General features: G+C 38.1%; 3 protein-coding genes and 1 long non-coding RNA gene across 11 annotated transcripts; 2 read left to right on the top strand and 2 right to left on the bottom strand.

The window, feature by feature from the left end:
• Positions 1-3,824: 3,824 nt before the first annotated feature.
• Positions 3,825-43,425, top strand: LOC121315528 (visinin-like protein 1). Of its 2 annotated transcripts, XM_041249695.1 has the most exons (5): positions 3,825-4,121; positions 10,489-10,524; positions 19,265-19,431; positions 41,374-41,589; positions 43,135-43,425. In XM_041249695.1, the coding sequence occupies exons 3-5, from the start codon at positions 19,270-19,272 to the stop codon at positions 43,330-43,332; spliced, it is 576 nt and encodes a 191-aa protein (XP_041105629.1). In that variant the 5' UTR covers positions 3,825-4,121; positions 10,489-10,524; positions 19,265-19,269; the 3' UTR covers positions 43,333-43,425. The 2 variants fall into 2 exon arrangements, with proteins under 2 accessions (XP_041105629.1, XP_041105628.1); XM_041249694.1 differs by lacking the exon at positions 10,489-10,524 and having other exon boundaries at positions 3,831-4,121.
• A 4,191-nt stretch (positions 43,426-47,616) lies between these two features.
• smc6 (structural maintenance of chromosomes 6) lies at positions 47,617-109,491 on the bottom strand. Of its 4 annotated transcripts, XM_041249696.1 has the most exons (27): positions 108,984-109,481; positions 105,182-105,389; positions 102,475-102,592; positions 102,075-102,180; positions 101,645-101,781; positions 99,699-99,760; positions 96,108-96,188; positions 93,432-93,533; positions 88,758-88,877; positions 87,937-88,032; positions 87,515-87,661; positions 82,475-82,563; positions 81,254-81,418; positions 80,635-80,813; positions 80,026-80,227; positions 78,405-78,519; positions 77,175-77,335; positions 76,023-76,158; positions 75,673-75,753; positions 74,914-75,084; positions 68,203-68,340; positions 67,410-67,555; positions 57,181-57,306; positions 54,919-55,024; positions 49,971-50,123; positions 49,469-49,566; positions 47,617-48,851 (listed from the first exon to the last, which is right to left on the bottom strand). In XM_041249696.1, exons 2-27 carry the CDS (start codon positions 105,326-105,328, stop codon positions 48,749-48,751), a joined length of 3,285 nt encoding a protein of 1,094 aa, XP_041105630.1. In that variant the 5' UTR covers positions 105,329-105,389; positions 108,984-109,481; the 3' UTR covers positions 47,617-48,748. The 4 variants fall into 4 exon arrangements, with proteins under 4 accessions (XP_041105630.1, XP_041105632.1, XP_041105631.1 ...); XM_041249698.1 differs by lacking the exon at positions 57,181-57,306 and having other exon boundaries at positions 108,984-109,483; XM_041249697.1 differs by lacking the exons at positions 105,182-105,389; positions 108,984-109,481 and adding an exon at positions 103,043-103,206.
• A 1,044-nt stretch (positions 109,492-110,535) lies between these two features.
• On the top strand, positions 110,536-118,139 carry LOC121315532. 3 transcript variants are annotated; one of them, XR_005950282.1, is made up of 3 exons: positions 110,616-110,980; positions 114,432-114,522; positions 117,822-118,139. It is a non-coding gene; the product is annotated as an uncharacterized LOC121315532 (long non-coding RNA). The 3 variants fall into 3 exon arrangements; XR_005950283.1 differs by lacking the exon at positions 117,822-118,139 and adding an exon at positions 116,312-116,352 and having other exon boundaries at positions 110,618-110,980; XR_005950281.1 differs by lacking the exon at positions 117,822-118,139 and having other exon boundaries at positions 110,536-110,980; positions 114,432-115,781.
• LOC121315531 (splicing factor 3B subunit 6) lies at positions 118,024-120,457 on the bottom strand. Of its 2 annotated transcripts, none has more exons than XM_041249701.1 (4): positions 120,299-120,457; positions 119,393-119,511; positions 119,012-119,150; positions 118,024-118,458 (listed from the first exon to the last, which is right to left on the bottom strand). In XM_041249701.1, exons 1-4 carry the CDS (start codon positions 120,326-120,328, stop codon positions 118,369-118,371), a joined length of 378 nt encoding a protein of 125 aa, XP_041105635.1. In that variant the 5' UTR covers positions 120,329-120,457; the 3' UTR covers positions 118,024-118,368. The 2 variants fall into 2 exon arrangements, with proteins under 2 accessions (XP_041105635.1, XP_041105636.1); XM_041249702.1 differs by lacking the exon at positions 120,299-120,457 and adding an exon at positions 119,987-120,092.
• Positions 120,458-128,467: the final 8,010 nt, after the last annotated feature.

Here is a 128,467-nt window from a genome sequence, read left to right on the forward strand (position 1 = left end):
GGTTTAATTTTGTAAGTTTATAATGTGTATTTTAAATCTCAACCAAGTGTGGTCAAGCAAACATATGTACTGTATACAGTACATGTTTACTACAAATTTCCCAAGTATAATGCCAAGAAAATTGAAATTGCAGAAATGCTGTCAATGTATTTCCATTCCATTGGCAGTATGATCAGAAAACATGGTCTGTTCAACTAATCTGAACAAGTTTAACAGCCAATACACATTTTTATAGCCCCTGCAGAGTAGTAAAGAATGGCTCCAACTGTATTAAACCTAAGCACAGTTTATGGCATTCCAGATATTTCTTTTTTTCTGTACAGGAAGCTTTCTAAGTAATTTTAAAACCTGTATCAGTTATCGCTTGTGTTAAATGTTATGGTAAAGGCTAATTCTTCATTAGTAATGTCAACCTATTGTCTGGTAGTTTTATTTACATACTTAAAGAGGACTGATTGACATGAATCTCCAAACATCCTAAGATTCAGCTATTCTCAATAGCAAGTTCTAAACAATAAGGGGGGAAAGCCATCACAATTGGTTATATAGCATTTAAATATGTCACAAATGTGTAGACCTTGTTGAGCACAACCTGCTTTTTCAGGCAAACATTTGGGACCTTTCCATATAATAATAATAAAATAAATAAATAAAAAAAACAGTACCGTCACAAAACACTATAACTTACTCGTTTACTGCAGGACTTACTGTATATTGTCGGATTCATAGGAGTCTCTTTTTGTGCTTTATAACAGGTAGGCCTACTGACAACGTCGTGACAGATTTGCGTACGAGGTCAAAAAGCCAAACATTAATAAAGAAACGACCCTATTAACTGGTGAAAATCCCATAGGATTGTTTTATATTATAACCTACCGCATGGGTCGCCTAAACTGTACTGGTGACGTGTTTGTTAGGGAAGACAAAGATTTTCTGAAGCCTTATTTATTAATAAAATACCGACCTATCTTTCCAAACATATTTCTCCCGCCGACGCCTGGCATTGCTATCTCGTGCCTGGTGACGTTCATGTAGGACTGTTTCGTGACCGGACAAGCAGCAATTGTTCTAACGTAACGTTTCTGTTCAAGCTAGCATTTTTATACCGGTAACGTAAAGGAACCGTACCGAAACATCTGTCCAGACTGGAGTTCTTATCGGTGTCGTACCGATGTAACTGTATCGGTACGAAATTCAAAAAAGAGCAAGTTTCGTACCGTTACTGTTTCAATACGACTCAGAACAGCTTAAATGTGGACAGGTAAACCGACACGGTATCTATATAGTTAAATAAATATTCTGAAGAACGCACACTTCTTGTTTTACAGTTTAAATACTTTGAACAGCTTTACATTTTACATTGAGCTGCAGTACCTTTATCCTGGCTACACCAAAAAATGCCAGAATAAATTACAAAATAATCTCCACAAAATGAGTGATGATGACTATGAGGTAAAGCGTACTGCAGAGCTGTGCCGCTCTAAAATAAAAAGCGGTAGACCTGGAATCTTAAATGGAAAGCTAGATTTTTTTTTTTTTTTTTTTTCGAATTGGATTACATTACATTATGGAATAACATAAAACGAGGCCCCTGAGTTGTCGAGTTTATTATTTAGGCTACAGATATCCTAAATCAGGTACATAATAGTAATGAATGAACCACATGTTAATGCACTGCCCCATGTTGCAAGGATCTGTACACAATTCCTGGAAGCTGAAAATGTCCCACTTCTTCCATGGCCTGCATACTCACCAGACATGTCACCCACTGAGCATGTTTGAGATGCTCTGGATCGACGTGTACGACAGCGTGTTCCAGTTCCAGCCAATATCCAGCAACTTCGCACAGCCATTGAAGAGGAGTGAGACAACATTCCACAGGCCACAATCAACAGCCTGATCAACTCTATGCAAAGGAGATGTGTCGCGCTGCATGAGGCAAATGGTGGTCACAGCAGATATTGTTTTCTGATCCACACCCCTACCTTGTTTTTTTTAAGGTATCTGTGAGCAACAGATGCATATCTGTATTCCCAGCCATGTGAAATCCATAGATTATGGCCTAATGAATTTATTTCAATTGACTGATTTCCTTATATGAACAGTAACTCAGTAAAATCTTTGAAATTGTTGCATGTTGCGTTTATATTTTTTTGTTCAGTGTGTATATATATATATATATATATATATATATATATATATATATATATATATATATATATACTTTTGCTTTGCTTTTATTTGGTTATGCAAATGCTAGTGTGTTGTATTAGTGCAGGTTAATATGATTTGAAATCCTGATGAAAGTGAATGGCATGAGATTCCTTATATCAATCTCAAATGTTATAATCATGTACATGATTATCAGATACTTTGTATGTATTTGGCTTATCTTTTTTTCCCCCAGCTTGACTCTTCTTGTACATTTGGAATGATTTTCCTAAATTTTTCAGTCCCATAATATACCAGCAAGGCTGTCATCATTGATATACATACAAACAGCTGTGACCTGGAACTGCAGGCCTTTCAATGCATGGACTGACAGCAGCCTTAAAGCACTCATAAGTGGAACCACCTCTCTAAACTAGTCATAAACGTAGCTTTTAATCTCACCAAGCATTAGCACAACAGCAACACCCACAGACGGACAGACTACATTTACATAGTCAGATGTTAAATACTGACACAAATGTTTTTTTTAAATGTTGAATAACCAAAGTGGTCTATAATTTCAGAAATATATGAATTGAGTAGAGTTTTTTTTTTTTTTAATAAAATATGATCATATGATCTGTATTTAATTTGGAATGTATACATATGTTTCAAGGATTATGAGCATGAATTATGTTTTTTTTTATATAGACAAGTATAGTAAAAATTTGATTTAACCTATTACCAAAAAGTCAGAGCATTTGTTAACTTGGTGGTAGGAGCAGGGGACCTTTTAGTTCAGGTGGATGTAAATGCATGTTTTGCCGTGCGTTGGGGCTAGTGTTTGTATTTGTATTTTTTTATTCTTTCCCAAGCTTCCTCTTTTGCTTTATATTTGCATTCAAAGAACGTTAACAATAAGCATTCAGGATCATCGCTTCGCCGCTGTTCCTTGTGAAATATTAATAATTTGTATAGCCTGGAGAAACACTCTGATCAACCTATCAGATGCTACAATTACCCTTCTTTCATAGTCTGCTCTTTTACAAATCAGGGATGCTATTTGCAGAAATAGAGACCATTTACATAAAACTGTGCTACCACTTAAGTATGGATTTACAGCTGTTTTTTTTCCATGTTTAACTTTGCTTTACCATAATTCTTTGTTATTTACCACTGACAAAGGAAGATGCAGCTTTTATATACCACAGAATAGGTGTCAGGGATACAATGTTCATAAACAATCAATCAGGTGAGGGACAGCCCATTTGTATGTGCTACCTCAGATACTTATACAGTTACTTCTATACACAGCAGATATATTCACTTACTTGAATTAACAATTGTGCAGTTATGGAAATCTTGTACTAACACCCATTCAGTGTATCCTGATTAAATAAAACTGTATGACCTTCTTTCAGTTTATCACAGTTTATAGGTCCCATGGCATAGCATGTACTGTATAGTATAATTGGATAGACTGGAAAAAAAAAGACAGGTAAAATAATATTCAGCTGGGGGATTCCTCAGTACCAAGGTCTACACCAGCCCCCTATACATTTCAACCCGGAGTTATCCCTCTGTATGTATGATGTAAGATGTTCGATGGTTTAAATCTAGGTGCAGTGAAAGAGGCGTATTGCTTCTGGTTGCGCAAACTCAAAACACAAGACATTGAATAACCACGTTTCTCTGCAAAAAGACAAGCAAGTAGATGAAATAAATGCGTGATGCACATGGTCTGACGCCGAGCTCCTGCCAAACCTCGATCGTCACTCAACTCTAAGACCTGAGTCGGATCTGTCCCTGCTGCATCTCTGTTGGAACTGCATCTGCAAACATTACCTATTTTTTGCTTGTACCTTTAGAGACCAAACGTTAGGGATCATCAGTTTTGGGTATACTTGAATTATATTAGTTGTGTTCACATAAAAACATTTACAGGTCAGACCTCCATACGTGCGGCAGAGGTAAGATTTTATTTTATTTTATTTTTCTGTGCTGTTGTAAAATAACATAACGGTACCCTTTTGTACTGTAGCATGGGGTTTTCTTTTCGTTATTTTCGTTCTTTGCTCACTTTTTTGTGATTATTGTGAGGCTATGTAAAGGCAGTGTTTTTTTTTTCTTCTTAATTGTATGTGTATAAACATTAGAATGTATAGCTTTTTTTGTTGAAGGCTTAGTTTTACTGGAGCTGTGTCAAAAGCGGTTGAACAGCAGCACTACAAAATGCCTTACTGTAAAATTTATTTTATCAACCAGAGAAGGAAAATGAATAACGTTTAGCAATATTGGTACAGAGTGCATGTAAATGTTTACCGCAGTACATGCCATAGAGGAAAGGGAGGGAGATCAGAATCCGTGTGTGATGACATCTGTATGTAACATTTTTTTTTTTTTTTTATTAATAGAAAATGTCATGTAGTCCAAAACAATTTCAATATTGCAAACACGGTTTAAATTGTATGGATTTAGCAGTGACCGTTACGTTTTTTTTTTTTTTTTTTTTTCTTTTCCATTTAAATTTCTGAACACCTACATTTACTGCCAGGAGCTTTTATACATATCTCATTGAATTACTGGTAGCCAAAGGCTCGTGTAATTACAGCTGTAGGGGAGTGTATTCTAAAGGGGCTTGCTTAATTGCATTCATGGGTGCACATCGTTTACCCAAGAAAAAGTGACTGCTGACAGTGCGTGTTGGTGCTTTGTAACATTATCTGTATAAAGCCTATGCAGCAGAATACTATATACAGTAATTACATAAAGTTGAAAACCCTTTAATAAACATACTATAGTGTCCCTTCACTTCTTTTATTGGATAGTTTCCCTTCCTACACTGCAAAAACAAACAAACATTCATAATGTCAATGCATTCCTGTCATTTTGCTTCTACATTCTTTTAGACCCTCCCCTTCCCACAAAAGCGCACTGGTTTACACACCAGTAAACATGCACACATTGTGCCCACAAAGTGATACCTACAGCGATGGACAAAAGTTTAGCATCACCTACAATTTTATAATTGAGACATTATTATTATTATTATTATTATTATTATTATTATTATTATTATTATTATTATTAATAATAATAATAATAATAATATTTTTGAACTTTTATTTAACATCATGTAATACAAAATGTGTAGGGTGACGAGATTGCTCGAAATTCTGGAAATTCAGTTGTATCGTTACTTCTTGTAAAACAGATTCCTTGATTTAAAAAAAAAAAACACGTGGATTTTAATTAGGTATAGTATACATCATAGTGCTATTCAAAAACAAGGGCTGTCTTTCAGGTTAGCAGTTTACACAATCAAGCAGCGTATTTGTCGAGACAGTCCGTAACGTTTTTAGACTTCTCAAAACTGTTTTTTTTTTTTTTTTTTTTTTTTTTTTAGCAGCTTCTAATCGCCGTTGTCAATTCCCAGACGTACGCTTTTTGCAGTGTTTACTCTCAAGGTCATTCCTGGTTGAAAACAGCAAGGACATGTCGCTGTCGGTACAGAATGCACCAACACGGTCCTGGTCGTGCTTTGTAGCATATTCATTAACACCTTTGCTTTTTGTGTCATATCAAGCAGTAGTTGAAAATGTAGGGGAAAAGATTTTGTCATGTGCACCCTTTGTTATGCTTCGTTAGATTAATTTCGCACATAAATCTGCATTGCTGCAAAGTAATTAATTTCATACGTTATGTATTGATACATCAATCTGAAGAAGGCTATTGAGAGATATTGTATTCCTTAATGTTATAAAGTGCTACTTAAAAAATTACGACTATGGCATATACTGCTATTACTACTAATAGTGTAATACTAATTAGCAGCGTTGGCTGTGCTCACAGGGTAAGCAGATTTTGATTGGTAGTATCATGACCAATGATTACATCTCTCCATTATTGCAAATATGTTGCTTGAGTCTGTGAAGTAAACAGAGAAAAAATAAGAATATTTGCTTTAATCTATGGAATCTGTGGTGCTCTATATTAATTATTTGATGCACATGTACACACCATTGTGGATGGTGTTCCATTATAATGACCTTTTCAGAAAATAGCATATTTGAGTTATTTAATGCACTGTTTGTAACAGAGATGGAAAAACAAAACTTTGTACATGATCTTATCAATGGACTGAATATTACTTTTCCGTGCCTGTACGAGATAGTTGTGACCCGTTTTTCTCCCTCAGCCTCCAGGGAATAGATAATAAAAGATGGAGGAAATTCTTACAATTCTTGGCCTGTGGGACATGTGCCAGTAACAGCTAGTACATCTGGGTCATCCTTCTAGTGGTACATTTATAACACATCACGATAAAGACACTCCATGTAAACACTGTCTCTAAAATGAGCTTCTGTTTTAACTGTCATCGGAGAGTATCAGTAGAGGTTAAATATATTATGACTAAGGGTACACTGCTTTAGTTACTTACACTGCTTTAGAAAAGCTCTCATTTTATGGAATATTAAACTTTCATGTTAGAAAACTAGTGTCACTTGTAGAAATGATACCTTTTGACAATGAATATGGGTCTATGTATATGTTGTACTGTTTTGTTTTGAAATAAACCTTTTATTAGCTTTAGTACTACTGGTTTCACTGGTCCCTTTATCATTGTGAAGTTAAACTTGTATTTTATATACAGGGTTTGCATAAAGTTACCTCAGTTGCGGTGTATCCAGAGTGCTGAATAGGTGCACAAGGATGCAATGAAAAATTGGCCAAAGGGCTGGCAATTGAAGCCCATTGCATATCACATGATTCATTAACTACTATGAGCAGCAGTACATTCATAGTTAATTAACCATGTGATATTCTGTGGGCTTCAACCTCACATCATGTAGGCAATTTTTTCATTACATTATTGTGTTCTCCTTGGCTTGTTCTGTGCCAGTACCCACATTTGTCTCTCTACCTAGGACATCAGCAAGCAAAACAATATATTGCCATTTATTGTCTATAAATTAAATTCAACTTCTCAATCATAAAGGGAGTAGTAGTGTTGCTTTCAGACAAGCAGCAGCAAAACATTTACGTCAATATGACACAGACAAATTTAAGAAGCTGGAAGGTGAAAATGAAAAGAACTTGATTTGAATCACAGCTGATGAGCTAATGTCACGGAGGGCTGAAAGTTGATTGCCTGATGGTACCGAATCATTTTCAAATTGGTTTTCGAAAGTTCTATATAATGTTTGGATGGTGTATCCTATAAGAACCCTAGAACCCTGTAGATCATGATTAGCTGTGGATTTCCACACTGAGGGGGTATAGGTTGCACAGCCAGTATTGTTCAATTAAATTGAGTGTATTGAAAGTAAGTTCTTAGAGTAGTCTGTAGAGTCTTTGAAAGCTGCAGTTCAGTGAAGATTCAGAGAAAGAATGTAAAACAGTCTGTTACAGCTGGATCCAAGGAAAGGAGCCAGGCTGTTGAAAAAGAGTGCTATACATCTAATGACTACTGTAGATTCATAAGGGGAAATTTTATGCTGTGATGGAGGTGTGTTGATGGGTATTACATTGTGACTACAACACGGATAACTTAAGTTTAGTGTTAAAATAAAAACAAAACATAATGGATAACCAGATAATAAGAAATACTAAGAATGCATTGTAAAAATTCAAAATGTTTGGAAATGAATTTTGCTAGCTGAGTATTTCTATGTATGATTGTTTTTTAATACAGTGGTTGTGCTGCTCTATATACATGGTAGTGACATGCTCTGAGTAGACATGAAATACAGAATTGTATCATACACAGCGTATTTTGTTCATCTTAGTTCACGACCCAGCAAATAGCAATATAGCTAACACCGTAAATTAGAAGTAAACACAGAAAACAAATAGACTTTTTGACTGAGAGGAATTCATTAGGACAGTGGAATTTAAAAGCAGCTTTGCTCATTTTATTCATCCCTGATGTTCCTTTTATATCAATGTAACCAGTCAATAATGTGTTACTGATGGCTGTTTCCTGAGACTAATGGCAAAAGCTTTATATAATGAGTCCCAGGATACAGTTTATCTTTATAGTATTTTGAACGTACCACAGAACTGTGGTGTTTCATAGTCTGGTCAACCGGGTGTATTATTAGCCAGTGGCCTTTAAGAGTTATAGTTGTTATAATTCAATATACTATACACTATATTGACCAGGGATTTGTAAATGTTTTCTGGTTGGGTGTGGATTGATTCTTTTAATATATATACTATATATATATATATATAATATATATAATATATATTATAACCGAATATAATATATATATAAATTATTTTCAGATATCTAGTTTGTTTTAATATTTCAAAGTTAGAAATATCTTACTAGGGAACAGTGATCACTTTTCCCTTTTTGTAAGGGAAAATTCTTAAGATTTTACAAATGTGTTTTACACAACAAACGCGGTATCTTATACAGGAGGCATATTAACTTTTATACGGTAGATGGGCCTTCAGGGTATTTCCCAAGTTTCGTTCAAAGAGTACAGCACCTAAATTTGCGAAAGGATTGACCCCCCCCTTGGCATTTTTCTTATTTTTAAAAATGTTGTGGTATTTTTTAATAGTCCAAATTGGTGGAGTGAAATGAAAAAAATAACTTGTTTAAAAAAATTCTAAAAAATAAATAACGGAAAAGTGGTGTGTGCATATGTATTCACCCCCTTTGCTACTAAGCCTCTAAATAAGATCTGGTGCAACCAATTACCTTCAGAAGTCACATAATTAGTTAAATAAAGTCCACCTGTGTGGAATCTAAGTGTCACATGATCTGTCACATGATCTCAGTATATATACACCTGTTCTGAAAGGCCCCAGAGTCTGCAACACCACTAAGCAAGGGGCACCACCAAGCAAGCGGCACCATGAAGACCAAACAGGTCAGGGACAAAGTTGTGGAGAAGTACAGATCAGGGTTGGGTTATAAAAAAATATCCGAAACTTTGAACATCCCACGGAGCACCATTAAAGCCATTATTAAAAAATGGAAAGAATATGGCACCACAACAAACCTGGCAAGAGAGGGCCGCCCACCAAAACTCACGGACCAGGCAAGGAGGGCATTAATCAGAGAGGCAACAAAGAGACCAAAGATAACCCTGAAGGAGCTGCAAAGCTCCACAGCGGAGATTGGAGTATCTGTCCATAGGACCACTTTAAGCCTTACACTCCACAGAGCTGGGAGTATAAGGCTTAAAGTGGAAGAGTGGCCAGAAAAAAATAAGCAAACACGTTTGGTGTTTGCCAAAAGGCATGTGGGAGACTCCCCAAACATATGGAAGAAGGTGCTCTGGTCAGGTGAGACTAAAATTTAGCTTTTTGGCCTTCAAGGAAAACGCTATGTCTGGCGCAAACCCAACACCTCTCATCACCTCGAGAACACCATCCCCACAGTGAAGCATGGTGGTGGCAGCATCATGCTGTGGGGATGTTTTTCATCGGCAGGGACTGGGAAACTGGTCAGAATTGAAGGAATGATGGATGGCGCTAAATACAGGGAAATTCTTGAGGGAAACCTGTTTCAGTCTTCCAGAGATTTGAGACTGGGACGGAGGTTCACCTTCCAGCAGGACAATGACCCTAAGCATGCTGCTAAAGCAACACTCGAGTGGTTTAAGGGAAACATTTAAATGTCTTGGAATGGCCTAGTCAAAGCCCAGACCTCAATCCAATTGAGAATCTGTGGTATGACTTAAAGATTGCTGTACACCAGCGGAACCCATCCAACTTGAAGGAGCTGGAGCAGTTTTGCCTTGAAGAATGGACAAAAATCCCAGTGGCTAGATGTGCCAAGCTTATAGATACATACCCCAAGAGACTTGCAGCTGTAATTGCTGCAAAAGGTGGCATTAGAAAGTATTGACTTTGGGGGGGGGGGGGGGGGGGGGGGGGTGAATACTTATGCACGCTCAAGTTTTCTGTTTTTTTGTCTTATTTCTTGTTTGTTTCACAATAAAAAATATTTTGCATCTTCAAAGTGGCAGGCATGTTCTGTAAATCAAATGATACAAACCTCAAAAAATCCATTTTAATTCCAGGTTGTAAGGCAACAAAATAGGACAAATGCCAAGGGGGGTCAATAATTTCGCAAACCACTGTATTTTAATGAGCTATATTAGTGGCCCAAAACTCAGGAACCTGCCCTACAGCGGCCTGTTCCTGCTATATCTTTGTTAAATTCTGTGATGCTGGAGTTAAAGTGTGGTGTAATTTGGTTCCACCACTATTCCAGATCATAAAATATATAAAAAATGTAATAATGTTACAATGAGAAACAAAAAACAATATACAAGCTGATTGCATTTCTGATGGCACCTTCTTAATTTACAGAGGATTGCTTAAGGGCTACAAGTCAAGCTTTTATTGGTAAGTTTTTTTTGATAAAAATAATACCTCAGTAAATGTATACCACTTTCCCCTTACTGTATGCATTTGCTATGCTTTACATTATTAACAATTGCTTACACAATGTTTTCTCATACCGTATGTAACTAGGATTTACAATGCATACCCAAGTTTGTTATACACCAAGTAAGACACATGACAAACTCCTAGTTACTCTGCAACTACTTTCAATGAAAACCATTTATGGTGTAGAATCTTAGGACATAGGTTGCCTTCACTACCATTGGAACACTGACACTAGAACAACTGTTTATTGTGGAGTACTCACAATCCTCACATGAATCCCAACACAAATGTAATTGCTTGTCAATTTACGTGGAATAAACATACAGCCTGTTCATTCTGTTAAATACATTGCATAGTAAATTAACACATTTTTAGAGAAAGATTTTAAATACAATGAAACCTGAAATTATTAACAACGAAATATTACTTTAAAAACAAAATAATAAGAGCTCAATGCTGAAGTCCTGAAAAGGTTACCCTAATATGCCATGCTTTGTCTTGATCAATGTAACTTTCCCCAATAACCTTAACCTTTTTGGAGAGCAATGCAGTCCTTCAAAATTGGAAATCTCTCACTTAATCTGAGGCAATTCACTTAATACACCCATTTTTACAGCAGCAATCATTACCAATAACAATCATGTGTACTCCTGTTTTATTTGTTCTCATACTATTGCATTCCCCTTGTTGCTTTTGGTGCTCTAGATCATAACATTTGACTTCATCTGTTCTCAGTCTCAACAGTACATTGGTTAGATTATACCTAGAGAGCTAAACGCAGTTTGTTTCTATTAATAGGTTGCTTCCTTTGAACTGCACACTAATGTGTTGTGTCCAGCAAGATTCTATTTCAGCTTGTCTTAGTTTTAGTAATGCCCTTCCAACCTCCTGCTTGGCTGTCCCATGTGCATACAGTGCAATGTGGATGCTGAAGACACCATCATTTGGTGAAACTGTATGGATTGTTGATCCTTCAGCCTGTAGTAAGATGTGTCTAACCTACAGCTTGCTCCACAGAAATAAAATAAAAAACAATGACATTGTTGTCAATCTCAGTGGTGAGACTTTTAAAACAGTGTCAGAATTTAAGTATCGATCTGTTTTAGCTTGATTCTCAACAGATGTTTGATACTCACAAAAATTAATTGATTAATGACGTTCATTTCAAATTGGTCGTTGTGTGTCTTGGTATGGATGTAGCACATTTCTTCATGTCAAGCACCATCCATAAATATTGTGGAGCTTTATCTTAGTACATGCTATTTCCGTAATAATATTTAGGTAACAAAATGTAATTTTGTATTCTTTATTTAAAAATACATGGAAAAGGGGATGCTATATTTATGGTCGTAAATGCCAGTGTTGTCAGTCCAACACATTTTGTGTTAATTGGAAAGATGATTTCTGCAATACTGAATGTTGAGGAGCATGTACAGTACTCTTCAACCTGTGACTGTAATATTCACGAGCGTATGAATATATGTGAAGCCCTAAGATTGAAGTTAGGATATGCATAAGATTTGATAGGGTTTGATACCACATAGTGGTTTCACGCAGGCACTGCAACAGTGTGTCATACTGCACTGAATCCTGCAGTACTGCATATCAAGACTGTCAGGTAATTCAATCAGTAAAATATACCCTGTAAGTATACCTAAATGTCAGTGTAGAACAATATTATGCTTATGTTGTCATGTAAAACAGGAAGTACTGTATATTTGATTTTTGAAAGCCATTGGGTTGTCCATTTGTGTCTTCTTTTTACTATCTTTTTGTTTTTAAGTGTTTAATCTTATGTCATTATTGTTAGTTAGATAATTTACTGTTCAGTGTTGTTTTTGCAGGGAAAGTCTTACATTCCTCATGTAACATTAGTCAAAGAATATGATCGGGGTCTGTGTGGGAGTTGTTGTTGAAGGGAATATATACAGGGAAGTCATTCCAGAAGTCGATCAAGGTTTGGAAAAAAGTATTACCCTGAATCTTTTCAAGTACTGTAAATAACACTAGACCAAGAGAAAGAAAACGGATGATATAATTTGGGGTGATAATTGTTGATCAGCTTGCAATGAGGTGAGTTTTTTTATTGTTGAATATGGTATGCATAGTAAAATCAATTTGATCTGGCAGCTGCTTTTCTTAATCAATTTTCTTTAAGGCTTTCATATCTCAGGGTGAATTCAATAAAATGGTTTTGTTGGGCTCTCGTCAAAAATATCACTGAACCCAGCATAAATGTGTGTACAAGCTTACAATCACCATAGCTGGGCTGATGCATGGGCCAGGGAGGGCCCCACTCTGTAATAAAATTTGATTCGAAAAAAAAAAATATATATATATATATATATATATATATATATATATATATATATATATATATATATATATATATATATATATATCATGACAAACATGAAGACAAACAATTGAGGCTGAAGCTGGCTTCTTAATCGCCTGTGTCTTATTCATGTGTTTCTTATTCGCCGTTTCTTGTTCAGACTTTGATCTGCTCCAAACTGAATGACTGGCTTTAAGGGGTTAAATAACGTTGGGCTGCTAATTTCTCTGTGGAAATTTATAGAGGGGCAGGTCCTAAACAATATTCATTTATTTTTTGTTCAGCCCAGCACTGATTTAAAAAAAGAAATGAATATTGTTTAGGTCTGCCCCTCTATAAATTTCCACAGAGAAATTAGCAGCCCAACGTGATTTAACCCCTTAAGTACACTGTTACTTATTCAACTATAATACATACATTAGCATGTGTGCCATGTTTGCCAGCTGTTTTGACCCTGAAATCAGTGTTGGGCTGAGCAAAAAAAAAATACTTTTGTTAGTTGCTGAAGGGAAAAAAACGAGCACTGATTCGCAGATTTTCTGTACCCGCCTTTTCATAGCCACTCCACCAATCATAATGGACAACCATCATGATTGACATCTTAGTATAGTGATTTGACTGGGAGAGTTTGTTACAGTTGTAGAAGTGAGAGCTGCGAAATTCAGAGGTAACTAATTATTTCAGTTATATTCTTAATTATTTTTTTTTTATATACTTTATTTTCTCTGAGTCTTGGAAATTCATAATTAATTTTCTTTTTTTAAATGTATTTATTTTTTGCTTGTTTAGGGCTGTAGTTCATCAAAGATTGAATGAGCGTACTGCTGTTTCGACTGGTCCCCAGGTCAAAGCTGCTATAAAAAAGAAGTTAATAAAAGTCCTGTGATTCACTTATTTGCTTGTGTATGTATGTATTTATTTTATAAATTAGTTTTTTGTCATCAAAATTTTACAATGTATGGAATGTTCTATACATTATTTCTATACATTGGGGTATGGATTTGCACATTTGCATGTGGATTTGCTTATTGGGGCCATTGAGGCCCCAAATCATTGGCTCAGTGCTGGCTGCCCACATTGGCCCAGTGCTGGCTGCCCACATTGGCCCAGTGCTGGCTGCCCATATTGGCCCGGTGTTGGCTTCCCACATAAATCCACACAGAGCCCAATGTGTGCAACTAGCACTGTGCCAATGTTTCCAGCCTGCACTGGGCCAATGACTTGGGCCCTCAATGGCCCCGATGTGCAAATCCACGTGGGTCCCACACCAGCTGCCAGTTATGGGCCAATATTTCAGCCCGTGTTTGGCCATTACCGGGCCAACGTGGACATTTCTGCTGGGAACAGACATGCATTTGCTTGCTGCCTTTTTAGCATCCAGAATCTGATTGTGGATACCGCTGTTCATATCTACGTATAATGTCATGCATGTGTCTTTTTCATTGTCTAATAATCAAAAATAACACACATCACAGAATTGTTTTTGAATAGAACAGCCAGTAGCCCACTATAAAATGATAAAACATTTCTACTGAAAATTAGACTTCTGTCAAATCTATAAATTATGATTGTTTTACTCTTTTTTTTGTTTAAAATATTTTACCCTGAAATATTGGTTGTTTTATTTTAACCTGATGTAGATATTTCAGAGATTCTTATCTAATGTGACCTGGCAGCAGTGGTTAATTTGTGCCGGGACTGCAGGAGCTCAGCCCTGGCACCTCTGGGCTTGACGAGGCATAACCCCGGCACCTCTTCAGCTGTGAAAGTTAAAAATGTCATAAAATGTTTTGCTCTCAAATGTGATTTCTTAAAATTATCAACACAATTTTATCCATTCTGAAAATTCCTGCGTGCTCTAAACAGAGACAGCACTGCCAGGGACATTTAATTGCTCTGCTATTTAAACTACGTGCCATAAAGATGACACTGACAGCGAAAGAAGGACTGCGACTCTATTGTCATTTTTTATACACAAATAAGCTTACTTGATTTTAAAAACGTCTACAACAATACAAGCAGATTCTTATATTACTTGGTTATCCCTATTCCAAAAAAACAAAACCTAGAATGATAGTGCATATTGCATATACACAGAGCAAAGAAAAGTGGATGGGCAGAACACATAGTCGTCACCCCCCCACCCCTTAATTAATTTTTCTGCACATACTATTTTGTATATGATGTAGAATAGGTGATTATAAAATCTAACACTTAATGCTTGCAGTATGAGTGAACAATAAGGAACAATCTTATTTTTAGAATGACTTATTTTTAGAATTGAAAGCTTTACTGTCATGTTAATTAAAACTAACAGTATTGGTTAAAAGCTGTTCAGAGCTGTTCTTGCTGATTTACAACCAACATCATGCTGGCTCAAGAACTCATACGGGTTCCAGAGAATGCATAATGCAAGTCTTAGAGGAGACTGATGTACAACCCCAGTCTGGTCTTCTTTTCAGGAGGAATCCTGTGATTTAGTAAATGTTTTCTAATGTGTCAGCTACAAGGTCACTCATAGATCACTGCTGTTTACAAACATCTCTGTGCAGCAAAGAAATAAGCATTCCTCATTGTTGCAGAATAGGATCACCACGACAGTACGGTGTCTGTAACTGCTATTTTATTTAGTAGTCACATGATTTCTTCACGGTAGTATAATCTTTAATGTTTCCGCCTTGCACATCCATTTATTATATAGGTCTCAAATGTGCATTTTCTTGTCAATAACCAACCAGCTGCTTCCCCTATTGATTCATGCTATTACCCAGAAGACACTGCTCAGGTAAAATGACCCAGGAACTACTAGTGCAAACAGATAACCCAAGAATAAGTCATAGAAACTGAGTTTCCTTTAACCTGAACGAGTACCAGATATCATTTTCAAACTAAATATGTGTGTGCTGTAACATGTTTTTCTTCTCAGACTACACAATTGAGATGTATGCAGCTAATGGAAGTTCAAAAGGACTAAGATTTATGGAATTATTTTGTTAACTACAATTACTTGAAGACACCAATACACCAATGACTGTATGCTGTTACTATACACAGTACAAGTTTACTGTTTTGTGTATAAAAAAACCCGCTGACAACTTAAGTCGTTGTAATATAAATAACTTAATTTACTGGTGCAGTACCTGTATGATTCTGTATTACTATCAGTCGACAAATAATGCCACAAATGGCAGCAATCATTTATAGTTGGTAAGGATCCTGTTACATATTTAACAGGTTCTCTGAAGTGTTTTCTTTGTTTGAACATGTACTGTCTTGTATGTACTGTGGTACACTGCAGGTATCCCTACTTTTTCAGATGAAAAAAAAACGTTATACAATTTTTCTTTTCAGAACGACCGTGTCATCTTGAGGGTTCATTGGCAAATGTATAAAAATATATTTATCTACTCTCCAAGGCAGTTCATGATGACATTTCTTGGGGTTTAGACCATGTTACTGTTAATAAATAATGATGGGATGAAGGGAATATGACCTATTGATACATCACAAGGAACTAAATATTTTCTTTGAATTTTTGTTTGTTGAAGTGACATATTGAAGTGTAAAACACATGTATTAAATATTGTTACCTGGCATAGTAGAACATGAAGCATGGCAAAGCAATAAGTGAGCTGGTTACTGGGATAATAACTGAATATGAGATTTAAGAATGCAATATTTACTCAACACTGTTACAGAAAGTGCTGAGTGGTATGTTTGTTAGGCTTAGTGCAGACTGTCACTATGGAATAATTTGTATCTAGTTATTGTATTCATAGCCATTGCAGGGTGCTGTTACCATACTTGTTTATTTCTTGTTATTTACATACTGCCTGCATGCTAGTTCTGCTGATGCCTGCCTGCCTGTTCTTAGGCATAAACAATGCAAGGTGTCTTCTGTTAGGGTTTCACTGTTTTATCTGGGCACTGTTAGGCTTCATGCCAGAGGTGTTCTTTCATGGTGTTTTTCCACTCATGAAATGCCCTAAACGTACACACATACTCACTCCAGGCTTTGCCTCATAGTTTGTCAGTTTCCGTTATTGATGCATCTGCCAGCCTCAGGTCACCTGAACACATCATATGATTTCCATAAAACTGCATGGTGCCAGCTAAAGCTGTGTGGTGTCCTTAATTCAGTACTCAGGCAGTGTATTTCTGTACAGTAATCTGGCTACAATATTCTTTAACGTTTAATTATAAATCCACTGTGATTGCTATACATTAACACATATATTTGAATGTGTAAAGAAAAAGCCTAAACAGAAATGTGTTTACAACAATACAAATACCCCATCATGTGTGTTAGAGAAAAAGTGTACCCATCTCAGCTCAGATATCGTTTAGTCATTTTGAAATCTTTAAACTTGAGGCCTGTCCCTGTGCTTCTTCATTATTTGTTGTTACTCAAACAGTTTCTTTTTGTGTGTTCTGTACTGCATACTAATTAATAATTTGGTTCTGCCATTTCCAGGCGTGATGTTCTGCATGTGCTGGGATAATATCAGGAAAACCTACAATTCATTTTTTTTTTTGAGAGCCTTTGTTAAAGAAAGCATATGGTGTGTTGTAACCTCTGATCTCACAGAATGACAGCTGACTTGGTTTTTTATGTTGTTAATCTGATTGGAAAAAATATGAAGCACTCTTAATGGAAATGGTCTATATTGTATGCAAGTTGACAAGGGGGAGATGAGAGGTCAGAGGTGAACACTGTATTTGGTGATTTATTCTTGCCCTCACTGGTGTAATTGAATTGCTTGCCTGGGGTAGCTAGCTGGAGATTTAAACTTCATGTGCTCTTCTTTTACATGTATCTAGTAGAGGCTCTAATGGTCAATATTTCTTCATCAAAAGAGTTGTTTGCATGTTGTGTGAAATAAAGTAGAATAAGACCTTGACTGTGATGCACCCTTTATGATATACATCAGTGTTATTGTTGCACATTACATTATATTGATTCACTAACTATAAAAATCCTTGGAACCTACTGTATCGGTTTTTCTTCTTCCTTTAAAGTAAATATTCAAATAAAAATAAATAAATACATGAATATTTATTTACATATGCAAGTCACAGTGGTCAAATCCAGCTGGACTTCAAAAGGTCAGCCATGCCAAATTTCAAGCCTTTATTGTGGTGTGGAAACCCCCATCCATCCTTGCCGTGGTCTGCACTTAAGAAAATATAAGTCCCTGGTAGGTTCTATAGGGGGCAAAGCAAGAACAAACCGGTTTGAGCTGGTTCTCTGTGAAGTCTGTTAGATAATCCACTAATGTGCTGCAACTTGTGATGCGATAGCTCTATTCTAGTGTCAGCTTTTAGCAAAATCATAATAATAATAAAGAAATATATCCAGGTTTAGGCGTGCAGCACTAAAAGTGCAGGGTGTGATCAGAGGGGATCAAACAGAATTAAATCTGGTTGTGGAAATCGTGCTTTCTAATCCAGGGTTAAAATCAAAGTCATGGAAACGTTCAAATGTGAGAAAAATATTTATACCTTTCAACTCATTCAAGCAGCTTTATAATACAATCATCCTGTACTTCAGGAATATCTGACTGCCACAATAGGTGTAGTAGAAAATAAAGGCTCAAGAAATTGTTTATCCCCCCCCTTCAATATGTATGGTGAAAAATATCTCTTTTCTCTGTCAAACTTACATTTTGTTATGTAAAACGTACAGCTGATATCACAGCCTGCAAGCATTCGGTTGTATTAAGAAAATCTATTCTCACAACTAAACTCTTTATTATAGTTATTCATGTACAGCATTATTCATACAGTAATAACATCTGAATCTATTTTCTTTGGTATTCTCAAAGGGATTAATGAATGGTAGCACATGTTTATTTATTTCAACGTAAATGTCACATATGTCTGGTACAAAAAAAAAAAAAACTGCATTCATGCATTTTAGTATTTTAGTAGTGCTAATCTGGTAATGCAGTATGATGTTCACACACAGTACCGTTCTGCTAATATACAAGCAGTATTAATACAGGGACCCAATACATAGGTCTATTACATAGTGTCTGGTACTGAATAACATCAGTAACAGGTTATAACTCTGGAATTTTCTAATGCATGTAAAATGAGAATAATACTTAATTCTCTACAGTATGTTTCACTTGAAGATTGGAATTACTATAAATATCTATTTTTATCGGGCAATGATTTTTTTTTTTTTTTTTTTAAGTAAAATGACCATGTTCCAGCAGTTCTTTATAAGATAACTATATTTTTGTGCATAGAGTTTTTATCATTGACATTTTGTGTACATTTGATGACATTTAGCGAAATTTACACATGCAGCTACAGGTAATTAAATACATGACATTGTGATCTTTCCTGCAGAAACAATGGGGAAACAGAACAGCAAACTGGCCCCTGAAGTCATGGAGGATCTGGTGAAGAGCACAGAGTTTAATGAACATGAACTGAAACAGTGGTACAAGGGATTTCTAAAAGACTGTCCCACCGGCAGACTCAACCTGGATGAGTTTCAGCAGCTGTATGTAAAGGTATGATTGGGGTTTAGGCATCTTTTTTACACCAAAGCTGTACAGTACACTCTGGGGCAAGGTTGAGACCACCAACATTACTTCACTTGTAAACCGGTCTGATTCAAAACCAATGTACCAATATATTGAATTAGCACCTTGCCCAAACTATCCCCATGATAGCTGCTCTCTGGTGTAATTAAAATGAAAGGCCTCATTAAAAGGATGAGTATTGGTTTTTAACTTACCTCACCCCACTCCCTCTGCTTATTGTGATAATGAAGAGTAATTGCTTCCACAACAAGGTAGTTGTTCTGTGTGTGATAGTGAAGGGTTAGGCGTTCAAGATATTTGACCTCAAGATCTGTATGAACCTGCTTGAGGAGACAGGGGTGACTGAGAGTGTGGCAGTGCAAACACAGACTGAGGTACCTTGAAGCAATTCCATGTCAGTTAAACATTGAAAAGAGATCAGGGGGAAGTGTTCAGGATAAAAAAAATAGAATTAAACAGGTCTTTCTAAAACAATGACTAGAATATTCCGACACAATACTACTTTCTGTGGTACCTCACTTTTCAACACCAGCACCAGACCGTTAGTGTTGTGATATACCTGTCCACATGTAAGCTGGTTTATATCGATACACCTTATATCCACTGATTCTCTATGGGGTCCTCCATCATGCTGTTCGCTAAGGGTTGTGGGATATATAGCTCGGGAGAAGATTTTCTGTTGGCAGTCAATGGAGCAGTGTCGGATTGAGCTACTTTGAGCTGATTTTATCGATGTTTAAAAATATAATTTAACTTGTGGTCAGTTTTTGAACACAGTACCAGAGATAATGAAATCTCACTATGAAGTTTTGGCAGCAAATGCACCAGTGTGTTAGAGGAAGATATATAAGTTATAACCTTATACAAAGTTGTCAGGATGTTAACAATGAGAAGAAAAATTGCAGGTAGGGTATTTTAACTGTTGTATAACATGTGGGGACGTACAACGCTGTGTCTTTTGGAACTCCACATCTTTGTAAATACTTGTATTTTTTGTACTAGTGCTTTCATTTAGTTTTTTGTTTCTGATAATAGCTGATATCCCTGTAGTCACAGCAGTCTAAACAGATCCCTGTCTTTGAACAGTGTGAATGCTGCTCAATGCTTTTCTCTGTGGATTGTTCTTGTGCAATATGTTTTGTATTAATAAAGCACCAAGCCTTCAACGTAAAAGCAAAAGTGCATTCCATTACATCAGCTTATTCACAAGTCAAAACGTGAAAAGAGATCGCAGACTGAACTGTCTCCTCTTTAATGGGGTAGACTAAATTGGATTTGACATTGAGAGGCAAATTCAAATTTGATATATACATTTGTAGTGTAGAGTTCATTATCTGCTACATGTCTCTAAATTTAATTTTAATGTTGCTGCTTTTTGAAAGATCTAACTTAATGATGGAATTTGAGAATATTGCAGATTTGCAGGTGAAAGCTTTAGGCATACTGTAACTTTAGAAATAAAGAAAGTTAATGTATAGTTAGATTTTAGTAGTATTGTTAGTTTTTACAATGGAATTGTGTTAAAATCCTAGGATGGTCAAGGAGCTGTGCTGTGTTCCTAGGCAACAGTTGAGCATAGATATGTTTGTATTAAAATGATCTCTCTTGAGCAAAACTGGCTGGCATCTCATTAATGCGACTCATGGCGCAGTACATACATTTGGTAGAGCACAGTGTTGCTTTGAAGCTGTAAATGGCTTAGAGAGTGAATGTGTTAATAGAATCAGTATTCATTATCAGGGTCAAGTAAATATATCTGCCTAAATCTGCTGCATTGCCACTGCTTGAACATTTCCTCACGCCATTTAACATTGTCTGTCATCAGCTGCTTTCTTCATATTACTTACAGTGAGACCATTGTTTCAAATTATACAAGATTTGAAATTCTACTGGTGGAGATCCAAATCTCCAGCTGGGATTTTGGTTTGAAGAACTGCAAACTATGCAAGGGAAAGCTTTTTGACCTGCAAACTGTGCTCAGAATAATGTGGATCACAATCCCCACTTTAATTCAAGTGTTTAATTGTTAAAGGATTACATTAGCATCGAGCAAGAGAGGTGAATGTCATACAAGAACGTTCTCTTTGTGTCAGATAGATAGGACTGGGAGTTAGAATAGCAGGGGAAGTCCCTGAATATGACAAAATCTGTGGCACTTAAAGGAAAACATATCGAGCCTTAACAACAGACAAAAAGCTTGCTTTCAAAGTACCTTTGCATTAGTATAGATCTGTATAGAATAATAAGAAGAAAGGATTATTCATTAGGAAGTCGATGCAAATGTGAGGCTTTCGGCCGAAAACAGTTTTCAGTATTGGTAGTGTGTTTGCAGTTTAGCATCATTGAATTTCTAGAGATTTGTTTTTACCTAAAACCCACCATGTTTACCTCCTGGCACATGTTATTGTCTGAATGAACGTAAAAATCTAGAGGGCTTTTTACTAATGTTTAATTGCTCCCTCCTGCTGTTAGCATTTGAGTAAATTAACACTGCAGACTGAACTGTGATGCTTGCATCCACTGAAAACCAGCACATAAAAAAGGTCAATAAATATTCATGACTTGCAATATAATTACTGGCTTTGAAAGAATAGGACCATCCCATTTATTTTCAAACCATATAGCAGTGAATTCCAATGGATTTAGGGCCCTTTTACACATAGTTTAATCCCTAGTGAACCAAACTGAGAAACAGACCATTTTGTTCACAAGGATAAGGCCCTTTGTGAGACAAATGCATGTCACATTTAAAGGATAATGCTGTAACACTTCGAGTAGTTGGCTACATCACCTACTATTGTGAATATTCTAGAACTGTGTTGCCCATCATCTCCCTCGGCCATGTTTTATCATTGGGAATACTTATCACCACATGCTAGTACATTACAAAATGATTAGCAGCATATGTATGTCACTAACATACTCTACTTGCTAATACATCGTAAAATGATTTCAGTCATTTAATGAACACTGGGGCCCTGTTTATATTTGTAAACATATGTAAAATGCCAGTGAAAATGATTTCTATAGGCAACCTTTAGACCTGTGGTCATTAATGAATGACCTAAGCTACTGCAATTAAACTGTACAATGAAATAGCTGCTTACTACATAAACATTCCCCTGAACAGAATCATAATAATATGCCAAATCTCACAAACCTCTTTCAAAGATGCCTGTCCTTTTCAAATACATTCACCAAGGCTGCCCTTCTGTAACATTTGTGAGGTCAGACACATTTACTAGAGGACCACTAGGAATGTATTGTTTCATTTTCTCAAGTCAACACAGTACAGCCTGAGTTTAAAAAACAAACAAACAGTAGAAACCAGTTTTTAGGTGACGCCCTGAATGGTATTTCAGTTCTCTCAGGCTGAGGGGGTTGAAAGACCTTGATCCTCTTTGTGATTATGCTTCAAACCGCGCAAGCCCCTTTGTAAAGCATTCAATATCACTTGAAGGTTTCATGCTGGCATACCATACCAAGGTCATTAAAGAGAGGTAACCAGAACAGGGTCCTGAAAATCAGATTCTACCAGGCAGCCAAACATAATAGACAAAGTGCATCAGTTTACATGCTGAGGCAAAACATCCGCAATGGTATGCAGAAAGAAAAACAAGTTACCAGTAACAAAAAAGATTGAAAGTAATGAAAACTCACAATGCCCACAGGAAAACCCTCCTACCCTGGCCCATTGTCACACAGTGTTGTCCAGCTCTGCACATAATGATCCATTGTCCATTAACAAAGTGTGAAAGGAATTTCCTCCTATTGAATTTTATGTCATGTCCCCTTCTGAAAACCATTATAAATGGAACATGATAAACAGTGATGCAGAGTGTCTCTGTAGTATTGGAGGTGTGTGCTATAAATGGATCACAGATCCTCCTGCATTCCAGAGGGATGGATCGTTTCTCTATAGCTGCAACATTCCAGATAAATGGGATGGCAGTTCCATGGGGCAGCATTTTAAGGGAAGGAAGGACATGGTCCATTCATTTCTGATGAAAGTTGAAGACTGCAATATTCTCATCTAAACCATATACTTGCATAAATATTTGATTATGCTCCAGATATCTTTATAATGTATTTAATATGCAATATGTATGAGATATATTACACAAATTCACGATACATACCAAACCTTGAATTAAATATGTGTTATGTGCATTTATTTGTATTTAAATATATTTATGTTATGTTAAAGATTCTGCCTAGATCAGCAAAAGTTTGTAGTCCTGAGGAAATTGTTCCAAGGTAGATCATCCGGACACTGAGATGTAGGACTACTGATTTTCGGGAGGAATTGTGGAATAAGGCATCGGGAACGGAATTAGGCATTTTGGGAGTGGAATTTTGCATTGTTGTCTTTTTCTCCTTGCAACTCAAATTTTCTGTGTCTTGTTTTTAATGCACTACACCCAGCCAAGCTAAGTTAATTCATCATGTGACTTCACTCTTGCTTCTCTGCTGAAACTCAAGATGGTGGCAGCACCAAAGGAGACAAAAAAAAATCAATGTTTCAGGAAAAGACAGAGCTCAAACATTTTCTGATTATTTATATGAGGATGGTGAGACACTATTCTGCAAGTTTTGCTGTCATTGATCATGAGTCAATACCGTTAAAGATCATATTGCCAGTCGTAACCACATAGAAAACAAGAAAGCAAAAAAGACGGCAACAAACTGGCAAAGCGCTGCATTTATCTATGCTTAAGAACGCAGACCTAAGGTACTGGGCTCAAGGCGGGCTTTCCCGAAGTAAGTAAGCTAAACTAATTGGGTATTTAATTAGTGTTTTGTTTATTTATTTCCACTCTGCCTGCATTTAATAAAGCTATAATTAACAGTGTTAAAGCATGGCTGTTTCTTAATTGAATTATGTTGTAACGACCCTGGATCTGCTGTAACCGTGTTCAGGAAGGTTCGATAAGCCAGACTCAAAGGTTCAATTGTAGCAGGTGTTCAGGGGCATCAGAGATGGGAAAATCATCACCGAGCAGCCAGCGTCTAAGACCAGCGGTGTGGTGTAAGACGAAAGAGAGCTGAAGAATAGAGAGAGAATTGGAGAAGAAACAGCCAGAGAGAAGTGGGACTAAAGAGAACCAAGAAAGAAACCAGAGGCTGCACTTAGCTGTGGCACACGGGCAAAACAATGTGCTGTGGACTTTCTTTTCTTTTGTCACAGTCTGAGTAGCACTACGCTGCTGTAGCTGTACCACTGGTTTGTGAAGCAGCACACTTTACCTGTTAAGTGTAGAGTCCCTGCTTATTAAAATGCTGCATTCGAGAACCTGAAAAACCTGTGTGAGTCTGTTGTCTGAGAATGAAGAAACAAGCTCAAACCTATTTTTCTAGCTATATGTTCCTTAAAGGAAATTGATGGCTTTACTGTGTAAAGGATGTAGTCACTAGATAATTTGTTTCATAAATACATTCTGTCTGGAGACAAACCTCTTGTTAAAATATATTTTATTTTTATTGCAGTGCCAGCAATAAGATGTAACACTGAACTACAGTGTCAGTGGAAGACTATAAATATGATTCTCACAACCGTGATTGTTTTCTGAACTGTTGTAATACAATTAAGTGTTCCTGGTTATTATAATGTCAGCAATGAACATAGTGATGCTTATAAACATTATGACATGTCTGAAGTGCTTTACTTACTGTAACAGCTACAAGAGCCTGATTGAATATCTTGGCTTTAATACAACAACAAAAAAAGTAAGAAAATGGTTGTAATGTTTATTAATTTACTTATTTTAGCTATCAATATTATATTTATGTTCAAGTGCCATGTTTTATTATTAAAAGTTTAATTATTAAAAGTTAATAGGTGGTGGGAAAAACAGAAAAAACGGAATTGGTCATTTCTGAAAAATGCAATTTGCTGTTCACCAGAATGGAAAATCAGTAGCCCTAGAGATGCTAAGTCAGTGGCATGCCACAGGGAAGCTCACTACTGCAGACCAGACTTGATTTACAGCGACCTCTGCTGGTGAAATATGGAAAACAGCAACCTGCAGTACACTACTACAGGAAATATTTCTACATTTTCAAGCTTGTATTTAAATAAAAAAGGAATGCAGTAAATACACAAATTAAGCTTGACTGTAACTAAATTACACATTGAATAAAATTATATTTTTTTAATTCCACCAGAAACTTGCATTTTCTAAGTCACTAGTTACGATCCAGAAGTGGCTGGTACGCACAGACAATTTTGAAATGGAAATAAATTGTACAGTGTATGTACTTTGTATCCACAGTGGCCATGTACAGAGCTATTTTTTCTAAGTTATCCAGACCAATCTAATTTGCAATGTGGAAGCAGTATATAATAACTGTAGATCAGACTTATTGTAACTCTGTTGTTGTAAAATGTACGTCTTGTACATCTTCCCACTACTACACTGTTTACTTGGCTGAAGAGCAGCTTTGGTATTGAATTGATGAGAAAGGATTGGGCTGCATGAGCACAAGAAAAGAATAACCATGGGGGGGGGGGGGGGGGGGGGGGGGGGGCGTCAGATTTAAGAAAAAATGAAATAAACTAGCATGTGCACTTAAAGCTTAAAGACAGCAGTGAAACTGTAACCTTTTAGTTTAATTTATTAATTTATAACTGTAGGCTAAAACAACTGCGTTAGGGACAGAGCTGCAGCATTAAATACGGAAGTACTGGCCACTCGGACAGCTGTGTTGGTCACTAGTAGTGTGTACTAACTGTCTGTCTGTTTCAGGTTCATTCTCCTGGTGCAGTTCATTTTCACTGAAACACGTTTGGTTTCATGTTGCAAAAAAATAACCAGGAAAACTTACTGGAACATTTAGCATCAATTTGCAAACAAACTATTCTAAAGTCCTGAGGCATCTCTATTACCCATCTCTCCATCTGAATTGATTTCCTTCCATTTGCTAGGTCTATAGACTATGAATAAATTCATTATAAACAAACATAATCTACCATAGTGGCTCTAGCTACTCCACAGTTAATAAAAGAATATTGGATTTGCAGTGGAGCACAGTTTAATCAATTTCAAAACTTCAAAAAATTCTATAGCCCTTTTATACAACATAAATGAAAAAGGGCTTCCACTGGACTTTGGTTGACATTTTCTCTGTCATGTACTTGCTGTGTAAAGCAATGTGAGTTTCTTCCCCCTCCAAAACAGTGTCAAATGATTTGTAAAACTGCAAAAAGAGTAGCATCTGCTTATTCTAAGTGACAGACCACTGTTATTTATTGATTTCATAAAATAGAGTGATGTTTTTCATTTTTATGCAGTGTCAGTTAAAAAGAAGCAATAGCAACTAGCCACAACAGGCATAATTAGTCCATGTTATTTGGTCTGTCATATTGCTTATGGATTTTTGTTGGGGAATATTCATGAACCAGGTCCTTAATGTGGCTGATTGTGTACAGATCTGTCAAGACACAGTGCCTGTATAAAACTGCATATGGTTTCAGGGAATGCAATAGCTGGGATAAGCAACATGGTAGGTGATGCAAAATTTGTTTCAATTTTTTTTTTCTGTCAAATAAACAGTTTTCAATTTACCTAACAGAATTGGGGTGACATAGCTTCCCAAAAAAGAAGCAAGGAAAACCCTAAATTACGATGCCCTTGGCAACAGTGCACACAGGAGCAGAAAGCCAGTTTCGCTTCAAGGGAGTGTATTTTGAAGCATTATGTTCTGGCACAAATATCTGATTTACTGTATAGCATTTTAATGGAGAATGACCGCTGGGGCTAGTTGCTACATTCTGTAAAAACGCGTTTTAGGGCAGTGTCACGAAGACTGCTGTAGTGGTTGACGTCAGACCAGAAACAGGAACCAGGAAATAAACAACAGAGAGGTGGAGTTGGGTGGAGCTGAGCGATTGGTTTCGTTCAGCTTTTAATAATGAACAGACAGAAAATAAAAGGTTGTAAAGACAAAACACAGGACATGGTACTTTCGACAAAATAAAGAGACAAACAAAACGGACTACACAAACAAACACGGTGAGCTGATATTTTAACTATTATTATGATTATTACCTCCATCTCCAATCCCGTTCTCTACTCACCGAACACACAACCCCGAGTGAGTGAAAACATGCTGCTTTTATGCAGCTGTACCGAGACTCAATTGCTAATCAATCATTCAATTGGAGTCTCGGTACAACTGTACATGAATTAATAAAGTGCTGACAGTGGGACGAATCTCTCCTCCCGCTGTACCACTGGCAGCGGAAATTATACCAATGGTGAGGCTGTCAGCAGGCGTGCTGACAGCTCCCAGACTGACTTCTTCAGCCGGGGCAATTCCAGCAGCAGAAAGGCTGCTGAGAAAGGTGGTCTCCTGACCTTCCCCCCTTCTCAGCAGGCAACTCCCTCATATGGGATTCCAGCCACAAGAACTCCTGCAGCAATATTACTGCCAATATTACTATTACCTGACCTCTCCCCCCTTCTTTATAGTCGGTAGCTCCCTCTGATGGGGCTCTGGCCACACTGACCCCTGTGTCCAAGCAGAGCTGACGACGACCCCTGGCGAAGCAGTTCCAGCGACCCCAGGCGAAGCAGAGCCGGAAGCCCCAGGCGTTGCAGAGCAACAGGCAGCCCCAGGCGATGCGGAGCGGTTGGCAACTCCAGGCGATGCCAGGCAGGCATCCTTAGGCGAAGCGAGACAGGCATCCTTAGGCGAAGCGAGACAGGCATCCTTGGGCGAAGCGAGGCAGGCATCCTTGGGCGACACGAGGCAGGCATCCTTGGGCGAAGTGAAGCAGGCATATCCAAGTGATGACGTGAAGCCATCCTTGGGCGGTGTCGTACAGGCATCCCTGAGTGATGATGTGCAGGGAGTCAGGACAAGCTGGGGTGCGGGTTTTGGTATCTCGGCCACTGTGGCCGGGCGATTCTTCCCCGTGCTTCCCTCAACAGCCTATGCAAGGGCTGCTGAGGACCGCCAGCATCTAGTCCTGGTTCTTCTGGTGAAGGGAGAGGCAGCTTCTGCTCCTCTTCCTTTGATGTTGATGGAGGCAGAGGCAGCTCCAGCTCCTCTCCTCATGTTGGTAGGGGAAGTGATACCAGCAGACTTGCATCCTCTGTTGGTGGAAAGCAGGCATTCACCCTCTGCTGGTGGAAAGGAACCCAGCAGGCATTCACCCCCTGCTGGTGGAGGTGTAGGAGGTAGAGGCAGCTCCAGCCGCTCTGCTCCTGCAGGTGGAGGTGGTGGAGCCAGAGGCAGCTCCAGATGCTCTGCTCCTGCTGGTGGAGGTGGCATAGGACAAACTGAAATACACACAGGGGCGGGCAACATTGCCACAGGCAGTTATTACTGTATTGCCGGATTTAGAGAAACAACAGCAAAGCCTCTAGACCAAAAAAGGGAAAATGTATAACAGTCATTACAACTGCAACATTGTTAAATGACTTCCATTGAGGTGGAGGTTATAGAAAATGTGTGCACAGCAGGACAGCATTGGTTTCCTAGCAGTAGAGAATGACAGCTTGACAGCTGATTATGAAGGCTGTTGTGCTCCACTTAAAGGAAGGTGATTTGGGTGGAGGGCCCTTGGCTGTGCTTTATGCATGTAGACCACTATGATTGTGCCATCTGCATTCCGATTGCCTGAGCTGAGCCAACTGGTAATCCTTATTTATGGAGATCATCACAAAAGCCCCTGGTGTTACTGTTAATCCTCAAATTAGCAGCTTTAAATAAAGCCTGCTTTTGATTTTGTCGTTTCATATTGAAATCATTTTAATATCTGTTTGATCTTGCTCTTTGATCTTGTCACGACCTTGCTGCTAGGTTGATATAAGTGCTGCGTGTGATATTAATTTAAATAATAAAATGGTATTGTTATTTTGCTTTTTTTTTCTTTTATTTCGGAGACAGTGTTAGTGGTTAAAGGATGTTTGTTTTATAACTGTTCTGCTGGAACTCAGTTTACATAATCTTTCTATCAGTAAACAGACTTATTTTAACACAGCAAAAACAACTTGTCAATATGACAGTTTATCTGCAGCTGTAGGATTCCCCTTGTCATCTGTATACAAGTGTCTCACCTTCATTGTAAACTGCTTTGTCCCCTCAGTCATTAGGGATTATATACAAGAATGTAAATACTGCAAAGCCTTAGGTTTGTTCTTGTGGTTATTGATAGTTTTTTTCTGCAATACTGCTACATACTACATGTATACAGTATCTTTGTAGAGCCATACAAACCTCTTAACATAATATACAGTAGTAATATAATTATTATTAATTAGTCATTTAGCAGATGCTTTTATCCAAAGCGACTTACAGAGGCTACGGTGATGAAATATGCATCACACCTGCTGTTGCAGAGTCACTTGCAATAGAGCCTTGGTTTTACATCTCATCTGAAGGACAGAGCACAAGGAGGTTAAATTACTTGCTTAGGGTCACATACAGTGAGTCAGTGGCTGAGCTGGGATTGAACCAGGAATAAGCCCCTTTCTTTAACCACTGGACCAGCAAGCTTCCCATGTTACACACTTGGGTCCAATTCAATCAAACCAATCTTTATAGCCGTCTCTATTTACCAGGTCAATATAATCCTTTCTATATTACTGTATGTAATACATTAGATCCACTCACTGTGTAAATATAATATGACATGGTGCTGCGACAGCTGAGTGCCTGTACCTGCGGTGTATGAAGCATAAAGGTTTAGATTTATTCAGGTGTACGAGTATAAAAAAGCAAAAGTAAGCAAACAGAATACATTACATGGTCGTTGTTGCAAAGACGTTGCGAGCTGTGTATATTACGTATTTGTCCCATCCCTACAGCGCAACAGCTGTTAAAGTGAGGAATTGTTTTTAAGTGCAGTGAACTCGGATGTAAACATTCCAAATTTGACAATAAAGTTTCTATTAGAAGTCAGAATTTTTACATCCTCCTACACCACATGTAAGAACAAAACTTTTACAGCTGTTAGGCTGTAGGGATGGAAAGAAATATTCAATATACACACTTCATGCAACGTATTTACAAAAAGAACCATGTTTGTATTCGTTCATATGACAGAAATTATAAGTGACTAACAAAAAGATATATGTCTGGTAGCGGTACTTGTAGTGGGTGCATTACATAAAAATATATGTAGGCTGCTTTTTCATTTAAAGCATGCAGTAGGCTGTGTTACAGGTCATCAGGTTTACAGTTTCCTGTGGGTGTTTAACCAGGAGTCACACAAAAAGCCCAAGTGACTTCTGATTCTGAATAAATGTAACCCTAGGAACAAAACACATTTTCTTGCTCGTTATATGCATTTTCAGTTATTATGATACTATTTCTAGTTTGAAAAGTATCATAATAACTGAAAATGCATGCAGTGAACAGATAAACAAACACCACAACGTACATTGTTACAATTTTGCAGGAGCGGAATCATTTTTTATATTATTTTCAGACTAAATATTGTTTCAAGAAAATGTCTGTACTCTACAGTAATAGGGCTATTCAGTCATTTATTTGGCTTGTACTGCACAGTACTTTTTTAAAATTTCCAGTCCATTTCAGTTTAATTCACTGAGACTCAGGTATTCTTTAATGAGTAATAACAATGCAGTCATATGCCAAGCTGTGATCTGTGATGTCCCATTTTCTTTGGCAAGGCTTACAGGAAGCATAAAAATAATCTGTCTCACCTCATTATATATTTAAGTCATGGTGCGTGGTCATGAAGAGAAGCAGTTATTGTCTATCGCATTGGTAACACTATGTAATACAATTTTTGTTCCTGGGTAGTAAGTGTTATTTCCTAATTGCTTATGCCTCAAAAGTATAGAAAATGGCTATTATTCCCCACAAACTTTGCTTTTGCGACCAGGACATTGATATTTTGAAATTTACCTATTTCCAATGAGAAAACGGGCGAATTTGTGTCTTTTCATTCACATAAAGTCAGAAAAAAACAACATATGAATCCAAATTAACATGTATTTATACTAAAGTAATACAAAAATGACTACAAAAGATTTAGAAGTGAGTAGTTTTTCGAGATTTACGATTATACTGTAAATCACTTTCACAAATCAGCCCCCAAATGTAGTCTCCCATCATGTTCTCGTTATACTGTCCTTGGTAGCGGCGTTCAAAGTCCACATAGTTTTCGGCTTTGTGATTGCCCAGGAAGCACTGAACCACTGCGACAAAGCTGTTCCAAGCCGCTTTCTCCTTACTAGTGAGCTTCTTGGGGAATTCATTGCACTCCAGGATCGTCTTTATCTGTGGTCCGACGAAGACACCGGCTTTGACCTTTGCCTCAGACAGCTTAGGGAAGAAGTCTTGAAGGTTCTTGAAGGCTGTCGACTCCTTATCTAGAGGGCTGACAAATTGTTTCATAAGGCCCAATTTGATGTGCAGTGGTGGCATCAGCACCTTCCGGGGGTCCACCAGTGGCTCCCACTTGACGTTGTTCCTCCCCACAGAGAACTCGGTCCGCTGTGGCCAGTCCCGCCTGTGGTAGTGTGCCTTGGTGTCCCTGCTGTCCCAAAGGCAAAGATAGCAGGGAAACTTGGTAAAACCGCCTTGGAGACCCATCAGGAATGCCACCATTTCTCCTATGACCTCCTGCAGCAAGGTCCAACGTCCAGCAAGGTCTTGATGCTGTTTTAATCCTCTTTGAGGTGCACCGAGTGAGCCAGGGGAAGAGACGGGTACTTGTTACCATTATGGAACAGCACGGCTTTGAGGCTCCTGGATGAGCTGTCAATGAAGAGGCGTCAATCATTCTGGTTACAGGCGATTCCGATTGCCTTGAACAGACTGGTCACATTGTGGCAGAAGCAGAGCCCATTTGACAGGTGAAGAAGCTGGAAAAAGGTTGGTGACGCTTCCTCTGATCTGCGACTTTCATCCAACAAGTTCCACTGCTTGAGCCTAGACGTCAAAAGCTCGGCATTGGACTTGGTGAGACCAAGATCTCTAATCAAGTCGTTGAGGTCTTTTTGGTTGGGGTAGTATGGGTTTCTCGCCTCAGCTCCACCTCTGAAATTGTCGTCTGGATCTACAATGTCTTCCTCGCTCTCTGACTTGCTGCTCTCTTCTAAAGACGGCTGCTCTCTCTCCGGAGGAGTGGGTACGGGGAGCTCATGGTAGTGTGGCACCGGGGCGATGGATGAAGGAAGGTCCGGATACGTGATAGCAGGTGCATTCTTGCCAGTCCGACGTTTGGAAGGGTCCACCATGCAGAAGTAGCAGTTGCTTGAGTGGTCAGTGGGTTCCCGCCAAATTTTTGGGATAGTGAACTTCATGGCTTTCTTTTCCCCTCTGTACCATCCTACAAAAATACATTTATTTCACCTATGACTAATGTGTAAGAGATTCTCACAACATTTTTCATATATGGTATATTTTTTCAATAACATTGAAAATTGTAAAACATTTTAAAATTAAAAACTTTTACAATTTTAAAAATTTTAACAAATTTTATAACATAAAATTCTGAGCAACAATTGTCCATCTTACCTTCCAGAGTTTTTTTGCAGTGCTCGCAGGTGAAATGAGGTGCCCAGGGTTTGTCTTGATCCCCGACAGGCATGCCGAAATTTGCCTTGTAGGCCTCACACATCTTAGCAGATGCTTCCACGGAGTACTTTTTCGCTCTTGTCTTGATAAATTGGCCGCAGACATAGCAAAATGCGTCTGCGGATGCTTGCAGCCTCTTGATGCCATCTCAGAAAAATGCAGATATGTATCCACTTAGGCAGCTGGAACTAAACTGAACTGGTGGGCTTAAGGCCTCTGTATTTATACTACTATTTATATTACTGAAAAGTTCTAGAAAGTTCTAGAAGTTACTCCAAGTTTACTCAGCACTGAATCTATCTGGAATGTTCTGGAAAATAGGTATATTTCAATATATCACTGTCCTGGTCACAAAAGCAAAGTTTGTGGGGAATAATAGCCATTTTCTATACTTTTGAGGCATAAGCAATTAGGAAATAACACTTACTACCCAGGAACCAAAAAAAAAAAAAATTGTTACACGGTGTAATCAAGCATCTATGATTTCATTAAAACACTGCAAGGCAGAAGTAAGCGATGTTTCACACAAATTGTTCCCTTTCAAGTACGAAACGTAACCATTACCGCATGGGTATTTACATCCTAAAGACCAGAAACCTGAATATTAATATACCAAAGCTGCTCAATGATCCCTTGATGCAGTCATGCCCAGCCCCCAATGGTACATGCGCTCACAGATCTCAGCCCCATTTTTCCTTTCAAGATTGACCTGATCGGAGAGCCTTGTACATTGTTGCTTCTGTCTGTATATATTTCACATTTATTGTCTTTTTCACAAATTATATGTGGTATTTAAACCAATCACTGTAATAGTTTTTCTATTTACATGTATTTGTGCGCACTACAGCTTGTTGCTTGTTACGTCCCGCTGTGGCCAAGTGCCCTGAGTGAAGCCAGTGGCTCAGGTCGCTTCTTCCCAGGTATCCAGCAACATAAGTCAGCTGCATAGCTCTGGTTGGAGTTATATTATTTCTCGTTTTTTGCCTTTTAGAACAATACGAAACGTTTTATGTTATTTCTGTAATTGTTATACAGTAGTCTGCGGCTAAGAGAACACCCCTCAGGATGAAAGCAAAGTGTTCTTAGTTGAAGTGTTCTCTAAGATGGAGTTAACCACCAGACACAATATAAATAAATATATAAATAAATAAATATGAATTATCATAATGCATGTGCATCAACATATGAAATAAACTGAATAAGAAAATAGCAATAGACAAGTGTATGTTAATAAATGTAGCCTCGTGGCGTAGTTCGGGGGATGTCGTAAAAGGCCCTCACCTGCTTTCCTCTCTCTCTTTCTCAGCCAGTTAACCCGAAACCATGCCATCCTGTCCTTACTGATGATATTCGGCTGGTGTAAGGGAAGCGGACGCATTTTCGGTATATCCCCTTTCGGGCGGGGGATGACTCGGCATCTCTCCCCCCAGCTGCTTCCAATAACTGGCATTGTGCTCTCGCCTGTTTCTGGGTGGGGTTTGTGCAGTGCCGGGGATCCCCTCTGGCTGTACCATCTGTCAATCTCTCTTTCTTCCCTACTTAAGTTGTGCACTATTTCCTGCTCTTGTCTTTCATTTTGTGTTGGTCCTCCCTCCTCCTCCTCTTCTTCTTTTCTTCCTTCACTGCATTGTCTGCACAGGGCTCCCTCTGGGGGGGAAGAGTTTCACTCCCCCAGCCGGGCCAGGCTCCGCTGCCCAGGTTCCTCGTAGGTCAGAGGGGACCCCCGGCCACACCTGTTCTTTCGCAGCTCGTGTGCTTTAGCCACAGTGAGGCTCTAATCTGTACACCTTTCTCTTAACACTCTGTCATTTTCCTCCAGGTCCCGCGGGCATCCAGCGGGTGCCCGGCCCTCACTTCGGGGCTCACGCCTGATGGAGGTCGGTTCTACGGACGGGACCTGTCTAGATCTTTTTCCTTTCCAGATCCGGGTACCTTTCTGTCCCCCCGGGGTAGCTGGGTCTCCCTACCACCAGACAAGCTGCCGGGACGGGTCCTCTACCGAGGGGGGGGTATGGATTTTCTCTATCCATGTCGTCCCCTACTCACCACAGCCACTCAAGCAGCTAGCGGATCTTCAAGCAGCAGGGGGCCTGTCCTATCTGTTCGACTTTATCACTAACACTCTGTTGCCCAAGACCCACACACACTCCATTCACCTTCCGCCTTTGCAGGCATTCCGTGAAACTATAATAATGGAGTAATAGACAAACTAACGTTAATAAACTAACTGTAAAACTAAATTAACACAGCACCCCTACACATGTAAAAAGTATAGAAGACATACACATTATTTAAGAGAATGGTGAAGCAACTCACCAGAACAGGAAACACCAAATTGCTCGGTGACTTGTGTCTGATTCAGGTTTTTTTCAAGAGCTCGAACAATTTCCAACTTTATGTACCAAGAGAAACAGCTGTGCATATCACTTTGGTTTACATGCCATTTTGTAGCGATGAGGTGCACACATGGTAATCAGAATACAAAACAAGTCAATGATATGAAGGCGGTTCTGGAAAGATTTAATGAACCAATCAGTGTGCCTCAAGGAACTCTCGAGATGACAAATCGGTTTTGAAAAGACTGAATGAACCATTTTAATTTAAGTTTGATGATGATGATGATCTGTTGTGAACAAATCGCTAGTGGTGACAAAAGGGTGTTCTGTTCCTTTAGCTGGAGCATTTACAATGGGAAAATCCATTTCACCACAAGGGTGTTTACTTTGAACTCAATAAAACAATAAAACGAATCGGAGATCGTTTCCATTTAAATTGGTTTTATTTTCAGAGTTTGGTTGTACAGAGGTAGCTTAGAATGACATATCATTCTAACAAACCCGGAATCAACCAGAATTGGAAAAAAGATTTAAAGAGACTTGATCCAGCACCCTAATGAGGCGTGGCTTAACACCCATTTAGATAATAGCTGAAAAAAACAATTACTGTTTCATTAGACCACCCTGTTCCCTATTTACACAAATAACCTAACAGTATAATGTTGGGGTACAATTAACTAGCAACCTCAGAGGACCAGTGCAGAGAGATGCCAATAGCTTGCATATAGGAAAATAAACAGCTCTTATTGAAGTGTTTGGTACATGGAATAATTTACCGTGACCATGTAATTTAAACTACTTGACTTTATATTCACAGAATGCCCTTGTTGATTTAACAAATCACTGAGAATGCGATTGCCTGGCCAGACATCTGCCACGCAATAAAGTGCAGCAGACAGTATGCATGTTGTGCTGCAGTGTGTAGCAAGTGCTACACCACCACTGTCTACAGGCACTCTTTTGATGGAAACAGCCAGCCCAGCTACGCCTAGGCGTAGCACTGGGCAGTGTCACCAGAAATGGGGTCATCACCACAGACTTGTCCAGCCTGGGCTGGGGCGCAATGTGAAATGGCCGTGGTGTGCAAGGTGTGTGGATCTACAGGCATACCTGGCCTTGCAGATCTTTTTTCAGGAGGCTTGAGGGAGACATGTGCTTGTCTGTATGGACAACACAACAGTGGTGGCTTACATCAACCACCAGGGCCGCCTCAGGTCGTCTCCATCATGCAGCCTGCAAGCTTTTGCTCTGGGCACAAGAGTACATCTGCCCGCGGTGACAAACTGGGTGGCAGACCTCCTCTCAAGAAGATTACGCAGTAGTTCAGGTGGTGAGCCTCATTTGGGAAGTTTTGGGAGATCAGACAGATCTCTTTGCCTCCCAGGAATCAACCCACTGTCCCCTTTGTTTCTCCATAATAGGAGATGAGAAACCACACCAATGGCTGAGGCAAATATATATATAAACAGTGCCTTGAAAAAGTATTCAACCCCCATCCCTTTTTTTCACATTTAAGAGTCTCAGATTCAGAATTTGAGATAGTTTAAATTAGGATTTTTTCCCGTTGATCTACAAAGCCTCGAGCACCATGTCAAGTCAAAAGAAAAATTCCAAAAGCTTTCAACAATTTACTAAAAATGAAAAACGGAAATGATCAGATTAAAAAAAGTATTCATACCCTTTGTAATTGCAAGCCTAAATTTGCTCAGGTACAATATATTACCTCAACAAGTCACACAATTTGTTGATGGACTCCACCTGAGGATAAATACCGGTCTGTCTGTATGGTCCCACAGTATGGTAGAGACTTTCAAAAGAAAAAATCAAAATGAAGAGAAAGAGCATTCTAAGCAAGTCAGGGATGTGATTATAGAGAAGCAAAATGTACGCTAAAAAGGGTGGGCGGCATTTAAAAAGTTTGCGCACCACTGGAGTAGTCAGTGAGGAAGGGGCAAATTCTGCATGTTGGCTGAGGAAGAGAAAAGAGAAGAAGATCTGGGCATCGTTCTTATAGAGATGATACGCAAAGCCATGGGAAGAGATGAGGGGACTCAGGGAGCAGGTGTAGAGAGAAAACAGAACGGGTCCCAGGACTGAGCCTTGGGGGACACCTAACGAAACCATAGTTCCCAAATTGTAACAGGGAGGAGGCTGGGCACCAACCAGTGACCCCGCACACCGCAAGCAAGCATCTTAACCAGAGTGCAAAAGAGCCAGGCTCGTCTGCATTCATGATTTAAGAGCTTTTAACTTCATCTCACTAACGGGACAGGACTTAATCCATAACAACAGTCTATCACACAACACTGCCCATAACACTCTTCCCCCCGTTAGCCTTGGCGATCGGCTCTATGATATCCAAGTGGAGGCTAGGCATGGTAAAGACGCTCGCTTACGGTGCATGGGGTCGCTTGTTAGCGCACAGCCACTGCCCTGTTACACAACGCACAGCACAAAAATAGTAATAATTTTGACAAAACAACAATACATATCATATAATCTCGGTGATATAAGCTAAAAATAAAAAAAATACAAAAAAAAATAAAAAACCGTCACTAGTGTCTAATGATGTCACAAATGCTGAGTAGACTAAGACACAGAGTGAGTTAAATACAACATCAGTGCATGGAAGCCAGGGGTAACCCTCAACTTGAAAGTAAACCTTCCCACATTGGGCATAGCACTGAATTATGTAAAGCAGGATTATTATTAGAAATCCTATTTCAGTTTTTGGTTTAGATGGAATTTATCATAGTTACTAGAGTAGAACATTATAAGTGCTGTTGATTCTACAATTATTCCACAGTACCCAAAGCTGGGACTTAGGAGCGGAATTTGTTTAGTAGCATCACTCTGCGAAATAGCTGTGTTTTAGAACTTTTCAGCCTTGATATCAAATATATTAATCTTAACAAGTTTGAAGTCAGACAGTGTCTAAGTTACTTTAAACAGAACTTGAAGCTCTATGAAAAAAAAAAAAAAAAAAAAAAAAATGCTTGCTGTGTTGAGTCACTACATTGTGCACTTTGTCAAATGAAATTTGTAACTGTCCCCTGTAGCTTTGCATTGTGCCATTCATGATACAAAGCTACAGGGGAGACATCTGTGTAATTTATTGTAATACAAAAAAAAAATTATATATATATACAGTACTGTGCAAAAGTGTTAGGCAGGTGTGAAAAAATGCTGTAAAGTAAGAATGCTTTAAAAAATAGACATGTTAATAGATTATATTTATCAATTAACTAAATGCAAAGTGAGTGAACAGAAGAAAAATCTAAATCAAATCCATATTTGGTGTGACCATCCTTTGCCTTCAAAACAGCATCAATTCTTCTAGGTACACTTGCACAAAGTCAGGGATTTTGTAGGCATATAGTCAGGTGTATGATTAAACAATTATACCAGACAGGTGCTAATGATCATCAATTCAATATGTAGGTTGAAACACAATCATTAACTGAAACAGAAACAGCTGTGTAGGAGGAATAAAACTGGGTGAGGAACAGCCAAACTCAGCTAACAAGGTGAGGTTGCTGAAGACGGTTTACTGTCAAAAGTCATACACCATGGCAAGACTGAGCACAGCAACAAGACACAAGGTAGTTATACTGCATCAGCAAGGTCTCTTCCAGGCAGAAATTTCAAAGCAGACAGGGGTTTCCAAATGTGCTGTCCAAGCTCTTTTGAAGAAACGGGCAATGTTGAGGACCGTAGACGCAGTGGTCGGCCAAGGAAACTTACTGCAGCACATGAAAGACACATCATGCTTACTTCCCTTCGCAATCGGAAAATGTCCAGCAATGCCATCAGCTCAGAATTGGCAGAAAACAGTGGGACCCTGGTACACCCATCTACTGTCCGGAGAAGTCTGGTCAGAAGTGGCCTTCATGGAAGACTTGCGGCCAAAAAGCCATACCTCCGACATGGAAACAAGGCCAAGCGACTCAACTATGCACGAAAACACAGGAACTGGGGTGCAGAAAAATGGCAGCAGGTGCTCTGGACTGATGAGTCAAAATTTGCAATATTTGGCTGTAGCAGAAGGCAGCTTGTTCGCCGAAGGGCTGGAGAGTGATACACGAATGAGTGTCTGCAGGCAACAGTGAAGCATGGTGGAGGTTCCTTGCAAGTTTGGGGCTGCATTTCTGCAAATGGAGTTGGGGATTTGGTCAGAATTAATGGTCTCCTCAATGCTGAGAAGTACAGGCAGATACTTATCCATCATGCAATACCATCAGGGAGGCATCTGATTGGCCCCAAATTTATTCTGCAGCATGACAACGACCCCAAACATACAGCGAAAGTCATTAAGAACTATCTTCAGCGTAAAGAACAACAAGGAGTCCTGGAAGTGATGGTATGGCCCCCACAGAGCCCTGATCTCAACATCATTGAGTCTGTCTGGGATTACATGAAGAGAGAGAAGCAACTGAGGCTGCCTAAATCCACAGAAGAACTGTGGTTAGTTCTCCAAGATGTTTGGGCCAACCTACCTGCCGAGTTCCTTCAAAAACTGTGTGCAAGTGTACCTAGAAGAATTGATGCTGTTTTGAAGGCAAAGGGTGGTCACACCAAATATTGATTTGATGTAGATTTTTCTTCTGTTCACTCACTTTGCATTTTGTTAATTGATAAATATAAACTATTAACGTCTATTTTTGAAAGCATTATATATATATATATATATATAATATATATATATATATATATATATATATATATATATATATATATATATATATATTTTATATTTTTTGTGGCTGTTTTGATGGCAATGACATTTCAAATCTTTTTTTTTTTTTATTAATACCTACACTCTGTGAATGTCATCCATACATTACCGGTACCTACAACTCTTAACGGGGTATTTAGAACGTGTATCTGTAGTTATCTACTGAATTAAACTGGATGCACTTTAAAGGTTGCAGTATTTGAAAGTATGCTTTTAAAAGGTTATTCTGTGCATTTCTGAGTGCCTAAAGATAATGGAGAGTGATTGATTTTCCCTCTTCTGTACTTATTTCTGTTTTAGACAATTATGTTTTCTCTATCTTGGATTTCATATGTAAACTCGTTCGCACCATTAACAAAACACACACACATTACAGGTAAAGAACAATTTACAGATATAGAAATGATTAAATAATGTGCTGTCCTGGAGAAGTGCAAACTTTAAAATATACTCACAACAAGTTTAGAAAAAAATGAATTGTAGAAATAATAATTAATATGCATGATTGAAATACTGTTCTAGTAATAACTTGCAAGTTTTAGTACTGATCATTCTGTAGTTTAAATATAAATATTTTAAATAATTTTCAGTGTGAATGTGGGTTGCTCTGATCAATGTATCTTCCATTCAGCCGTTGATCTTAACACTTGCCTTTCTGAATCAATGTAGAAGCTGAATATGATTCGGCTTGAAAATGTCTCCTCAATAAAATCCCTGGAGCTTAATAGTGTAGGGCTTTGTTGAAGAAACAAATAACTTTATTGTTAAATAAATCAATTAATGAAAAGATGACTGAAAATGTTCCATTGTCAATTAATTTAGCGTATTAATATCTACATGAATTAATGACAACAGTAGTGGCAACAGATTGTAGGTTGTTGTCTTTTGTTTCAGCTCGCTTCAACTTAAATGTTGTCCAATCATTTGTTAGACAACTCATTCCACTCTGCTTCTTAATTCAATTTAGATTTGCAGGCAAATGTTGAAGGTGAAATAATAATATAAAATCAAATATAAAAACCATGAAAATATGAACCTAAATAAATACTTAGTGTTTGATACAATGCTGAGAAGTACAGTAGTTCTCTGGTCTGATTTTCCACTGGTAGCAAATTGCAACACGGGTTGATTGGTCTGCGAGGATTGCAAGGTAAAGGGCAACATTTTAATATCTGTAAATGTTAACACATTATTAGAAAAACATGCTATTGGTTCACGTAAAGATAAGTCTTCTTCTATTCTCATTCTGGGTTTTTTTGTTTGTTTATTTTTTTCTTGCAGTTTTTCCCATATGGTGACGCATCTAAGTTTGCCCAACATGCCTTCAGAACCTTTGATAAGAACGCAGACGGGACCATTGACTTCAGAGAGTTTATCTGTGCACTGTCTATCACATCACGGGGGAGCTTTGAGCAGAAACTGAACTGGGCTTTTAACATGTATGATCTGGATGGAGATGGAAAAATTACAAGAGTGGAAATGCTAGAGATTATTGAGGTAAGTTGAGACTAATTAAATATTAAATAACAAAATTGCATTAGATGCCTTGGCACTTGTGAGACTGAAAAATAGTATGTTCAATTTTAGAAACAGGAGTATCATACAAATATGGATTGTACTGATGTTACAAGCATTCAGGAGATCGATCTCTCTGATGTCATGGAATAAAGCCATGGGGGTTGGTTGAAAGAGTTGTGGAAATGTTTTACTGTTGTCAGGATTTCCCAATGGAAAAAATGTTTAAGAGTGACCTAATTGTCTCTAAAAGACTTTGATTAAAATTGGGTTGAAAAGTAGTTAAAGGGATTATAGTTATAGCATATTTTGTAATGTAAAATACAAATAGCAGTTGGAAAGTTAGACAGTATTTCTGTATTTCATTCAAACAATTGAGAAAACATTGAAATAGAAAACTGAGAATGCCGTTAAAGCCTCTTGTTATTGGTCTGCATACAGAATTCAATGTGTTTTTGGATAAAGATGCATGGATAGTGAATACAAGGAATCAGTCAAAAGTGGTCAGAATTTGAATAGCATGCTAAACTTCTACGGGTATTATATACCAACATTGTTTAAGCACATTGTGTATAGTGCACCCCTCGTGTTACCATGCATGACTTAGCTGTCTTGGGCTGTATCCCTTGTAACAGTATAATGGGTTCCTCTTGTATACTAACCTTGCACACTGCTGTAAAGGATACTTTCACTCGAGTATTCTGCACACCTTATATATGATTATATTCTGAACACTAGAAGCTGTAGAGCTGAACAGCTGTTGCCATGGTGATTTTCTTCATTGTTACCCAGACCTATTACTCTTAGTGCTAAGGCACCTACAGTACTCTTTATGCTGTTTGATAGTTTTAATTGTGTAGGTTGGTTTTAGCATTGTTATCCTGTGCTTTTGTAAAATTGTGGTAATTTTATAAACAGTGCATTAAATTAATATTCATTAGGACAATACAGAAATGTGGCTCCATTAAAGTTTATTGTTGAGCTGTATTCTGTCTCATAATTTTAAAGAAAAAAATTATATCCATTATATCCATTATTTTGGGTTATATAAGCACTGCATCCATCCAGCTAAGTGTGTGATGCTTTTTAGGTGAATTTAATTAAGTTATTTAACCTTGAGCAATTGCTTGATTACTGTTGTTTTTCTTCAACCCTGCCAGCCTGTTAATATTGCTCTACCGCTGTTGTTTGTGCTGAATTTGTGCAGCATTTTAGAGTAAATAATCTGTAATTATCTTCTGTTTGTTTTAAGTTAACTGAAGAAAATGCTTCCTAAGTGAATTTCCTGTAACGTATATGATGAAATTGTTATTTTTTAGGAATATATGTAGAATATTCAGTTATATGTTAATTTCTTAGTACAGAATAAAACATGTATCCATCCATCCATACCAACAGTCCATGGCCAAGCATAAAAACCAATTTTAAAGCAATCACCTTTTGGAATTCCTATGTAAAGTACTGATTTTCCTGATGTCTGACAATTTGGATAATATATCTAAAAAACATTCTCTTTTCTTTCAAAAGGCCATTTACAAAATGGTGGGCACTGTCATCATGATGAAAATGAATGAGGATGGCCTGACACCTGAGCAGCGTGTAGACAGGATTTTCAGTAAGATGGATAAGAACAACGACGATCAGATCACGCTGGATGAGTTCAAAGAAGCTGCAAAGAGTGATCCATCCATTGTATTACTGCTTCAGTGTGACATTCAGAAATGAGCTGACGTCAATGCATTATGGACTGCACAAAAAGTTAAATGTTCCATTCAGTTTGCAGCTATTTCCTCAGAAAAAAAAAAAAAAAAAAAATTGCTTGGAATGGAATTTAAATGAGGACTCGCTTCAAACTTTTTGAAACACGTGTGCTACAGTAATTTCTTAACATTATAAATAATATATATATATATATATATATATATATATATATATCTATATATATAATATATATATATAATGTTTGAAGTACTGCCAAATGTGAAGTGCGCAAAGTAATTTCTATCTTTTCCCTCTGAAGCTTGTGCATCAGTAATGTGCTGCGTTGAATTATGCTACTATTTATTGTTCTTGTTTACTGATGCTAGCTACTGTATGTGTTTCATAAACTGAGTAATGTCAATGAAACTGAATTCCCATGGTAATGTCTAATAAACCATTTATCCATTCTTCTATACATTAAAATTGGACTGAAAGAGAGATGGATTACTGAATTCATCAGCCTCCTCTCGATTGTGCTTGTACTGTTCGTGAATATAAAGTAATTTCTTTGCATGCCTTTAGGTTTTGCCCTGATACGTTCCTCATTTGCATCCTTTATAATCCAAACAAGACTAAGCCTCTTTGAAGAAATGTAGTGCTGAGCCAATAGGAACTCAACTTTCATTGCAGTAGGTCCTTCAATAAAACACTGTATTGTTGTTAAGGATGCATATTTGTGATTTGTTTAACCATTATTTAATACTTGTGGGAGCATGTTTCCTTATTAAAATCTTGATATTGCTAAATGTATTGTTGTCTCCATTTAAATATACTTACTGGCAAGCTCACATGACCTTGTACAGAGAAAAATAACAGCATAATCCCAATAACAGCGGTCTATGGCCAAGAATGACAACCAATTTTAAAACAATCACCTTTTTAAAGACCCAGCATATGTATGGGCATCAAACTGTGATGACAAAGAACACATATGAATTCCTATAGAATATTAAGTACACATTGTTTCAAGCATCAACGCACCAATCCTTACTTTCGTTGAAGTCCCAATCTTAATTTGTTTGTTATTCAAGTGGTGCTTCTTACCAAGGTGTGCCACATTTTTTTTTATCATTAATTTTTTATAGAACTTTTTTTATTCCCCCTCACCACACACATTGTATATAATCCCTTGTCTTCAAAGATGCAGTATTCCACATGCAAAGCCCAAGCCCCCATATATAATATATATATATATATATATATATATATATATATATATATATATATATAGGTTATATATATATTTTTTTGTACCCATAGGAATCTTTGAAGAGTAGATTACTTAAAGGACTGATATTCAACCTCCACCTGAATTTGAACGTGTTGTTAATGTGATTTGTAACAGCATCAGCTTCTTAAGTGAGGCCTAACCAACACTTCAGACAAACATCTTTTCCCAGCAAATGTTTGTATTGAACAAGACAATGAATTATTATCAAATGCAAAATTCAAACAAACAGCAACTATTCAGAATTGTAAAGGATTTTTTTTTCCATGTAGTAGCATGTGTTGTGCCCCTTAATGACGTTGGCGGCACTAATCCAATCCCTGTGTTGTGGTTTAAAATAATAAAACATCTATGGGCTGTTTTCTGAAAGTATGTGGTCTTTATTGGACTTTTTAAAGTACGAAAGTCTCTGTACATTCAAATAAGCACAAGAATGTGAAAACACATTAAAGTAACAGCAATTGTAATACAGTAGTGTGTAATACAGTTGATCATTACCCATGTACAAATACCAATATATATTTAAAATCACCCTTGCTACATAACCCAAACCATACAAAATAAACCAAATAAACCTAGAGATGGGGATTACTCCATCACATATGCTGACCTTGGTGAGTCTGGCCCCTCAGCTGAGGCAATCCTGTCAGCGGACCAGTGGAAATGCTGACAGCTTACTGGTTGACTCCTCAGGCTGGAGCAATCTGGCAGCAGAAATGCTGCCAGTAGCAAAGTTGGCAGTGGCAGTTCTGGCAGTGGGAATGCTGCAAGTGGCAGTGGCATCGGTAATGCTCAGTGCGGGAAACTTCACCAATAGTGGTGGCGCGGCGTACTCCAGTAGTGACGGTGCCACTGGCAGTGGTCCTGCTGCCCTCAGTGCGGGGCAGTCTGGTAGTGAAGCTACTGGAAGTGGAGGTGGTCTCCCTTCTCTTGGGCTCTGGCCCTAGAATTTCCGGCAGCGCAACTGTTGCTGCTGGACACAACAAAGCCCCAGGTGATGACAAGCAGGCATCCCAGGGCAGTGACATGGAGGCATCCCCAGTGTTGCAGGCTTAGCCTCCCTCCATGTTGCAGGCTCGGCAGCTCTAGGCAGTGCAAGCTTTGCAGGACAAGGCAGAAGTTGACTCTCTGGAGGTAGCTTCAGCTCCTCTGGTGGTGGATGTGGGAACAACAAGTGGCCTCCCTCTTGTGGTGGAGGTTGGAGCAGCGGGTAGTCTCCCTGGGTGGCAGAGGCAGGAGCAGCAGGTAGTCTTCCTTTATCACTGGAGACTGGTGTGGCTCTCGATTGCTGGGGACTGGTGCGGCTCTCCCTCAGTTGCTGGGGACTAGTGCAGCTCTTCCTCGGTCGCTAGGGACTGGTGCAGTTCTCCCTCAATCACTGGGACTGTTGTGGCTCTCTTGATCGCTGGGGACTGGCGGTGACTGGTGTGGGCCCTGGTGTGGATGTGCCTACTGCTTGTGGAGCTAAAGTAGGTGTAGCTCATTCCAATGCGACTGGAGCTGGTGGGCCCCTCCCACATCTGCAGCCAGGTGGTTGAGTACCATAGCTTCCGATCATCCTCTGGAGGTCCTCTCTCATGCTAACCGATTCAAAACCGATACAGTGCTGTTTTGTAACCGGATAACTCAAACTCAAATTGAAATTTTTATTCAGTCTTTTCAAAACTGACTTGTCATCTAGAATAATCTAGAGCTGCTGCTGCATTTAACATGTGTAGGGATGCTGTGTTAATAACCATATAAAATTAATTCTCGCATTCATAAATACTGTTGAGCTGCTGCTGCATTTTTACTTTATGTAGGGGTGCTTTGCTAATGTCATATTAATGCATGTGCATCATGACAGAAGTAATAAATACATTTGTTTTTATTGACTCATATTGGGATTGGCAGTGGCATCTTGTGTCCAGTGGTCAACTTTGTCTTGGAGGACACTTTGCTTGCTTCCCGACAGGTGTTCTCTTAGACAGAGAGACTACTGTACCACATTTCTTTCCCCCCTTGTCAAAAAGTAAAAAATCTATCACCATTTGTTTTTCAAGTTCTTGCAACAACTTGGTATTCTAAAATATAAAAACAATCACAGCCTATAGCCTACCTAACAACAAAAAGCAATTCTATGCATGTTTCTAAATACGTAAATATACAGGCGAGATGCTTGTTATTAAAATAGGAAACACGTGTTTTCTTCCCTTCTGTTGTTTTCTTGCTCATAGGGAAAAAAAAAAACTTACAAAAAAAAGTGGGTGAAGACAATGCAGGGTTACATTTTAAGTGATGTGTTAGAATGTATTCCAAGACCATTCATGGTCTCTGCCTTCTTGGTTGTTTTATAGAAGGACTTAATTAGCAATGTTCAAAGGTTTGTTTCATTACTGAATTAGCATTGTTCAGATATTAGTTTCATCACTGAATTAGCAATGTTGAGGTTTGTTTCATCACTGAATTAGCAATGTTCAAAGGTTTGTTTCATTACTGAATTAGCATTGTTCAGATATTAGTTTCATCACTGAATTAGCAATTTTCAGAGGTTTGTTTCAACATAAAATGTAGCTTGAAATCATCTATCACTTAACACAGAATATCGACCATAGAATTTGAATCAAAGTCAACTAACAAATTACAGTGCAAAGGCAAAAAAACGTTAAGAACATATCCTTCTGTGCTCAGAACAGCACTGCAGAAAAAATGTACCCTATATTTCTTGAAATAAAGTAAGTTATCTGAGTGATATATTTACCACTCATTTGATATAATGGTAATAGGGGTATGGTTGTATAGGCCCCAATATCCAGTACTTTATTATTTAAACACCACCACTGCTAGGAAATGTATGGTTGAGGGCTTTGTGACATAACGTGCTACTGAAGGTATCACTAACTTTATTTCAGTCTATTAAAAAAAAAAATCAACAATTGTAAAATGCATTAAACAAAACACACATGGCAATCTGTTTCAGTAATACATTAAAAAAACAATCTTTAAATGACAAGGAAAAATATTAAAAAGGAATACAGCTGCAAATAGAAAAAAACAATGATAACAAAATATATTAAACAATAGAAAAAGGCAAACGTTTACAAAATGTTAAAAGCATTTACTGTATGGGGGTGTGGTGGGGAATGAATTTATGCTAACAAATACCTACAATATACAACATGTTATCACAACTGGATGAGTGGATCTGATTACAAGTATGCCATAAATCTAATCCTGTATCTGGTCTTGACTGATCTGTTACCAATTGTAATGAACATTTTACTATGATAAAGAAAATGGTAGAAATGTGAACAAACCCAGAAATATAATCAAGTGGATTTCTACGAAGAACTTCCATTTGTCCAAAGTTACCTACATGACTGTATTATTTACCACAAAACCCATCTTGCATGTCAGGTCCATGGAAATGAAGAGATTCTGTGGCAGCCACAAGAGTGGGGTCCCCTGAGTGAATATGGGTTATTCCCTCATCCTACCGGCTGCCTGAGTAACAGTGGAATCACAGAATCACTAAACTTCCATGCAACAGCATGCAAGAAACAATGCAAATAATTTTATAAAATAACAAAAAGAAAAAAAAAAAAAAACACAATCAAAGCAGTGTTGTGGACATGCAACTTCAGAACTGCCCTTAGCCATTAGTCTCCACACTCTCTCTCTCCTAGTGTAACACTGTTGTAGTCTTTGAACAATCACAAGTTGTACATGTTTTAATACTTTTCCACTGCTCCTAATACTAATTCTTACAGTAGAAAAAAAATCCATGTTTAGCCCTTAACATAATTTTCGACCACTGTATGCAAGTTTCCATGCTCTTCTCAAAATACTGCACTGACATCAGGATGATGATGATTATTGTCACAGTTACATAAAATCACCTTTCAATAATAAATGTTTTAATGCAATGCACTTATAAAAGTATACAATTACAGTACTGTACAAGAATCTTCTATAATGTACAATTTGAATATTTATTACTTTGAAATTTTATTACAGTTGTCAAATGTTTTTTATTTTTTATTCATTAGTCAGTGGATTACCAGGCAAGGGTAAAAAACATGACTTGAACCTATCAAGTTCTCACAGAGGGTGAACAAGTTCTACCTCTTAATAGGGCAATTATAATTACCATAAACCAACACGTGGTATAAACTATGATTTCTGACTAGCTTCCTCATCTTCACTTTGTTGCTTATTCCCCCTTTCAGGGTCCATTAGCTGGTGAATTTTAATAAGGTTGCTTTTAGGCAAAGTCCTATAAAGAAAAGAAAAAGGTATCCATTAAACTGTTTTTGATTTATATAGAAAATTGAAGTTCCTCTGCATATTGTCAGTAACAAACCATGTATTGATGCATTACTGATTATTGTGTCAGGCTGCAAATTCTACTAAACTGAAAGTAATTTAAGTAAGCCAGTTTTTTCTTACCAATGCTGGCCACAGAATGTGTGAAAATAAGTTGGTCTGCTTTGGTGATGATCTTTGTTGTTAGTTTAAGCATTCCAAATTTCCTTAGTGCTATCGCTGCCGAAGCATGTTGCTGGCATGACTTTACTGCTTTATTGTGCAACCTCAGCCTTAGTTGCTAAGCAGCAACAGGGAAAGCACAGTCTAGTCATGTGACCACTAGCTTATTTCTGTTGAAGAACTGATCAGAGCATTTATCATGCAATGTTTGGTTGCTGTTTTGATGTTTTCATTTTGAGAGATTTTAACAGTGAGTAGCAAAAAGAGACATAAATGTCACTGCAAGTTAACTGTAGTGATTACAGCATTAGCCAAAATGTTTGTCTAATTGATTTAGTGTCTTGATGAAGACGTTTTTCCACTTGATTTCTACCTTAAATACACGAAAAACAAAAAAAATGCTACCTGGTACTTTGTGGCGTGATAAACATAAACTGGCGGAGGTGCTGTGATTCAGCCAATTTCAACATCATGTCCATTGAAATTCTTCGGTTCTTCATGTCCTACAGAGAATAACATTTGCATTACAAGCTACCCACTAACAAGTACTGGGATAGTATTAGGGAACAGGGTGTCTCAATACTTGTTGAAAGGTAGTGCATATTAAAAAATAATAATAATGAACAGTCCGCATACAGAGAATTCAGAGAAATAAAACAAACAGCAACTCAACAAATAAAAATTGAAGAGGGGTAAACAAGTATTACCACCCAACACCTAGAAAGACATTTTCGGCCAATTCCTGTATAAGTACATTTAAAAAAAAAAAACATCTTATCATAAACTTCCTCAAGGGTACAATTCATCTCTAAGCTTCCGTGATAAATGTTCCAGTTATCAGTTGCATAAAAGTTTACAAATTAAACGCTTAAATAGAGAGCATAACTGAAAGCAGAACAAAGCATACCATATAGACATCAAACTCATCCAGGCATCTGAAGGGAGACTCTGTGATTTCCCACAGGGAGAGGATGAAGCAGACAGTTGAGAAAGAACGCTCTCCCCCAGAGAGGGAGCGCATGTCACTCATGCCACCGTTCTCTCGACCTGGAGGCTGCACCTGCGTCACAGGATTAGACACAGTTTTATACTATTTGCAAAACAAAACTTAACAGTAATCTGCTGCCATTGCATGCTTTTACACTGCTGTGAAACTGATTTGGCTTTGGAATCCTGGAGTTTAGGGCTAACAGAGAAACTGTAGAAGGGAAAGACTATTTTCTGATCCTGAAAGTGCAAGTTTGGCCAATGACATTTTGGTTAAATATAACAGGTAGGCAACCTTACCGCTTTTAGTCCATAATTTTGTTCTGACCCTGTTCTCAATTATTAAATTAAACTAGGTCCCTGACTGGAGCACATTATTAATAGAATCTATTAAACCTGGACTGGAACAGCTCCTCCAGGACCTTGCAGTTGCAGCTGTATTAGCTTTCAAATCTCATTTGGCTTTTTACTCCTCATGGCCCATATTCATAAAAGATGGCAGTAATTTTCGGCCAGTAAAAAAAAAATTACCGGGCAGTATTTAAAACGTGATTTATAAAACTACGGGCTGGTTATTTTAAGACGTCAATGGCGTACACCGTCTGTTTACATCGTCACGTTATGGCTACGAAGCAAGTCTGGAGACAGGCAGGTTGTCCGAATTATTGAGATGTCAATTAAAAAAAAACAGAAAAAACAATAATTGCACATTTCCATTGCAGCGCGATAGAAAATACAGAAGGTACAAGAGCATCATCAAGCTCTGGTTAATTTTCTCATAATATTATGTTTGAATGACAAATGGCACAGAAAGACCACACCGCAGCTCTATTAAAATTAGTGCTGGGACAAATATCCGAACGAAATTTGGAAACAAAAATGAGATGTTCGTATTCGCTACAAATGACAAAAATACCTTGCCCTTATTTACCTTCTTACCAGAATTTTCACGACATTTTCAAAAGATGGCAAATGAAAAAGAGCTTTGTATGATATGTGAGATTGTATATATTACACACACACACAAACACACACACACACACAGAGTACCAGTCAAAAATTAGAGTACGCCTGCTTGAAACCAGGTTTTTCATGATTATCTATGCTTTTAACTGTATAAACTTGTCTATAAACACTTAATATTTCATTATATTATATGTGTACTTATATAAGCTGATAATCATAAGTGAATTGCATTGAAAAATTAAATTTTTAAATGAAAATGTAAATCTTGTCAATTTCAGTGAAATGGTCACCCAAAGCAAGGGGATTTCAGTCTGAAGCCCAAGTCAGTTAAAAGTCTGAAATGTGTATAACACGGTGTTAGAACACTGGCATAAGTACAAAAGTGTCTTTGTTAGATGTTCTCTGAGATAAATAGCATGTTACCTAGTTAACCTTTTGTCATCAATTATTGTTAACAGGTCAGGGTCCATGATTACTATAAATATAGGTAGCATAGGCACAAGTTTGTCATTCCTGAATGTAAGGGAGCAGAAAATGGCAAAATACGCTCAGTTAAGCAAAGAAAAAAAGACTAATTACTTTTAGAAATTAAGGTCAATCTTTAAGACAAATCGCAAGAACTTTGCAAGTGTCTGTAACTGCTGTGGCCAAGACCATCAAACTATTTGAAGAAACTGGCACTCATGAGTACTGAACAGGCCCGGCCCAGGTCAGGCAGGCCAAGCGTGACCTCAGAATCAGAGAACAAGTTAATTCGAGTCACAAGTCTGCGAAATTGCCGATTAACTGCCCCTGAAATACAAGCTCAGCTAAATGCTACTAGAAGTACAAACGTTTCAACATGAACTGTTCAGAGGAGATTGCTTGAAGCTCTCCTAACTGGAAGAACTGCTGCAAATAATCCATTGTAAAGACTGCAGAGTAAGAGGAAGAGACTTGCCTGGGCTAAAAAACACAGAAACTGGATGTTTAAGGAGTGGAAGTCGGTCTTATGGACCGATGAGTCAAAATTTGAAATATAAGCTTAATTACTGTAAAATAAAGTCGCGCACACACACACACAGGGGCCACGGCCTTGCCCCCTGCCGCTATGCTGTCTCTGCCTGCGTTCAGAGCAATATAATGGCTTTTGCCACTTTATGAAAAATAATCGAATATTTGAACGAACATGAAAATCCTGTGGTCGTCCTAGCACTAATTAAAATAGAAAGCAATTGTTAAATGGCAGAAAAAATGTCTAAGGATTTTATTTGTTGCTGTATTCCCTGCCCAATTCATTCAAATACAATGAATACAATAACATCTCAAATATGTTTCACATACAGTACATCTTACCATACAACAAGCTTCTTTTATTAAAATACAGCTAGATTGAAAATTCCTGTCCGTCACACAATACTACTCGGTTTCATAGCGAAACTGGATTAAAAAGCGCTACATATTTCTTAACATTTATTTGTAATTACTTTTTCTCGAACTAACAAATAATTCTCTTTGACATGGCTATGTATTTTTCAATATACAGGTATGGACAAAAGCTTAGCATCACCTAGAATTTTACCACTGAGGCAATAAAAAAAAAAATCTATGAACATAATTTTCATCTTTTACTTCAAAGAAACTTGATTGATCATGTAATCAAAGAAACTACAAAATTATATTGGAAGAGTCTACCGGAAGCCATAGCAGTACAGTATTTCATGTTAAATTTCAAAATGTTGCATTTGTCAGTTTTTCTTTAAGTATATGTAGGGCGCTTCCCATTTCACGGCCGTGAAATCTGGTCTGCTTTGTGTACTTTTACCCTGTACTAAAATCCAATGCAGTTATATGTACCAGTACAGGTTCCTGATGCAACTGTTAGCTTGTTTCAATTTAAAAAAGAAAGTTCATCCTCAACTGGACAGGAGTTATTGATTGACACTTGACAACAGCCAATAACTGGGCTCTACTCACTGATTGGTAGACACAGGCATCTGAGGAGGGTTTAGTATGACCTAGGGTTCTAAACCACGGTTAAGCAGGATTGGGCTTGTTGGAATCTGAGAGTTGTGGGTTGGAATTTGCCTAAACACCCATACTCTAACATGGATTGCGCTTGTTTTGGGCTTGTTTTGAAAGGCAGTGCCGCTTTTTTTTCTCGTGAGACTCTGCAACACTTCTCTAAACTGGTGTCCAAAATAAATTTTAAAGTCATTACTGCAGCAGATCATGTAAAATTATTTGGAAGCGAAATATATGCCAAGTAAAAGTATGAGAAGAAAAATACATAAAAGCACAGCAGGACAAAAAATTGTCCAGGATATACTGTCCAGCTACAGACCCGTCCCTAGCTCGCAACTGTCTATCAATTCCAACAAACACTGTGGATGCAGAGAGCTGTGTCTAAATACGGACAGGTATTTACTCCAACAATCACAGAGCGATCCTCTGGATTTCAGTTTTATTTTCTTTCAGTGTTCCTGCTTTGTTAGTCACATGCTTTTGTTAACTTCAGGGCTTTAAATGTTTATATTTTGTCATTTTTAACCACATGTTCATACTTTGTTACACCACTGTGAAATTTAGCTGAAACCCTGAAATTTAAGATTATTTAAATATTATGACCGTGAATTTGGTAGGGCCCTAAGTATATGGAAAACTACAAAGTGGTATGTAATTCAATATGTTAACGTAATGTTATTCTGCACGTTTCATTTGACTTTATGAAGCTAAATTTGTTCATTTTATAGGGTGACGCTAAACACTGGGGCATAGCTGTAAATAGTAAACACACACGTGTGTTGAGGGTCGTAATAAAATACAATTTACTTTAAAATTCCTTGCGCTCCTCTATCGATAGGTGGAATGCTATGAAAAATATGTACAGCTAAGTAGCCTACTAGCTTTCTGCACACGGCAGTGAATTATACTGTAGGAATGAAAAATAAAACTCGCCAAGATCACAATCCTAATCAGACACCGAATGAAATAATACAGGGACAGCTTTGTTTCTAGCAGTTTGACTCTTCAGTTCATGTTAGCTATCCAAAACAGTGAATAATTGTTGTCCTGTTAAATCGATACTGGCTATGAATCACATCAGAGTAATACAGAGCAAGTCGCAGCTCAAATCTGCGGGGTCCTACTCTTCTGGGAGGATCATGATCCAAGATATCTCCCTCCTCATGATGTATAGTCCACACAAGCACACTGAAGCCTGGCATGTTCTTAGAGGCCTGAGGCATGTCTTAATTATGATGCCGGAATGGGTCCATTAATGGCACAATACAGATTTAGGAATCAGACGAATAATATGCTAATGAGAAAATTGGTCTCTGAGGCACATTATTCTAACGTTGCGATGAGTGATGTCTTTTGGCGGTAAATTGCGTTTATGTATCACCCAGTAAAATCCTGTGCTTTTAAACACTGAAAAGTGGCACAATAAAGTAGATGGTAAGTTTTATGAATATGGGCCAATAAGTACATGTTTTACTCCAAAAATAAAAACTCAGACTTTCAATGAAGGGTCTAGTGCATGTTCTTACATGGCTTCATATTCTTTTTAGAATTGTAATTGGGTCAGTTCAGCATTTGTCTTCTTAACCAATACCTACTGCTACTGGTTATAAATGCAATTATAATGACTAAAATATTTATTATGCAAAATATTCTTCTTATTCAACAAGGATGACAAAATGAATTCTCTTAAAATCAGGGTTGGCCAACCACAGTCCTATGGGTCCATTCCAGTCCAGCTTTAATAGGTGAAATAGCTGCCTCATGCTAGATCGTTGTTCAAATAAAGACTTCATCTGAAAGAACACCTCTTTTAAACATTTCTCTCTCTGCTTGTGTATAAATGCAGGAAGCATTGCTCTATGTTGTAAAAGTTGTGAAACAAATATAGAAAAACTCACTGAGATTGCAAGGGCCTCATTATTGTGGTCGAATGACATAGATCCGCAACATTTAAGCGTATCAAGAAAATCAATGAAGTAGAATTTACATCTGAGGGAAAGAGACCTGTAAATAGAGAAGCAGAACAGAATAAGTACATGTGGTGTTTACAGACAAGATTTCAATGTTTTTCTCTCGGTGGTGTTTGTTGGGTATCATCAGTTTGATATAGTCCCATCAGTGCAATTTGTGTCACTCACATTGCTCATCTTGTTCAAAGCAAATATACAGAACAACTGTTGGTCAAAGTTTTTGAAGCAACCATCATGTCAATATTCCCCATGGTGGACGTATATATAGTAATATCAATAGCTCCATTACCCTTTGCTAGCTAATACTGCCCACCTTGCATAAGAGCACAATCATCTTTAAACTCTGTAGGAGATAAAGATTATTGCACACTACACATGCCTATTTAGAGGACAATCTCCTGTCTGAGGTAACTCGGTTAGGCAGCTGGTTAAATACTGAAATGGTACCCTTTTGTGAAACAGAATGCAGCGGTGAGATGAAACAGCACCCTTTGTGAAACAGAATGCAGCGGTGAGATGAAACGGCACCCTTTGTGAAACAGAATGCAGCGGTGAGATGAAACGGCACCCTTTGTGAAACAGAATGCAGCGGTGAGATGAAACGGCACCCTTTGTGAAACAGAATGCAGCGGTGAGATGAAACGGCACCCTGAAACAGAATGCAGCGGTGTGAAAACCCTTTGTGAAACAGAATGCAGCGGTGAGATGAAACGGCACCCTTTGTGAAAAAGAATGCAGCGGTGAGATGAAACGGCACCCTTTGTGAAACAGAATGCAGCGGTGAGATGAAACGGCACCCTTTGTGAAACAGAATGCAGCGGTGAGATGAAACGGCACCCTTTGTGAAAAAGAATGCAGCGGTGAGATGAAACGGCACCCTTTGTGAAACAGAATGCAGCGGTGAGATGAAACGGCACCCTTTGTGAAACAGAATGCAGCGGTGAGATGAAACGGCACCCTTTGTGAAACAGAATGCAGCGGTGAGATGAAACGGCACCCTTTGTGAAACAGAATGCAGCGGTGAGATGAAACAGCACCCTTTGTGAAACAGAATGCAGCAGCTTTTCACATAAACGTTTAAAAACACTCAGAGGAGCTCCTGTTAGTAACTATTTGAAGAAAATTACTTTGTTGATGCATCACAAAATCTAGCAAAGTGACATTACAGTGACTTTCTGTAAACATGGAAGCTACAATTAAAATCAGTATATTTGTCTTAGGCAGATCTTAACATATGTTACACTTACTTTTTGCACCATTTTGTGCAATAATAAAAAAATGACAAAGCACAACAAACCAACTGTAAAGCAATAAAGCATTAGAGCTTTATATAGCATTATTACCTCTAAACCCCAAGTCATTTTTATTGTTTTATATTTAAATACTGTTAGCACCACCCACTGAATTTAATTTAGCACCTTTTTTCAATATACTGCAATTTCTTCAGAATCTCGAATGTCAAACTGACATTTGCAATATTCCTGATAAATCAGCCTAGTGCTTACACAGTATGCAGCAAAAAAGGTGGCTAAAAGAAATTGCAAACACTGTCACAGAGCGACTCTCCATTATCCGCCCACTAGTTCAGAAAAGATGAAGAGAGGCAGTACAAGCAAGATGAAAAGAGATCTGTAGCAAAAGACAAAAGACTGTGGTTGTAAGAGGTCACTAAGAACAGTAAAATAAAGCTACATTTCATTAGGGTGATAAAATCAGCTGCCAAAAAATGACCTTCACATATCCGTCTCTTAATCAATAATTAAAACAATGGAATTGGCTATCAATGTTCTTCTTTCCTGAACAACGTACTGTTGTAATATATTTTCAATTCAATTTGATTGATACGTACATTTTGCTAAATATAGTTTACTACTTGGTATTTTCTCCCCCAGTATATTGTTAATTATAATATCTTAGCTATTTCTGGGTCTCAATATAAAGAGATGTGAATCAAACTCACATTACTTCTCATTTACTTTGGAACCTCTTTTTACTTATGTAATTATGAAAACTGGTGTAGCTATCAGTCTGTCAGTGGAACTAAGCATTTGCCTGCAACTAAGAGGATTACATGTGGTTCATACTCTGCAGTAACGTTGCTACAGGCTTTCTGGGTGACTTCACATAATACCCGCAGAGCTCTCCCTAATCCTTTCCAAATCACACATTGTGGGTGTGAGGGTCACCTACCGTCGCATTTGTTTGTATCTCGCCTGTCTCTCGTTCATGATGTTATCAAGTCGATCTATGAACCTCTTTAAGTCCTTCACCTGGCTTGAATTGTCCTTGTAATTATTTAATGCTTCGAAATATTCCCTGTGCAACAGAAATAAATAAATAAATAAATGCATAGACCGATAAATAAAAAACTGTTTTACACAGTTAATAAAGCCTAAGACAAAGAGGTTTGTATTAGCATTTTTTTGTGTGTGTAGAATGACACAGTGCAGGTCAAAATGCCCAGTCATTGGCGCCTTGGTTATGTTGTTTGTAGAACAGAATCTTGTACAGTACTGTATAACCTGGAATATACAGGACCTTTAGTGGAATGTGTTTTTGCCCCCTTATGGTTCTATACATTTGTTCCCAGTGTGATGTATTTTAAGGTTACATACTATAAGATCCGGTGTAGCATTTAAATGAAATACTCACTCTTACATACAATCATCATCTATAATAATCATCATCTACAATAATAAGTACTACCTGTACTTAACCCTCAAATAGAGCTCTTTTAAAAGCAGTGTTTAAATGTTAGTGAGCTGGGCAGGGCTGAGTGAAAGGTCCTGTCCTTGCTGGTTCCTTGATGTTCCTGGAGCACATGGTATTCTTTTTAATAATGACTTATTAATATTTAAGATGTTTTACAACATTTGCAAGTCACAACTGTTGCACTATGTCTAAACATCTGAAAGAAAGTTTTTTTTTAAATGTATTAAATCAAATTAATAGCTCTGTATTGTCTAGCAGAGCCTGGGAAGGTCTCTGTTGCAAACAGTGTCATCTACTGTTACTGACAGGAAATGTCAAGTGTCCCTTGTTTGGTTGTAGCTCTCTGTGACACACACACATTCCATGTAATGGTCTTTATTACATTATAACAACTATCTGGCAGTCTGACACTAAAGTGACAGTTTTTACTTTTGCTTGTTTGGAACATGCATGTAGTTAAACCAAACATATTAAAAAAAAGTGTTAACCCTAAAAAAAAAAAAAAATCTGCAGACAACGGCTGACACATATATATATATATATATATATATATATATATATATATATATATATATATATATATATATATATATATATATATATATATATATATATATATATATATATATATATATATATATATATATATATAGTGAAAAGGATTGCGCAACTCTCACAGACCCAAACACGGAAATGAAATTAAAACGATTACGCGCACTTTTAATAAACACAAAATAAACACCTAGCTCCTACTCGGAACACTAACTACACACAAGCTGGAACCTAACTGATACAGGACGGCTAAGCAGTTTACCTGTCACAAAACAAATCACACAGGTTTTGTAGCTCTGTTAAACAATCTGAGTTTGGGGAAGATTAGTTCTAATACACTACTGAAACCACAATGTCCCTTCCAGACATGTAGTAAAAAGCATGTAATATTAGTAAAACCCACCAAGGTCAAAATGTACTCTCTTATGCCAAGCTAATGCATCATACTGTCAACTGCTTCACACAAACATACACTTTGCTAACTTTATGAATTATTACCACTGATAAGTGACTGTCTGGTGAACCCCTTATCAACTCTTACCCCATACAAATGTATTCCCCCGTGCTGCAGGTATGCCTACAGACTTCTGCATTTTGCACACACAGTTTGCATGCTTTATTAAGAGGAACAGCACACTTGGGTGGCTGTGGATCACTGCCAAGGTCTATTTTTAAATCCAAGCGTCTGGGAATATGGTGGAATCAAAAGAAATGCTGAAGATATTTTTGACATTCAAAGTTTAGCCTGCAGTCAGACTTTCACAATGGTGTAAATGTTTACAGTCTAATAAATCAAATTATTCACCAACTACTTTGACAGCAGTATTAAAGTACAGTTCTTTTTTTTATTTTCTTCAACAGATCCATGAATAGAATTTATTCAGAAATCATGGCATCATGTTAGATTACAGGGCATGCACAGCCTTGCAATTACATTGCAATTAACTGGGTAATTACCAAGCCTGTGAACAACATTTGATTACTTGAAGCAATTACAGGATAACACCATGGCACAACCACTACTCAGCTTAGCTATTTTATAAACAAGGATGAACATGTTTAATTTGTTTATAATTTATAAAATAAAAACATTAAAAAAATAAACACCAAACGAGTTCTGCAAATTATTTCTTACAAAAATAAAAATAAACAAAATAATAAAAAGCATCGCGTAATGATGCAATATGAATGGGTTATCAAAAACGAAATACCCAAGCATAGAACTGTTTACTTCACTCATGTGTGAAACACAAAAAAGAGAGTAGGCTTAAATAGCACTACACAACAATGTACTATAATTGTCTTTACAAGGAATAAAGCAAATATAAAAAATATGTGTTGTACTTAATTCTAAAGAACACAACTTTAAAATAAGAAATTGTCCAACATTGTCTGCTTTTTACAATGTACTACCTCCCGCTGTAAATCCACCTAAATTTTGTGTGCAGCTTTGTAGCCAGTTTAAAAGCCATGATTCTGCCTCAGTCTGCCAGAAATACGCAGTTGCAAAGTCAGTGTGTTATAAAAGCTGCACGAAGTATGCGCATAAATCATGCAAGTGCGCTCTGCAACACTGGCAACTAGTAATACAGTTGTCAAGAATCAGCGTGCAGTTGCTAATATCAGAATTCCATTAACATTAAAGTCTATGGGATGGGATTAGTTCTTGGGAAAATGTTAATAACCGAAAGTTGTCTTTATCTGGGTTGCTAATAACTGGGCATCTACTGTGCAATATATATATATATATATATATATATATATATATATATATATATATATATATATATATATATATATATATATATACACACACACACACACACAGTAGATACCAGTTATTTTTATTATTTTATATATACTGCATTTATATAGCGCTTTTTATACAAAATAATCGCAAACACTGTACAGTGCATTGCAGCAGCAAAAAAAAAAAAAAAAAGAACCACAATGCATTTGAATAGTATGGCCACAGTTAGACCATTTAAATAACAGTATACACATAATAATACAAAAGCAGCAATTTTAAAGTTACATTAAAATCCACTAAGATAAGAAAGCCATTTAATAAATAAATAGTCTTGACTTGAAAACTGTAACAGTCCCAGCTTCCCTGACAAACGAAAGCAGAGCATTCCATAATTTAGGAGCTCCACAAGAAGAACCCCTACCTCCCGTGTTGCTTTTGTTGACCCTAGGAATAACCAGCAGCCCTGCATCCTGTGATCTCAGAGTGTGGTCTGGAAGACATGGGGTCAGTAACTCCTGCAAACTAGGTGATAATCCATTCAGGGCCTTGTACGTTAACAGCAAAATCTTAAACAACTCTATACTGCACAGGGAGCCAATGTAAAATGACCAAAACACAGGTAATATGTTCACTTTTCCTGGTTTTAGTCAGAATTCTAGCAGTGGTATTCTGACCAAGCTGCAAGCAGGATACCACATGTTTTGGGACACCAGAAAAAAGTAATTTACAATAATCAATTATAGATGAAACAAAGGCATGCATAAGTCTCTCTATGGATAATGTCACCTAACTGTAGCATACATAAAGAAAACAGCAAGGGACCTAGAATGGAGCCCTGTGGAACACCACAGACAACTTCCGATAATGCCAATTTTAACTCCCCAATAGAGACAAACTGAAACCCATCAGAAAAATAAGATTTCAACCAGGATAGGACAAGGCCAGACAGTCCCACTGTGCTTTCAATACAAATCAGTAGGATGGAATGGTCTAAAGTATCAAAGGCAGCTCTTGAATCAAGAAGAATTAATACTGATGGAAAACCTGACTCAGAGCTTATCAGCAGATCGTTCAAAACTTAGACAACGGCCAGCACGGTGCTACATGCAGCACAAAAACCAGACTGAAACTTCTTGAATATACCAATTAAGAGTTAGAAATTTTTGTAATTTAATTGCAACAACTCTCTCTAGAACCTTATCTAAGAACGGTAGGTTGGAGATTGGCCGATAGTTATTGAGGACTTTAGGGTCCAAATTGTGTTTCTTAAACATGGGGTTTACGCTACCTTAAGGGATGAGGGAACGATACTGGAGAAAAGTGAACCACTTATAACTTTTAAAATGTTTGTAGAATTACACTGAACAAAAATATAAAAGCAACATGTAAAGTGTTGGTCCCATGTTTCATGAGTTGAAATAAAAGATCCCAGAAATTTTCCATACGCACAAAAAGCTTATTTCTCTCAAATTTTGTGCACAAATTTGTTTACATCCCTGTTAGTGAGAATTTCTCCTTTGCCAAGATAATCCATCCACCTGACAGGTGTGGCATATAAACAAGCTGATTAAACAGCACAATCATTACACAGGTGCACCTTGTGCTGGGGACAATAAAAGGCCACTCTAAAATGTGCAGTTTTGTCACACAACACAATGCCACAGATGTCTCAAGTTTTGAGGGAGCGTGCAATTGGCATGCTGACTGCAGGAATGTCCACCAGAGCTGTTGCCAGAGAATTTACTGTTCATTTCTCTACCATAAGCCGTCTCCACCTTTTAGAGAATTTGGCAGTACGTCCAACTGGCCTCAAAACCGGCCTCAAAACCGCAGACCACATGTAATCAGGACCTCCACATCCGGCTTCTTCACCTGCAGGATCGTCCGAGACCACCCACTTGGACAGCTGATGAAACTGTGGGTTTGCAAAATCAAAGCATTTCTGCACAAACTGTCTGAACAGCTAAACCATGAGATCTAAAGTATGGCCACAATTATGCGTAGGACCTTTGACATGAAGGATATAATCTAAGGAATCCAGTAGCCTCAAAAATTCCATGGAGTTAGAATCAGAATCAATGTCAACATGAAGATTAAAATCACCCCATAAAAGAATCCTATCATATTTGACTGTCAGAAGTCGCGGGTTTGACTTAGGTGATCGAAAAATAATTACAATATGAACAGGTAATGGACTGTTTAATGTCAAAGTTAAAACTTAAAAAAAAAACCTTAAACAAATTATACATCTGTGCAAGTGCTAGTCAGAGCTTCAGTTTCTCTTCAGACTGTGTCCATGGTAACAGTTGAGCCTTGACAAATACGATTGCAAGTATTTAAAATATTTTTTGTATAAACCACCCACTTTAAAAATATAATTCTGTAGTAGCGATCCGTGCAGTTGTGTTTGTGTACAGTAATTCCTGTACTGTAATTGTGTTCCACGCCTGCTCTCTATTCCCTGCCACTGGTTTCTTTACATCCGTTTGTCTGTGTAATCCTAGTCTGCGTGTGGGCTAGAGAGAGACACACAAGTAAAACTTAAATTCCGTCCCATCCTGTACTGTCAAAATGTTCCTGTCCCATCCCATCCCATCCTGTGATATACAGAGATCAACTATTATTTGGAGGTACAGATATTTTTGTATTCATGTATAAAATTAGGCTTTGCAGGGTTTTGCATTGAACACTACCGGTATACTACTAGTAATCTGTTTTTAGTTTTTGTCTTTTCAGAAAAAATTACAGTGCAAGCACAGGGGTCTTTACAAGCACAGTGTGCAATATAATGATGTAATATATAAATCAGTAATATAAAAACAACTGTTGCGGCAGTTTCAGTTTCTTAAGAGCTGACTGATTTTCTCCAGTTGTCTCAGCCACTGGTGTGCCAAGGCATCTATTGCCAGCGGAACCCGCCTCCTGTTGTGGAGAACCAGAGGGGACAGTGGGATGATTCCTTGGAGGCAAAGAGATCTAGCTCTGCTATTCTAAACCTCTCCCAGATGAGGCTCGCCACCTCGGGGTAAAACCTCCACTCTGAGGCGTTGGGAACTCTCCTTGACAAGAGGTCCGCTGCCCAGTTTGTCACCCCAGACAGATGTATTGCCCGTAGTAAGAGGAGGTTCTCGTGTGCCCAGAGAAAAAGCTTGTGAGCCACACGATAGAGACTGGGCGACCTGAGGCCACCCTGGTGGTTGATGTAAGCCACCACTGTTGTGCTGGAATCCAAGCATACTCCTAGATAGGAGGCTGTCTTGAGAAATATAGATATCTACCTATCGAGACACACACACACAGAGGTGCTCAAATAGCTTTTAGCATTAGGTTCTCACGTGAGTACCAGAAGAAAAGGTTTGGTACTCACCGAAATTAGGCATCATCATACAAGTCACTGTCTAGCTCCACCTCTTCTTTCGACAGGTCAAATAATTGGGATGTCAAGGATCGGGGGTGCAAATTTGGAGTTAGATTCTAGCGCAGTGTATCTCATATAGCACAAGTGACATTAAATTCTGGCGCCAGAAGACATGTTTAATTTTTATTAATATTATTTTATTATTATTATTATTATTATTATTATTATTATTATTATTATTATTATTATTTATTTTTATTTGTTAGCAACCACAGATGATGATAGTTTTTCATCAGGTCTGGACTACCATTGTTATTCTTACGTGTTTATAATTTGGATCTGCATCGGCCAGGGGATTATATACACAGCACAACCTAATTGTGTGATTTAAAAGTTTAACCGGCTTTCAATTGAAATGTGTCAGTTCAGTGAGACCTTAAAGGAAAATTATTCAGAACCACTGTATTCGTCCCATTGAATTGACAACAGAATTGGCAGAAGGCACAGGTGTCGTTGTCCATCCATCAACAGTCCAAACCACATTTGACCATTGTTCCATAGTCCAGTTTCTTTGTTTTTGTGCATATTTTAGCCTTTTAATCTTGTTCCCCTTTCTCAACAGAGCTACTGCAACACATCATTCAAGTCTTGATTTCAAGAGTACCTTTCGTACTGTTGATTTGATGAACACCACCACCTGTGCCTTCTGCCAGTTCTGTTGTCAATTCAACGCTTGTTTTCTTTATATTCCTTGGAAGTATGGCTCTTCCTTGTTAGACAGCTTTTTGGGTCTTCCATTCCTGGGTTTGTCAATTACAGATGATGTTTCTCTGTACTTGTTGATTATGCTTCGGATACCACACCTTGTAAAATCGAGTAATGCAAGCTATTTCACTCAATGTTTTTCCTTCTTTATGCAAGTCAACGTTGTTATAATAGTAGAAAACACTAGTGGAGCCTTGAGTAAATTACTGATGCTCATAATGCATCAGAGTAGAAAAATGCAACATGTCTAAGACTTTTGCACAGCAGTGTATGTCGCCTCAAGCATGTGGATAAATGGAGTTCCACTGTAATATACATACAGTCGCAGTGTAAAGTATTTGGGCAGATAAAAAAAGAGAAAAAACACAAAAAGAAAGTGATTTTTATAATTTCTAATTATTCTATTGAAAGATATACATTAAAAGTAGATTTCCATTACATGAGAGTAGATGTTAAAACATCACGCTGATTTGAACTCGGCTTTTGCCAAAATAAGCACCAACTAGGACGTAGCTTTACAGTAAACTAACGTGATCCATCTGCATCTCCATCCATTTGCGTTTCTTTCAGACTGTGTCCATGGTAACAGTTGAGCCTTGACAAATACGATGTAGATGTAGATATCCTTCTGCCCGGTGTTGACGGCTGAAGTGTAATGCTGGCTCCAGGGATCAGCTTATTTTGCCTCCCCAGCAACGCTGGCTCCGGGGATCAACCCAGTGCGGTCTCCCCAGTGCATCAGCATGACAACCATCTGGATTGAGGTAAGTAGGGTACATCTTTGGGGTCTTCAAGAGGGCTCAACAATGATTTTGGCATCCTCACCCCCCTCCGTCCCCCACTCAGCCCAGCCCAGCTTACTTACCCGTACATCAGCGTTGCTTTCTTTCTATTGTGCTTGAGATCCCCATCCAGAATCTTTCCGTCTCAACCACAGCCAGTTGCTTCTCCTTTCTGCTGCTTCAGATAAGTTCTTCACTGTCCAACGCAACTCTTGGCCACTGAACCCGACATCTCTGAGAAACCGGGTTGTAGAGTTTGCCACAAATCCTCGACAGCCCACCTCCACTGAGTAAACTCGAGACTCTCCATCCTCGCTGTTCCACTTCAGCAGCTAGTTGAGCATACCAAAGTTTCTTCCTCTCATATGCCTCATCCACAGCATCTTCCCATGGTACTGTTAACTCTGCCACATGAACAAGGTGTGCTGATCCAGACCACAAGACAATGTCTGAAAGAAGGTTAGTGGTGGCAGTCTCAGGTAGAAAAATAAGCCGCTGACCAACATCTGCCAGCATCTTCCAGTTGTCCTGAGCGAGGCTTGGTTTTAACACCTTTTCTTGGTGGTTGCTCTCCTGGATGGAGGAATATTGTCTTTTGTGTGTAATGCTTTTGGTTACCCTTGTCTTCCAATGCTAAGGCCAAACATTGCAGCACCTGGTCATGGTGCCAAGTAAACCGTCCTTGGCTAAGACCCACCTTAATGTTGCAGGTGATGAACACAAAGGACATGAGAGATCCTCATCCACCCAGAGGTTTAGGTTCTGTGGTGATAGGAGAACATCATATGTTGATCTGATGAGGAAACTGATCCTGCTCTGTTCCATTGTCCATAGGTCTTGCCAGCCGATCTTATGTTGTTCCACACTCTCCCATCCCATCCATTCTCCCTGCTTGGCCTGGGAAATGGCCTTTACACACCTGATCCTCTCCTCCTGCTTTTGCACCTCATTGACTACCAGCTTCCTCTGTTCAGCTGGGGTTGCCTTGTGCCATGTAAGAGGAGCTGAACTGAGACCAAGACCTCCTCTTCCATGCTGAAGTTGGCCCATAATATCTCCGCTTTGAAGTGCAGCCTTAGCATCTTTCACAGATTTCTTTGCCGCCCATTTTCTTCCAGTTTTCAACACAGGTACTGCCTCCCTTACGCATTTGTCACGTGAATCTACTAATGTCATTTCCAGTCAGACTTTGGCGCACTTTAACTTCTCGGTTAGCGCAGAGACTGGTAGCTGCAGTATTCCTTTACCATAAAGTCCCACTCTGCTGATGCAGCATGGAACTCCCAACCATCTCCTGACGTATGAACTGATTAAAGCCTCCAGCTTCTCAACTGTTGTTAAGGAAACCTTGTACACAGTCAGTGGCCACAGCAGTCTTAGCAGTAGACCAAACTGAAAGCACAATAGTTTCACTTTGCCCACTAAAGCACTGCTGTCTATGCTCGTCAACCCTTCCACTGCTATTTGTCTAACTTCTCCCACACAAGCTGTGTCATTTAGATTCCCATCGTACCATCTCCCTAGACTTTTCATTGACTTCTCAGACACTGTTGGTATTGCCTCAACATTAAAGTAGAACATTTTATCTACTATTTTACCTTTAATTACAGAGATTGATTTAGTGGGCTTGAATTGCATTCGTGCCCATTCAATTTTATTGGTTAACTTGCCCAATAACCGATTAGTGCAGGCTACTGTTGTAGTCATGGATGTCATGTCATCCATGTATGCTCTAATTGGTGGTAGTTGCATTCCAGAAGCCAAGCGCTCTCCTCCCACTACCCATTTTGATGCCCTAATAATTACTTCCATTGCCATGGTAAAAGCCAGTGGAGAAATGGTACATCCTGCCATTATTCAAACCTCTAGGCATTGCCATGTAGTGCTGAATTCTGAAGTTGAAAAACTAAATTGCAAATCTCCAAAGTAGGCTTTCACTAAATTTGTTATTAAATTTGTAGAAATTCAGCTTTATAATATTTTTCTTTTTAAAAAAATAGTACGTAAAATGCATAAAATGAAAAGTAGCATGCAAAAAATAATTTCATTCTTTGACAAAAGCATTTGGGCAATCAGCATTTTCGTATGAAACCCATTTGTTTCTAATTATTGACAATTATCATGATTAAAGACCAACACCTGATGATAATTAAAGAATAAATAAATATACAATCATCAAGTGCTGAAAAATAAATTGGAAAATTACGATAAAAAAAAAATGGTTTAAAATAAAGAGTACAGCAGTGATCTTAAAATGGCAACGATACAACTAAATGAAAAAAGAAGAAACTACCAGAAAAATAGCAGACTCTGTTTATCAGAAAGCACTGTGGACTGTTATTGAGAAACACGAAAACAGGAACTATTGCAACTAGCTCCAGGTGCGGAACACTGTGATTAGGTACAACCCACCACACTTCACATTTTGTTTATAACTTGTGAAGTAGAGAGGGATGTTGCTTCTTTTCTAAATAATTCATTAAAAAACAAAGACATTTACCCAATAATTTCATTCTGGTTTCCATGTCGATTCTGCTCTGTGTTTAAACGTTGCCTCAAGCGATTAATCTCGGTGTCAATACTCTTCGCACTCCGTTCAACGTGCAAGCGCTCAGGGCAGATCTGGACAGCTTGTTTAATACTATCCTGTTAACCATCACAGGAAACAGAAAATTATACTCTCTGCATAGTCCAACACTATTGAAAAGTAAGTAGTGGGATTCCTGAAAAATATAGCGTTACACGTCCCCATGTGTTGCTACAAATGTTTAAACAACATACCTATAATTTTTTTTTTTCATTGTTAATGTCCTGACAACTTTTTACACTTATAACTTTAAAGTATATTTCAAAGCTGTCTGCAAAATGGCCTCTTGTTACCTATTTGACCATGTGGGCAATAATCCTGACACTATCAGTGCACTAGGGAGGGCATTTTGAAAAGAGCTTTGGAAGTTATAAGTCTAAGAAGTTGTCAGGATGTTATATGTTATGAAAAATTATAGGTATGCTGTTCAAAGGTTGTAGCAACACTTGGGGATGTGCAACGCTATATTTTTCGGAACCCGGCTACTTACTCTTTAGTACTGTGGACAAGAGGACGAAAGTAAAAGGTACAGAACCACAATCTCTAGATTTCTTTTTGTGTGTGATCATATTTTAGTATGGTCCACAAAGTAAATTACAAAGTAAATAGACCTAATATCAGCCACTATTCAGATCAAGTGGTTATATCATCACAATGTCTTTGTTTAATATAATTGGATCAACACTTAACCTGTCCCAGAAGTTACCTGCAATTCTTCTTCTTTAGCAGCAAGCTTGTTTTGTAACTCCTGAATGTGGTTTTGATGCTCATTTAGCTTCTTTTCCAAATTTTTTAATTGGCGCTCAAGTTTATTAGCATCTGCTTCAGCTTTCATTTGTTCTTCCTATGAAACAAAAGGATAACACATTATCCTCTTGCAGTTACTGTTGACATATAGGATCAACTTGCATGCAGATATTTAAAAAAATAAAAAAATAAAAACATTTACAACACACATTGCAGTAAAAACAACTTTTTAAAAATACAGTAATCCGTTGCATATCTGACTGCAGTGGGACCAGAGTAAAGGCAGATATGTAAAAAGGCGGATGAATGAATTCTTTTAAATATCATTATACACAGATGTAACAATTACTATATTGTTTTGAGATTCAGCTTTTATTAGGGAGCTCCCCTAAATCCCTTGTTTAGAAAGGGTATTAATGCTTGTGAAAGAGTAGCCATCTACCATGTGTGTGCGTGCTGAGTGACAGACAGGAGATCGAGACAGAGGTTGAAGTTTATACACCCCTGTGAACAGGATGGCTTTGCAGGGGTGACCAGAAACACACTCCACAACAAGGACTGGCAGATGAAAACTGAGACGCTATTGCGGTCAATATATTTATTAAATAATAAATAAACAAAAGATTTAAACAAAACAAAAGATACACAAAACAAAGGGCGCTTTGGCCAAACAAACAGACAGACAAAAACGGACGTGGACAAACCCAACAAACAAGTACTGTGCTGGCACTTCCAGCACGCCGTAGCAATTGCTATTTTAACTCTCCTCTCTCTCACCTGTTTTCCACTTCCGAACACACAACCCCAAGTGAGTGAAAGCATACAGCTTTTATGCAGCTGTACCGAGACTCGATTGCTAATCAATCATTCAATTGGAGTCTCGGTACAACTGCATGTGAATTAATAAAAGTGCAATTCCCCATGCTCACATATTATTTTACTTGCACATGAAGTGCTGTGCAATCCTCGTGCCTAAATACAAATATACATTTTAAACACTTGTGCTCGTAACCCATATTTATATCCTGTGTATTTTATACATAAACACCAACATTAACACACTACAGACAACATAAAACATTTAATAAACATAATGGGGCGCCACACATGCCCCCCCTTGTGCGCAGCACACCTGGCCTCAACGGCCACCTCCCCCCTCAGTTCCAAAGTTCCGGTTTATAGTCCCGACCCAGGAACAGGGGCAGCAACAGGCCAAAGGTGGCGGCCACAGTGGGAGGTCCTCCTCCCACCCCAACAGCTGTAGCGGGCAAGCCGACTGTACCCAGGCCGGCTCCTCTGGCCAAGGCAATCCTGGCAGCCGCCCAGCTGTCTGTGGGGGTGGTCTCCTGATCCTCTCCCCCTTCTTTGTAGCCGGCAGCTCCCCCTTGTTGGGCTCTGGCCACAGTATTTCCTGCAGAAACGCAGGGCTGACACTAACCCCTGATGGCAGCGGCAGCAGCGGACCCTCGGGAGGCGACGGCAGCAGCAGCGGACCCTCAGGAGGCGAACTCGGTAGGGGAGCCCCTGGCCATAGAGGCAGCAGCGGGAGCTCCACTTCTCCCCTTGTACCCTGTAACCTGTAGCTCCCCAGGTGATGCGGAGCAGCGGGCAACCCCAGGCGATGCGGAGCAGCAGGCAAGCCCAGGCGATGCGGAGCAGCAGGCAACCCCAGGCGATGCGGAGCAGCAGGCAACCCCAGGCGATGCCAGGCAGGCATCCTTGGGTGAAGCGAGGCAGGCATCCTTGGGCGAAGTGAGGCAGGGAGTCAGGACAAGCTGGGGTTTTGGGTGTTGGCCCTCTTCTCGGCCACTGCAGCCGGGTGGTTCTTCCCCGTGCTTCCCTCAGCAACCAATGAAAGGGCTGCTGAGGACCGCCAGCATCTAGTCCTGGTCCTTCTGGTGAAGGGAGAGGCAGCTCCAGCTCCTCTCCTCGTGATGGTGGGGGAAGTGATACCAGCAGGCATTCATCCTCTGCTGGTGGGGGAAGTGGTACCAGCAGGCATTCATCCTCTGTTGGTGGGGGATGTGATACCAGCAGGTATACACCCTCTGCTGATGGACGGTAACCCAGCAGGCATTCACCCTCTGCTGGTGGACGGGAACCCAGGAGACATTCACCCTCTGCTGGTGGACAGGGACCCAGCAGGCATTCACCCTCTGCTGGTGGACAGGGACCCAGCAGGCATTCACCCTCTGCTGGTGGCGGAGGCAGAGGCAGCTCCTGCTGCTCTGCTCCTGCCGGTGGAGGTGGCGTGTAGTCTCCTGCCGGTGAAGGTGGCGGACGCAGAGGCAGCTCTGCAGCAAGGTTCTTTAAAAAAAACTCCCAGCTGATGGTGGGGGAAGACTGAGGCAACCCCTGCTCCTCCCTCTCCTGATGGACAGGGCAGCGGGCCACGTAGTGCTCACCTCCGCAGATGGGGCATAGTTTGGGTAGCTGTCCAAGGGGGTACCAGGGGCAGTTGGTGCTAGAATGCCCCGGCACAGCGCACCAGTAACACCCGGGCTGCTGTTCCTCCGACTGGTGTGGTGGCTGCTGCCTTCTGCCGTTCTTTCCCATCTTTGTCTTTTTTTGTTTTTTTTCACAAAAACACCTCTCCTGTTCTGACGCTTGGAGGCGCTGTTATCCCACGCAGGACACCACGTGTCACAAAGACGGCTGTAGTGGGGACGTCAGACCAGAAGAAACACACAGTACAGACAGAGGAAATGATAAATGGATGTGCTGCTGCGCAGTTTATTATTACAAAATAAAACTGGACAAAAACAGGACACGGCACTGGCAGCCAAAATAAATACACAAACAAAACGGACTAACACTAAACAAAACACGGTGAGCAGATATTGTACTTCTATTATTATGATCACAATTATTACCTCCGTCTCCTATCCCGTTCTCCACTCATCGAACACCCAACCCCGAGTTGGTGAAAACATGCAGCTTTTATGCAGCTGTACCAGGACTCGATTGCTAATCATTCAATTGGAGTCTCGGTACAACTGCACGTGAATTAATAAAGTGCAATTCCCCGTGCTCACATATTATTACTTTTTACTTGCATGTGAAGTGCTGTGCAATCCTTGTGCCTAAATAAAAACATACATTTTAAACACTCGTTAAAGACCCGTTTATATCCCGTGTACCAATGACTATACACCAACATTAACACACAAAACGCAACATATAACACAAAATACACACGGGGCGGGGTCACTTCGTCACAGTACTCTATATACATATTTGGCTTATCCTAATATAGCTATGTAGCCTGAGTAAATAAAACCCAAGTTATGAAAATTAACATTGTAGACCAAGGCAAGATTGTACAAGCAGATCCAATAAAAGATTTCACGCAAGCTTTTCTCAAGTCTTCATTGAGCACTTCTATCCACCTCATTTCAAGGATGACACAAGCCTGAAGATAAACATGTGTTTATATATATTATTTGATTGACTGTTTAGTAGCATTAATTAAACACTTTGTTCATTGTCTTCCTTTTTTTCTATAAGGCTGATGGAAAGGCATGGGGTATCAATGGGTGCAGATCATAGAAGCAAAAATTACAGCTGGCAGTTTGTGAGCGCGCTAAATGAACCAGTTGACTTTTTTTGTGTGTGAAAAAAAAAAATTGAAAGCAGATCATACAGCGCAAAGGTCAGGAAAAGCAGCTGAAGAAATGTAAGCTGCTGCAGCCACCGCTGTAGGACCCGGCCAGCCTCTTCCCTTGGTGTTTCTGGTGCGGGAAGGAGGACCATTGTTGGCGGTTCTGCCCAGATGTGCCACCTGCAAACTGGTGTGGCCGGTGTGAGGAGGACGGCCACAACTGGCAGGATGCCCCTACAACCAGGCCCAAGAAGAGGTGCCGTGTTCACCCCGGGCACCCGGGGCACCGGGGCCACCCCACTACCTCTAGCACCAGCACCTTCACCACCGTCCCAGGAGATCGGGGACTGGGTGATGCACCCTGAGGCAGACCTCGTCCCCGATCTCCCCATAGTTCTCACCACGCTGTGGCGTCGAGATTGGTGGGAGGGGTCTAAGGTGTGAACAGTGGTAGGGCATGCGGGGGCATTGCCCTCCCTGGTGTTGTACCTGGCTGTAGGATGGGTAGATCCAGACCAATATACAGCAGAGGGGGAGGTAGCTTGACTTCGAGGAGTAGCCTCCGGCGTCCCCAGAGCATGAGAGGGATGAGGATCTCCGTCCTCCCATCTCGCCCGCTCCCCTAGGAGGCCGTAGTGAGGCCTCCGTCTGTGCGCCCGAGATCCAGAGAGGTGGGTGGGTGGAGGAGGCGGGTGGCCCGTCGGTGCGTGCCGCGATGAGTGGCCAGAGATGGTGTGGGAGGAGTCTACAACGTCTTGCCGGCCAATGCGCATAGGGGTGAGGATGGCGGGGTGTGGGGCGCGGGGGGAGAAAGTCGTCCCCGGGTATTAAGAGGGTTGGGGAGGGAGCTGTGTGTGGAGAATCAAGCCCCCGCCGTCGCTCATAGCCAGAGAGTGAGGGGGGGGGGGTGGGTTTGCGGATCTGCCCGTCGCTCCCAGATCCAAGAAAGGCGTAGATCGTGCCTTCGCGTCCGCACGGCAGATAGGTGTGGGGATTATCTGGTCGCGGTTCGTCGGGTCCAAGTATCCAAATAGGCCCTGCGTCCAATATCCGAGTGAGGGAGTGATGAGAGTATAGCCTCCTGTCGCTTCCCCTAAGCCCTCGATTGAGGAGATCTTCTTTGACTCGGGGCCGCGGGAGGAACATGTGCGCCGGGAGAGGGGGGAGGGAGTCTTGCTTTCTGCGTCCCCGCCAGCCGATACTAGTGTAGATGCATCTGTCTGTCTCGTGCCAGCGCGCAGATAGGGATTAGGTCTGCTGGTCGCAGTTTCCAGATATGTAGGAGAGATCTGCTAGTCGCTCGCGGCGAGCCAAGGTAGGGCCTGATGACTGCTGTCAGCTCCCGATGCCAGACAGTTAGGAGATCTGCTGTCTCTCACATGAGATGGAGCTAGGAGCGTGCTGTGGCGACTCCCAGTACGAGAGAGAGGGATAGGGCTCTCTGGCATCGCCCCAAGCCAAGAGGGAGAGGAGCCTCCGCGCTCCCAAGAGACCAGAGAGTGAGGCGGGATCGCCTTCGTCCTCAGGAAGCCCGAGAGGGAGAGCCTGCGTCGTGTGAGTATCCTTCGTTTTTTAATGGCCGGCCGCCGCCTCCGGGATAGCGCCACCTGGAGGCCTCCGCCACCATTTTTTTTTGAAAAAAAAATGGGAAAGAAGGGGAATCTTTGCAGTTGCGTCAGACAAATTGTGAATGCTTTGCAAGAGTCAAGGTTCCATACTTTCACTTTAGACGAAAGCACAGACATAGCAACAGCTGAGATACCAAATATGGTTTCATGCAGTTGCTACTGGTAATGCCCTTAACACTACGGTTAGGCGTCTTCCTATGCAGTTATATTAAGTCGCTGTATGTATGGCGCTCTTGCTGCTCTTTGAGAGGAACTTGCAAAGGATTTTGCTAAAATGTGTGGTTTTATCAAATTAATTACCAACATATTATAACGACACTGGGGGCAGGGGAGGGTGGAGGGTGCCACTTCTACGAACATTCTGTCATACGACAGCCAGCCACGGTTTTTGAGTTAAGGGTCCCCTTCGCACAGACAACGGGACAGCAGCCAATCACAGAGATGCATTTGCAGGAGAGCCCCCATCGGATTTAGGGACTATGTGGGTGCACCGAGATAATGGGTGGTGGGACGGAAACGCACGCCTGCGATTGGGGGAGCGCACACGGCAAGTGAAATGTAAGCCTGGCAGAGGAAAAACTTCTAGAAAAACTTGTGTCGTTTCCCAATGCAATCTGGATGCCGTGTCTCAAGATGCCGACAGTTTAAGGATTTGAGAGCCAGTACTTCACAACAAATGATAATACTTCTGCTTCTAGTAGGAGTCCTCATCAACGTTGCAAGAAAAACCGAGTTTTTAAAATTATAATACTGTGACGCCCTATAAAATAAATATATATATATATATATATATATATATATATATATATATATATATATATATATATATATATATATATATAAAAGGCATGAAGTTTTCGGTTTTAACTGATAACTGAAAAAACACCTTGCGGTGTCTGTTTGCCCTTCGTCGGTTAGGTCTCTACTTAAACGTCCTACTCGGGGTAGCCTAAATCCACTGTACCCCACGTTGCTCTCATTACCCACCCCCTGCCTTTTCGTGCGGACGCTAACCCCCCTCGCGTGTGCCGCTTCACTTTACATTCGACCGTCTCTTGTGAAATCTTTTTTGAACACCCAAAGGGTTACGTTTAGACCTCGGCACAAGTTTCTACTTCTGTCAAATTCCTAAACTCTTCGGTCATGAAGTGTTGTGTCATTACGTTCTGCGTCTATAGGGTATTGTTACGGTTCTTTTTGTCTTGTCTAGTTTTTAACATTATCTCCGGCCGGATTATTTAAACCGAAGACCTATTCAGAAAATTCATTTTTTACTTTTTTTAAACCGATAAACCTGGGTTTCGGTTATATATCTGTAATAATGTCAATCATTCACTACTCTTTCTACATACAGAAAGCATCTTTCAGAAAGTGGGCAGTTTGCAAACGGCAATTTTCTCTGTACTTAAAAAGCTTAGCGGGAACGCAGGTTCATGTATACCTTTATTGGCTCTGTTTCTTCAACTAAAAGGGCAATTTTATTTTTCATATCTTGGTAGCTGCAATCTGCATCCTCCATAATCTTTCTTTCTTTGTCCATGTCTTTCTTTGCACAGTTTGCCTTTTCTTGCTCAGACTCTATTTTTTTCTGGAGATCTTGAACATCTTCTTCCTGTAAATGCAACAATATATTGTATAGGTATTACTTTGTAATTAGTGCAGTATTAGAACTGTCCTTTAGCTTCTTTGAGCACTAATGGGATATACTGTTATCTGACTGATCTGTTTATTACCAAGAACACCCCATATGTTTGTTTGTATTTTTTGTAATAAAACATTTGGTTGGCATTCAATATGCATAGAATATTCTGTATTACATTTTCTGACTCAACTTTGAGCATGTGGCTAGGTCCGGTATAACAGCCAGTAAAAGTACATTTTATATTCAGTAAACACAATAATGATACTAACAAACACAAGCGCAAAGGCCATATTGAAATTGCAGGTGGATTGTACTTTCTCAAAACCAATAAGTACAGATGTGCACCAAGTGACCAGTATGGTGGGCAAGATTACGCATTTAAAAACAAATAGGAGGCTGTAATCTTTAAAAGAATTTGTTATGAAAATGCACAGTTGCACCATTTTTAAATAATTTCCTGAAAAATAAGGAGATTTCAATGACACCAAGGTGGTGTTACTGTAAGATGTATTTTTTCAATAAGATTGGAAAAGGTTCTAGAATCTGGATACAGCTTACCAGCGTACTGATGTCCATTGACTGGGGTTCCTCTATATTTTCCAGTTCTGATATAGCTAACTCAATCGGAGTTATACATCCCTAGGAGAAAAGTAAAACCTGGTAAGGCTACTGAAATTTTACTACAATTTTATCAGTAAACCAGTAATAACTCATGTCCACCATATTTACACTTAACCTGAAAGTGAACTGTAGCAATAAACACAATGATAAACTTTATAATTCCCAGCTTCAGCACTGAAGTGCATATAAAGTTGCTTAACTAACAGAAAACACACATAACATATTTAATATAATAAACTGTGTGTGTGCATCATGCCTTCAACAGCAGCAGAAAATATCCATTTTACCTGTTGTTTTTTTCTTTTGGCAATGAGGATCTGCAACTCTTTTTCCATCAGCTTGATGCCATCAATCACAGAATTTGAATGGAGCTGAAATCTCGATAGCTGGGCCTTCTGGTTCTCCAAGTCTGACTCAATGACACTAAAGCACGGGGAAGAGATTGTTATTCCTCTCCTCAAAATCATTATCTGTATGATGTCTTTAATGAACAGGACACCCCAAACATCTAAGTCACGTGACTGACGGTCTCCTAAGGATTCTTAAACAGTCTGTCCGCAGTTTCGCCAATTACTGTTGAACTTTTATCTTTCAAAATATAGAAGTTAATTAAAAAGCTGGAGTAAATGCTTTGAAAGCATGTGTGAACAGAATGGCTTTGTAGGGGTGACATCAGACCAGAAATGCAGACTCCAAACAATTAGGAATGCGGTGAATCTGTGACGCTACAGCGTCCAGAGTTTTATTGTAAATAATAAACAAAAAGGTTTAAACAAAACACACAAACCAGGACATGGCACTTGAGGCCAAAATAAAAAGGTAAACAAAACGGACAACACTAAACTAGACAGTGGACGAACAGATGAACAAGTACCATGCTGGCACTTCCAGCACGCTGTAGCAATTGTTATTTTTAAACCTCAAAAAACTCCTCTCTCTCACCCGTTCTCCACTCACGAACACACAACCCTGAGTGAGTGAAAACATGCAGCTTTTATGCAGCTGTACCGAGACTCGATTGCTAATCAATCATTCAATTGGAGTCCCGGTACAACTGCAAGTGAATTAACAAAAGTGCAATTCCCCATGCTCCCATATTATTTTACTTGCACATGAAGTGCTGTGCAATCCTCGTGCCTAAACACAAATATACATTTTAAACACTTGTACTCGTAACCGATATTTATATCCCGTGTATTTTATACATAAACACCAACATTAACACACTACAGACAACATAAAACATTTAATAAACATAATGGGGCGGGACACTCTGCCACAGCATGGCAGATAGGGTCTTCAGCTAGACAAAAGCAAGAAACTTCCTAAGTGCACAACACTGCTCAGGAGATGTGGTTAGAAAGGGAGACTTTATTCCACATCCATTTTCTTAGTATTTGATTTGTCGCTTATTTAATAGACTTTCATGCGTCTCTTACCCAATTTCTTCTTCCAAATCTGCACCCAGGTATTTTGCCCTGCTGAAGTCATTTGAGTAATAGCGGTTCTTATAGACTTGGTCACCAGCTCCAGTAAAGGCTTCCCGACAATTTCTAGGTGGTATTCCAAACTGCATTACTTTTCGAGCTACGTCATTATCCTTCGAAGAAGAAAAGTTTAAAATTTAAAATTTAAAAAGAAAACCTTAATTTCAAATCATATTTAACCCCCTTTTCTAAGCTTGTTTGAAAACTCAGTGTTGGATATTAAAGCCCTTCCTGTTCTCACTCTACATCCGCTCGCTAGACGCTCTCCTCTCCTGTCTTGGCTTCCCCAACCGCCTCTACACTGACGATACTCAGATCTTCCTCTCCTTTCCCTCTGTTGACTTCCATATCTCCCCCCCCATATCTCAGAATGTCTCTCAATTACCTCAACTTGGATGCATTCACACCACCTTAAACTCTCTAAATCTGATCTCTACTTTCCTTCTGCTTCCTCTCCCTCCTCTGACCTCTCCATCTCAGTCTGCATTGACTAGCACTCTTTCTCTATCTCCTTCTGCTAAAAACCTAGGTGTTACTCTTGATCCCTCCCTCTGCTACGCTCACCACATCTCCTTCCTGTCACGCACTTGCCGCATTTTTCTTAGCAACATTTACCAAATCCGTCCATTCCACTCAACTCCTGGTCCAAGCTCTTGTACTCTCCAGATTGGACTACTGTAACTCTCTCATTGCTGGTCTCCCTGCTTCGGCTATCCACCCTTTTCAGCTCATTCACAATTCCGCTGCTCGTCTCGTTAATACAATGTGATACTGATCTTACGGTCTGAAGTGCCAAGAATGAGATTTTTTTTTAAGTCAGTTTGGGTAAAAATGATGCAGCACATTTACCATTTTAAATGTTTAAAATTTTCAGAAGAAATCATTATTACAGAGGGGATAATTTATTCCCCCTTGGAATGGCAAATGAAAGTGCAGAGCGAAGGATAAAAAAAGGGGAGCCAGGAAAATCGCACCTTGCTCGCTACTCTCACACTACCCCTCTGCTTTGCACCCTACAATGGCTACCTATCTCTGCTCGTATTCTTGTTCTTGCCTTTCGACACACTGCCCACTCCTACCTCCAATTCCTTGTGTAAAGGCTTCTGCCAAAATAATACTAATAATAAAGCATTTTAAATTAGGCATACTTATAAAAAAAAAAAAGACTGCATTCAGTCTTACTTTGATCAGCAGAATGGTTTCTATTCCCCTCAAGTCAATCAGACAGTTAGCCACCACAGGGTTGGGTATATGCAAGGCTTGATACACAGAAGGGAATTCTGGGTGGAAAACACCTCTTTAAAGAAAAGAAGATATGATATGATATGAGATATAGTCAATTCACTTTTTTAAAAGCAGTTCAAACTGAGTGAAACAAAAAGAAAATAAATTGATCTTTTGAGTTTGCAACAAGGCCCAAAGGCTATGTACACACACACACACTGCAGTTGGCTCGACAACCGTATTTACAAACGGCATTCACTGCGGTTGTTTTTTGAACACACACTACACACATACACACCTTTCATTACTGAAGTGAGTGCATTCCCTGTTTAAACAAGCCACTGAACTCGGGCCATCACTACATGCCGATCGTGAGGTTTTGTGTGACAACATAGAGGCTGTGTTTTTGTTTATGCTTTTGGAAGAAAGTACTGTATGTAATCGATCGAGAGCCCGTCAAGAACAGCTATGCTCTTTTCTGCAAAACCAGCAGAGACACCGTTTTGCTTTTCCTGCACTGCTAAATACAGTGGTGACGATCTGCAGTACCATGACGGTAGATTGAAACATTGGGAGCTCTTCTGACCAGAAGGCTGGTGGAAACGACTTGAGTGGTTTCCAAATGACTGGATTAAAAATCTACGCATGTCTAAGGAGTCATATATGCGTCTGTGTCATTGACTGAGTTGTGATTGCACTGTGGCATTTGGGGATACCAATTGTCCCATATTTATTGTCTCATATTTATTTAAGTTGCAAAACCAAAAATACAATTTTTTTTTCTTACAACAAAATACTACACAACTGTACTTTGATTAAATACAAAAAAAGTATATGTATGCATTATTTACCAGTTATGAATTTACTATTAAACTATATTACAAAATCAGCTTGGCTCTAATATTATATGTGTGTGTGTGTATATATATATATATATATATATATATATATATATATATATATATATATATATATATATATATATTAGCCATGTTTATCACACGGAAATAAACCATGACATCATCAGAAATCCACTACGCACCAACTACAGTTGTGTTAGTGCGGATGTAATACACACACACACGCAGTTAGTGCGCATTAACCAATCTGAATCGATAACTGCACTCGATACTTGCTCTGAAAAGGATTAACTATTGCAGTTGTCGCTGCCCTATGTAACCGAACGGTGTGTATATACAAACCGTATTAAAAGCAAAAGGTGAACTCACAACTGCATTTAGCCTGTGTGTGTACGCAGCCAAAGTGTATCTAAAAGATGCGTGTGTGTATTAAAAAAAGTGAAACACTCTTTATGACATGTCTATGTCAAGGCCTGCAAACACAGGTGTACAGAAACCTGCAAATGTGAAGGACTTTAAAAAGGTGTGCGCTTTGTAAATTCAGTGCCACAAGTGTTTTCTTGGACTATACTCATAAATCAAACTAGACCTAGAGAATCATAAAACTACAGCTGTGTACCAAATATACAGGCAGCAGATTTACAAACATACAAGTACCATCTAAACTATATAATGCTACCAATTGTATAATGTATTTGAATAGATTTAGGGTTGCTAACCTTTGCTTTACATCATATGGAGTGCTTGCAAAAGAGGTAACAATAATCTGAGGTCTGTTTCCCTTTGAATAAAATCGAGACATGATCATCTGGAGGACCTTTTCATCCTTGTAGTTATCACAGCAGAAGGTCTTCATAAAACTTCTTAAGCAACTTTCAACACCGACTGCAAGGCTAGCGTCCTTTAGGTGTATGCATGCCCCTGAAAGATTAAACAACATGACAATACAGATGTGCTTTACTTTTCTACTGCATCGGCAACTCACTCAACCTACAGTAAAATTGTGTTGTGCGAAGCCAGTCAAAGTCGGAGCAGAGATTGATGGACACTGACATAACTAAACTTTCTTAAGGCAAACACTATAGAATAAAAGATATTTGACAAAAAGTAATTTAAAAGAGAGATTTTAAGCTTTACAATTCTCTCTAAAACTGTATTTAATTACATTTTCTTATATTGCTGTCACATTTGGAAAATAGTGAAGCCCAGAATTCACACCAAATGTTTACTTTCAATACATTTTTACCAATGTATAGTGCTTTTTTTTTGCAGTGCAGTATATATTCCAAATGCCATTTCTGTTGAATGTTTCCTTATGCAGTCTTTACCTATGGGGCCAACTGGTTTCTTTGTAAACCGGCCTTGTTCATATGCTGTATTTATTGCTTCAAGTAGTTCTGGAATGTGTTCCCCAAATCTCCTGAGACTATTAGATCTGCCGGCCTTCATTTGGTTCAGCCTCTTAACACTTGAATCTAAAGAATACCGTATTCTGTTTTCTTCTTGTCTAAAACGGAAGATTAAAAAAAGTTGTAATTAAAAATAAGAGGTTCGCAGTTTATCATTTTTTTTTGTTGCATTACATCAAAGAGTCTATTCAAAAACATCAATTTTAAAGGTCGACCTTCAAACTTATTAAATACCAGTTTCTTGAATTACAGAAATACGAGCAGTGATAATACATGCTATGGTATTGTGCATGACAGATAGCTGTAAACCCCATTTCCATGATACATGCTGTTCAAAATATTTAAGAAAAGTGAAGTAAACCCATATGTGGTTTCTCAAATTAGGATTAATAAGTAAACAAACTCTTGTCTCCCAAATAAGATTAATTTCAGAGTTAAAATACTGTAGAGGAGATACAAAGTTATAGTACCTGTGCTTACTGCACAAAAATGTCCCATCACAGAATGGAGGTAGGACTATTAATGGAGTGTGCAGTACCTGAGTTTATCAAGCTCTTCTTTCTCTTTGTAAAGAGACTGTTGCTGTTCCTCAATTCTCTGACTGGTTTCTTTGCCCTCCACCTTCAACAGTTTCAGGCGTTTCTGCAGTGTAGACATTTCATTTAGTCTTTCCAAATGTTCCACTTCCAGGTTTTGGGTCACACTGTTGAAATAAAAATGTCAAGCCTTAAAGAGTAATTAGCATGGCTCCAAAAAATATAGCATTATGCATCCTTGCATGTTGCTACAACTGTTTCAATAATGGAAAACAAAGTAATAGTGTGGGCAATAATCCTCCACTATCAGTGCACTAGAATGGCCATTTTGAAAAAAGCTTTGGAAGTTATAAGTGTACAAAGTTGTCAGGATGTTAACAAAGAAAAGAAAGATTACAGGCATGTTGTTATTTAAACAGCTGTAGCAACACCTGGGGTCGTGTACCGCTATACCCACTACTTACTCTTTAAAATCCACTAACTTATTGACATTTAGAAAACCCCTATTAGTATTCTTTCTCAACCAAAGAATCACACATTGATTTTGTCTTAGTTATAAGCCACACAATAGCATGCATATTGCCTCAAAGCAAACTATATTTCCATGTTTTATTCACATTTCTTCCCTAGGAGGGCTCTAAAATAATTTGCACCAATAGGAAATTTGTGTTAAGCAAATTAGTATTTTAAGAAATAACTTACAATTAACGACCGCTAAATTTTGCCAGGACCTTGTAGAAAATTCGTACTATCAGGAAATGTGTCTAATTTGAGTTTGTTTTAACTAGAATTAACTGTGAATTGAAATCAATAAGCAAAACTTCCAAAGCTAGACAAGGAATATCTCAGCCACTACTTGTATTTCCAGTAAAAAATACACACCCAGGCCTTCGTGGGAATTGTAAGCTACATGTTGATTGGATCCATTTCACAACTAACGGGGGACATTTTTTAAATAATTACAAAACAAAAGGTAGTGCCTTATTATTGTCACACTGTTTAGCGGATCTTGTTTTATTTTAATTTTTTTGTTTTTTTGTTTGGTAGAGCGATAATGAAACTGAAATTCCCAAATGGCTAACTATCATTCTGCATAGTTTCCCACCATTAATAGAATTTTAGATTTAACATATTTTTTTTACATTAAGTCAAGACAGACTCAATGATAGCTAAATCCTCTAGCACTGCAGCATCCTCTTCATTAAAAATAGAAGAATACTCACGTAGTTTTGAGCTCCTCAATCCTCTCCTGTAAGAGATTGCGTTCTCTCTCCATTTGCTTTAGCTTGTTCTGGTGGCGACGGTAAGCTGCCTAGAAAAAGAAAAGCTTTAGACATAAAAAAAGACCTAAGCAATGTGGCCATTCAAGTGAGACAATGGGGTGCTGGCAAGCAATAGATTTTTGTGAGAAAATCCAAAGTTTTAGCAAAACAGTTTGCAAAATATGCAACCTCAATGTTTGTGGATTAGCCCCTTTTTCTTATCTTTGTTTATGTTATGTCACTTGCATCATCTGAGAGAGAAAAATTGCTTAAACCAAAGCATTAACAGAATAAACGTAATGAGCCTAGTCATTTTTTTGGTGAGGTTTTTAAATGACCTGATATTTTTTCCAGAACCACTTTTGGGGTATAGTATCTTTGTAAAATGCAAAACATTTAATTGTGTTACTTTCTCAAAATAATCTAATGATTTTGACAAATGTACTCTCTTGGATAATGTAAAAACAGTGGCCATTCTCTTTAGGGTCCGCCCAATGTTAAAAATCCCGCTGGCGACCTGGCCCTTTAAATCTTTTTACTCAAGCACTGTAAGAGAGCCCTGAAGTTTGAAAGAGGAGAGTTGGGGCTTTAAAACAAAGTCTTATTCATGTATTTCCAGCATTGGACCCTGTCCGTAGACAGCCTTGAATGCAAGTGTTTTGTAATGTTACTGCTGCGCTGTATGACAGACCTACCTCAGTCCAGTAAACAAACATTTTCAGCCAAATCTTTACAAAAGAGGAAAAATGGTGACTTTGAATGTACAAGGACCTATTTTACAATATATATACACTACCGGTCAAAAGTTTTAGAACACCTCAATTTTTCCAGTTTTTATTGAAATTTAACGCAATTTAATGTCCCATTGTACTCTGAAATTAAAGCATAAAACAAATAAACAATTGGAGATAAAAAAGACATAGCCTGGAGGTACGTTTTGGGTCATTATCTTGCTGTAGGATGAACCTGACCAACTAGGCGTATACCAGAGGGTATTGCATGGCACTGCAAAATGTTGTGATAGCCGTTTTGGTTCAGGGTGCCACTCACTCTGTGCAATTTGGCGACTCTGGATCCAGCAAAAGAGCCCCAGACCACCATGCTTCCTCCTCCATGTTTGACAGTTGGTGTCACACACTGAGGAACCATCCCTTGGCCTACTCAACGGTGTACAAAAACCCTGCGTGATGAATGCGTGATGAAGATTTCAAATTTTGATTCATCGGTCCATAAGACCTTCTTCCAGTCTTCAGTAGTCCACTGGCAGTGCTTCATGGCCCAGGCAAGCCTCTTTTTCTTATTTTGCCATCTTAGCAATGGTTTTCTTACTGGCTCTCGACCTGTCAAACCTGCAGCTCGAAGTCTTCTCTTCACAGTTGAAACTGAGACTTGCTTACTTCGACCTGTGTTAAGCTGTGCTTGAAACTGTTGTCCTGTGAGCCGCCTATCACGCAAGCTGTTGACTCTCAGAAACTTGTCTTCTGATTCTGTTTAGGCTTTGGGTCTGCCAGACCTCTTCCTGTCAGAGTTTGCTCCAGTTTCCAAGTGCCTTTTGATGGTGTAGGAAACTGTACTCACTGACACCTTGGCTTTCTTTGCAATTTCTCTAAAGGAAAGACCTATACTTTTAAGGGTTATAATGGTCTGTCTGTCTTCCTTTGTTAATTGCCTTTTTCTTGCCATTATGATAGCAATATACTACTTCCTGCAGTACAATACTGTCCAGATAATGCTTAAGAGGGTGTAGTAACACAGTCTGTTCCAACACTGCCTTTATGCAGACAGAGGGTTTGTAAGTAATGAACAAAAGTTGGGACACCTGTAGGAATTGTTAGCATCAACTTTCAAGGCTTAATTTACTTCCATTGCTGCAGAACAACTGTAAGTTGTTAACCCATTACTTGTTCCCTGAAAAAGGCCTTTTTGTATAACTCTGAAACGTACATTATTTTTCAGTTTTTGGTAGCCTAAACTTTTTTTTTTAACCTCTGGCAGTTTACCGCTTACCTTTGTACCATTTCAGGCTATTCACTGGACTTGAACCGCTTAAATTTCAATAAAAACTGGAAAAATGGGGGTGTTCTAAAACTTTTGACCAGTAATGTGTGTGTGTGTGTGTGTGTGTGTGTGTGTGTGTGTGTGTGTGTGTGTGTATATATATATATATATATATATATATATATATATATATATATATATATTTTCTATATGTTTTGTATCTGTTTGCATCGTAGACGCACGTCAGCTGTTAGAATTAGGTTGCCATGGTTGTCACATGAATAGCTTTGAAGTCACAGTGAATAGCTACAGCTTGATCCACATGCTCAGCTTACCTGGCACGAATAATTTTAATGCATTTATTTTTCATTTGCAAATTTTTCAATTATTCAGTTTTTTTTTGGTTGTTTCCTTTATTTAATATCCAATTTGTTCACATTTTTACTGCATGTTCCCTACATGTTGATTTGTTTTAAGAAATTGTATAAACAATAAATAATGTGTTTTTCTAAAAAGCGTCTCTTTTTCTGTGGTTTTTATTATGTGTTATGTGTATATCTTTTTTTTTTTTTTTTTTATGGAAGCCTGATGTGTGCATATTCATTTCATGTATGACGTGTACCAGTAAACTTTAAAGGGATAAGCACAAATCTAACAGTAAAAAACAGGCAAAAATAGCTTGGACCCTAATTAGAGGACTTTCTATCACCTTCCTTTTTCTAGTATTTATATGATCAAAGAACCATACAAAACACAAAAAGATATTACAACAGGTGAGGAATTAAATATTAGTTAAAGCTACTATTAGGAAAATGTAGATGATAGAAAGTATACCATTGTTAAATCTTAAATTACCCACAGTAGGAAACATAGTAACAAACCATTTTCTAATCAATCCATCATATTTGAAAAACCTCAGATTAACTTTAGGAGTGCATTTTACAAAACTGATTATCCCAGGTTATCCTACAATTACCCTGAAAAATAGATGGCTGATGAAAAACAGGGGGCTTCCCAGATTCTGTACATTTTCCAATAAAATCCAAAAGGAGTCATATCCCATCTTAATTCTACCTAATCCAATATGTACCAATAGCTGTACTCAGGGACTAAAATCAATCTGGGGAACTGGGGCATCAAAATAAGATTATATAAAAACAAAATAATGTTTTTATAGCTTTGATTTCAACTGCTGAACAATGATCGAGCTTGAATGGTTCAAGAAAGGTGGAGAAAAAGGACTATTTATAAAAACATGTCTTTGTATTCCCAATCAAATTTTTCAATGAAAATCTGCTGGCACTCAAATGTATGGGTCTTTGCCCTTTTGAGATGAAAGGGTTGGATGATGAGATCTTGGTTCAGTAGGTTACACTGCCTCATTCTTGGTTTCCCAGCACTTGAAATCATTCTTAAAATGCAGTTACAAAGCTTCTATTCTTTTCTGTTTCCCAGCACTACACATGTCTTAACCCTTTGAGTAGCGAGTTCTAAAATGCACTGCCGGTCCTACGGGAGTGAGCTTTCTTTTTCTTTTTTTTTCTTCTGCATGCTCTTGATTATTATCAGTAGAGCTTACAAGCAAGCTGAAAACGACATGTTTGTATGTACGTAAAGAATACTGACGAAATACAGACAAATCATGTTTACAGTAAATAAATAAAATAAATCTAGATTTTTATTTAGTCATAAGGAAAGGTTTTTACTAAAAAATAACATGTAGGCAATAAACAATAAACAACGGGGTGGAACAACCACAACAACACATTGAGAGAGAGAGAGAGAGAGAGAGAGAGAGACATGAATAAATCATATCTGGGTAAACAGGTTGTGGGGGCGGAGGGAGTGAGAGTGTCTAATGCTTCAGCGTATGATTCTCCTTGAAGCATGGAGCAATGCACAGCGCTTGGCACCGCCTCTTCACTGTCACATGATGTTGATGGTAAATATTCTTCATTTGTGTCTTCACTGACACGCTCGCTGACATCCGATTCAGTGGAAGAATTGTAAGTATTTGAATTTAAATCGGAATTTGAATTCAGTATTACTACTAATACTTCTTTCTTACTGAGCGATTTTCGCCGGTTTACAAACACTGTTGACATTTTTGTGACTGGGATAATTATATGTAATTCAGTCAATATCTGTCAAAGAGGGTGCAAGAGACCAATAAAATATGTTACAGAAACATTGTGTTACAATAGCATGTGTTCAGGGGTTTTGTAGGCTCAGTAATTCAAGTTTAAAGTTGCACAACGTACCGGTACGTTCATACTTCCTAGGGACCAGACAGCAGCGAATGTACTGGTACGACAGCACTACTCAAAGGGTTCAAATACACCTGTAACAGGGAGAGGAGCCCTGTACATGATTGATTGTTTATTTATTTTTAGAATAAAGACTCCCCATCCGCCTCTGTGTCTCATTTGTGTTATTTTGTATTTGTGTTTTACTATTTCTGTATTATTATATAGGATGAGCGAGGTGCCGTCCTTCAGTGTTTTGTTATTGTTTATTTATATATATGATGGCGAGAAGCCGTAGGTTTTGTTCGGCAGCGTGGACGGGAAGCCCCATCTGCATTAAAAAAAACCTTGTGCAGAAGGTGACCATCTCCCGAGTTAATCAATTGTTTAATTGTTGCTAATCGGGAGATTAAAAATCTGCAGATTTCGGCGCTCTGTGTGGGTTTTTATAGGAGAAAGAGAGGCGTGTAAGAATAGTAAAGTACAATCACAGTCTGATCACAGTAGTATTGTGTTCATGATTTTTGTTTTTGTTAAAACCTTTACCTTTGCTCTGTGAGCAGTGTTTTTGTTTAAATGTCTATTTTATTTTTGTTGTTGAAAATAAACGGCTCTGCAGCGCCTTTCACTGCAGTACTTGTTTGTTTTCTGTCTGCATTCTGGCCTGACGTCACCACTCAGTCAACCCTGTCACAGCAGCTTTGTATTTCAAAAGGTGAATATAATAAACAAGAATTTGATGAGAAATACTACCAACCTCTTGTACATTATAAGCTTTGCTCTGCGTCTTTGCAACTTCTTTTAAAGACGCGCACTGTGACTGCAAAACATCAGTCTCTTCTTTCATCTTATCCAAATGGTCTTGAGTTTCTTGGATTTTCCTTTCTGCCTTGTGAACCTCATCCTGTTGAAGTAAAAGTAGAGTATAACCAGTTTCAATTTGAATAATATATATTTTTCAGTTTTTAATGAATTTTAAGTTAGATTCATTAGATGATCTTTGCTTTCAGATGGCTGATGACATTTCAAATAACAGTGTGATATTTTATTTGTTAAAAGGGACCAAAAAAAAAAAAACTCACACACATTGTATTTCTGGCTATTTTGTTTCTCTTTTTACATTTACTTCCTAATCAAATTTCTTTTTTTTAATGTTGCTGTTTTTCCATTAATACATACCTGACATTGTTCAACTTTCACTTTATATTTGTCATTGTTTTCTTCCCTTTCAATCTGTTCCTTCAATTTTTGTTTCTGGATTTCAATGTCCTTTACCTGTTTAAAAAGGAAAACCATACAGCTAGAACACTTGTACTACAAATTAAAAATACATATGCAAAATACTTTGCTCCTATACAGAACAGGCAACTGTGCACACACTGGGGTACTTTTATTTACAGGGCATATTAGGTAAAGCGCATGGCCTGGTATATGGTTAAAAGGAGCCAAAAACTTTTGAGCAGGGCCCTTATAACAAGTGTCCAAGCGGTTTAAATCAAACAAAATAATAAGTCACTAATCAAACAAAATATATGGGCTTCTGAATGTGCTAAAAAAAACAATTTCCCACCTGTTTCTAAGCAGCAAAAGCAAGCACCCTATTCTGAGCTTCCAAAATAAACAGTCTACACAATGCTGCACTGCTTTGTGGTAATTTAATGGTAAATTAAGAACTGAGAGGATGTGTGTTTAGAGGAAATATGAGTAGATTCACAATCAGAAAGTATTTTCTATACATTGCATGTGCAAACTCTAAAAGGGGTGCTACATTCACAACTGATCAAAGCCAGCTGAGTGCAAACTAAAGGGTCCTTCCACATGTTTGCTCTGTGCTGCTGTTGCTGCAATTGTTACATTGCATCTATGCTTTGTTTATATCTCATCTGTTCTTAACTTATTGAAAGCACATTCATAAAATTTTACACTGCTATTTTACAGTGCTTTTACTAGGTGAGCCACTGAGGACCCTATATTTTTTTAATTCTACAAAACACACGTACCAGAACCCAAGCCATCTGATGTTTCAGAACTTCTACATTCTTGTGCATTTCCTTCAATGAGGACAAATTTTCATAACGTTCCTTTTTTTGCAAATAAACTTGCTTTAGATCTTTCAGAATCTGAAAAAAAAAATAATACTGCATCCTGAAATGCTACAGTTATAAACTCTTCAACACATGAGTAATCCTTGTTGTTCTTAGTTCTGCATGAGAGAATTAAGCTTCTTGTTTCATATACTGTATATACATTGGCAACAGCTTTCCTCAGACAGACTAGTATTCCAGAGGTCCTCACTTAAAGGGCATACACACTGGTGGAGTTTTCATCTGTTCTTTTTTTTAGCTTGAGATATTTGCTCAAGAAAAATGTCTCATGTAAAATGCTTTTTGGGGTTTCCATTCGCTCAGTTTATTTTATTCGAGTAAACCGGGCTTTTCACCCGACGTCATGCAAATGAATGGGAAAGGTGGGGGTTGATATGTAAATTAGCTATGCTTAAAGTACTCTTGCTGTTTTTGAAGAGTACTAGTGACATTTTGTGAAAATGTGGTTTTCATGTAAGGAGAACTGGTACACGAGTGAATCTGAGCTGTTAATAAAGCAAAATACCTTGTGCTTGGTTGGTTAATAATGTGTTTTACTGCTCTTGACCAAATTGTTTTTCAAATGTCAGGTAGATTGGCATGTCGTCAGTATTGAATCCGGTTTCAACTAAATTGATCTGATGGCTCATTCATAAAAAAATAACTGGGAGGTATAAAATGGAACTGACCAACACAGGTATTGCAGATCACCATGGCTGAAAACCGGCGGAGACGTAGGATTCTAAAGCTCTGTGCCACACATCTTCCACGTATGCTCCCAAGGCTGTATGGATTGGGAACAGTGGATGTTTTCCCTTTGTTTCAGGAGCTTGAACCTCCAAACATCCTCTACCAGCAAATCCTTATGCCTTGTTATCTAATGCCAATGGCTAGCGAAACAACAGTTTGGACACATACTCGTTCATCTTGCTGGTGGGAAGAGGTTGTGCTGCATCACTCTTTCAGATCTGCTGTGGATAGAGTCATTTTGTGTCACCTGGGCAACATTCAGCATTATATTGGAATTGGGTAAAGATGATATGCAGCCAAAAAGGAATTACGTACTGCCTCCTGTGCCAGTGGTAAAAAAAGAGTGGCAATTGCTCTGTATAGACTCAGCTGAGTACAGGGTAGTTGGCAATGTGTTTGGGGTGCATAAAAGCACAGTTCATCGCTGTATTTACAAGTTTGTCAACTCCCTTGCTCAGAGGCACTGCAACACGTACTTAGCTATGCCAGATGTAACTGCAGCAAAAAGCAATGCTCTGCGGCACTGTCCTGCTTCTCCTGAATAGCCCGAACCTTGCTTTTTCCTGCAGCTAGGACTGTTTCAATTTTTTTAATTTGTCCCTAGCTTGTGGGACTGTGCACTCTATTCCTCTTTCTGAGAGGTCATCAATCACTTGCTGGTACACATGCTTGTTACGCTGATTCGATCGATCGAGCTGGCTCAACACATCTAAGTCACTAACTATAATTATTAATGCCCCAGTTTTCTCCTCGCTCCAGCAATTTTGAGTGGAGGGCAGACAAGCGTTGTCTTTGGACGTAGCTGGGATCAAAAGCAAGGGAATTTAACTTTAGCGTAGTTTTTACATGAAGGGTATTCTCAAACAGCTGCTTTAATACTATAACAAAGGCATAACGCAGTTCACGGTAAGTTGTTTCATACAGAACTGTAAACCCACAAGAGATATACAACATGACAGGTCAGACACAGCAAAAAACTATAATAAAAAAAGCATCTGCATTATCATTAAGGTGAACTACACCACTGCTAACCACAAAACCGCCCATGAGCCAATACTTTCTGCCATCTTGGAATCCACAGTAACAACTGATCTGCTCCCATGCAATACTTATAGTGATTTCACTTAAGGATAAACATGCTCATTAACATTTACATGTGAAATGCGGGTTTCCATGTGAAACTGGCCATGGATTTTCCCGTGTGTTTCGTCATTTACACTAGTTAAATGAGATTTACCCTATCCCTCTCTTTGGCTATTTTTTTCAGCCACAAACCTGATTTCTAGGAGTAATTCTCCCAAACGTGCCTGCGCACCGCCACTTCACGTGTAAATTGCAAACTGCCCCGCATGGAAACCCCATGATTGTTGGGGCCCACAGAAAACAACCGTAACCCCCTTTAATCACCTAATAACTTAAACTAGTTTTCAAATTATTTAAAATTGCTCCTTGCCTTCACCACAGTACGAATACTGGGTCTGTGGCTTCTGTTAAGAAACAACCAACTGAAAAGTTAGTCCACACCTCAGTTTAACTGATGCAGTATTTATTGGAGACGATTAAAACTGACATTAAATAAAATGGTTAAAATAACAGCTACTATGGCAAACTAGGGGGCTTGCAAACTAAATAGAAATGTAACCATTATGGAATGGGTGTTTACCTAAAAGACCTGAATCCTGAATATTGTATACAAAAGCTGTTCTTTGAAGCTGTGGCGCAGTCGTGACCCCGCCCCCGAAGGATCAAAAGGATGGTGCTCACAGATCTCAGCATCATTTTTCCTTCAAACCTGCTGCAATTATGGATTCAGTGACCTTGAAGGTTAATGGTTACATTTCTATTTCAGGGAACCGGGGTTATGATAATAACCTAACGTTCCCTTTCAAGTACAAAATGTAACCATTACCGAATGGGTGAGGATACCAAAGACGTCGCAAAGACAAGATTGTAGAATGACCAGAAGGCTACAAGGTATTAGGAACCCCAGTAACAAGTAGCTAGGATGAAAAAATTGAGGAGAATTTCACCTCTATGCCTGTGTTGCATGGGTCGACTGGGAAGCCACCCTTAACACTAGTTCCAAAACCAGGGTTTTGAGGATCCACGACATTTAGCCAGTAGAACCTAGTAAAGGTATGGGGAGTATCCCACACCGCCGCATTGCATATGTCCTTGATAGATGCATCCTGGAATAAAGCCAATGAAGTTGCATGGCCTCTGGTTGAATAGGCTGTGAGCTTTTCTGGAGGAGGCAAGTTAATAGGCAGTCTTGACCATGTCTGCTATCCACTTGGACAGCCACTACTTAGACAGGGCTTGACCACGGGACTTTGCCCCATAGCAGAAAAAAAAAAAAAACTGTTCAGACTGCCTCAAACTTTCTATCCGGTCAACATAATACCCACCTTGTCAGACTGAAAAGGAGGTGGATGGAAGGTCTCTAATTCCAGACTGGTTAACATGGAAAACCCAAGATTTCGTCAAGAAGGGAGGATTGGCACAAAGCGTGACATTTGTCCAGACTTTCACAAGAATGCCTGCATCCCACTTACTCTCTTTGGGGAGGTGATAGCAAGCAAGAAAGCCGCTTTAAAGATAGCAATTTCAGCAAAATGAAGGCGTTCAAATGGAGGCTTCATGAGTGCATTAAGCACCACATTTAGCCTCCAGCGAAGAACAATATCCTTCATAGGCAGATGAAGGAGCCGACCCCCTTTCAAAAATTGCCCCACCAGGAAGTGAGCTGCTTGTCAGAAAAAACTAACAGCCTTCGCTATAGTGATGCTAATACCTTTTCACCAAAGGGGCATCGAGATTCTGTCATTGTAATACAACCAACAAAAAAGCCGAAGCAAGTACCACGGTCCTGCACGGCGCTGCTGAGCCCAGAAGCCGCCCTTACTGTACATGCGTCAAGCACCACGTTACAGACAGACCTGTACATAAGAGCTGTAAAACAGAAATAAAACAATGAGAAAAAAAGGTTCCCCATTAAAAAATAAAAATAGTAATTTAACAATTACAAATGTATAAAAATATACATAACATCTCCTATTGGCAAAAACAACAACAAAGAGACAAATAATAAGCTCCAGCCAGAGCTATGCAGCCTGGGGGAAGAGCACAAAGTCAGCCGACTTATGATGCTGGATTCCTAGGAAGGAGCAACTAGAGCCGCTGGCTTCACGCGGGGTAAAGGCCACTGCAGGAAGTACCCAGCAACAGGCTGTAGTACACACAAATACATGAAAATAGAAAAACTATTTCAGCAATTCTCTTAATCTCACATAAAAAATGTGTAAAAACACAAAAAATGCAAAATATATACAGATATAAGCAATAGTAGTACTTATCTGAACAAGGATCCCTCTGTCAGGTAAGTCGTGATAGGAAAAATGGGGCTGAGATCTGTGAGCGCTGTCCTTTTGATCCCTCAAGGACGAGGTCATGACTGCGCCACAGGCTCAAAGAGCAGCTTTGGTATCCAATATTCAGGATTTGGGTCTTTAGGAGGTAAACACCCATTTGGTAATGGTTGCATTTCGTATTTGAAAGGGAGCACAGTGTATACTGTAGTTTACATTGAAACAGCAGTGAAGTACACCAGGGGTTGCATGTGGCCCATGTACCATGTCATGAGGATCACCTGAGTAATCCATAAAGTTAAGATCAGGCTGTTATTGTCTTAAATCATTTGAATGTAGGTCTTGCAGGTCACAGCACCACATAAAATCTTTCTGCTTTGAATATATACTGCAAATAATCTATTATTACATGAATTTTTACACACTCATATTGAAACTAATGGTATATAATGTTTATGTAAATAGTTGTTACCTCTTCTTGTGTTTCTATTTTGTCACGTGTTATTGCTTTAGTTTGCTTGATGTGAATGTAATCCTCCTTCATCTGTTCCAGTAAAGTTGCCTTCATGAAAAACTAGACAGTATGACAGACAAATCAGTCAACATCTATTACGATATAGTATACACATTTACACTTCATTACAGTATGTAGGGCCGGACCAAATCAAAGTTAGCAAACGAGGACGCGAAAGCATTCGCGGTAATAAAACACAAGAAAAATTCCAAGAAAATCTTGCAGAACCAAACAAGCCCTTTTCACCCTTCAAAAAGCGATTATCGCTTGTTGACTACAAGCAGGTTGAGAAGGGAAAGTGGTTTGCTATCACCCGACCAAATCTACTCAATTCTAGCTATAAATCATATTGCACGACTTTCTCAGGACCGGACTTCATAGTCAACTTCGAGCTTGTTGAAAGCTATTGCGTATTAAGCAAATAGTAAACTAAATAACACTAAAACATACTGATATTTGCAAAAAAACAAAACAAAAAAAACAGTACATGCCTCAAGATGCTCCACTGACCTCATATATAGAACACTTGCACGCAACACTGAATAATTTCAAATTAATAATTTATGGTATCAAATATTAGTATATGTATTATGCCTATTATCATAATATATTTTGTGTTTGTTGCACCCTTAAAACGACACATGCACAAGACCATTTTTTTACCATTTAATTTTTTTTTTTGCACTAGTTCGAAAGTGAATTGTTTAATAATGCAGTGCATATTATTTCTTTAATACGTACAAACAATAAATTAGTTTCTACTCACGGAGAGCTTTGTGTAGAGCAGTGTCTCTTTTAGTGGTGATAAAGCTTTTTAGATATATTTTCTTTCATTTCTTATCTTTGTAGTAAGCTATGACTACGGTACATTTTTATTTTTAAGTCCATGGACACACTCACACAGCATCTGTGACGTCACCTACTTCCGTTCAAATTATTCATTTCTTACATTGAACTTTGATCAAACTTGAGGCTAGCAAATGTAAACAAACCAGAACACTAATAAAGAATGTATGAATGTTTTAACCACTTTAAAGATATTAACTTTTAGTTTTTAACATTTTGTTACTTCAACATGTAGGTCTACACAGAAACATTACATGAAGCCCAAATTCTCAGCATGTAAGGACAAGCCCTTCGTTCCAGTACAAGGGAGCACAAATTTTATTTTGGCTATACCATGTCAGCATGCCAAGTGGTCCCCTTAAAATATATAAATCTGTGCAGATAACAAAATTCTGTAATACCTATAATGGTAACCTAACTCATCTCAGAAGCATCAACATAAAGTTTTTTAATTTGCGTTGGGTTTTCAACAGAAGAAATAATAATAATAATAATAATAATAATAATAATAATAATAATAATAATAATAATAATAATAATAACTTAATTTTTATATAGCACCTTTCACAATGGACCACCATCACAAAGCGTTTTACAAAGGTAGGCTGTGACTGTGCATTATATGCAGAGTCACTTACAATACGACACTGACTTAACATCTCTTCCGCAGGATGGAGCACAAGGAGGTTAAGTGACTTGCTCAGGTCACACAGTGAGTCAGTCAGTGGCAGCGATGGGATCTGAATCGATGATCGTGCAGGCAGTGCATTTAACATTAATACCTGTATTCAAATAATAATATGTACCGGTACTGATCCTGGCAACAGTGTTACGTTGGTTTTTAGATGTTCTATTCACCCCAAATTTTTTATTTTATTTATTTTTTTAAATTAGCATTTTAAATTTTACAATACTCTCACAGAGTTTCTTTGTTAACCAACATTTTTTTACTTCTTTCTCTTTTTTTTAATCTTCGTTTTTGAGCAGTTATAGCCTACTATACTGCCTTGTGCACAACAGGGCTCTGGGCTCTGGTGCTGACACAAGCCAGGGCAGGCTTTGTACAAGAATCATGAAAACAATGCGGCACGATGTGTCGCATCCGTATTCTTCAATATTTTACACAATAAAAAAAAAAAGCAGATGTTATTATTATTATTATTATTATTATTATTATTAGTAGTAGTAGTAGTAGCAGTCGTATGTAATAGCATTCACATATATTCAAACAAAACAGTAGTACAACACAGATTTTTATTTTTATTTTTTACTGCCCTGGCTGTCTTCGTCTGCCTTTTCGCATGTTACCGCCTTGTTTTCGGCCCTTCAAAATGTCACAAATACTGGCTGAGGATTGGTCAACAACTCTTTTCATGTTGCTTTGGGCGGTCACTCCTACTGCGAAACTTCTCTCCGTCCCTTTCGTGGATTGGAAATGGCTAGTTTTGGTTTCGGGGTAAAGAAAATGAGATATGGAAACAGTCTTTTGCAAGCGCGATTGGGGATTGATTTGGTCCGGCCCTTAGTCTGTTAATAATTTTGAGAATGTTTTAAACATTTGAATGGCCTCAAGATCAGAGCCACACTCCATCACCAAAAATACTAAATTAGAGCTACCAGTCTTATGAAGTGGAAATCACCAGGGCCTACATCCACAGTATGTACATATAAAAACATAGAAGTGTCACATCCATGTGGGTGAATGGACAAGGTCAATATATAACCAGGCTCTGATACAGTGTCACAAATTGACAGGTTTTTAAGAATGAAAAAAACACAATAACTGACCTTATATTTATCTGCTTCACTTTTAGAATGCAAAAATTGTTTACTCATTTCTTGGTTTAAAATGGAGACTGGATTATCCACCTATAAAATATAAAAATGTCGGCTTTGTTAAATTGATACTTAAACACATATGGTTATATTTTCAAAGCATTTTCTCCAGTCTTTAATTACTTAAATACTGTTTGTATGAAGACAACCCCTTGTTAATATGACAAAGCTAGAACCAAACAACTAGACACTATAATACAAAAGCCTCCCAAGCACCATCAAGTTGTTTGTTTCTCATTTGGCAACATTAATATACATTCTTCTCTGTTAAATAAATAGGAAGTTCATTAAATACTGAAACAAACGGTTTGAAAATATGGCCCACATTATGTAACATAAAGCATTTCTAGAGATCTGCACGGATATACAGTATAAAGTCAATCCTTGCTGTTTAATCAGGATTTTCACATTAAGTACTGTATTTGATTCTACCACCTATATAGCATCACAAAATACTAGTGTTCGGGAGCACACAGGCCACATCATCAATAATAATAATAATAATAACTTAATTTTTATATAGCACCTTTCATAGTGGACCACCATCACAAAGCGTTTTACAGAGGTAGGCTGTGACTGTGCATTATATGCAGAGTCACTTACAATACGACACTGACTTAACATCTCTTCCGCAGGATGGAGCACAAGGAGGTTAAGTGACTTGCTCAGGTCACACAGTGAGTCAGTCAGTGGCAGCGGTGGGATTTGAATCGAAGATCGTGCAGGCAGTGCATTTAACATTAATAACTGTATTAAAACCGAGACATTTTATTACTATTATTATTTGGGTGTTTCCTGTACATAAAAAAAGTCTGCACATCTAGAGTCTAAGTGTATGTGTACTATATAGTACTTACATATGTATAATGCACTTAAAACATTTTTTATATATATATATATATATATATATATATATATATATATATATATATATATATATATATATATATATATTCATCATCCTTACCTGAAAAAGAAAAGGGTATCTGCGTATTTTTCAAGGCGGATACCTGGTTCCAGATTTTCTACCCTTGCCGACCTCTAATATGTACAGTTGTAGTCAAAAGTTTACATACCCCAATGGAAATTTATAATTTCTAAAAAGTTTTGCTTTTGTGGATGAGGAAAAACAGATGTATACAATTATTTAGTTCAGAAATTGTTCTGCAAAACTCCAAAAATGCTAATTCACAAGTATTCATACCCTTTGATGCTATAATAGTATTGTCTACAAGGTGCTAGAAATTTCAATATGATAATGCAGAACCTAACTCTAGAAAAGTCTAGAAAATGCCAGATTGTAGGTGAACATTCTTAGACAGCATAAAAGGGTTAAGCATAGGATGATTGCTGTCATTACCAATAAGTCAATATGTGAAAAAGAAAAGAGCTATCTGAAGACCAGAAAATTAGGTATTGTCATAAAGCTGAAGAAGGATACAAGATTTCCAAACATTTGAGTATCTGAATTTCAACTATTCTGCGCACCAGCTACCCTTGTAAACTGGCTGGACGCCTGCAGGTTTGCCTGTAAGCTGCACAGAGCTGCGTGTCTTCGGACGCTGTAGCTCTGGGTTAGCTGCATGGCGGATCTGCAGAGTGAAAAGAAGCGGTCGACTGATGGCACACACTTTGGAGGTCAGCGTGCATTTGTCTTTGCTGCTCCCGGGTCAGCACAGGGCTTGTAGCGGTGAGCTGAGCCTAAAATACAATTGGACATGTTCAAATTGGCAGAAAAACAGGGTAAAAATTAATTGGATACTACTAAAATTAAAAAATAATTTTAAAAATTAAATAAAAATATACAAGACTCATGGCACTGTCTCAACGCTCCCTTGGTCTGGAAAAAGGAAGGTTCATTCACCAAGAACAAGTAGAAGAATTGTGAGGAAGGTTAACCTTTTGCGAAATTTTCCCTTTCCTGTCCGACATCATCAAAAAGGCATAAAGCACAGATCTCTACTCGTTTTCTCTCCGGAAAAAGCAGAAAAAACCTTTCAATGGCCAAGTGAGACCGATTGGAGCTGAATGAAGCGGGGGGAGGGGACGGGGAACGTGTCTCATAGCCCATGCACTACAGAGATAACACGGACATAAACAAAGGAGATAGCTGCTTCTGCATCCAGCGCTCAAAGAATATCACAGACATTTGCAGAGCTTTTTAGCTTTTTGAGATGTTATAGCAATAAATTAATGACTTGGAATCGCATTATTGGGGAGTTTGGTGATAAAACAATTGATCAGGAGAGGATTTATCAGTATGCACGTCTAAAAGAGGTATGTGAAAACAGTGAACAAGAGGTGGGGCTTGACTGGAGATACAGTCCTTTTGTGATTCAATGCCTTTTAAACCTGTTTTACTCTGAAAAGAAAAAAATTTAAACAGCATGTGTGAAAATAAATTGGACCTGATGCACCTGACAAGCGCTGAAAAAATGGACTGAAAATGGTTAATAACAATCCGAGGTTGACTGCCAAAGATATTCAAAGTTAACTGGTTGCAAGTGGGACTCGGGTTTCCATTTCAACCATAGGTGGAGTATTGCCTGGTGAAGATCTCAATGGTTGTAGGCCAAGGAAAAAGCCAATCTTAGGAAAACTTCACAAGGAAAATCACTTAAAGTTTGCAAAACAGCAGTTGAATGATGGATAAGAGTTCTGGTCAAAGGTTCTGTGGAGTGATGAAACAAATATCAAGCTATTTGGTCATGCTGATAGTCTTTACATTTAGAGAAAGTCTGGTGAGGTGTACAAAGAAAAGAACACCATAACTACTGTCAAGCATGGAGGTGAGAATATCCTTCTATGGGGCTGTTTTTCCTCTAATGGCACAGGAAATGTAGTTAGAATACATGGTAAAATGGATTCCACAGGATACCGAAGGGTATTGGCCAATCATCTGAAACCCTCCGCTACAAAACTTGGTTTAAAGCGCAACTGGACATTCCAACACGACAAAGATCCAAAGCACAAATCAAAATCTACTTCAGAATGGTTAAAGAAGAATAAAATCAAGGTTCTGGAATGGCCTAGTCAAAGTCCTGATCTAAAACCGATTGAGGATCTTTGGTATGAGTTGAAGAAAGCTGTGCATAAGAGAAATCCTCGGAATTTGAATGAACTGGAACAATTTTGCATTGAAGAATGGTCAAAAATCACTAAAGAATCAGGCTAAAAGCTCATTCACAAATATCCTAAAAGAGGATGTTATTGCTAAAGGTGCCTCAACTAGCTATTAATTTCATATTCCTTGTCAGGGTATGAATACTTTTTAATTAGCATTTTTTGAGTTATGCAAAAAAGTTGCTGAAATAAATATTTGCAGACATCTATTTCTTGTAAAAAAAATTATCATCCACAAAAGCAAAACTTGTGCTACAAAAGATTTGTCCTGTAATTGTTTGTTTTTCAAGAAATTTCTAAAAATTATAACATTTCCATTGGGGAATGTAAACCGTTTGACTACAACTGGTGTGTGTACAGTACATTGACAAGAAGCAGTAAATGATCAGTCTGCATACACAGATACACCCTCAATGTTACCTGGATGTTGAAATGGTCCAATATTGCAGTGAGTTCCTCTTTTTTAGTTGAAACGACTTGCCCTGCAACGAAAAACATTTGCAGTTTCTACAAGTTAATAATAACGACATTTGAATTTGTAGTTTTGGCATGCATTTTAAAAATCAACATAAACAAAAAAAAGATATACTGTAACTAGGGTTGCCACCTGGCCCCATAATTCTGGAACAATGTGAGACAGAACAGGATTTTGAAGTTGCCTTTAAACTGAAGGAAATCAACATGTGAATTGAGCCCTAAACCTTTGCTCAATTGATTCTGGTGATTAATTATAATAGCTTTTAACAAATGAAATAAATAAGTACATCATCAATATTTATATATTTTTTTAATAGTTTTAATAATATATATTTTAAAGTCTCCTTACAGTTTCTAATAGTATATCACCTTCTCCCATTGAAATCATTAATACTGAGAAGCTGTTCACTATTCCTGACACCAGACAGCGTGAACACTGGATCAGTGTTGTTATTTAATTGGGAGAGTCAATGTAAATTAGGGCTATATATTACTAATTAATAGGCTATAAATAGCATCTTTTAAATATTGAGAACTGAAATATAATTTTGTACAAAATAAAAATAAATATCTTGAATAAACCTACACACAAGTTTATTCAAGATGCTTTTTTTTATTTTGTAAGATTTGTATGATCACAATGATTCGGATAATTAAGAAGCAGTATAAATTCAGCAAGTGCTTAGTGCTCTGTGTATGATTTGTTAGTTACCGAAATCTCAGTCAACAACTAAAGATATGAGGATATCTTAATTTACACCGATGAAACATAACATGGTTAACCGTACTGAAGGCATATCAAATGCTTAGATGACGTATATGGTTGCATTCTTGTAGAACTTAAGGATAAAACAAAATAAATTTCGACAAGGAATTGCATAAGTTCCGCAAAGGTGGTTTCAATAAATACTTTATTATTTAAACATAGGCCTAATATCTGATAGTTTGGGGTATTCAGTCTATTTAAAACAGTATCTAGGTGTTTATTTTTTTAAACTATTTTTATATATAATGAGAAATGATATATAGTCAAATAAACCGCTACCAAATAAGACCATTTTGCTACCGACTTTCCAGGCAGGTAGCAAATCCTCACTTCTACCTTAAAAGTTAACTTCAATCCTGGACATTATATATTTTTTGTTGCAACTTTCTGTTATGTGGAATGTAATAAACGAGAAGCAAAATGGTGAGTTTTTTTCACCTTAATTTTACAGCGCCACTTCCATGTTTGTTTTATTTGAAGTGTTTAAAGTTTTAAATTTCAGTTTTCATTTGCTTGTTCAGCTACAAAAAGACACAAGTAAACCTTGTGTTATTAGTTTATGAAAACGTCTCTTTGGCCACAGTTTATTGTGAAGAAACGGCAATGGCAAGGAATGAAAAAAATGAAATGGTGTGTCAACTTTATGTATTATTTATTTCGGGAATTAACAAAACAACATTTAACTTGTACTGTTATTTGGCATCCTTTGTTTTGTAGTTCACTGGGGTAAAGTAAGCCCTACACAACTTGTTCTTTACTCCTAGGATAGTTTTCTATTTTAACGTGCTACACATTGTAAGGTCTTGCTGTAAAACAAAGGCACACACAGGCCACTGCCACGCCCCCTGCCCCAGCTGCTTTGCTGTCTCTGCCTGCATTAAGAGCAATAGAATGGCTTTTATTACTTTTTGAAAAACAAACAAATATCCAAACGAATATTTAAATTATGAGCGAATATCTGAACATGAACATCCTGTGTTCGCCCCAGCACTAACATAAACATATGATCTTTAACAGAGTCAGAAAAATACCATTTTCCTAAATCTATGTTTACATAAGAAACATAGTTGTGGACTTCATCTAGATGCAAAGACTAAATACTTGGAATAAACACACACATTACCTAGCCTGCTCTTTATCTTGCATGTCCGGCTCCCATCGCATGTGATGCGCTGCTCTATAACAATGGAGTCACCGTAGACATCACCTTTGAAGGCATCTGTTCCTCTGTTTCTCAAACGTATTGTGATATCTGCAGAACTACATGTACAAGCAACAACAGATTAAGTAATCTTTTGCATACTTTTGCGGTTTTTGCACTGCGATAAGATGTATTTACCACAGTTTACCGTGGTACAAGCTCATCTTTATGACGTTTTCAAGATGGAGCACACTACCAATTTGGCTGCATGGGTTAACTGTTAAATTTCAAAAACAATCTATAAAGACCAATACATCCCTCTGATAAGACTGTATTCCAATAATAAACTGTAGCTTATGTGCTATTTACACGACTTTCCAAACAGATGAAAATACTGAAGCATAATATTCACCTTTGTCCATGTTTCACAAATCCCTTCAGAGATAACCCCCGGTTTGTAGTTGTTGCCTTTCCTCCAAGACCAACAATAAGAGCTGTTAGTATGGCACTTTTTCCACCTAAAAATACAGTGAACAGTTACAATTACAAAGATACATTATCTATATATTAACAAATGTAAAACATTTCCAACGATAACTCTCAGTACAGTTCGCTACACTAATGTGCATATCCCAGAGATAGAGTAATAGTCTTTTTTCATACATTAAAATAACCACAGCCCATTGTCCGTTAATATAAAACCCCAGAAAATGATTACAGAATGTAAGGGAAAAGAAAAGGGAGGCAATAATTAACAATTATTAATAATTTAGTTTTTATAAACTAAATTATGGTAAGGTTCTTTAACTTACTTCCATTGTTTCCAATAATAAAGTTCACATTTGAACCAAACTCAAACGGCCCCAACAAAGAATGGCACATAAAGTTCTTCAGAGATATGCTTTCGACAATCCCAATCTCTCCCAAACTCTAAGAAATCAGAAGAAACACACACAGGCTAACTATAATTTGTTTATTTTTTCATCTTTATCAGAACATCTCTTTCAAATAAAGAAAATGCAACCATCAGCTTGTACAACCATACAATGAAACAGAAATAATTAAAAGGGAAAGTTAAATTTACATATATTCAGCTTTTTTGTCCAGATGGATCAGTATACCATCATTATTTTTTATGTATATTCAACCATAAAACACCCACATGCACTTTACTTCACAGAGTGGCAGCACGCCTTTTAAACCCTGCACCTGGCACTAATTTACAATAATTACCAGTTGCGGGTGACAATTAACAATAATACAATGAATTAAACAATAAACAAGCGTGTTCTGGCAGGGAGGCTTTTAACTCCCTCCCTGGCTGGTTACAATATACACACACATCCATATATACAGGGGTGAAATTCTGCCGGTACTCACCAGTACTGGGTACCAGGACTTATTTAATCTGCTTTTCATCCAATGCAGATGCATTCCATCCACTCACACAGTCCACTTGCGCAAATGTGCTTTCACTCAGAACAGTTTGTGCTGCTTGCATTATGTTTCCTCATACTACTGCTGTCTCTGTTAGCTGCTATTGCCCACTATTAACATCAGTATAATCACTGCATGTTGATTGGCCAAGCTTTCATTCTTATCAGATTTCATTTTGGCATGAATCACAAATCTGAAAATGTGCCTTTTGCCACGTTGTTTCTTGTGCAGAAACCACAATACCAGGAGTAAAATAAAAATAAAGTGTACTTTTATACTGTTTCTGCCTGAAAAATCTTTTTTCTTGAGCAGGTGGTAATCAGTCTACACAGAAACACAACAGGCATGTTCTAAGATACATAATAAATAAAAGACACAGGGATATATGTTCTAATCCAAGGCTATTATTGTAGCGTGGCCAGGTCCTGTTGTGTGTGAGTTCCCAGGGTCTGGAAAGTCCTGGGATGACTTCAGAGAATACTATGCAGATTAAAATGGCCAAGTACACCATTAGTAGCCTGTTACATAATGGATTTGAGGGGTACTTTAGCCCCATATTGTGCACTGTTCCACTTTTACCTTTTTGTATAATTCTTTCATAGCACAGTTTATTTATTACCATTTTTTATAACATCATCCCCTTTTTAGGATATATTGAAACAAAACTCCCTCTCTACAACAGTTACTGCATAGTTTAATATGTCTTAATGCTTGTCATTTTAGGTTTAACTTAAGTGTCATATTACAGTACAAGACACTGATATACGCAGAGGGTATAAAGCTTTCAATATTTTCAGCTCACTTGTTTATGGTGAATTAGTTGTAATTGATCAGTTATTTTTTAAGGCTTATTTTTAATTCATAAATGTATTGTGTACCAATTTTTTAAGTATTTATTCATTGGCACTCTAATTGTCTCAATTTTTAAAATGTTTACACCTGGCTGTGTGTATGAGTACCTGCACTTCTTTGTTGAGAATTTCACCCCTACATAAATTATACACCTTACACACACACACACACACACACACACACACACACACACACACACACACACACACACACACACACACACACACACACACACACACACACACACACACACACACACACACACACACACACACACACACACACACACACACACACACACACACACACACACACACACACACACACACAATTCATGAAAAAGTACCAGAACAAATCAGCACTGGCCATGCAGCTTAACTATGGAAATTTATTTGCTTCAAATAATTCAAATTACTGGTAAGGACTCTCTATTTAAATGCACTCCTTAAGCAATAATCAAGAAAGATATTTTCCTAAAAATATCTCAATTTTCATTTTAATGAATTAAAACCCCATATTACAAATACTGCTCCTCTTGAAACGCCAGTAAGTTGTGCAGTCCTGGATAGGGTACAGAAGTACCTGCCAACCAAGCACTTACTAACAGCTCTCTATCAGATCTGCTGACTTGTCTATCGTGACTGAAATTACTTGGAAAAGGGAGATGCGAATTGTATTTATTACAAAATACATGTCAGGGGTGCCATTTGATTAACACGTGAATTTGGCATGTGGGGTACAGATCAATCAAAAGGGTGTGCAACATAGTGTGAATATTACTATCTCAAATAGCACAATTTAATTCTGATGCTGCATGTTAGCACAAAGATGTAAATAATAATCTATAAATACGAATCTACAGACAAGGTTTTAATGTTATACCTCCAATTACGCTTCTGATGTTTATTAGCACAATGCAAATGTACTGATCTTAGCTCCCACAGACTGAATCAACTAACATTTAGTAACACAGGAGTGCTTTATACTCACACATAGGCTTGCTTATATTTAAAATCAAAGGAGTCACTTCATTTCCACAGAAAACAGCGCACCCAAGTTTATGCTCACCCGTCTATTTAAGTGATTAATATACAGCACTGATAAAACGCGGTATTTTATTTATTTATTTTTTTTATATCCCTATTTTAGTTTCATTCATGAAATATATTATAGGATTTTACATTGGACTAACATAAACTGTTTAACAGCATTAAAGTAAAAGCAACCCACCGAGTTGGAAAACTGGTATGCCTCTTGCTGAAACTGCTCCAGGTCCTCTGAATCCTCTTCATCCCCGGCTACTCCTTCCTGCTCTTCAATCCGTAATCTTTTCCTCTGGTTAGCCGCAGACGGGGTCTTCTCTTTTCTCTTTGGCATTGTAATCCGTCTCTGATGCTTCAAGGAGTTTACTACAACATTGCTAGCTAAAATACTGTACCTAAATACAGGGTAAAAAAAAGTTACAGAACGTACTACTGTACTTGATAAAGCTTCACAGTGAAAAGCTGGTAACACTTAACACAATTCTTATTGAATAGTATTTACGCTAGAATAATTCAGTTAAAAGGACAATATGTATTTTACTAAATTTCATATCCAATTGGCATATTCTGAGAACACACTTTTTCAACTGAAATGCTCACAACAATGGTACAAAAATGACTCTCAAATTAAAGTTGGATAACAAATATAACATAGTTATAATATTATGTTTAAAACAAGTTAGGCCTGTCAGTTAATCACAGTTAATTTCTGAGACTAACGGTTTGTTTTTTTGTCGATTCATTTTTTTAACGTGCGTTAATTGCTTTGCTGTGTCTGAGCCTTTCGGCACTACTTGAGTGCAGTTATTTAAAGATAAAGTCGGTCACTGAACAGCGCTAGAGCAAAGCACTAAAAATGCATGGGAGGTTTATTTATTTATTTATTGTAAAAACATTCTGACAGCTCAATGGACAGAAAGACGCTTACTTGTCTCCTGTCAAAGTGAGTTCAAGAATCACAAGCGAGTACATCTAGTGTGCTGCGTGCTGAACACGCCTTCTCGTCTCAAACTACACTAGCAGCTCTTCTGCTACAGACAACAACAATATAACAACAAATTAAACCCACCAGTATCGGTACAAGCCCATGAATCAAGCGAAGTGCTTTTTTGTTTTGTTTTGTTTTTTTTTTAAATATTATTTATTTATTTATTTTAAAACTCTGCACCCCGAAGGCAGGAGCTCAAGTTTCGGACAAAAATGCTTTAGCCAACCAAAGCAAAGTAGTGATTGTGCTATGCTATGTTTGGGTGGGATCGTCCTCTCACACAACGAATCATGTGCAAGCCATGTTTGATTGACAGCTTGTGAGGCAGCTGACACAGATCTTTTGAAAGTCCCACATGTTTCAATATTCCAATTTTATTTTAAATGTGAAGTTTTTTAAGCAAACTTGCAGACTAATTACAAGTAGTACAGCGGTCAACGTGGCAAAACAAATTAGTCTTTTTAATTTTGTTCTTAAAGACAATGGACAGATATCTGCAAGTTATTAATTTACATCTACTTCAGCAGTGGAATGGCAACAAGTGAACATAAATGTCGGAAGAGAAAATTACCAAATAGACTGGCTGATTTGTTTGTTACTTCATCTTTGGGAAAGTGAACCTGTGAGCAATCTAATTAAGATTTGAGAGCAATGTGGAATCATATTTTAGACTGTCAACTGAATTGAACAGCTGCTTTCAAAATGGTACTATGGCCTCATGGAAGCCGCCTCTGCATGCTTGCCACAATCGGACACATTCGGCAGTAGAGAAAGTCTACAGAACTGGAAATGTACTTTGTACAACGTCACATGGATAAAGTGGAAGTCTCAGTCTTCATTCAACAAATAAAGCGCAAATCGACTGGGGAAAAAAATATCCAATACGAATTTAAGTTTTAGATTATTACCACTTGTATATCTATCCAAATATGCACGCACTTTTAAGAGTTTTGATCCCAATAACCACCTGTACACCGCGAACAGGATTAATACAGGTATTGCGAGCTTCAATACTGACATGTCGCTGAAGAACATGCTGTCTCTCCTACGGTTTGAAAGAGACATGTGCGATTCTGTGGAGTATGACTATAATTGCAATATTCAATAGCAAGCCCTACACCTAAACTATTTAAATCATGTCTGAAATGTAAACAATTTCCTGTGAAGTCAGACCTTTGGTCATTGCACATCCAACCATAATTGGGGCCCCACCCACATTTCCGACTCTACTTACGCCATTAGAGTAGCTTTTTTTTTTTTTTTTTTTTTTTTTTTTTTTAAACTTATAGTACCTAAAGCCTACCAATTTTCTTGTTAGTTTGCGGTTTTGGGATATGATGACAACGGTTTTTATTTTATTTTTTTTTATGTTATCTTCACAATTAACAATTCATTTGCTAGACGTACTTACTGTAGCAACATATTTCTAATTGTATTTAAAAAATACTCATTTATTTCAGTCAACAATCACATTTAAAAATAGATATGGTATTTATTCCGTTTCCTGGTCTCCATTCTGCTCTGATGACCCGCACGTTTTACTGTGTTGGTTCTATTTGTAATTTCTAAATTATTGCCCCCACTAAATTTTGGTCATGGTCTCAATGGGTAAATTTCCTGATTAAATAAGTACATCAATGCATTTTACATGATTTTATTTACAGTTAAGGATAATAATAATAATAATAATAATAATAATAATAATAATAATAATAATAATAATAATAATAATAATAATAATAAAACAAATTTAAATCACCTGGATGTAGTAATTGTGTCAATTTAATATGCAATTAAAACCGAGATTAATCTCGCGATTTAAAAATAAAAAATCTTAATAACGATTTTTTTTTAATCACTTGAAAGCTCTAAAGCAAAACATGAATACAATAATATACGTGTATAAATATTATAATAGCAATTCATCCTGATATTTATGGAGTGAATAATTCATTCTGGAAAACCACCAAAATCCAGATGGTAAGGAACCACTGCTGTGAGCTCTCACAGACAATGCTTCAAATCCCTACATAGACAATGCTTCAAATCCCTACACGGTCATTTGATGTGATGTTTTGTGAGGAATATAAGGTTGCAGTAAGTATAGTTGTAAAGTGTCCATTACACAATACTGCACAAAATTAACTGCAGTAAATACTGCAATGAACGAGGCAGTCATTCGTATAGTATATCGTGTACAATATACAGCATATCATTTTTTATACATTTCTATTAGGTTTTTAAACAATAAAACGCATAGTAGACCTATATCGGATTTAAAACAATACACGTTTTAAATATGGAAAACTCAGATAACTGCTGCACTGTATATTCTATATTGGTTTGTACTGTACATCCTAAATTGGTTTGTGCTTTTGTGCTATGTTCGGTCCCGTTTGAAGTACAGCACAGCACAAAGGGTTTCCATATTCTCCATGCAACATATAGGTGAATTTTATAACTAAAAGTGTTACAAGAGACGAGCATTTGAGAAATACACAACTGCCCTAATGAATACAAATTAACACTAATGAAAAAGGACGTCTATGTTGCTGCATAATCTGGATGCAATAATATGAATATTGCAGGACTCTAAAACAAATGTCTCATTACAATACAAAGAATGTTCTACTTTATTTTTAAAATGTTTAATCTCTTGGGTCTGGCTATACGGTAGCACGCCCCCAAACAACCCAAAGCGTAGTATTATGCACAGAAACAGAATCCAGCTCTACCGTTTTTCAACAAAAAGACACAAAAAACACGTCCCTATGCTAAAGCATGCCCGGAAGCTCAGGCCAATGTTAACATTTTGCAGAACAGTCCCAGTGTCCGCCTCAGTTGTTTTTTTCGAGTTTAAACATTGTGAAAACTGCAAATGTTCCCAACTACAAATTGTCATATACATACTTTAGAAAACAAACACGTTTATCTTATGTAAAAATAAACTGTTAAACGCGAAGGTATCGTGCAAACACCATAGTAGTAAATGTATTCTTACCTTGTGTCAGTGTCACAAAACTTGTCTTCTCAGATCCTGACTTCCTAGTCACTGTCAAAACAGAGGTCAGTGGGTGTGTTCTACACCGTAATTTGAGCCAAAGAATCCTACGAACTAAACGAAAGTAGTAGCATCCAGTTCGTAGCGAAAAATTGTGGTTACAACAAGTAAAAACGTTTGTCAGCCTTGTTCTTCTGCGCTGCAAGTGCAACCAAACCTACCACAGCAACTCCGCTGACGCGCAATAAAATTAAAAATAACCGTTCGACATGAAATATAATTACTATTCCCACCCCCGATTTTGTTATACTATGCTGGAACTATGCTTAACTGTGTGCAGGACTGAGTTGCATAACCACCAGCGATCTGCCGGTACGGCCCGGTAATGCGTACTGGTAAAACATTTCTTGCTGGTACAGGGTACTGGCAAAAAAAAATGCTCAAGGTAATTTTATATTTTGACTTTTTTTAAAACGATTGTTTAATGTACTTAATTTTTTCTTTGTATTTTAAGACCTTTCCCGCCTCCCGGCTTCTTCAGATTGTCCATTTAATAATGTCATTGATGATTTTAGCAAAATAACTTGCAGTCACTCAGGTCCCGTTTACGTGACTTAGTGTGATCACCATGGTAACCGTCACAGGGTCGGTAGAAAAACTACTCCTTGTATTGGATGCCACGAGCAAGGAAGGGAGCTTTTGTAAACTGAAATCTTAGTGGTCTGAATTTAATTGAATACCTACATAAGACTAAGGCATAAAATTGATTCCACATTATTATTTGGTAAAATGATAGACTATGATGCGGTGCTCCTAATTTAAAAAAGGAAAAATGTCAAACAGAAAAACAACCCTCAAAACGAACAATGCAAGATAACGCTACTCGGAAGTGAACGTTTTGCGTTTTTTAATGTGTACATTGACCATGTGACAATATGTTAGATGACAGTATAAAGAACATAACTAGTTATTATCGGCAATAAATACACCCGCTGTTTAATTTTGAAACTATATTGTGTTATTTTATAGTTATTTTGGCTGCTTCACAGTAGGGCATCAGTGAATTGATGACCAAATCTAGCAACCCTTTTACATGGACAGTGCAGTATAGCCTACTAAAGCTCTGATATAAAGACACCAAAATGGGTGACAGATAGATGGACTGGGGGGGGGGGTTGTTAACCCTATAGCCCTAACCCAGCACATGCACACACACACTATCATGAAAGAAACAGTTGGAAATTATTTGGGGGAGTAATTTTGTTTACATGACAAAAAATATATATATTTCTGTTTGATACTTAGCTCTGTTACTTAGTGTAATGTGTACAATAAATGCAATAATATTAATGTAATAAAGTCCACTTTTAAAATAGTTTCACCTTACAGATAACATAACCAGAACTTGTCTAACATTTGCTTTAATCAACATTTGGGCTGACGGTTCAATCCAGAGAAGCTTGGATGGAAATGCCTGTAACAGGCTGCTTCTGGGGCATTGATACAAGCATTGTTTACTTGCGTCTGTATCCCATTTCATCTCCAGTAATGCAGTATTCCCTATCAAGTACGAAATGTAACGTAATGCAGTGCATGTGACGCAGCCACGCCCGCCCCTGGGGGCATAAAAGACTACTGACACAAACATCGTCAGCATTTTCCTTTTCACCGACCTGAAGCAAGGAGAGAAGTCGATGAACAGATAAGTGACACACTTAGATCTGATTTATATCTCATTTATCGCTTGTGTATTACACTTATTGCTGTTATTACGTGAAAAAGTAATTTTACTTCACGTTTTGTGCACTCAGCTGTGGTTGTTCATGCAAGTCCCTCAGCGGCCTTGCGCCTCGCATGAAGCTGGCAGCTCCGCTACTCCTTCCCCGGGATCGAACACCTTAAGTCGGCTGCTTGTGCTGTCTCTTAAGCTGCTAGCTTCGGTTGAAGCTTAAAAATAAAAATGTGTTCCTTATAATGAAAAGGATACTAAAATAATGGTAAGTAAATTGTTTACTGTGTTATGTGAGAAAATGTGTTTCTCTGTGTGTATTTAGTCAGTTTTTTTCACAGAAATACTAAAGCAGATGCTGGCTTCCGCTGTCTGGCCTTAGACCGAGACGCATGCTTTGGGTCAATCTGCTTGCAGCTTTTCCCACAGTGTCTCTATACCACATTAAGATCTGCTTGCAGAGTTAGTGTGAAGACTGTTAGGACTCTAGCAGTGGGCTTTCCTTGGGTTTCAATCTGTTGGTTAGCCAGGAGTGTTATAGGTGGGCATCCCTACATCACTCCTATGGTTACTGTAGGTCCCAGACTTCCTACCTTTCCTGCCGGTACTTTTGTACAACGAGCAGGGTTACCTTTTCAATTCATTAGCATTTTCTGGGCTCAGCTCTGCATTGGGTCTGACTGCTCGCAGTCCTTGCTTTGTTGACGGTCCAGTTACTGTCTTAAACAAACGCTATCTGCAAGTTTTGTGCTCATTGCTCCAAGGCGCTCTGTGTCTCTAGAGCTGGCATTCCAGTCTGAGAACGTGGAGGCAGATGACGCATTCCTGCAATTAAGCTCTCTCTGTACGGTAGAGCTTATGCCATTGCTCAAGAGGCCACTGTGGTCTTCCAGGTGCCCTGGTCTACAGATCCACCCTGTTGCGTTACTGAGCAGATACCCCCTTGAGGGCAGCAACAGTACTGTACCAAACTAGTGCTACATGCACCAAACCGACCCATACCATTCCGATGCTTGCACTCCGGGTCCACACTGTCCACTGTTTTGGACGAAAGAGTGCAGAGAATAGCCGCCTGTTAGAGATATTTAACTCAACAGAGGGTTGATGGTAATGACGTTCCAGAACTTCTTGGCTTGAGGGCAGTGGCTTCTCAGACCCTACCTCGCATGTGCCCTGTGCAAGCCTGGTTCAAGAGTAAGGATTTTCAGCCCGCATTGAACCATGGCTGCCCATTAACGGTGTTCTTCACTGTTTAAGGGCACTCTCTTGGTGCAGACAGCCTGCCCATCTGCTCTTCGGTGTAGTGTTGGGCAGTGTCACCAAAAAGAGAGGCCATCACCACGAATGCATCCAGCCTAGGCTGGGGCACTATGTAGAATGGCACTGTTGCAGAGGGTGAGAGGGAAGCATGTGCTTGTACTTGCAGACAACATAACAGTGGTGGTTTACGCCAACAACAAAGGCGACCTCATCGCGTGGCCCATAACCTTTGCTCTGGGTACACGAGAACCTACTCTCACTGCGGGCAGTACATCTGCCCAGAAGGGAAAAACTGGCCAGCTGACCTCTTCTCAAGGAGGGTCCCAGTGCCTCAGAGTGGAGGCGAACCCCGAGGTGGGAGCCTCATTTGGGAGAGGTTCAGGAAAGCAGAGGTAGATCTCTTGCCTCCTAAGAATTATCCCACTGTCCCCTCTGGCTCTCCATAATAGGAGACTGGGACCCACTGGCGGTAGATGTCTTGGCATACCACAACTCCTAAAAGGCCAGCTGCAGAGTCTTCCCAAGAGCTGTGTTCTGCTCAGTCAGGCACAGGGGACTTCATGGCATCTGACCCATCGAGTCTATATCTCGGGGTCTGGGCCCTGAATGGCGGCATTGAGCCGTTTGGGTCTGTCCAATAGGGCTATAAACTGCAATTATGCAGGGCTTGTTTGATGAGGTGAACTCCCCTGAAATTGATTCAGTTCCATTGAAGCCTCCATTTGAGCCTATGCATTCAGCTAGCTCAAATGTTATCGCTCAAGTGACTGTTTGATTGCTATCACTTCGCAAAGCAGGTGAGTGAGATGCAGGGTTTCTCCTTGGTGAGAACCTGTTTAATTTTTACAGAAACCAGGACAATGGTTACGCTACGTACCGATCCTACCTTTTGCCGAACACTATCTCGACATTCCATATCAACCAGTCTGTGGATTTGGAGACTTCTTCCACCCATAAAGGCACACTTGCACTCCACAACCAATTTCAGGGTCTCCCTGTCACAATAGCGTTTTGGCTTTTTCTTCTTCCTTTGGCCTTGCTCCTCTTCTGTGTCCAAATGGATGTCTCTTCTGCCCTCTTGGCATGTACTAATGCTTTGTCGTAGCTCTCTAGAAAACACATTTTAGTATAAGCATTTTGTGTCTCACATGGAAGATCAAAAGAAGCCGGGAACATTCATACAAACATTTTCTATTTTTAATATGGGTAACTTAATATAATTTGAATCCAATAGATTTTTAAACTGCGTTTCTCTTTTGATTGTTGACCTATTGCTGAAACCTTGATTGTGTACTTCCATCATTGTTTGTCTGGAAACTGGCCTCCCCTGGCTCTTTGGAATGCATCTGACTGTGACCAGTAACTGTACAAAGTCTGAAACCATAAAGTAATCAGGCTATTAAACACTTGGCTGCCCAAACTGCATTTTATTGGTTATATGTTCAATTTCTGTGTACTGCTATAAAATGGTGAACCCTCACTGTATATGTATAGGTCTGTCTTAAGAGACCTGTAAATGTTGCAAGTAAAAACTTACCTATGTATATTGGGTTTTACCTATAATTCAGTGATTCCCATGAGAAAATATAAAAGGTAAGAGACAAAGAAAGGAGTTATAATCCAGTTGAAAAGGTATTTTATTGGATCCAGGTCCAAGGAAGGCAATATGGCAGCCTAAAAAGAGTTGTTCTTGTTTTCTGCAACCTGAGTGAAAGTACTGAACAAGGGACTGTCTGTTGTGCTGCTGTTTTAAGTGTGGTGGATATTTTTCTATGCACTGTGTAGCTACGTGCAAATAAAGATTCTTTCTGTTTTCTACAAACTGGTGTGTACTCATTTTTCCTCAAGTCTTTGTCATGTGGAGGTCAGTGTTGCTCAGTCATTAAAGACCCCCTTGACAATTACATCAAGTTAACCAGTGTTGTTTTTCATATAGCTTCAATTTTGTACATAATTTATCAGATCTTGTCTGTACTTTCAATCCATGATTTATGGATGACTTCCACTGTATTCTCTTCTAAAAATTCCACCACAGCATATCCCAGCATCTGGATGGTTAAAACACAATGTACTTTTACAAATGTGTGACCACATGCTGGAACTAGTCTTGTACATGCACCACCCATGGGTACTCTTTAGAAGAATTGTATATATTGTAGTAAATAGTGTTGTAGTTTAAAAAAATAAAGAATATAATTTAACATTGAATTAATTGTTATGGTTGTAATAAGAAACAATCTCTGGTTTAAGTTGGAACTGTCTTAAAAATGATACAATGCTGTTCAGTGGTAACAGGTGCATTGCAATTGTTAATTGAACATACTCGGGAAACAAGAATGCTTCAAATGCTTAGAAATGCTTGTGTATACTGCAGATTACTATTATTAACTTTTTAAGTTGAAAATTGAGAACACTACCATTAAAGTTTTTTTTTTTTTTTTTTTTTTTTTCCTCTGTAGGTACAACAAATATGCTGTGTTCTGTTGATGACGACCTTCTCATGTATGCTGAGTGATTCACATGTACTGAAGAAGAGCCACTGTCTGGCAGGTTCTGTCACATATATACAAATCTGACAAACTACTGAGACCATGCACATTTTAGTATAATGAATTTAGAAGAATTAACAAGCACGGTTACTTATTTTCTGTTAATTATAAAGTTTAGGAGTACAGCTACCTATGGGTCTGCTTCCAATGTAGAAGGTTCTTTTCCAGACATTCTTAATCTCATTAAGGCTTGCATGTTCCTTTTCAAAATCTTCTATAGGCCGGGTGCCATCTGCATGACAAAGAGTGAAAGCTGCTTCTTTCATTTCTGGATTATCCCACAAGGCTTCTTTAGCCTTTAGAATGATATCGTTGTACCCAGCAGTCTCTTGCATCAGAAGTCTGGGAGACTCTTCTTTATGATGACCCTGATATACTAACCCCCCCTCCCCCCAACCCTGTTTTTTTGTTCATTTGTTCCACTCCATAGGTCTAACTAATCTTTAGTACTTTTTTTCTTCCTTTTTTAAAGGACGTTGTTTCTTTTTAATTGGTAGACTGGCTGTGTAGAGCCTTTTTAAATTCTGCAAAGACACTAGCTACATCTGTAAAATATCTGTGAGGGGGTAGTTTACAACAATGTAGGTTAGTTATGGCAAACGTTGTTGTTGGCAAGGAGCATGCAGAGCTGAAAAACCAAGTCGATTGTCGTCTTAAGTTAGCTACCACAAAATGCTTGTGCTATGAATTTAATTAAAAACAGTTTTGCAACAGAACTGCAAACAATACTAATAACTTGAAATGAGGGCACAATTAAATTTCTAGAAATGTTAAATATCGTTTGAAATGCCTTCTTTTAATTCGTTCTTCAGCTGATCGTACTGATCATTGTAATCTTCCATATTCCACTGAAAAAAAAAGGTATGTAATTACTAATTAGCTAAAAAGGCCAATACATATGGAAGCCCATTTCCGCCACACAAAAAAAGAAATATATCTTAAAATAACATTATAAGTTCGACATACTGTCTCATCTCGTTATTTTGACTTACTATCTCACAATTATGACTTGCAATTACATACAATAATTAAGATTATTGTTGGAAAAATAAAACTCAAAAACACAATTTTTATTTTTTTAAAAATGTATTTTTGTACAGTTAAATCTCTTTTTTTTTTGTATTCAAAGACTTCATTTATACCATCTTAGGTTTTGGTTGTTTCAATTCATAAACACACCCTATTATGTACAGTGTTAGAAATAAAACGTTTTCAAAGTTCAAACTCCTTTTAATAATAAAATGTATTTTGTAATATTAAGATTATGAAGGAGTTATTGGTGTATGTTTTCATTTAAAGGATACGGTTGTGGTTTTCCATCGTCTGATTTTCAACATTGCAAAACACAAGCAACCTATATTAAAAATGTGAAAACATTACGTAGTTTCTTGAACGTACTTTCAAATTAACACATTTAACTGTACTAACTCACGGTGTCCTATTAATGTACGTTTGTATACCTATCATATATATATATATATACAGTGATTTGCAGAAGAATGCACCCCCTCCCAATAAAAAAAATGTATGCAGTTTTTCAAACAAACTTTTTTTTATTCAAAGCTGTAGTGGTTAAACTGAACACTCTTATATGAGGAGGAGGTTAAATGTTAGCTAAACTTGCAAAGAAATGTACAAAATGAAATTTACTGTTTCCGTAAGTATTCAGCCCCTTAAGTCAGTACTTGGTAGAATCTCCTTTTGTAGCAATTACTGTTATGAATCTTTTTGGATAGGTTTCTAAAAACTTTGCACAGTAGGATGATGACATTTTTGCCCATTCTTCACAGGAAAATTGCTCCAGTTGTGATAAGTTTGTTGGGGATCATCGATGGACTGCAATCTTCAAGTCAAGCCATAAATTTCCGATTGGATTCAAGTCAGGACTTTGACTGGCCCACTCAAGAACATTAATTCTCTTCTTGTTCAACCACTCCAGTGTGGCTTTAGCTTTGTGCTTTGAGTCATTGTCCTGCTGAAATGTGAATTTCCTCCCCAGTTTCAGAATCTTGGCTGACAAACAGATTTTCCTCAAGGATTCACCTGTACTTTACACCATCCATTCTCCCCACTATCCTGAAATGCTTCCCAGTCCCTGCTGAAGAGAAACATGCCCATAACATGATACTGCCACCACCATGCTTGACAATTGGGATGGTGTTGACTAGGTGATATGCAATGTTGGGTTTGCGCTTGGAATTCAGACTGGAAAAGACCAATTTTTGTCTTGTCTGACCACAAACCTTTTTCCACGTCTGCAGTATCACCTATGTGATTTTTCGCAAACTCTATGCATGCTTTAAGATAAAGCTTTTTTGAGTAATGGCTTTTTTCTTGCCACCCATCCATACAGGCCAGCTTTGTGTAGGGACTGGCTTATTGTTGATGTGTGAACACTGACTCCCACCTCAGACACACAACATTGCAGATCTTTCAAGGTCACTGTTGGCTTCAGAGTGACATCCCGAACCAGTTTCCTGCTTGCCTGGCTGCTCAGTTTGGGAGGGCGACCTGATCTGGGTAGTGTCTGGGTGGTATGATGCATCTTCCACTTCTTAATAATGGACTTCACTGTGCTGAGGGATAATCAGCGCCTTTGAAATGTTCTTGTACCCTTCTCCTGCTCTGTGCCTTTCTACCACTTTGTCCCTCAAAAGCTCCTTAACATGTAAAGTCTAATTTCAAAGTGTCGTGGAGTACGTTCAGGTGCCAACAAAATGTGAAAGCTTTGCAGGGGGTGAATACTTCTGCAAACCACTGTGTGTATATATATATATATAGAGAGAGAGAGTGTGCATTAACATCCATTACAGGTAAATCATTTTTCAAAATGCTAACATACAGTATAGGGTATTATCTGTATTTGTGGTGGTACATCAATGCAATTCTGCCTAAATACATCCTGAATGTTGGTCTCATGAAAATGTTTTCAGTTGTTTGTAATATTGGGATACATTTAATTTAGAACAATAAAATGGCTTAACCAGGGTTAAGCCAGACTTTAATTTAGTAACAGGAATCAAACAAATTATTGTAATAACTGGATGACTCTGTGTTAAGTACAGATAAAAGTATGTCATTTGGTTGCAATGAACAAACTACTTCAGATAGTCCAGAAGTAGATAGAAGATTTCTTCCAAAACCGATTTATATTTGCAAGCTGTATACTGAGCTTCATCAACTTGTTTTTGATATTTAAAGTACATGCGCACAGTGTTATACATAACCAGGGTATTAACTGATACTACTGCCCCCTTGAAAAAACATCAAATTAATAGTATATTGCTTTTACTTTCTCAGCCTCTCACTGCTCCAAGATTCTTCATCAAATACACAGTTTGCAGCTTACTGAAGATGATCCTCACATAGTACAGTACTAGCACTGAACTGTGGTTTACTCTTTATTGCAACTGACCCCATTGGGCTTACAGCAGACAGTGGGTGGATGGGATGACCATTCTCCATGAAGGACCAATAACAAAGTATTGGAGAGAAAAGTGTGTTTATTCATTGATTTGTTTTATTATTTATGATGTTTGGTGATCTTGTTAAACTATTAAAAAGTCATGGTAAATCCATTTTGATATCAGGGTATATCCAAATTAAGCAACACAGCTGTAGTATTGATTTTTTTTTGTAACAGGCAAAGAAAAGCAAATATTACGCTGCCTGTCAGAAGACACCGACTAATGAAAAAATAAAAATAAAACAGTCATATAGAAGAAAAGCAACACTGTAAAAATAAGTGATGCACCCTGTTGAATGGGTGTGTTCTGAATGCATCACTGCAAGCGTTCCTAATTAGGAACCAAAGTCCATGTATTACAAAAACAAACAAAAAAAACGCTTATTTTGGTGGATCTGTGTTGATTCCGTATTTCTCTTTGAGAAGCTTCAGTTGCTCCTCTTTCTTCTTGGTGTCCATTTTCTGGAAAGCCTGAAAAAAGAAAGTGGTTTCAGTTCCGATATTGTACAGGGAATACGGACGGCGGTTTATAAAATAGCAAGTCAATATTACAAAGTGTGCACTCTTGATTATCTAGAAGCCTCAGGGTCACTAACACATACAAACGTATTTAAATAACCCTGCAAATAAGGCAATAGCTCAGTTGTTCTCAGAGATATAAGAATTACTGTAAAGCAGCAAGACCTTTATAAATGACAGCCACAAAAGTTTAGTCAAGAGCATAGCTGAACTACCAGGAGTGGCTAGCTTAAGTGCACAGCATAACTTTTCACAGTGTACATAAAAACTTCAAAGACATACTGAAGATATTACATCACATCAGTTATTATCCCTATTGAAATAAGGCTACAGTATGCTTGTACACTCACACAACCAACATTAGTTCATCATCAGTTATTGAAGATAAATACTGGGTATTTTGAGATTACCTTGTATCTTTCTTGCCTATAGAGTCCATGAATTAGAAACATTTATAAAGCACTACTGCTTTATATTCTATAAAATCTAACCCAATCATACATACCCGGTTTGCATTGTAGTACAATACTACAAGGTATCTGTTGCAGACATTAAATCCTGACAAGTGATCACATGCGTTCTTGGCATCAAAGATGTCCTCATAGACCACATATGCTGTTCCTCTTGATTCTGGCGTGTTGCCACTATGGACAAAGTTAATACAAATAATTAAAAAAAGGACATCACTTAATTCGCAAAATCTAGCCGACAATAGCACTAGATGAAATGCTAGTCTTCCTGATTTTAGTGGGAACACAATAACTTTTACAGCATACAAATAAATAAATAAATAAAGTATATATTTTGTTTTATACCTGGTTTCAAATTAAAGTTAACTGGCACAAAGACGGGATATGACTAACAAGCGTAACACTTAAACACTTACACTCTGATTTGCCTGATGGGGCCATATTTTCCAAATATATCATACATTTCTTCGGCTGTGATTTTGTATGGCAGGTTGCGAATATACAGGATCCGATTTACTTCTGGTGGTAACCGGATCTGTTAAAACAGAAACAAAGTAAGTGTATAAACCAGTACCCTAAAATGTCAAACTTGCGTACAATCACAATGTGTTACCTAAAAACCGGTTTGAATACAAATGAAGCATGTGTACCCAAGACTAGACCTACGGTTCCGTTCTGATTAAACAAAAAACTCTTCTGAGATTATTTATTTTAAAACATGTCTGAATTCAGATTCCATGTGTATAATACAATAAAGCTTACCAACTGAGACCTACGAGTTTTGCATATTGTTTCAAAAGAAAGCAGTCTTCTCATTCACTTTTTAACTGCTTTCAGTCATTAATTGTTCTTGGATTCTCTCTAATCTTTGGATGTAGCTCTTAATTGCTCTTGAACTGTAAGTTAATCACTGGCATACCGATGCTTGTTCATCAAACAAATAAAAGGTTAATAATAATAATAATAATAATAATAATAATAATAATAATAATAATAATAAACACACAAACCATATACACGTTTTAACCCTGCTATCGTCTGACTGCATTCACTTCAACTGCGTCATGATCGTAATTCGAAATGAATTATACACTGGGTAATTTTTAATCACAAAAAGACAGTTTTCAGCCGTTTCCGATTCGCATATCTTTCAGTCCGACTTTTCACCTGTATTTGTTTTTCGCTTTTACAAACAGTAATCACGCACGTACGTTTTGTTTTTCTCTGAGAAGAGGCCTACGTGCACAAACGCATATCGTTACAGCACCCAGTGTGATCTAAACATGTTGTTTCTTTACCCAACTAAAATACACCCAACTTACATTAGCTCTTTTTGCCGCTTGCATAGCCATCTTTGTAAAGTTTCGGGTTCACAAGCTCCACTTTATTTTAAAATAAACAAATCTCCACTGCAGATACAAAGACGAACAAACCAAGGAAGCAACTACAGTCAATGAATAATCACGGGAAGTTTTGCTGGCGCTGAGATATGACGTAGACAACGTCTTTGTTTAGTTGGCCACGTGTAGTCAGCGTGGCCGCTGAATAATCGTGTTTTGTTGAATTGTTGTAGTCGTCATTTATTTCATGATACAGTGTTGGTTATACAGTTGTCTCCATTGTATAGAGGACATGACTCCATGTAGAGGAGGACAGTCATATGGGACAGTGTAGGTTTTCAACTCACATGTGTTTTACCTGTCTCGACTATCTTTCTCAGGAGGGCTACATTGACCTGCCCCTAGGGCCGGATTAAGTTTAATGGGGGCCCGGGGCTGTTCTCGTATTTTTTTTTTTTTATTTTTTTTTTTTGGGGGGGGGGGGCTATTTGCATATTAATTTGCTTCCCTTTACTGTTTTACTACCACCACAGTCTATTAACATTAATGTCAAATTATTCAGTCTGAGCTGATCCATATTTTACATGATTCGATATTTGCATTAGCGCCAGTTTTGAAAATGAGTATTGGCTACAGCGTTAGTTACTGACAGTTTCAAATACAAAACGGGAAATGCCAACTGCAGAATCTTTTGTCCTAATATCAGGTTATATTGAAATGTATTGTCCTTAATCTCTTACGAATATGGACGTGTATAATAGGTTTCTAATAAATATACATGCAGCCAAAAATGTTTAGCTAATAATACACGGCGCTTTTTTAGGTAATGTTGTTTTTTGTGTCAGCAGAATTAGCAGGGGAACCAGATGAGGCAGACTTTGTTTAAAGACAACCTAAAAACTTCATGGAAACCCGGTTTAAGAAAGCTGCACGATATCAGTAAATCGCACAAGGCCAAATTGGAACTCAGACACAAACATACTGCCTCCGGAATGTTAACATGAATTTGTTTATTTGCATTTGGAAGGAGAATTTCTCAGTCTAAAAGAAAACGACATGGAAACAGACATAACCCGAAACTACTACCAAAACAGAATGAAAAAAAAAAACGTTTATTTTTCCATGGAGATTGCCCCACTCTAATTCATATAAAAACTTAGGTAGTTTCCTCTTGTTGATTTCTCTCCAATGTATTTTTCGAAGTACTGGTACCTTCACATACATTTGTTGGTATTGTATTACATTAGCGTGTCAGTGTTTCTGCTTCTCATCGTCTCTCTCATACTTCTAATGTTCTGCTTTCTCAGATATTTACAGGTTCTGATCTGCGTCACGTTCACGCCGCAGCACACCTGATAAGTGGCACGTGACTTGATCGCAGGTGAAATCATATGATTAGTCAGCAGCCCCTGCTCGTCCAACGCATTACGAGTTGGTAAAACAGATATGTTGTTCCGATCCACACAGTCACACGCTAGAAATTGTATTATAAATGAGATATATTTTTGAGGCCTCGGGCTGTAGCCCCTAAAGCCCCTGCGTTAATCCGGCCTGCCTGCCTGCCCCCAGACTAGATTTGCCAACTGGACCCATAATCCTGGAACACTTTAAACAGGTCAGGGTTTTTTTTTTTGTTAGTTTGTTTGTTTGTTTAACTCTCATCTAAATCACAAATTAATCGATTTTAAATCCAACAACGTGAAGTGGGTGTTAATTGCGTGACCGGCTTCAATAAATGTGTTTGTTTATCGCGTATTGGCGATTTTAATCGGGAGAGCATCATAACATGTATTAAAATCGTATTGCTTGAAATTTTAAATGGTAAACAGTAGCTATCAAAATAGTGCAATTAAGTCGTCATAGAGAATCGTACACTCACTCGCAATCTTTGTTGTTTACCCATGTGGTTAAGTTTATGTTTATTATATCTTCCTGCGCCAATCAGACAAATACAGCAAATCAGCAAGCTGTATAGGGTCTGATTGATGGAAACGAACCTCACATAAATTAATTCACGCCCCGGACAGGTGTGTGCTTTTAGTAACGAGCAAAACAATTCAGTTCTTCAGAGACAGCCCACGCAAGTCAAACCCGATTTACATGTTCAATAAAATCAATTAATTTGCAGTTAGAGAAGAAAAAACTGATCTATTCAAGTGTCCCGGAATTATGGGACCAGTTGGCTACCCTACCCCAAACTGTCCTAGTGTATATGGATGGAGTTATGTGGTAACCCTAACTGATAGATTGTAGACGATGTAACTGGAAAATGTGAGATAACTATTGTGTGCACAAACCAGGCACTTATGGCAATAAGCATTATGAACAATTGATGCGGATTTTAAAGTTTGTCACGCAATATTACAATACCGTTCCAGTAACGTTTTTTACGTCGTCGTTAGTACGTCGTTCCCACCGGTACTAACATCACGTATTTTTTTTTAAAAAAAGAGTCAATCCTTTTTTTTTTTTTTAATATAATAAAAATACGCATTATCAATGTAAACACTTTGCTAAAACAATGCAACTATACTATGGTTCGGGTGTCGTTCTGCTATGTAACATACTGCCCCAAGGAACTCACAGCAGGGGTAAAATGTAACAATTTCCCGCCCAGGGCCCCCGTTGTCCCTTGAATCTTTTCACAAGGGGTCACGGCTGTTGCAGAGATGTATCAATGTTAGTCTATGGAGGTCAGTCCGCGACAACCTCTGCTAACTGTAGCTCCTGTGCGCTACCTGGGAGAGACTGCAGGCAGCCTCCCTAATTCGTGTACGCAGAAACTCAATGCACTGCAGGCCTGTTGTTGCTGCTGGAGCGATCACAACGGCACAGGCTCAGTATCCCGGACTGCACGCGTCGTTATAAGTGTTAATTAATGTAATTTTCTAATGTAGTCTGGCACATAATATCGCCAGTTGACCAGAGTACAATGTCCCCATAGTCTATCACCTACAGTAACAATGGGGGCAGTGTGCTAGTCAGGTGTAAAATGTTCCTGTACGTTTGTCAGAGTACTTCGTTTTTCAGATTTCAGATTTCCCCACAGTAAGATATCACCATCTTTTATTCTATAGTCGAATGAAATCTGTTGAATACTCATATTGAATTACATACAGCTTTTTAGTTTATACTAAACGAAAAAAGGACAAAAAAATAAAACACGTGGCACTTCGAAGTCTTGAAATACTTTACTATTATGGCTTCCAATAGACCTTTGCGATATAATTTTGTAGTTCCTTTGATTAAAATGATGTTAAATAAAATACCTACGTTATGTTAATACTTTTCTTTAATTGTCTCAATTCTAAAATTCTAGTGATGCCAAACCTTTGACCACAGATGTATGTAATGCTACATATGATGAATGTTTACAGTATTTATAAATCATTAGGAAATGAATGGTTCATATAGGTTTACTTTATTTTAAATCAAGCTGAACTTTTATCTATTTTTTGAATGACCAGTAATTGAAGTTTTCTTAAAATGGAAAGAAAAAAAAAATCTTGTCATGCGCTCTCACTGGATTAAAAGGGGACACACAATTGTTGGCAGCGACCCTGTTTCTACACTTTCAGATAAAGTTTACGTACCTTTCAGTCTGCAAGTTCCCCCCACCTGTCCACCCCGCACACTATTATAACGCCAATCAGACACGGTTTCTACCACGTTAGATATCGTTTTTGGTGCATTAAAAAAAAAACAAAATAAAAAAACAACATGTTAACGTATTCAGTTAATTAAACTGTTTTTTAAACCACTTTAGTTTCTCTTACATCTATGATAATTTTCATCACAACTTTAAAAACGTCAATGTAAACCTGCACCTCCCCCACCAAATCTCCAACTTGGAATGATCGGAAGCGGTAAAAATGTGATGGAAACGGTGAGGTTGGCTTGATGGAGTTTGTAAAGGTCGGAATAGCGACGGCTATAATAAGCAGTGTTAATTGAAACTTTCAAAACATTGATAAATAAACGTTTAGTCAAACATCCGTTTGAGACTACTGAAGGTCATAAATATTTCACCCAAATTAAACTGAACATTATGCAATGTGTTTAGTAATTGTTGATTAATCCTGTCTGAATGAACAAACAAACTGTTTTCCCTCCAACTTCAATTGACTCTGACATCGTGTACTAGAGGAAAAATCAACGCTGGTGTGCCTGAAATACGAAAGGGTATAAGTAAGTGTTTTTTTTTTTTAATTATTATTAATATCACGATTACGTGTTTGTGACATGTTCTACTTTTTATCAATTGCTGGTTGTCTATTTGCCACATTGTTTTTTGTAATTGAAACTCTATAATTAACCATGCGTACTGTTTGTTTTTTGCTAGGCCTTTTTTTTCAGACTGCATAATACTCATTTTTTCAACTGAAATGAACTTAGCAAAATTATTATTTTTAGAAAAATGTCAGATAATTGATACATTATTATTGTTTTTTGTGTAAGGATAGTTTATTATTTTACCATTATATTAAGACAGAAAGACGGAGTTTTTGCAACCTCGCGAGTTAACATTATCAAAATGAAACATTTGAAAAACTAATGTACAAAGTAAATACACTGAAGATTTCAATTTTCAGCTTGAAAGGGAAGGAGAACGAACTAACATGTCAAAGTTGTCAGTCAGTAGTACGTTTAATTGAGATCAAGTTTTCAGAACACGAATGTATTCGAGGAAAACTGAGTCAGAAAATTGGCTTTCTCAAAGCGACGCTAACGTGTTTACATGACTTGCCATAGATAATCCAATTACACTTCTGATAAATTCAACTGTGTACATGAAATCGGATTACATTTTTCAGAAACGTAGAACATTTGCGCATACGCAGTAGCGACTAACACGGCTCGGTGCGGTCTGCAGTAGACTGAGGCATGAATTGGCAAGTGTTTTTTAGATTTAGCGAAGTTGCAAATTCTTACTATGCTGTATACCCTACATTCAATAGATTTATTATGCTGTACACCTCTCTTCTAATTTTCCAGCGTGTGCAAACTGTCCACTTCTTGCAACAGCGCGTCAGTTTCTTAATATAACCTAAAACCTACTGTGCTTTGCATACATACGGTACTGTAAATTCTCAATGCATTTACTAAGCTAGAATTCATTTGCAGCGCCACAGTATGTGCAATTTCTGTGTGTACAACTGTAGTTGTAATGATGGAGTTTACTTTTGATCAAATACTATTACTTTATTTAAATTAATAATAATGTAACTTTATCCGCAACTAAAAAATCTATCCGTGTAAACTGATCAGTGAGTAAAATCTGACGTCCATTTAGAAATATGATTGAGTTTTGTTATGGAAAAGTAAAACACAAAAAATAAAGGCTGCCCTTGGACTACATATTAATATATAATCCAAAATCATTAAGAACATAGTTTACAAATGAGAGGAGGCCATTTGGCCCATCTTGCTGGTTTGGTTGTTAGTAGCTTATTGATCCCAGAATCTCATCAAGCGGCTTCTTGAATTATCCCAGGGTGCCAGCTTCAACAACATTACTGGGGAGTTGGTTCCAGACCCTGGCAATTCTCTGTGTAAAAAAAAAAATAAATAAATAAAATAAAGTGCCTCCTATTTTCTCCTCCGATTACCTTGTTGTCTAATCTCCATTTGTGACCCCTGGCCCTTGTTTCTCTTTTTCAGGTTGAAAAAGTCCCTTGAGTTGACAGTCAATACCTTTTAGAATTTTGAATGCCTGAATCAGGTTGCCACGTAGTCTTTGTTCAAGACTGAATAGATTCGCTTCTTTCAGCCTGCCTGCATATGACATGCCTTTTAAACCTGGAAAATAATTCTGGTCGCTCTTCTTTGCACTCTTTCTAAAGCGGCAATATCCTTTTTGTAGCGAGGTGACCAGAACTGAACGCAATATGCTTACTAATGCATTGTACAGTTTTAACATTACTTCCCATTAATACCTTGATTTCAACACTTTTACGCAATATATTCAAGCATCTTTGTTGGCCTTTTTTATAGCTTCCCCACATTGTCTGTCTAGATGAAGACATTTGAGTCAACATAAACTCCTAGGTCTTTTTCATAGATTCCTTCTTCAATTTCTGTATCTCCCATATGGTATTTATAATGCACATTTAGTTTCCTGTGTGCAGTACCTTACACTTTTCTCTATTAAATGTCATTGCCATGTGTCTGCCCAGTTCTGAAAAGTGAGAAATTTGTGTCATCGGCAAATTTAACAAGTTTTCTTACTATACCAGAGTCTGTCACTAATGTAGATTAGGAATAGCAGAGGACCCAATACTGATTCTTGTGGTACACCACTGATTACCTCGCTCTATTTTGAGGTTTCTCCTCAAATCGGTACTTTCTGTTACCATTGTCGTTCTTGTTGAAATATTAATGTTCAGCTTTCATATTTTGTTGTGTACTACTCAATTTAATCAAACCAAGCAGTGTAAGAAGTTGCTTGTATTGTTCATGACGTTTTTTCAAATCAAGTAAGATTATTTGTGTAAAAAAAGACAATAGTTGCAGCTAATAAATCGTAAAGCAATTTAAAGTAGGATACAAACATGGCAGCAGACTGTGTCGTTTTTTTTTTAGCACGCAAGAACTTACAGACTTAATAACTCTAGAGGAAAATATACTTGAACTTTGACCCATTCAACTGCTCGAGACCATCACTTTCAATTCTAATACAATGTCTTGTTTTCAATCACTTGTCAACACCCACAGTACTTAAATGTTCATTAATGATCAACAATCAACAAAATGAGAATACGTTATATATATATAAAAAAAAAGTTTAAAAAAAAAAAGGTGTGTGTTTAATTAACTTGACGAATTGGAGAATTAATATTAGCGTAGTGTTCCACAATTTTTTAAATCAGAAGTCACGATTATAAAAAATAGATGGGCCTCTTCAGTGAGTTACAGGAAAGGAATTCCATCTCTGGTTTCTGTAACAGTTTATAAATTACTCTCCCTTTGGTCTTGTAATTTATGACATCACAGAAACCAGAGGTGAAATTTATTTTCCTATAACTTGGTGAAGTTAGTTAATTTAATTAAATTGTATAGATATATAGGTAACCGTGAAATATGCCACACCCATCATTTAACAAAAAAAAAAAACTTAATTTTAAAGTTTAAGACAAGTACAACACACAGGTACTACAGTTCTAGCAGGCACAACCTAACTGGAAGAAGTGTTCACTCTAGCTCACACAGACTCAGCAAAATAATGCTGCTTTTTTATTTCAAATTACTGTGAAGAAAAACCAACATTTTCTGGACAGTCTGGAACGATAGGGGGTAAGGATGTGACCACTGCAGCTGAATACCCTGCTTCATCTTTTATCAGTTTAGACGGCATTTTAATTGCGTGTATTTCCACTCTAATAGGTGAAGCAGGTGTCCGGCGACTGTGCCTGGAGAGCACTCTGTGCTGCTCGTGGTCTTTGCTGTTTTCAACTTGAAGTATCAGTGAAGCAGTGTTTCTGTGTTTTTTAGTTGTATAAATGCTCTGCTAAACATACATGATCATCATACTTTGACGGTTTTTGTTTATCATGGCTGCATTTTATTAACAGCAATAGCGGCTGGCTGAATATGCGTTTGATACATTTCCTATTTGCAATAGAAAAACAAAGCAAAACACGAGTCAAAGTGACAGTTATACAATTTTTAGTTAGTAATTATAGTTTGATCTTGAGGTTAATGCTTTTGATGTTGTAAACCATTTTAAACTGCACACAATTATGCTGAGGTGGGAAGTAAATGGTAACATAATAAACACAGTGCAGACTATTTTGTATTTATAATGACTTTTCCCAATAGAAAGCGTTAACCAGGTTATTTGGCCTTTTTTTGCAACTGTGGCACCATTAGGTGAGAATTGTAAAGGGTACTTTAGCTGAAACCTCCCAACAGATGGGGTACAGTTTCAAAAAAAGGAAACAATTCCTGAGTTGAGAAGCAAAGTGTAACCTAGCAATAGCCAATCGAGTTTTAAGACACGCAGTGCCTGCCCACATATCTCTCAGCAGAGTGCAAAAATTAATGATGTGAATGTGTCTACAAATTAATTATTTTTTTCGACAGCATGTTAACAGCAACGAACCCAAAGGAAAGAAGAAAAGTTAAGCGCCATCTAGGACATTTTTTTTATTA

Source organism: Polyodon spathula, chromosome 5, assembly GCF_017654505.1.
Source record: "Polyodon spathula isolate WHYD16114869_AA chromosome 5, ASM1765450v1, whole genome shotgun sequence".
Classification (NCBI taxonomy): Eukaryota; Metazoa; Chordata; class Actinopteri; order Acipenseriformes; family Polyodontidae; genus Polyodon; species Polyodon spathula.

Coding starts and splice junctions, on each gene's coding strand:
- LOC121315528 (XM_041249695.1), top strand. CDS start 19,270: ATGGGGAAACAGAACAGCAAACTGGCCCCTGAAGTCATGGAGGATCTG. Junction 19,432..41,373: donor TTCAGCAGCTGTATGTAAAG/GTATGATTGGGG, acceptor TTTTTCTTGCAG/TTTTTCCCATATGGTGACGC. Junction 41,590..43,134: donor AAATGCTAGAGATTATTGAG/GTAAGTTGAGAC, acceptor TTCTTTCAAAAG/GCCATTTACAAAATGGTGGG.
- smc6 (XM_041249696.1), bottom strand. CDS start 105,328: ATGCCAAAGAGAAAAGAGAAGACCCCGTCTGCGGCTAACCAGAGGAAA. Junction 102,593..105,181: donor CATACCAGTTTTCCAACTCG/GTGGGTTGCTTT, acceptor CTGATTTCTTAG/AGTTTGGGAGAGATTGGGAT. Junction 80,228..80,634: donor GAAACCAGTTGGCCCCATAG/GTAAAGACTGCA, acceptor TTAATCTTTCAG/GGGCATGCATACACCTAAAG.
- LOC121315531 (XM_041249701.1), bottom strand. CDS start 120,328: ATGGCTATGCAAGCGGCAAAAAGAGCTAAT. Junction 119,512..120,298: donor AAGCGGCAAAAAGAGCTAAT/GTAAGTTGGGTG, acceptor CTGTTTTAACAG/ATCCGGTTACCACCAGAAGT. Junction 119,151..119,392: donor CCCATCAGGCAAATCAGAGT/GTAAGTGTTTAA, acceptor CTTTGTCCATAG/TGGCAACACGCCAGAATCAA.